The 144,179-nt window shown below is 41.9% G+C and overlaps 1 protein-coding gene and 1 long non-coding RNA gene across 2 annotated transcripts; both read right to left on the bottom strand.

Annotated features, from left to right (window-relative positions):
• Positions 1 to 27,085: 27,085 nt before the first annotated feature.
• Positions 27,086 to 69,111, bottom strand: LOC126416362 (uncharacterized). Its single transcript, XM_050084042.1, has 4 exons — positions 68,998 to 69,111; positions 65,259 to 65,495; positions 62,878 to 63,438; positions 27,086 to 27,360 (listed from the first exon to the last, which is right to left on the bottom strand). The coding sequence occupies exons 2-4, from the start codon at positions 65,430 to 65,432 to the stop codon at positions 27,262 to 27,264; spliced, it is 834 nt and encodes a 277-aa protein (XP_049939999.1). The 5' UTR covers positions 65,433 to 65,495; positions 68,998 to 69,111; the 3' UTR covers positions 27,086 to 27,261.
• A 25-nt stretch (positions 69,112 to 69,136) lies between these two features.
• On the bottom strand, positions 69,137 to 107,349 carry LOC126416363 (uncharacterized). Its single transcript, XR_007575439.1, has 3 exons — positions 107,246 to 107,349; positions 107,044 to 107,150; positions 69,137 to 69,312 (listed from the first exon to the last, which is right to left on the bottom strand). It is a non-coding gene; the product is annotated as an uncharacterized LOC126416363 (long non-coding RNA).
• Positions 107,350 to 144,179: the final 36,830 nt, after the last annotated feature.

Raw genomic sequence — 144,179 nt, forward strand, 5'->3', positions numbered from 1 at the left:
GGCACAAAAGATCCACACAAGTGTGCGTGTATTTTGGGCCCATGTCCACCCCTACATGCATTTCTTTTCCTCGATATGATGGCATCTACGAGCAGGGCAATGCAGTGTGTGACAAAGCTCGCTGCGTTCGTGCGTGGTTTGAAGAGCACCATGCTGAGGTTACCGTACTCCCTTGGCACCAAAATCTCTGGATGTAAATCAGATCGAGAATCTGTGAGGCCACCTCGATCAGCGTGGCCGCGCCATGGATCCTCTAAAGAGAAACCTGGCGCAGCTGGCTACGCCGCTGGAGTCGATATGGCTCGACATTCCAGTCGGTACCTTCCAGAACCTCACTGACTCTCTTCCTGCACGTCCCTCAGCGGTCTGCGGTACAAACGCTTAGAGCCTCCAGTAGCCTGGAGCTTCGGTAGTTTACACACAATGTCACAAAAGTGGGGGTCACTTTTTATTATTCGGCGTAAAGGAATGGTTTCCATTTTTATGTGATTCCTTCAGATACGCCACTTCTTCGGTTTTTTTTTATTCGGCAGAACTGGTTAGAAAGGGTGGGGCAAATAATAGTGCCCTAGAGAACGGAGTTCCAGGGTACAATGAAACAAAGTAGAGGAAAAGAAATGCGGTACTAACCAGACTGTAGAAGACGTTGAAAGTGACCACCATTCATCTGTTAACACTTTTGGGCCCTGGTCAGCAAGTTGCTGAACGCGGATCGGAGCTGGTCTGCTTGAATTGCTGCAATCTCATCTGCTGCAGATCTTGAAGACTATGGGGATTGTTGCGATATACCTTAGCACTGAGAGCTCCCCACACAGAGTGATCACACACTGACTTATCCGATGACTTGGGTGGCCATCTAGGGCCGCGACCAGACTGGCTTCTGATAAGTACTGTGTCAGGGGTGAGGTTTGGTTCAAAATGGCTCTGAGCACTATGAGACTTAACCTCTGAGGTCATCAGTCCCCTAGAACTTAGAACTACTTAAACCTAACTAACCTAAGGACATAACACACATCCATGCCCGAGGCGGGATTTCAACCTGCGACCGTAGCGGTCGCGCGGTTCCAGACTGTAGCGCCTAGAACAGCTCGGCCACTTCGGCCGGCGGTGAAGATTGTATAAATGTTCTCCAGGATTCGGCCGGTTGTGCGGACAGCTGCTTCCCCCTTTTGGAAGTAACTATAGGGTTGTAGTTACATGCTTGCATTCACCTACAATTCTATCCAATTGTTTAGGCCACTTTTATTCGGTGCACCCTGTAGTAACTAAATGCAGCGTCTTCACTTTCACCACTACATAATTATCTTTTTTGAGATCTTCAGTGAGCAATGTGAATACATCGTGCGCTTCATTACGACTATAGAAAGCAGTGTCTTCTCTGTGTGTCATCCATCTCAACTTGCATTTCTGCATCAGAGTCACCACTTCCAAAAGCAAGGAATCTGGCTGTTTGGTTCACAGTTGTCTCCACCCCCTCCTGATTTTGTTCTACATGCACATGTTTTTCTCGGGTGCCTATCAAGATTCCTGTTTTGCCCCTTTTCCTTCTGGCAGTTACACTTTTCTTTGGCGGTGTCTTTGGGACTGAACTAATTTCTTGAAGGGCTACAGACAAGCATGACGCTCTACTGGTATCTTCTCTTGAAGGGGTGGGTGTAGCACTTTCTTGCAGTTTCCTCGTCACATATTTTTTGATGCTGCAAGCAGAATATAACCATCTTTTAGGACAGCTTAGACAGCCACTTTCATGCTGCCGTCAAGTGTTATGCCGATATTAATTTTCCTTTTCCTATTCCGAACAATGTTTCTTGAAACATGAGAGAGAAAAGAGGATAAGACTACAGAACAATAATTGTAATAATAGCGGGGCACATTGGGAATAATGCCCACTGTGCCCCTATTATCCATTAGCCAATGTGCCCCCTTACATATAATGTGCAAAACTTAATACGTAATATACTTACAAGTACATGTATGATCAAATGTCAATGGTTCAATACCATTTTCAAACTTCCTACATTCATGCTTATAGCTTTTGACTTCCCTGGACAATATGTTCTTCCCGCAGAAATGTTTTTATTTCATGGAAATATTGCGACAAACGAGGTTCAAGCACACATGCTATGCTCTGCCGGAAGCGTGACGAGCCGCGAGCTTGAAAATTCAGCTGGCCTTACCAACATATGAATTCCTTCCCTTAGTGAAATTACGTTACTCTACTTTTAAATATAGATTTATTTATAACGAATTGCCCTCTTTGTTCCTATGCTCATTGCACACAGGTCTCACCTAGGTCCAACTGAAGATATGGAATACTGCTACACGCAAAAGAGCGCCCAGCTGCCTGTTAATCAGGTTGAGATATGGCTAGCCTGCAATAGAGCCACACAAGGTAAGACCTGGTTTAGGTTTCCACCTTACATCACACACACAGCCCCCCTAGTGAACTTCCATCCACCAAACGTGGATCAAAACGACACACGGCTTTACCCGAGACACTATCAAAACAGTATCAGCAGCTCCTCAACACAGCATCGTGTCTAAGTAGTAGCCAAGAAGAGCCAACTGGACAGGCTGGAAGGGATTGTGGTTGTCATTCACTGGATTCGGGACTAGACCGGAGATAGATCAGTGCAGGTGAACAGTGGACCATTGCCACACACTGTCGTCATACCACAGCTAAATATTATGAAGTTTCTATTACTAAATTATTGTAAACTGTTGCTAAGCGTGTTTCCATCGATTTGCCGAATCTGTTGCCTAATCCCATTTAGTCATGTGACGAAGTTGTACAGTTGCTGCCTGCAAGCAAACTACGTCATAATAGCAAGTACTTTCGATGGTAGGGGTTTCTCTTCCTGCCGCACTTATATGTTTGCCACAAGGTGTATTTGGTGATCAACACAACTGTTTTTATTAGTAGTAAGAATATTGTTAGAACACAGATGGCTAACTATAAATTTGCAGTTTAACCACCTTGTCTTATAACTTTTAGTTTAGCCATTTCACGATAAATAGTGTGAATATTAAATAGGTACATCATTCCTTCTCGGCCATCTATGGAAATATGTATCAGCAACCACAGACATGCCACAGCTACAGTATAAGATTTAGGAATAAGTGTTCGAAAGCATGTGCAGCTCAGTGTCCCAGTGTGCCAGATTTTGGTCCCAGTATGCCAGATTTCAAAGATCTGTTGAATGTCAGTGTTTAAGGTGTTCTTTATCAGGAGACATAAGCAGTTTATAAACATGTGTAATTTGGAAATTTGTGGTAAGATCCTGTGGGACCAAACTCCTGAGGTCATCGGTCCCTAATCTTACACACTACTGAATCTAACTCAAACTAAGTTACTCTAAGGACAACACACATACCCATGCCCGAGGGAGGACTCCAACTTCCGACGGGGGGAGGAGCGCGGACCGTGACAAGGCGCCTCAGACCGCGTGGCTAAACATGTGCCCCACACGCACTGTCCATTCAAGCCCTCGTACCTCCTTAAGTATTTATTTCTGACCACTGTTTTCTTATCTTAAAAGACGAGATTTAGAAATCTCTATGGTCCGTATAACATTGTCTCTAATTAATTTCGAAAACACGTACATCAAACACTCATAAAAAGCAATGGCTTAAACCGAGTCTGTGTCTGGATGCGAGTTGAATAGTATATCTAGCCGCACATATTTCTGTGTGGAGTACTTACGTAAGGTTATTTCACGCTGCAAAGCGACGAATCCCGTAACATGTGTTGTGTTGTGTTGTACATCAAGTGGTCAGCCTCCAGTGCGTGGTTTGGCCAATGTAGGCTCCCGCCTTGAATTCAGTATAGCATGTTCTTGAGATAATCACTGTCATTTTTACTAAAAATTGCGTGAATTATTATGGTTTCTCGTAATTTCTTTATTTTCTGTGCCATTTCTAGGAGAAATTTTTATTTTTACATCATTCATTTTACTTATGCGTAATGTTCTATTAGGACGTTGGGTTTAGCTGCAGTTTAGACTCTCTGTTCCTTCCTATTGCAACACAGTTTCTTGCCCATTCGTGTAATCTCACCTCCTACGCGACGTGAGCTTATCACCTGTCTGACAGTTTCTCAACTAGTTTTGATTCTTAGTAGATTACTGTTTAACAATCTGATAGCAGCTAAGCAAGACGAGTGAAACTGGTTTCTCATGTAACTTACAGAGATCACTTCATTTAGAGCCGCACATTAGCGTATACGTCGTGTACTAACTTATTATGCAATACTCGATAAACGTTCGTTTGGTTGATTTAAAATATGTTTTAAATTATAAAATAAATTCCAGGCAGGAATGGTTATTAATATGTCTTGTCACGTTTTATTTCATATACTCTAAATTTTATCACATCTGCCAAAATTTGTTTGTTTCAACACATGGAAACAGTTGTAGTATCGCACATTCAGCAAAAAGGAGGAAAGCAATTTCCAAACATCCCATGAGATTTCAGAGATAAGTGATACTTCCGTTCTACTGTGTCGGTCTTACTGAGGAAGAGTCTGCGAAATCATCTTACTATCTATTAATTAGGGTATTTCAGTGATTTCTTAAACCTCTTAATGACGTTATCTTGTGATATTCAGTCAACAATCTTTATTATGGTTTACCGTCATTTCTTAATTTTCTATACTACCTTCAACTATAGGTTTGTTTTTGTTTTTACATCATTCACTTTTTTCATCTTTAATGCCTTATGTTGTCCAGGTTGGACTGTGGTTTGGAAACTGCGAAGGTTTACGTCATAAAAAATTAAAGAATTATTTGTAATGGTCAGCTTTTAACTTCTCTAACCGTGTGTTTAGAGAGCTGATACCATCATCTTTATGTGGAACGTTGGATTACATTACATTTTTGCTTTGTAGATGTAGTCAATTGCCTGTTTTGAGTTGACAATTTAATTCTTAGCTTTAATAAATTAAAGAGGGTGTGGCAGACTGTTGTATCTTTCTGGTTATCAGCAATCACTTTCGTTGTCACCTTTGTTCAACAACTGTGCTCTGATAGCATACAGGGTGAGTCACGTAAGACGTAACACCTCTTTTATTTCGTGAACGGTTACACATATCGAAATGTGGTTTTCAGCAAATGTTAGAGGATCGAAGACATGCATTTTTGTGCTTGATGAATGTTTTCAGGGCTGGTAACAACGGAGATATTGAAACAAGTACTTTTTTTTTAAACGGAACGGTATATATTTTATAACTGCATTCGATAGCTCTTGAGAAAAGCATTTATTAGGGTTCAGGTTGAAATATGTCGTAAAAAATTCGAGAAATGTCCTAGAATGAGAGAGCACGGTAGCCAGAAATGGCATTTGCTGTACAAACAGTGACAAGCAGGCGTTTCGAACCAGGCTGCGTAGTTGTATACCTAAGGTAGGCCTACGCTACGAGAATAAAGATTTATGTCCCCTTCAATCATCTTACGACCTAGATGCAGATTCACCTACGAATGTTATTTGCGGAAATACGACACAGGCTAAAATCTAGTGTATTACAAAGAGCTTAGGAAAACTATTTCACTTTTGTGTATCCTTCCAGATTTACATGAGATGAAACAGAGAAATCAGCTGTTCACTCTTCAAAAATAAAGAGGTGTTGTACACTGCAAGAAGCAATTAATGTATTAAATACCGAAGTTTTAAAAGGAAGATTTGACCTACCTTTTCCTGTACGTAGCTGTATGCTCCTCAGAGGTAACATACATGCTGTCGGGCAAATGTCTCTACCTACACTGCTCTAAATTATATAATATAGGATACATTCGTTGAGCTAAACATTTTATTAAAAATACATTGGTGACCATCTGTACACCGCAAAATAAATATTCCTCTTAACGAAACGTCGTTTCATGCTAAGCGTAAACGCGTAGTGGCAGTGTTACCAGCTATGTGCAATACGCGCCATCGACATATTTGACATTGCAATGCATTTTCGTACGCACGTAAATGAAGTAATCAGTTTACCCCAATGATTTGGTAACCATCCAAATTACTTAACATGAATTTTACCTTCTAAAAAAATAACTTCTTTAAATATGTGTTCAAGTTGTTGACCATGGACTTGAAAGCCACATTTCCAATCGCCGTTCGAAAGAACGACAAACAAATTACATTTATTGATGATAAAGAGCATGCGTTGGCGTAGTTAGGGCTTCGTCATGGACTGTGTCTTTGAGTGCTCCCCAAAGAAAGAAACCAAGAGGAGTCATATAGGGAGATCTCTCAGGCCATTTGACAACAGAATTTAGGCCTATCGAACATCCAGGAAATTCCTCATTCAGTGTTCGCGTTGGAAAACGGGACGAGTGAGTTGGAAAACCGTCATGTTGCAGCCACATGTCCAGTGATACCTCTTCTAGAAGGACCGACGGAATGTTCGTCAGGAAGTGTGCGTACGAATGTCCATTTAGAAAGCATGAATTGAAATAAGGTACCACCATGTAATTTCCAATGATGCCGCACCATACCTTTACGCTCCACGACCGTTGATGTTGCACCTGGCGAAACGAGTGTGGATTTTCGGCTGCGCGGTAGCGCATGTTATTCAAATTTACAATAGCGTTGTTATTTAACGTTGCTTCATCGGTAAAGAGCAAACGCAGGCAAAACCTAGGGTCGTCTTTCAGTTGCTGAAGGGCGAACCGGCAAAATTCTGTACGACGTTCGAAATCACTGTCCCCGTGTGCCTGATTCAGTGACAGATAAAAAGGATGGACATTCTTTCGGGACAGAGTGTGAATGACACTCGTCTGACTGAGTCCACATTCCTAGGCAGTATGTTTCGTACGACTGTGCGGTTTCATTAGCTTCCTAGCCAGAACTACTTCTTCTTTTTCTCTGCCAGTTGCAGTTTTCTTTCTTCTCTTGTTTTTGATGTTCAAGCAGTCTGTTTGCACTAGCGTCTTAATAGTTTGTGGACTTCCTTGGCTACTCGGACATTGGCAATTCGGATAGATTGCCCTACACCTATCTACTGTTTTCAGTGTCCACATTAACAAACGCTATATCACTGTAATTGTCTTCTCAAGACCTATCGAATGCAGTTAAATTTAAAAAACATACTTGTTTGAATATCTCCTTTGACACCAGTGCTAGAAACATTGATCGAAGAAAAACACACGTGCCCCTCGACGCTCTAACATATGCCGAACATAATGACCACCTGCTTAATAGATTGTTTGTCCTTCTTTGGAACGAAATTAATCAATGATTCTGCGTATCAGGAATCCGACAGATTGTTGGTAGGTTTGTGGGGGGTATGACGCATTAGATGTCTACGTACAAGTCATGTTATTCACGTTGATAACGAGCCGCAGATCTGCGTACGCGTTGATGGCGCTTGATAGCAACCGAGATGGGTTCCATAGGCGAATTTGGTCGACGACACATCAAAGTGATTTAATTATAACGCACCTCAAAACACTGAAGAACCGTTCTGGTTCCGAGACACGGACAACTATACGGCTGAAAGATGACGTCGCCGCCGGGGAAGATATCAAGCATGAAGGGCTGCAGGTGGTCCACAGATGTCAGCGTTTCTCTGATTACTACCACAGATCTCATGCAAGCGTTATAGAATGTCTCCCACAGCATAATACTGCTCCCACCAGTCCGTGGGGTGCTGCACGTTATGACCTGCCATTCACCTCGATGAGGCGTTTGTAGAGACGACCAGGGACCTAGTGTAGCAAAAATGTGATTCACCCGAAGAGCCGACACGTTTACACTGATCGACGGTCGAATCACGGTGGTCCATTGGCCACTGCAATAGTAATCGACGATGTCGTTGGCTCAACATGTGAACTCGTAGGGGTGGTCTGCTGCGGAATTACGTGTTCAATAATGTACGATAAACCGATATCTCCGAAACACTTGTGCGTGTACCAGTATTGTGCTCTCTCGGCAGAAACTCCACAGATCACCATCTATCCTACTTTATAGAGTAGAAAAGTTCTCGAACCCCACGTTCTGTGAAGAGTCGTGGAGTCCAATCGTTTATTGCCTAGTGTTAGTTTCACTGTTCTACTTCTTTCAGTAGATGCTCATGATAGTAGCACGTGAACATTCGACGAACTTCGCTGTTCTCGAGTTATTTGTTCACAGGGTCTGCGTGATAATAATCTTTGTCAATATCACTTATCTCAATGGATTTCTTCATTTGCAGCTCATATCTTCGCTAGCGGGATTCCCCGTCCGTGTCTGCTCCGCTGACAGTTTTGTTACCGCGCCACGTGCCCACAGCGCCCCCAGGTGGCATCCTACGTCGCGGTGGGCCGTGGTGATAATGATTTGGCTTGAAACATCCTGGCAGATTGAATTTGTGTGCCGGACCGAGACTCCAACTCGGGAACTTTGCCTATCGCGGGGAAGTACTGTACCAACTGAGCTAACCAAACACGACTCACGCCCCGTCCTAACAGCTTTACTACCGCCAGTTACCTCGTTTCCTACCTTCCAAAGTTTGCAGAAGCTCTCCAGCGAAAGGCAAAGGTCCCGAGTTCGAGTCTCGGTCCAGCACACAGTTTTAATCTGCCAGGAAGTTTCATATCAGCGCACTCTCTGCTGCAGAGTGGAAATCTCATTCTGGAAACATCCCATAGGCTGTGGCTAAGCCATGTCTCCGCTATATCCTTTCTTTCAGGAGTGCTAGTCCTGCAAGTTTCACAGGAGGGCTTCTGTGAAGTTTGGAAGGTAGGACACGAGGCACTGGCGGAAGTAAAGCTGTGAGGACGGGGTGTGAGTCGTGCTTTGGTAGCTCTATGTTACTGAAACGGACTTTCCATATACTTAGAGAACTTCCACAATGTATAACCGCAAAGCTCTTTGAGGCTGTGACATCCCATAGCCTGCAAGCACCGATTGGTGTGCGAAGTATTGATGCCCGACTGCAGTATGTAAGGAACTTTTTCCTCGAAGCAAGTTATCTTAGTGACGAAATCAGAAGCAACACATGTATCACAGCGAGCGACATCATACTTGAAAGGAAGTTAAATGAGGGCAGAAACAAAACTGAAACGAAATTCCCAAATTGTGACTGGAAAGCTGTATGGCGGAACATCAACTATGCCGGGCTACCTACAGACGCTATTTCCGCATGGTACAAAACAGTTAACAATGTCATCAGCACCAACGAGAGACTATATGGGATCGGTTTAAACCAGACACACCTTTGTGGAAAATGCAATCTGCTGGATACACTCATCCACAGATTCACTTGTGGTGGCAATGTGCATAACTGGAATTGGATCAGGCAACAAATCGCCTTTCTCACCAGGTCCTCTACGGAATGTATAACCCCATCGCTCCTCCTGAGACGAGACATGACATACTTTCCGAAATTAAAAACCTACCCCATTAGCTGGTTACTGGGAAAATCTGTTAGTTATGTCATCCACAAACTTGGGTCGGACAACGAGATAGAATTCCGCGTTTACATGAAGTGTGAATATGCAAAAATCATCAAGTATCGCAACAGCTTTCCAGTCACAATTTGGGAATTTCGTTTCAGTTTTGTTTCTGCACTACGGCAACATGCTGAAGATCATTTTTGAAAGAATGGGTGTTGGTTAAATATGTGGAACCACTACAACACCTTGAACGAGAACGAACAGAAGAAAATTAAAAGTCACTTGGTTTCTTATTATTATTTATTATTACCTTGCTTCCGGAACTTCTATGTTACACGAAAAGTTTTTTTTTTCAAAACATTTTGTTCAGAATTACTCGTGTTCGACTTCCCAAGTATTTGTGTAATCCAAGAAGAATTGTTAAGTTTTTATCAGTGTTCAATTTCTACTCAGAGAAAAGGTTTCTTTGTCTTTCTTACACCGGAGAATGGGAATTTTGTGTTAAGATTTCTGCACACTTAGTGCTATGACCCAACATGGAACATGAAAAAAGGGGTGGAAGGGGTTTGGGCCTCGACGCACTGGCAGTGCCGTGAAGAGACCCCACTGCTAGTGCGGCGTGTACTACGCCCTGACCATCCTAAAAATAAAAAATAAAAATAAAGAAATAAATAAAAAATAAAAAAATGAAAGTGGTTAAAAAATTGGATTGCTGGAAAAAAAGGATGGACAGAGCGTCTGTAAAAAAAAAAGGATGTTTAGGGCTCGGAGTCCAGCACTTTTTTTTCATCTATTTCATTTCCTTTTGTTATTCCACCAATTATTCAGAAAGTTTCGCATACCTACATTATCTTTAACAAATTAGTTACATTATTGAATAAAAATTATTTTCTTTTTGTCCAACAACACAATTCATGGCCGTGGGTTTTCCATTTTTCATTGTAAATTGTATGAGGGAAAACATTGGGTTTTTAATCAGAAAAACAAAGTCGACTGGGAAGCATTTAGTTTTTATACATATAATTATTATAAAAAGAAGAAAAAAAGTTGGTAGAGCACTTGCCCGCGAGAGGCAAACGTCCCGAGTTCGAGTCTCGGCCCGGCATACAGTTTTTATCTGCCAGGAAGTTTCATATCAGCGCACACTCCGCTGCAGAGTGAAAATCTCATTTTGGATGTTTTGGCTTATCTGTGTATGGCCGTGTGATCTTTTTATAATGTGCTTGAAAGATAAGAACAAAATGTTTTACATTCAGTTGTAAGATGATGAAACATGATTTATTTACTGTAAGAAGACTTAGCGCTAAAGTTGCTGTGGTTGAGATATTAGTAGCTTTCAACAACAACAAATATAAATAATTTCTTTAAAATTTTTATCTTTTTGCTACTTAAAATGCTGTTAAATAATGAGGAATGTAACTCAAAACAGACAGCTGGTTTCATCCTACAAAGACAAGGTGATTGTGTAGGGCCCCAAAAGCGTCGCAGTAGAAAATAATAGTGATTGATCCACATAACTGCTTAATTTGTCTTTTTTGAACTGCACAGTTAGGTCTTCGGTTTTAGCCGCAGTTTAGGCTCTCTGTTACTTATTGTTATCACAACGTTGATTTTTCATCGTGTGTAACTCACTTTCAACACAGCATAAGTTTTCCACCTGTCCTGCATGTTTCTCTATAATTTTGATACTTGGGACATTATTATTTTTATTTCTGGTACTGTGTATTATGTTTATCTAATTTATACGGCTGCTTCACCCGGATATTAATTCTGAATCTTTCCCGCATTTAACTAGAGAAGCAATATTTCTGCTGGATTGCTACCCATTTTCATTCCGGATTATTTCCACTCTAGCTTGTCTTTCCTATCCATTTTAGCAAGCATGGCAAACTTTTAGAATATGAGTTCTTTCGTTGGGTAATTTGTATTAACTGTTACATTTCTCTCCTCTAGCTTTATTTATTTAATTTCGAGCATCTTTTTTCCACTTGACACTTGACATCATCAAAGCCTTTCTCTGTGTGTACAAAAGTATCGTCTCCCTGCGTAGCAACGTTAGTGCTTTGGAAAGCATATTGAAGATAGTTGCCTCGATACCCGGTAGTGAATATCACTACAAATTGCTCGTAAAGAAAAAAGTGTGGTGCATAATTATGTAACGTCAGGCTGTCCCTCAGTGGCGTAAATTAGTCGTGAATCTCTTCGTAATATTTCGTGGTGATACTGCACGTCGTACGTTTGATGATAACCCTCCGACTGATGATAGTGTTCATCTTAATGCCACCCCGGTGTTGTTCAAGAGAACTTAAGGATTTGTCAACATGTAATTTCACCTTACATCTTCCCCGCTTTTTTACAATCATATTCTAAAAAAAAAAAAAAAAAAAAAAAAAAATAAAATCGAGCCCTTTCCGAATATTTCAGCACGTAGCGCAACACCCCATTTAAAAGGATCTTAACGTTAACAGACAGGCAGGCACAAACGTCATAAACCTGTCACAGCAGTAATTATTTCTCGCAGTGTCGAAATGGACAAAAATTATAATTAAATGTAGCCTACCAGAAAAACAATACCAGCGATGACAGAATAATTGTGTAGACAGACGCAAAAGAGAAATTTCTCAATAGCAACAGTGTTTCTTCGTTCTTGCTGTCAGTTTTTGTGTTATTATCATTTGCTTATTTTGTGTTACTTTGCTCCACTTTTGGGTACGACTTGGGCCTCCAAGTGGACAATCCAATAATTACTACTATTTTTATTTCCGGTTTTTGCAGTAGTCATTCATTCAATGAAAGTACTATTGGTTCCGACCTTCTTACCAAACAAATGGTTCAAACGGCTCTGAGCACTAGCGGACTTAACTGCTGAGGTCATCAGTCCCCTACAACTTAGAACTACTTAAACCTAACTAACCTATGGACATCACACACATCCATGCCCGAGGCAGGATTCGAACCTGCGACCTTGCTACTCTTTCATTTCTTCGTTTTCTCTGAAGACTGGAAGCTGGCACAGTTATTTGAAGTGTATCATTCTAAAGAATTTCGTGCTGTTCAATCTTCATCTCTGTCAGATCACTATAGATTTTTTGGAGCCATTTGTAGGGAGATTTTCTCCGATTTACATGTTAAAAATGTCTCTTGCATATCTTGTTTCCATACTTCGGAACGATATGGTCGTCAAAAATCATTCAGTGTTTTTGCATTGTTACATTTGAATTTTCAGTTTTCTCGTGCAGATTTTCATCACTTCTGTTGCTGTTTCACCATTTTACGTGATTGGGCCCAGTATTTTTCTTAGAATTTTTCTGTCTTTTCTTTACATTTTTTTTATTTCTTCTGTCTTAGAAAGATCCATGTATTTGGCTGCCTATAATTATTCTGAATTAATTGCTGGTGGAGCTGTTGTTACACATATCTTCAGTCAACTGAAAGGCAAATCAAACATGAAGGTGATGGAGAGTGCCAGAAAGGAGAAGAACTTCTTGTTTGAATGTTTTAACAGCACAGGAGTGGCACAGGGAAAAGATCTCTCCTACTTAGGAAGGAAGATTCCATAACATTGCCTAAAAAAAAAATGAGAGCTGTCTGTTAAATGACCACTTTCAATGTACGAATGATATTAATTCAGTAAGTCATGATCTTATCTTCGCTGATAGCTTGTAAAGAAGTCTCTGTAACCAGTACCGACTTATACACCAGAGATTCTTTGAATTTGTTTCTGTTAAATGTTGTGGAGAAAAGTTGGTCACCTGCGATGGCTCGTGGTGCTTTGAGCCTTCCAGTTGCCGTCGGTTACCCCTGGATTACTGAACCCTTTTAACATTTACGATACATGTCGAATTTAAATTGGTATGTGATATACCATTGGAAATCGAATAATGGTAATAAAATAATGCATAACACATAATTTATGAGTTACTATGAATAACATGGAGTAAGATGCGACACGGACTATTTACTGTTATTGGATATAACGTTTCATTTGTCTGTGGTTACTGGACGTGGTTGCTCACTAGGAAGATTTTGCTATCTATTCATTAATGTGTCGTTCGTATCCCAAGGCTAAATTTTCACTAATTTCGTTTCAAAACTTTCTATGAATTGCGAAGGCGAGCGTGTATCCAAGCGCTCGAAGTTTTAGAAAATATCCTTGTCCTTGTGAATTCGTTGCGCTTATAGCTGGTTACAGAGTTGTGATCTTATTATTCAGTCTGACGGATTGTGTAGTCAACTCACTCTGCCCATCAATGTAACTCATTTGATGCTGTTCATGGAGCCGTGGATACGTGTTCGAGTCCTTGTGATTGTTTCTGCTTTTAACTCACGTGCACGTCTTTTTATGATGTAAAGTGTCCTGTGTTTAACGCGAACTTGATTTTGAAAATAGCTATACGATTTAATTGCAGATGTTGTTCCTCATTTTCAGGTTTCCAAATCATTTATTAAATACATATGCACATTTTTAGGTGCGCTTTTTTGCCGCCAGTTCTTGTTCACATGTGTGAATCTGAAGGATTTCAGTTCCCAAATTATTTCTCCTTATTTATGACTCAGGCTGTGAACGTAATTTTCAAGGACGTTTCTTCACTGAAGAAGCGTTGGGGTTGAAGCTATAAAGTGTTCATGTTCCATGAACTAAATTTCAGAAAGCGTTACGTCCTTGTGTCCAGTATTACACAACACCATCCATTTTCAACTCTTCAGAAGTGCACCTTATCCACACAATATCTAGACGTATCGTCAGCAGTTGTTTACTTTGTATATTTGTCTATGGCAATTACAGAGACAGCTCTCCAGCACCATTGCACAGTGGTCGGCTACTGGTAAGTCATTACGGCACATACCTAGGACCTTCGGTAGGAGCTTAACGTGTGACTTTCCTATTCGTTGATGTTCAGTTGCTCACACTATGTCTGTCTTTCATCAAGCTGCGTGATTGATACCGGGTCAGGGGGGAAAGGAACATGCTGTGTGAGGTGATAGTATTGGTGATTCTCAACAAAAATCTTCAGATGAGCATATCCCCTCTTCTTAAACGTATCCGACACATACCTATTTGAAAATCATGGGCGTCAGTTGCATGCCCTTCTTCACCAGCATATGCATGTATAACAGGGCATATGCGAATTCAAGCGAAGCGACACTAGGCTGAGTAGTGTTCTCTTTAATGACCATTTTAAAGCGCACATCACTTGCGCTCGTATTTTATATACGTGTGTTAGAGTAAAGTTTAGATCAGAAATACAGGGTGATTCAAAAAGAATACCACAACTTTAGGACAAACGGCAGAGCTAAGCACTATCTGTCGGCGAATTAAGGGAGCTATAAAGTTTCATTTAGTTGTACATTTGTTCGCCATTTCAGCCAATAAAGTTTTTGGTCCCTTTTTCTTCGAAGGTGCTACTGCAACTGGACTACAGTTTCTGGAGATGTTAGAGAATTGGCTGTTCCCTCAGCTCGAACAAGAAGCACAACAATTCATATTTCAGCAGGATGGAGCGCCACCACATTGGCAATTATCTGTCCGTAACTACCTGAACGTCAACTACTCGAGGCGATGGATCGGCCGCCAGGCAGCCCGTGACAGAGCACGTCATCACTGGCCTCCAAGAAGCCCTGATCTTACCCCCTGCGATTTTTTCTTGTGGGGGTATGTTAAGGATATGGTGTTTCGGCCACCTCTCCCAGTCACCATTGATGATTTGAAACGAGAAATAACAGCAGCTATCCAAACTGTTACGCCTGATATGCTACAGAGAGTGTGGAACGAGTTGGAGAATCGGGTTGATATTGCTCGTGTGTCTGGAGGGGGCCATATTGAACATCTCTGAACTTGTTTTTGAGTGAAGAAAACCTTTTTAAATACTCTTTGCAATGATGTATAACAGAAGGTTATATTATGTTTCTTTCATTAAATACACATTTTTAAAGTTGTGGTATTCTTTTTGAATCACCCTGTATAGCAGCTGTTTACAAACTACAAAATGCACTGTAGTTGACGGTGAACTATTTGAACATGTTTTGCGAGGAAATGTACCAAAAAAAAAGAGAAAATTAAATCACATCGTTTCACTTACTGTTACCTTCCATTGTTTTTATTGGTTTCCTCGGAAACTCTGAAGCAAAGGTTTTATGTGCATATGACGTTTTTTGTTCAGAACCATTAATACTGTGACCTCTCAAAGCATATAGCTTTTCTCCTGATTCATCCTGTATAAGGTGTGGCGTACTCTTTTAATTTCATTTTTATTATCGAAGTCAGATACAGTTACAAAACTGATTAGTAATTATATTTATTAAATGGGAAGCCGGCTTACAAAGGAAGATATTGGAATTAGATTAATATGATGAAAAAATACACTCGTGTTCAGAAAGAACAGAACGCCTTGAACGACTAGCGATAGGGCGTTCAAATTTACAGGCTTTGTACATTAGCATGTAATGCAGAAATAATTAGCATTTCAGTCAGCTCGGTTCAACATGTGTCCTGTTGCGTAGCCGGCACATGGTCCTCCATTGCCCAGAAGACTTGTTGCTTGTGTGATGGCATCGACGCGTATAAGTCACGGATGGCGTCCTGATGCATTCACCTGCTTTCGAAATTCGTCTGCAGTGGTTGGCACTGGGTCACAGCTCTGCACCCGTCGTTTCACCATTTCTCACACACTTTAGATTGGCGACAAGTGTGGTGATCTGGCACATCCCATGACACCAAGAAGGCACGTGTTCTTGCTGGAAAGTCGCGTCTGGGTTGTTGTGTAGAAAGGGCATGGCAACTGGTCGCAAGATGCCTTTTAGGTCACACTGATCACAGTTCCGTGAACATGCTCTAATTGTGATTTATGGTTGTACCCAATAGCATCATAGGGCCTTGTGTTGGCGCAATATGTCTTGGGCGAATAGAGTCACTGCGATACCGCTCACCCTGTCTGCGGCAAACCAAAATGTGGCAACCGTTTTCGAATAAAGAGAACCTGAATGCGTCCGAAAGCACTGTCTGATCCCATTCCTGTTCACTGTGACGTTGTTTCACACACCACTGCGTCTAGCATGTTTCTGCACATTCGTGAAAGATAGGCGGAGAAGTGGACGACGCGTACACAGCCCTTGCCATAATAAATTGCGACGGACTGTCAACCCTGATAGTGTACGATGTGTTACACTGTTCCATTGTTGCTCCAGGGCGGAGGAGGACGCAGATCTGTCCTGCAATACCGTTCGGATGAGGTGTTGATCTTCTCGGGGGGTGGTCTGGGTGTTGCGACCTGACCCATCTCGTCGTATTCTACGGCCTTCCGTGAACCATTCTGCACACACCCGTTGAACTGCCGAAACTCTTCATCCCACACGAGCAGCAGTTTCCCGGATGGATGTATCACGTTCTCTCATCCCGATAATGCGCCCTCTTTCAGACACTGTTTTGACAGTGCGATTCGTGCATACATCTGTGAGGCAACCTGCGCGCCTGCTCAAGTCACACCTTCGGTTTATAGGCCGCAGGCACATTTCACCTGTAAGTGGTGTAGCGCCGTGATATAGATGTTGACCTTGAACCTGAGAGCCGACATGATTCAAATGCTAATCATTCCTGCAGAACATACTTACGTACTTGTCCTGTGGCTATCTCTAGTCGTTCAAGCTGTTCTGTTTTTTTTCTGAATATGAGTGTATTTTTTCAGTAGAAGTCTTCTACTGGTATCAAGTGCTGATATGCAAATGGGGAAGAAGTTACTGAGAGTGTATGTGTGGTGTACAATACCGCACGAAAGTGAAAAGTGGTGCACAGAAAACCTGGAAGGAAAAAAATATTGCAGTATTTGAAATGTTGCAATCGAAGAAAGTTACGGCAAAATGTAAAGTACAAAATGAGGAAGAACTGAAAACACAAAATAAAGAAACAAATCTGTAGAAGTTCCTCAGCGAAAAAGGAGCATGTTAGTCGAATATCGGCTACGGCATTATAGTATTATTAACTTGGCCCTGAAAGAATTAGTCTACTGGAAAATCCAGTAGTGACAAACAAAACTAGAATATTCGAAACAACTTATAGAGAAGGTTAGGATTAAGAAGTGTAATCTCTACAAGAGAAGTATTAGCTGATCTGGTGGAATGACAGTGATGGTGAGCTAAGTGGTGCGAGATGAATAGCCTCTTCAGAAGGTACATTGTCGTGCATGACTGCATACATCGTGTAACGTCTTTTAAAGAAGGTTTGACTCGCAGAAAACGTTTTATTGTCCAAGCAGTATTTTCTGTGAAACGACCTACTTTCAAATCTTGTTATGGAAAATGTCTCGTAAATGAGATTTGAAAACAATCAAATTATTGCTTATGTGGTATTATCCACGAATTATCTTTTACTTATTAGCATTTATAGCAAAACTGTAACTTTACTATGTGGAAGAGGCGATGAGTAAAATGAAACCTGATGTTTTTTTTTTTTTTTTGTTTTTTTTTTTTTTTTTTTTTGAATCAGCTGACAATAATTTTTTGAGAACATTATATTACATTTTTAAAATCTGAAAATGTGTATACGCTTTGCATCTCTGTTCTACACGTGTTACTTGAAGATAAGTACACAGTTTTCTGTAACTTTCTGATCTTGCTTATTTAGCTACAAAATTAACTTGTTGTTTTTTTAAAGTTTGTAAGCTTTGTGTATCTGTATTACTCATATGACTTCACAAAGACAACAAAATTTCCAGTTACTTGTTTTCTTGGTAAGCTAATACAAGGAAATGTCTTCCTCGATGTTGATTATAACAACATAATACATAAAAAATTATTAACCTAGACTCGCTGATTCATGGTTGTTTGAAAAGAATTTATTTGATGTTATTGTTTCAAGGTGTAGAACTCGTCTCGCATGTTTATGTTTACATTAGGATGTAGGAAATCGTTTACATAAGGATCAAAATTGTAAATGCGAATCGGTGGAATGGCTTCAGTTGAAGTCTCGTTATCATCACAGCGAAGTAGGTCTGGATTTGAACAACCTGAATGTCCATTACTAGTACACTTGGGAAAAAAAGGATAGGGAAATGCGTATTTGTGTGGTTTTGTTATGCATACAGAAAATTAATATTTCTAACGGTAGTGACACTTTAATAGATTAAAGTCACACGAAATACACAAACAGCACATTTTATATAATACAGTTTATTACATTTATTATCAACCTTCTTACAACTATTACAATAATTCTGTAACACCTGTTTTCTCTCACTAAAGTCTTTAATGTATGAAAATATAGTATATACAATATTGTTATAAAATACTTTGTAAAGCAGGGATATGTACAAAGAGTTCTGTCTTGTTTTTCAGGTTCTTTTTCCCCTCCACTGCGGAAAAGAGATTTTAATTGAAGGCATATAAATTTTTTTGTTTCCTATTTACGTTTAAGGATTTTTTTGAACTATTACTACTACTATTACTACGATTACTCGTCGTCGAGCAAGACAGCTTAGGGGTTGTGCACAGGGAGTCCAGGAGGGGGCAGTAGTGCTACACACACACACACACACACACACACAAACACACACATACACACTCGCTCGTACGCACTGACGCACGTGGCATCTTGAACACACACACACACACATACACATTAACAACAATGCGCGAAGCTGAAGCAGGTACACAAGTGACTGCGATCTCCTCTACTTGCTACCTCTACTCGGAAACAGGAGTGACGCTCCAAAACAAAGTACGGCAGTCTACGGCCGCCATCTGCCCCTGGTCTCTGTTTATCTACGTGGCAGGAGAGAGGATGCAGTCTAATGGCGAGCGAAGCAACCCTGAGGTGCTTGGGGACCGTCAGGAGAGACGTGTTTCTGCGAGTCCAGCTCCAGGATATCCAACATTTGTCTTGTCTTTCTTTTCGTCCCTTCCCCATTCGCCAAAAGCAGGAAAACTCTTTATAGAGTGTCTGTTCTGGAAATTTCTCGCACACTATTTCGGCACCGAACTAAGGCGGGAGTCTTGCTTACCTCACACGTGAACTGGAATTGGACTGCCAAGATCGATCTGTGAGTCCTAATTTCTCCTTTTCTTCCTTAAATCAATCGCTAGTAGCTTGTTTGCACATGCTTTCCTTTTGCATTCATGACCAGTAGCCACTTATTACTTAGAGCGCTTTTTTAACTGGAACATTCAACATTTGCCTTCTTTAACGATATGAGTCTAGCCCGGTGTGCTGGCACAGGCAGAGTGTGGTTGTAGCCAATTACAGCGATGTTTGTATTATTCGCTTTAGGGTTATTACTGGAAATTTTCCAAGCGCTAATTATTTTACTTCTCTCTTAGAACGGAAGCCTGGCCTACCTGATATCTGTACCGGAATTAGACTGTTATGACTGGGCGGATAAAATTACGCTCTCTCGTGCTAAATCCAGCAGCCATATTACATCTACGTTGCCTCTGACATATCGGATCCTTGTGATGTTTAACGACACGAATGTCACCCAGTGGGTTGACAGGGAGTCTTAGAGAACGGGAGAGACTGTGATTAAATCCAATCACAAGTGATTTCTTATCCTGAACGGCTTGCACCTCTCAATGACATCATCAAGGCTAGACCATAAAATCTTGGTTATAGTGTACCTCTTTATGATTCATAGGATGGTCTTCCAATGCCTTACTGTATGCTACCTCAGTTCCGTTGTTTCGATCAGTCCCTACATTCTGCAGTGTGGCGCATAATGGTGTACAGTAGGTATTATTCATTTACTAGTTTAGCCACCCCTACCCACAACTCACGAGACCTCCAAAAGACATGCGCGAGAGTTTCATATTCTCTCGCTCGCTACACGAAAATTATTAATCCTAAAAACAAGGACATGACCTTCATGTAGAAGATTTAATGTAATTCATTTATGTAGTGGAATAAGTTTTCGCTGGAGGCTGTAGTTTTAGAATTATTCAAGAAAACCCTACAAAACAAACTTTCAATCGGTGATTTTTTTGAGTAACTAGAAAACCGTGCCCTCCAGGGAAAACGTACCCCAGTACAAAATATATCTAAATTAAATTTGCTACAGAAATATCCTGTTCATTTTTTTTTGTAGGGCTAATAGTTTGTATGTAGTGCGTGGGGAAATATGAAAATCTTGGGCGTGGTTGCATAAAACCCATTGCCATGGCTACCTGAATCACGCTGTAAATCTCAGACTGTTTTAGAATGGAAGCATCGCAGTTTGAATGACAGAATGAGTAAATTATGTTTTCTGTTGTAAATCACAATTTCTTGTCCACTTTGTTTGCATTTTCTGTAAAGGAACCTATCTGCATAAGTGTCCTCTTTCATTTATAACTTTATAACGATCTTTGCGTTTCATCTAATCAGTGGAAGAGAAATGCCAACTTAGACAGAAGGTAAACCGCTTCCATTACTGTGAAAGGTATTGCATCTACAGTGAAGCGTCGTAGCCTGATTGGTGTCGTATTCAATGGACGATGTGACACTACCAAGGAGCACTGGCTATATAAAACCCTCCACCCAGCGTACTGCTTCTAACGCGTAGTCCCGCCCAGCAGCTCAGACACCGGAGCCTGCCCACTCGTTTGCTCGCCCCCCAGGGATCCACCCTCTGCCCGCTTTTACTCGCGGATCAGCCACCGTCTTTCAGGGAAGCCCTGCAGGGCGCGACCCGCCGTGCTCCTGCGTCAGAGGCGCTAAACTTAGCCCGCGTCCCCGCCTCCGCCGCCGCCATCATAACAATCATGCTCTCCGGGACACCTGTCGCCCGCTGACGTCATAGCTGCTATCGACTGCCGGCGGAATCGATGTCGCGTTGTCGATCTTTCCTCGCCGATGATGCTACCGTGACTCCCGTACCCGGAATAACGAGCAGCTACTCTTTCACCTCGGCGACACTGCCCATAGTATTTTTTTCAGTCGGAATCTGCGAAAGAGTGTCGTTAAATTGAGGCAGGAAAATGACAGATGCCTTGTGTGTTTCCTACAGAGCCACGCCTACCGTTGCGAGAACTGTGGCCCAGGCAAAACTGTTTCAATCACTTCGGACTTACAGAGAACACCGTGACCATGAATTGTAATTTTAGGCATCAAAATAATTACCGAAAACAGTCACTTCTGTTGTTGCATATCTACAGTGCATAACATCAGATCTTCAGTTCATAATGATGGCAGTATTGTAGCGTATTTTCAATTTAGTTTAGATAAACGAGTGTCAAGAATGTTTAGACCGCGGAGTGCCTCGTAATGTAACATCTCCCCCTCGCTACGAAAAATTGCGATCCGTGTAGCTTCGTAGTTTCTATACAGAGTTAATCTTTACTTTTTTTCAAGCAATTCTATTGCTACGAAATAGATACTCACTTTAGGAAAATATCTTTCTTTTACCGAGTCATTTTCCCCTGTCACGACCGAAAGAGAAAATATTACTCAACTGCCTGGTAGCTGTGGTTTCATGGGGACGCAAACTATTGAGCGTGCTTGATTTTGTAGCTGTTTGAAGATAGACTGAACGTAAGCCTAGGAATTCGTGGCATCGCATCCATTGTTTCAGTTCCTAAAGTGTCATATATGCTAAAGATTATTAAAGAAAAGCCGGTTTAGCAGCAGGAGAGATTTTAACACTGAGACATACATCTATATCTGTGAAGTTAACCGTTTCATTAAACGCGCAAAGCGTTGCGCTACATTCTTTTACCTGCATAACTTTGCGGAACTACGAAAGTGCGATGACCACTAGCTCGAGGCCTTGGAAGAAGTTACATAAAAACGCACATTATGAGCATCTGAAGATGAATGGTTGTCTACTACGAACAAGATATGCACTGTAAATGAACAACAAATCGAAAGGGAATGGTTGCCATCATTTATTAACTTATAAAATCCGACATACGTTTGCAAGAAGCAAAATTAAAAATTTTATCTAGATCTCTGTGTGTGATCACTGAGATATTTCAGCGAATTTTCTATACTGAAGTGCAATGCCAAAATTTCGTGGCTTAACCTCCACATTTTATTACACACAGTCTACTGTTTCTCGACTGAAACTGTCTCATAGATACTTTTGACGATCGGAGAAATTTTCGTAACGTTTCTTTGGAATACGGGCCCATGAGTATATTATCAGTCTGGTTTCGTAATGTATTGTACCAATGACTGACTACAGAAGCAGATACGCATTAAACCTGCAAAAATGTCACCCTCTGGGCAGAAAAGTAGTATCAGGGGACGCGTTGCAAGCAGACATGGTCACGTGGCTTTACATTACTTAAATTATTAATTAAAGTTCCTAACTTTCGACGAAAATAGGGATAAATTAATTAATGCCTGCTGTAAGGAGCATCACCTCAAATGACCCCGTAGTCTCTTCAGTTGTTATGAATTTATGACCAAATTAGGGCACCTTCGATCGATTTATGCGGCCTGCCCTATTTCCAGTTGTAGCCTGAAAGGAGAGGTATGCAATATCAACATGCATTCGTTAATTCGTTAAGCGCAAGCCCGGTCGCTTTAATGAGAAATGATAGGGAGTCCCCAGCAGAACGTGCTGGTTCGCTGTAATAGCTCCTAATTCTGACTGCGCCAGTGATCGCGTGTTGAGAGGCCCTCTTCCCTCCCAGTTCTGTGGCGGCTATTTTCGGTAATTTCCGCGCCGTACGTAATTCATAGGCACTTGTCTCAAAAGAGCGCCGCGCCTAGCTATTCTCAGAGCCGAGCGGCCGCTTTTAGACGGTCGAGTTTCGTCTGCGGAGCACGTAAAGCCGACGAAATAGGAGCAACAGATGAGGCGTCTCCCTGCGGTGCTGCTTTGGCGCTCTTTGTTCCCCCTTAATCTCGCCTCTTCAGTCGTTCGCTTCCTGTTTCCTGGATGCCCTCGAAATAGCTCGCCTCGATACACTGTTAAGCTCAACTGTAATGAAACCTTTCCCGATCGTGTTTCCCATTGGTCCTCGAATCACTGTCACATTTTTTGTTTCATTTTTCTGCGTCGACAGGGCCAGGAGCAGGACAAAACTATATATTTTGTTCTCTATATCATATGAACGAAAAGAAGTAACAAGAGCAAAATCCTCATTCTCTAAAAGGAAATCTAACCAGTTCATAACAAAACGAAATAGATTTTTTTTTGTAAAATCCAGCAACTAGCCTCGTATTAAAATGTACTATTTTGTGTAAATAATATAACGACAAAAATACTGCCAAACTTTCAAGACACACTGCTCAACCGATATCCGCTACAGTAACATTTGTATGTTACGATTGACATGTCTAAGGATTGAAAATGTTACAGAAGGGGCACGCAAACAGTTATCAACCATTCGAAGCTTACTGAGACCTTCATTAGGTGCCCACATATTCTATAATAATAGTATTCTGGCGATGGCTTGAGACGCAGTCTAGCCACTATCATTTCTTCAAAAACACTGAATAAATACTATTGCTTCTTCTTGATTATCCTCAGTCTCTCTACTTCTTTCTCTCTTCAAGTGTTACACTATCCATTTCCTTTCTAACATAATAACAGGTTAATCACCTGGAACGGAAAGCTTGTGTATCAGCGCTAAACGCTTCAACCGGGAGACAATACTTTATTCGGTTTTCCGCAGTCCCAAAATCCAGATGAAAGCTAAGCTTTTGTACAGTCCAAGCGACGCAGCGCACTGACCATCACATAACGCAGATCGTGAAGTTCCTTCCCTGTAATTTTTCCCTCCTGTACTGTAGTGACATTAACCTAACCCTAATTCCTCTAAACGATGAAATCCTATGATACACGGGTATTCCGTCACATTCATCGCTCTTCCATGCTACACGCTGTACCCTGGTCGTCGAGTCGCCCCTTGTCTTCGTACTCAGGCACATGCGTAACACAGAATCGTAACAGTGGGAGTATATTGTGCGATGAGGAAAATAAACACGGCACCCGATTAGCGAAACCAGAGATTAATGTCGCAGACGATTGTTTGTAGTCTCATTCGGACTGCTCGTGGAAAAGCGGGTTGCACGATTATTGCGGGAAAAGAGGTATCTTGTCCATCGGTGCTGAGGATGTTCCTAATCTACGCGAACATTCAGTTCTTTGTTCTCCCTGCGGTTTTCCCTGGCAGTAAAGCAAGAAAAGCATAAAACGAATCCGTAACGAGTCTGCAGTCGAGTGTCTACGATAGAACAGAATTTAATTTTCTAGTGAACACCGGCAACAACTCGAAGCTTCTGTGCTAGATAAATCTGGTATCTAGAGACTAATTGACATCAGTTAATTTGCAACAAGTTTTTTTTCAGACAGTTTTGATACAGTATAACATAGTTATTCCAGTTCCTCTTATGAAGGACGCAGAGCTCTTACTATGGAATCAACATTTGCTTTCGCAACGTAGGAGGGTCTTTCACAAATCTGATACAATTTCCTACCTTGGGAAAATATTAAAAAATAGATACTATTTAGTTGCTTATGTACAATAAATGACTGTACTGTACTTGTGTGGAAACGAAAATTTACGATTGTTGTAGAAGGTGTCAGAAGTGCAAGAAAACACTATTAATTGTTTTTTCATCTTTCAGCTTACACCACAGAAATATTGCTGCTATTTGTAGCTCCATTTGACTATTTCCTCTTAAAGGGGAGTATGGAAATGAACGGAATCGTAAGTACGACATATTAACCCTGTGACTTTTACAAGTCAAAATTTTCAGCATGATGTATATTTGAATGATGGAAATGATAGAAATACACGAAGTGTCTGCAGTTATCCGGTCATAGTGTATATGAAGCAAATTCTGCTTTTCCCTGTTAGCACCTCTGAAGTGGGTGCAATTTTCATAATAAAGCTGCTTGTAATCGAAAAATTCCACATTTCTGTGCTTAATAATCAGTCAACTGCCATTTTCATAATAAAGCTGCATGTAATCAAAAAAGTCAAGATTTCTGTGCTTAATAACCAGTCAACTGCACACAATTTTTATATAAATACGTTACTATGTGAAAACTGTATTCGCACTCTATTGTGATAACTTAGCAAGCATGGAACAGATAATCCAGAGACGCTGCAACTCTGCGTCCAACAATACAACCCTTAAATCTTCTATTAAAATATACATTGTAGGCTTAGAAATTTATCTCTAGAAAATAATTAATGGTGAAACAGTTAATGGAAGTATAAAGATAGCTTAGGCGTAGCTAAACAGGTTACTGAGCATGTACCAGTCTTCATAAGACATCCTGAACCATAGTAAAACGTAATTAAAATGATTAGTCCAGAATCTTATCGTTATAGATATTGCAAAAAATTATTTAAACTCTCATAATGTACTGCAGTTAACAGTAAAGTGGTTGCAAACTCTTGAGAGTAACTAAACATGTGACTTCGCAGGAACCACAAGAAATGCTAACATACGATAAAAGTAAACACAAACAATGGAATCTGTTTGCTTTGGACTTAGGAACACGTCTAAAGCACTATAATACTGCTATTATAACATTCACTGGCTGCTCTAATGAAAGGGAAAAATTACTTTCTTTCTTAAGCGAATTCCTGCGAAATCACAGGAATGAGAGATGTCGTTCTAACTTGTTAAATACCTAAGAACATTTCAGACTACGTCAGGAAGAACTGCTAAGTTTTCATTCAGTATCCTGAGAATATGTTTGGACTAAACGGTTTTATCATCAGAGTGAAGGAAAATTAAGCATGCACCTGTAAAACAGTTAATAGTGAAAAAATTTCTATTGTTATGAGTTTTTATGGTAGAGAGCTGCAGAATAGTTTGTATTGAACTTTTAATTATATCAGTTTTTTGTATTATTTAAAATATTTGCGAATATTTTAGCAGTAATTATCAAAATATGTTGAAATATAATTTGGTTTTGGTAGGACATTATGATAAAACAACTTTGCCGCACAACATTTTTTTAACCGTTTTCTCGTGAAGAATGACACTCCTTTTGAGTGCGCTATTTTGCAGGGCAGACTAGAAAATTAAAGAGAGTTTCAGCTCTGTACCACTAATTATTTTGAACTGGTAAACTTCAGATCATTCTGGGTTAATGCTAGCAGATAGCTGGTGCCGAAGATCTCCCGTTAAACATTTTTGCGAAGCTGACACTGAAGTTAACGTGCCGTAGAGAGGTATATTCACATGGAGCACCTGTTATTTCGCGAGAGCAAGCACTGTAGACAGTCACATTAGTTCAGCTACAACAACACAATCTCTTCCTGAGAACCCTTGATATTACGTCTATTAATACAAAGATACACTCGATATCACTTAATTGTTTGAAAATAGTGTTAATATATATTAGGCAGAAGTTTCTCTGCAGTTGTCAGAGAAGTCCGGATATCGAGATGCAGTGGCATAACTAAGTGCAGGATGTATCCGCTCAATTGTGTGCATAACTAGACTGCCAGAAAGTTGTAAGAAAGAGACAATGGTTGCCTCGCAATAGCAACGGACCGAAATGGATGAATTTTATCTGCCGTGTCAGCATGTTTAAGTGTCAACCATTGCAACGCTTTCACACTCGTGACTGTGGTCACCCAGAATGATATGAAGTGAAGGACAAATTACAGGAAAAAATGGAGAAAAAGAAAAGCAAAACAATGTAATCCTCGCTAGACATGCTTCCGTGTCGTCAATCGCGTGTCTGCTTCATTTTTAGGCCGTGTTGTTCAGTCTTTCTCCGAGAAGCACGATCTGGTGGGTTGTTTCGGACACTCTGCAGAGCCGCCAGGTTGAGTGTGGCCGCTCGGTGACACGTCGGAGCATACGCGCTTGCGGACAGGAAACCTAAATGGAAACGAAAATTTCCCCCGCAGGTACAGACGGGGGAGCGGACTGCGTGGCGGCGGGGAGACGGAGCGACCAGCCCAGCCCAGAGGCCGCGGGCTGCTGGGGTGTGGCAGCGGGCAGCGCCTATGTGGAGAGCGGCTTGTGCAGGCCGCCCAGCTGCTCCACCAGCGCCTCCTCGCTGCTCACAAACCGCTTCTGCGGAGGTCGCCGGCTCACCTCCTCCTGCGGGCACAGGGATGATACTTTTATTGTTTACCAGTCACCTACATTCGCAGCAACAGCCAAATTGACACACTTCAGCCACAGCATTGTAAAATTTGACAGCAAAATTTTGTTTTTACAAGGTAATGTAGCTGATGAAACGAAATGTCGTGTGGATAGGGCTTCCCGTCGGGTAGGCAGGTCGCCTGGTGCAGGTCTGTTGAGTTGACGCCACTTCGGGAATTGCGCGTCGATGGGTATGAAATGACAATGATGAAGACAACAGAATACGTAGTCCCTTAGCGGAGAAAATCTCCGACACAGCCGGGGATCGAATCCGGGCCCATTAGCATGGCATTCCGTCGCGCTGACCACTCAGCTATCGAAGCTGACAAGTGGTTGATGATGAAGATACTAAGGTGATGATGATATGATGTACTTCACATTGTTGTCAAGATTATACGCTGTTGTTGTTGTTGTAGTCTTCAGTCCTGAGACTGGTTTGATGCAGCTCTCCATGCTACTCTATACTGTGCAAGCTTCTTCACCTCCTAGTACTTACTGCAACCTACATCCTTCTGAATCTGCTTAGTGTATTCATCTCTTGGTCTCTCCCTATGATTTTTACCCTCCACGCTGCCCTCCAATACTAAATTGGTGACCCGTTCATGCCTCAGAACATGTTCTATCAACCGATCCCTTCTTCTAGTCAAGTTGTGCCACAAGTTTCTCTTCTCCCCAATTCTACTCAATACCTCCTCATTAGTTATGTGATCTACCCATCTAATATTCAGCATTCTTCTGTAGCACCACATTTCGAAAGCTTCTCTTCTCTTCTTGTCTAAACTATTTATCGTCCATGTTTCACTTCCATACATGGCTACACTCCATACAAATACTTTCCGGATCATCTTCCTGACACTTAATTCTATATTCGATGGTAACAAATTTCTCTTCTTCACAAACGCTTTCCTTGCCATTGCCAGTCTACATTTTATATTCTCTCTACTTCGACCATCATCAGTTACTTTGCTCCCCAAATAGCAGAACACCTTTACTACTTTAAGTGTCTCATTTCCTAATCTAATTCCCTCAGCATCACTCGATTTAATTCGACTACATTCCATTATCCTCGTTTTGCTTTTGTTGATGTTCATCTTATACCCTCCTTTCAAGACACTGTTCATTCCGTTCAACTGCTCTTCCAAGTCCTTTGCTGTCTCTGACAGCTATCTGATCGAAAGCACCCAACGCCAGTTGGTTGACGTTAACATCCGGTTTGTGATGTATATATGACGACTGACGCGAAGACTGAAAATTTGTACCAAGTCCAGGATTCGAACCTGGGACTCCTGCTCATTAGGCAGACTTGCTAACCACTACGTCCCCTGGCACAGCGGGTTTGTGCAACTGCACTACCATCACGCGCCTCCCTTCTCAGTCGAAATTCCCATTCACGCCTCAGCCCACTTGGTATTGACCCTAAATTCGAACAGCATTGCAGAAGCTCTCTCCATCTATATTGGAACGGCACCTCGGTATGGAACGAGTATACTGCCTGAAACCGAGGTTTAGGTACTTTAATAAAACTATATGTTTCCAGAGACCCTTTCATCTGTGTTGTATACATGCAGACTGAAGGGAGAAATGAAAATTTGTACCGAGGGCAAGATTCGTTCCACGGTGAGGCACTATTCCAGTACAGTTGAAGAGACTCTGCAATGCTTCTCTAGTTTAGGGAAAATACCAAGTGGGCTGAAGCGTTAATGGGAAATTGTATTGAGGAGGGAAGCGTACTAGCATCCGTCAGATGCCAGGGTGGTGTAGTGTCTAGCACATCTGCCTCGTAAGCAGGAGACCCGGCTTAACGTCCTGGACTTGGTACAAATTTTCATTCATCGTTTGCGTACAGTCCCCATAGATGTTTGAGACTTGGGAAGGTATCTGGAGCCGTATAGTTTCATTTGATTAAAGAACCTATGCCTGGGTTTCAGTCAGGATACCCCTTTCGTTTGATGCTGAGGTGCTATCCCAACAGAGTTAGAGAGCGTCTGCAGTGCTATTACAGATTAGAGGAAGTACCAAGCGGGCTGACGCGTGAATAGGAAATTGGACAGAGGAGGAAGGGGTGCTTGTGTAGTCAGTTCAGATGTGCAGAGCCACTGCGCAAGGGTGGAGTAATGGTTAGCGCCTCTGTCTAGTAAGCAGGAGACAGTTTCGAATCCTTGCCTTAGTGCAAAATTTCGTTCGTCGCTTCATTCTGCATATATACATCACAGATGTTTTAGATTGTAAAGGTCAGAAGGCACATACTTTCAGTATGCGATTTGCCCCCTCCCCCTTGCCTTTATGACGAACTCGGGTAACCTATTCTTCCTCAAGGTCTGACACGTGAGAAGGTATTGATTAGGACGTTCGGAACAGAATATAAGTCAACGTTGTGACTCATCCGAGAGGTGTTCTGCAGGGTTCACGACGTGAATCTGAGCAGGCCTGACCATTCGGGAATCTATTGCCCCACAGATGCTTCTGACGGGCTCCACTGTCATGCATCGTCTGCAGACTGTTTCTTTTCCGACCGGCTAAAAAAGCTCATCTTCTTGAATGCCTTGTCATCCTACGGTATCAAACGCGGACTTCATGTAACTACTTAGAAGGGCGAGGCGAATGAGGTGGGATGTGCAATAGAGCAGACGAACTGACGGCAAAGGGAAATGTCATAGAGAAATACACTCTGTGATGCCATCAACGTATTGGTATACGAAGCACCCGTGCCATGAGGGTTTTATACTACCATTGAGCGAATGAAATTCAATCATGGTCATTTTAAATAACATTTTCATCCTGTAGAACTGTTCGACTGCCCTTTCCGAACTTGTCAAGAAGAAGAAGAAGAGACGAACCATGTAATATTAAGATATCCCGATAAGACAGACAGGGTAGATGCGGCACTAAATCAACTGAGTGCTAGGCAAGGTACAAAGGCTCCCAATTCGTTACCACTCTTTTGGCAACAACAGACGTTACAGCGTATAAACTCATACACACAGCTGTAAAGGAATTAGGAGTGTTCATATAATCAGCCACGTCTAAACCAGGATCCTACAGGTATGGTAGGGTGGAGGAGCAGACGGGCAACAGGGAATCATTGGCGTGAACTGCCGCTGCCTGGAGGACGTACCCCAATACCCAAAACATCAGAAGAGAAATCGAACACATAAAGCCAGCTGTACTTCCACACAATTATTTAAAGTTTTTTGTAATTGACTTTTAATTAAATGTTGCACATAGATAAACCGAGTATATATATATATATATATATATATATATATATATATATATATATATACTCCGCAATCCACCATACGGTGCGTGGCGGAGGGTACCTCGTACCACAAGTGGCATCTTCTCTCCCTGTTCCACTCCCAAACAGAACGAGGGAAAAATGTCTGCCTATATGCCTCTGTACGAGCCTTAATCTCTCTTATCTGTGTGGTCTTTCCACGAAATGTAAGTTGGTGGCAGTAAAATTGTACTGGAGTCAGCTTCAAATGCTGGTTCTCTAAATTTCCTCAGTAGCGATTCACGAAAAGAATGCCTCCTTTCCTCTAGAGACTCCCACCCGAGTTCCTGAAGCATTTCCGTAACACTCGCGTGATCATCAAACCTACCAGTAACAAATCTAGCAGCCCGCCTCTGAATTGCTTCTATGTCCTCCCTCAATCCGACCTGATAGGGATCCCAAACGATCGAGCAGTACTCAAGAATAGGTCGTATTAGTGTTTTATAAGCGGTCTCCTTTACAGATGAACCACATCTTCCCAAAATTCTACCAATGAACCGAAGACGACTATCCGCCTTCCCCACAACTGCCATTACATGCTTGTCCCACTTCATATCGCTCTGCAGTGTTACGCCCAAATAATTAAACGACGTGACTGTGTCAAGCGCAACACTACTAATGGAGTATCCAAACATTGCAGGATTCTTTTTCCTATTCATCTGCATTAATTCATATTTATTTATTTTTAGAGTTAGCTGCCATGCTTTACACCACTCACAAATCCTGTCCAAGTCATCTTGTATCCTCCTACAGTCACTCAACGACGCCACCTTCCCGTACACCACAGCATCATCAGCAAACAGCCGCATGTTGCTATATATATATATATATATATATATATATATATATATATATATATATATATATATATATATATAAAGTTTTAAAAATATTTTATTTTAGAAAAACAATCAAAACCGACAGTTGCTACTCTCTGGTTGTATGGTCATGGAACCAAAAGGCAAAATGATTGAATAAATAAATAAATAAATTCTTCAAGCAGTACACAATTCTATAAACGCGTTCTTATGCTTCTGCGGTTAGTGTTACCTTCAGGGTAATTCAGGGAACACAGCTTACCACTGACACCTTCACAACAACACGTCCTCTCCCTTTGTCACAGTACAGGTACTGACCACTATTAGGTAGATGTCTCTAAGTCAACTGTTTAAACGTGGGTTGTCGGTTTTTCTTCTAGGACGATTTCAGAATTTTAAATTTCAAATGTCGTATAGGTAGGTTGTTACACTAGTCTCCTACGTCGTTTTTCGTATCAGTTTCGCGTTAAGACGGTCATATTATGACGATTTGAGTAGTAGTTACACATAAATTTAACTGCTAGTAAGCTTGTAATGGAGGGGTACGGAATGTAGACTTATGAAGTGTTCCTGCTGGTTTATCAGCTTCGTCGACTCTCCGAAAAGCCAACAGACAGCTAACGCGTGAGCTTTCCGTGGATCGCACGAGGCCAGCCATGCCCGTCTATCTGCCGTCTGTCAGTTCGGAAAATTGGTTTCTGGGCCCTCCGGACATACGGCGAGGCAATAAATCACAAGCCAAGTTCTCTGAGCAAGTGGCGCGTCGTCGAGGGAGACAGGCAGCGCCGCAGGCGGAAGGCAGCCGCAACACGCCCAACAGCCGAGCAGCTCTGCGCAAGTCTTCCAGACAACAGTTTATGCGTGTTATATCGTCTGCGAATACTCGCTATGAACCACATGGGGCTCAGGCAATTATTACTGCTAACCCGGGAAGAGTTAGAATTAACTCTAGGCGTGTCTTCGCTCAGCACTGAGTATTGCTTGCAAAGAAACTGTTCGGTACTGTCAAGTAGTATCGGCGGAACGATGCACGTGACGTGAGAAAGTGAGGAACATATTTGTTAACCATGGTTCGAGCTGCAGAATACAAAATGGAACTGGTGATGTAAAGAACACGTATGTATTCCATTTTCAGATCTTCAAAATTTTCGTTTACATATTATTACACATATTTACTTCTGATGTGATATGAAAAAAATAGTGTTTCTTTAGCATGCACCATACCAGGGTGTCAAATTCGTTGCAGAAGCTTTTTCACACCGTTACTCGCAAGCGACTTCCAATCAAACTGCGTGCCTATGGAGTATTGCCCCAAATGTGTGACTGTATTCGTAATTTCTTGTCAGAATGGTCACAGTTCGGGAAGTTATAGAGTAAAACAGAAGTGATATCTTGCGTTGTCCAAAGAAGTATTATGGAGCATTTGCTGTTCACAAGTTGTATAAGTAACTTAGGAGAGAAGCTGAGCAGCACGCCCCAGAAATAAAAAGCTGAAAACATCCCTGAACCAATATGAGCTCATTTAATGTAGAAGTTATACAGACAGGGAATGAAAGTTGACGAAGAAAGTATCTGTCGGGGCGGGGGGGGGGGGGGGGGGGGGGAAGGGGAAGGGTGTCACACATCGACACACGTCGATTAGTTCATCGACTTTGCCCTCAGACACACGCAAAAAGCTACGCCCTTTACAGGAAGATGACGTAAGTCATTAGATAGCGATATGCAAGTATACAGATGGCTGTAGTATCGCATACAATTATTAAACGGCAGTGCATTGTCGGAGCTGTCATTTGTACTCAAGTGATTCGAGTGGAAAGGTTTTCGATGTGATTATGGCCGCACGAAGCGAATTAACAGACTAGACTCAGAATGGTAGTTGGAGCTAGAAGCATGGGACATTCCATTTCGGAAATAGTTTGAGAACTGAATATTCCGAGATACACAGTATCAAGATTGTGGCGAGAATACCAAATTTCAGGCATTACCTCTCACCACGGACAACGCAGTGCCCGGCGGCCTCCACTTAACGGCCGGGAGCAGTAACCTTTTACGTATCATTGTCAGTGCTAACAGACAAGCAACACTGCGTGAAATAACCACAGAAATCAGTGCCGGACGTGCGAAGAACATATCTGTTAGGACAGTGCGATGAAATTTATCGTAAATGGGTTGTGGCAGCAGACGTCCTACGCGAGTGCCTTTGCTAATAGCATGACATCGCCTGCAGCGTCCCTCGTTCTTCAGATGGCTTGTGCCCATATCGGGACGTCAAACTAATTCCACATGGCTTTTGATACCGTTCCCACAAGCGAATTCTAATAAAATTGCGTGCCAATGGACTATCGCCTCAGTTATGCGATTGGATTCGGGATTTCTTGTCACAAAGGTCACAGTTCGGAAAGTCAACAAGTAAAACAGAAGTGATATCTGGCATTTGTCAAGAAAGTGTCACGAGCCCTCTGCTGTTCCTGATCTATATAAATGCAAAAATAAATAAATAAATAAATAAAATGAAAAAATTAAAAATAATAATCCCATTTCACTGTGGCAGGCGAGTCTACTGCACTAATCACTGCGGGGCCTCGCTCGTTAGGAAATGTTTGAAATTATGCTTAAAGTTTGTTGGAAGTCACTAAGTTCTCTCAATATTAAACACTGAATGAACAGAGTCTGGGTAATGTGCGCTACATTTCAGAAAGTAAACTCGTTTTCCACGCATCTTAATGTTTAGCACATCAATCTCCTCAACTATGTGTCGTACAGTGATACATTTTTGCATGTATGTTCAATAAGACGTGTAGATACTGTCTGCAGAGGCCGTTTCGAATAGAGTTTGTGCAACGAAGCCGCCCTGTGTGGCCGAGCGGTTCTAGGCGCTTCAGTCTGGAACCGCACGATCGCTACAGTCGCAGGTTCGAATCCTGCCTCGGGCATGGGTGTGTGTGATGTCCTTAGGTTAGTTAGGTTTAAGTAGTTCTAAGTTCTAGGGGACTGATGACCCCCGATATTAAGTCCCATAGTGCTCAGAGCCATTTGAACCATTTGTGCAACGAAGTCATGAGGTAAAACATCGTACCTGACGCTGAAGTTCTACTGAGCTCGATTTTAAGCAGAATCTAGTTTTTCACGCATCTAAATATGTATGACGTCATATCTCAAGAAATACGCTTATGTGCAGGTGTATTCAATGGCATATCTGCACAGTGGGTGCAAACTGTGTTGCGAATAAAGTATGTGGTAATGAAATAGTAAATTAAAACCTAACCTGTAATGTTAAAATGTTACTCCACGAACAGCGGAAATGTAGTAAGCCATTACGATTTTTCCTTTCGTCATTTTGTTGGCGGGTGTCAGAAAAAGTCTCATAAAGCTTTGAAATTACGTGTAAAGCTTGCTGGTGGTCGCAAAGTGCTCCCATTCTGAAATATTGTATGAATAAAATCCGGTTATTTGCGCACAGTCTGTTACGCTGCCTGAAGAGAAACACATAGTTTCTAACTGTAATACTTGTCGTATAGTGTTAAATTAACATGAGCTTGTGCCTCCTAATGAGTAGGTTATGACAACATTTTAAAAATTTAAGTTAGTCGATAATAATTTTTTTGTCCCTGGAAGGCGTTAGATAGGCCACCTGTAATTGGTGCTGGGTTCTGGATATCGGGATAATCGCACAAAATCAGTCGTATTGAACACCGAGCACCGAGATATGCGTATAAGGTGGGCAAATAAACATTAGCGATGCATCCTGGATTAAGTTTGGTCGGGTTCTCTTCACCGGCGATCGCAGAATTTGTGTGAAGCCTAATGATTGGTGTAGTAAAATATGTAAGTGACCGGGTACCAAGATACGTCTCATGTATGTAGTTCGACGGGTTTAGCAATGAAGTGAGGCAGTCACGTTCTGAGATCATGTGTTACCGTCGCACTCCTTTCTGCATCACCTAGAGCTGTGAAGTGTCTGAACAGTATCCACCAACAAACTTTTCAATCTGACAGTGAGCATTCACGCATGGCTACGTTCCTAAAATGGTTCAAATGGCTCTAAGCACTATGGGACTTAACATCTGAGGTCATCAGTGCCCTAGACTTAGAATCACTTAAACCTAACTGATCTAAGGACATCACACACATCCATGCCTGTGGAAGGATTCGAACCTGCGACCGTAGCAGCAGTGCGGTTCCGGACTGAAGTGCCTAGAACCATTCGGTCACAGCGGCCGGCCGTGGCCACGTCTCGAACAAATTTCTCCATTGGCAATGATCAATGAAATGTGATTGCTTGCGATATCTGCTGACGTTAATGCGATTCAGCTTGTTTGGGACCAGTTTGTACCAGTAATGCATGATCTCATCAACGGTTCTCATACACCATAGGTCCTAAGGAGGACAACGGTAGAAGAGTGGAACACGCTTGTGCAGAAATGTCTGTACCACACTGCAGACAGGGTGATGCTTTTTACAACGCATAGGGTGCAGCAACACGTTATCGACTGCAAACTAGGACAGACTTTGCTATCATAGATGTGCAAAGATGTTCACTTTCTAAAATATTGGCTTATTGTTTTCTTTTTTGAACCTTAGTAGGAACTTGGTAAATAGTGTATAGATCTAAGGTCCTTGATAGGTTTCCGAATGTATGTGACCGCAGAAGTCTATGCTCAGTTCACGCAACTCCAGAAAATTATGGGCGCGAACATGTCCGATATGTGTTGAATCAGGTCAGAGTAGCCAAATTTGGTACCCAAGACATAATGCGACTTCATCATGCCGATGAAACCGCTGTAGCACGATTTTGGCCTTGAGACACAAACCGTTATACTGTTGGAAGATGTCATCGTCTTCGGGGTAGGATAAAGCCTAAAGGGGTGTAGTAACGTTAAGCTATTCCACACCTGTCATGTTGCACTAGATTACTACTAGTAGTTCCGTGAAAACCCCAATGAACGTGCCTTTTAGCATGATACCGCTCCAGCCTTCCAGCGTCCTTGGGCAGTGTATATTTCGAGCAGGCATTCATCTGGAAGATGGCTAATCCGGACACAACTATCGACCTTGTGGAACAAGAAACTTGACTTGTGTCGGTGCTAGCACTTCTATAGATCCTCGCTCCAATCTCGATGAGCCCGTGCATACTACAATCGTAAATAATGATGTCGTTGTACCAACATGAGAACACGTAAGGGTCGTCCGCTGCCGAGGCGGTGCCAGCTGAACGATGTGCTCCGAAACATTTGTGGCTTTGCGTCTGTCGTCAGATTTGGCATAGATCGCCGCCTGTTCTGCTTTACACTGTGTGTAGGCCTCTGACTTTCAAGTTATGTGATGAGCCATGGACATGAAACACCTTGCTCAAAACAGTTGTTCGCGGACAGGTGACCGGCTTCACCGTTCCCGAGATCGTCGTTCACACGCAGTAACAATTTTGCCTTTGGCAGATTCGTTTATGTCAGCGGATTTCCCCATTTTCGGCATCACAAGCAGAATTACTCAACATTCATGTTCGATTCGTTTATATACTTTTCTTACGACGTCACACATCCGGCCACTACGGGGCATTCAGCAACAAGGTGGGCAGTGCAATTAATGATTTGATCAAATGAAACTATATGGTTCCACAGAAATTTTAAAGCCTCAAACATCTGTCATGTATACGAAGCGTGTTTTTTTAAGTAAGGTCCGTTTTGTTGTAGACACTAGTAACTCGAGCGCATACCGCAACGAACACGTGCGTCGTTTACCGGCATGCCTCAGGAACAACTGTGCTCAGTTTCAGCCCTGTAGCTAACCTGTACAGTTCTTTTCTGTACTTTCAAAATGTTTATCATCTCACCCGCCGCGTGTGAGGTTCGCTCAGTGACACGGTTTTTGTCAGTAAGGAACCAATCTGCTGCAGAAATCCATCGACAGATTTGCGAAGTGTACGGTGATACTGTTATGAGTGAAAGCAAAGTGCGTAAGTGGGTACGAGAATCCAAGTATGTCAGTGACAACGCCCATGATGAGGACCACTCCGGTCGCTCTTCTTTGATTACAGACGATTTGGTGGCTTCAGTTGAAGCGAGGATTCGTGAGAACAGGCGCTTCACAATAACAGGTCTCTCAAAGGAATTTCCTGACATGTCGAGATCAGTGCTTTACAATATTGTTTTTGAACACGTTAAGTTTAGGAAACGGTGCTCCCGTTGGGTCCCGAAACTCCTGACAGAGGACCACAAAAACCAAAGATTTGAGTGTGCGATGAAGTTCTGGACTCGTTACCATGAAGAAGCTGACTGCTTCTTGACTCAAGTCGTAACTGGAGGCGAAACATGGGTTTCGCATATCACGCCCGAATCGAAGCAACAGAACAGGGAATGGGGACACACACGCACATGCCTGTAAAGGTGAAGGCCAAACAAACTCTGTCCCAGCCCAAAATCATGGCTCCGGTGTTTTGGGATAGGCATGGTGTTTTTGGTGGTCCACTTCATGCAACGAGGAACCGCTATCAATGCAGAAGCATACCGCCAAACCCTAAGAAAGCTACGCAGAGCGATTAAAAACAAAAGACGCAACATGCTGATAAAGGGAATTGTCCTTCTCCATGACAGTGCAAGACCTTACACTGCAGGTCAGACCCGCGATTTATCGGACAGTTTGAGCTGGGAAGTCTTAGACCATCTACCCTACAGTCCTGACATTGCGCCGAGCGATTACCATCTGTTTCTCCACTTCAAACAACACCTCAGTGGCAACCGTTACAATGATGACGACGATGTGAAAACGGCAGTGAACTCTTGGTTATTGGAGCAGGTGGCAAGTATTTATGAAGAGGGTGTTTTATAATTGGTTGAGAGGTATGATACGTCTTTGAAGAAACTTGGCAACTATGTCGAAAAATAAAGTATGTACTTTCTGAAAATAAATTTACTTTTTTGAAATAACCTTTCATTGAGTACTTATGTTCAAACGGACCTTACTTAAGAAACACGCCTCGTATGTACAAACTGAAGTGACGAATGAAAATTTGTAGCAAGACTGGGATTCGAACCCAGATCTCCGAATCACTAGGCAGATATACTAACCACTACGCCCCCCTGGCGCAATGGCTTTGGAAAGCACGTAGATTACCCTAGCACGCCCACTTACTCAATCCTAATTCCCATTAAGCCACAGCCAACGTTGTATTCCCCGTAATGTCGAGCAGCATTGCAAAGCTCTCCAACTGCGCTGGAATAACATCTCATCAGTAACCGAAAGTGGAGATGCTACCTGAAACCCACGCGTGGATGCACAGCCTCTGCACTGCTGTTCAAGTTTTTGGGGAAATACCTAGAGGGCTGAGGCATGAATGGGGTTTGAGTTGAGAAGGGAGGAGCACTAGTGCAATCCATGCAGTTGTGCAAAACCACTGTGGCAGGGTGTCGTAGTGGTTAGCAGATTCGAATCTCTGTATTGGTAAAAATTTTCATCCGTCACTTCAGTTTACATATAGATTATGTTTTGGCTCATCAGCATATGTCATGGATTCATTCCCTGGTGCGTTAAATAGAAGCTACACCCGGTTATAAAATATGCATATGGTGTAATATACAATACTTCAGCCGTTCATTTTCAGTACAGGACGTAAGACGAATCACTGTAGTCGGGACAAGTCAGCGTGTCAAGTAATCGATGTACTAGCGTGGACTGCGCGGCTGTTTTGTGAATGAAGTTGTCTTTGGCAAGAGGGGTGGGGCTGTGACGACAGTAGCGCTTGAGGGCGTTGTCCGAGGGAGGGGTGCATATTTCGGTGGTGGTGGGGCGGTAGGAGGGAGCTTCATGTATGACACATGACGTATGACGCTCTCTGCGCAAGTCTGTGTGAATGATTTCCGGGCACGGTGCAGTCTACTGCTGTGTGTGTGTGTGTGTGTGTGTGTGTGTGTGTGTGTGTGACGGAGAGGCGCAGGACCAGGGGGTGGCGGATGGGGGCGCTGGCAAGCTGCCCAGAATTGCAGAGCGTCGGCGGCAGCGGGGAGTAAGGGGCGGGGGCGGTTTGACGTCAGCAGCGACGCGCCTCCGCCTCCGCTGGAGCCGCGGTCTTGTGAATGGATCCGCTGCAGCCCAGCTGCCCACGCGTCCAGACTCTGCAGCCAGCAGCCACCGGCTGCCCATTGATCTGCACAGAACTAGGAAAGCGACCTTCGCTCCTGACCAGCGTTACAGTGTATTGTGATAACGTTTTGGTATCCGACAGGCTACGTCGTACGTGAGACGGGGCTACAATACTCTTTGTGACGGCTGACCTCTATTCTCTCTCTAAGGGATTGCAGGGCATGCTGGCGTTTGTGAATGGAGTTCCCTTTCCAGAATGAATTTATCACTGTGCAGCGTAGTTCGAACATGTCTGGCAGACTGTGTGCCAGATGTGGATTCGAAACAGGCAGAAGTGCTCTTGCAGAATGCATTACCAACAGACGACTCTCGCTCCGCCCTCAGCGAGAACTGCGCTCTCGTGTTTTCCGAACGTAGCGGAAGCTGTCCTTGATACCGTCCTGGACTAACACTCTGGAAGAAATTGTGCTGCGGAGAAACTGTTTATCTATGAGAGCAAGTTGCGAACTGTGCTCGGATAGGTCAGCTGGTAGTAGCTTTCAGTTCCAGGCTACTAGGAAGTTTCGAAACAAAAATCATTGGGATTTAGCGTGACAGACTCATATTAGAAACATTCTCTTAGGCAATGGCTAAGACATTTTTCCACAGTTATTTTTTGTTTAGCAGAGCTGGTCCAGACAGGAACGTGGGCAAACTTCTGTGAAGTTTAGCAGAGAGACAGGCTCTACTGCCAGAAGTGAATCTTGATGGTGGACCATAAGTCGTGACTAGGTAATTCAGTGTCTAAGCCTATTCCCCGCAACAGACTTGGGTCTAGGTTATAGCCCTGGTCCGTTACAGAGTTTTAGACTGCCGCGAATTTCAAATTCCCTTTGTGATGAATACTAGGAACAATTTATACGCCTAATCCGACGCACAATGCCAAGGAAAAACTTGATCATTTTGGAAATGATTAACGTTCGTAGCTCAAAATGCACTTTCTTTTTTTTTCTTTTTTTTTTTTAAAAACCCATCGCTGAACACAGTGCACTACACACCACGTAGTTCCAGAGAGCACATTCCGTCTGTGAACCGTGAAACTCCTACACTTGCCCAATCAAACGACTCCCAGCTCGAGAAGAGATTATAATTTTCTGATACCTGGTTAATTGGTAGAGAACTTGTACAATATGAAGTATTTCTGGAAGGGAAATGTAGCCATGGGTTTGAATTTCAGTCCATCTACACCAGCGCCGGAGATTCACATGCCACCCGCAGATTTTGCAGAGAAGATGTACCAACCTGTGAGCTTCACGGCTCGGAACAAAATCGCAAGAGGCGCATCTGTTAGGCTGGTCACGAGGCTCCTCTTATTGCCGGAGGAGGTTCACAGTGTCTTTGGGTCTTCGTACAAAAAAGTGACGACAGATGCCACCGGTGCCTCAGTTGAAGTCAGTTCTTAGTTGGAGCGCGGCCGTAACTTCATCAGCGAGAGAGATGCCGCCGTTATGTACGAGTGTGCATGCTTCTTGCATCGGTAGCGCCTATTGACTGTGCGACTCGCTACAGTATTGTCAGTAACTCGTTTCCGTATGCTAATCTACAACAATTCCGACGTGAAGGAATAGCGCGAGTGCCAAATCGTAGGGGCGGGAACGCATCTTGTTTCTGGAATAGCAATGTAAACAGTCCCTGGCTGGACCAGTCTCCGTAGTTCTCACGACTATTAATATTTCAGATATTTTTCGGCGCACTCTATCTTAATTCGGTAGTTTGGCCATTCATCACAATGTCCGTTAATTTTTCTGCAGGAAGACTAGTTCTAGCCAGTTTCTTTGCATAATTTCTGGGTAGTAATCGTTATTTTTTCTAACGGGCTACTAACTCATGTGTTGTGTTGTTTTAGAACAATATGCAACGTTTTACCAGATCTGTTAGTTTTTCTTTGAGGTGCGGTTTCTACCTGTTATCACATTTTACAATCACATCCTAGACGTGATGAATCCTGATACCGGGGTCGGTTGGGATGGCAGCAGAACCGCAGATTAGGCTTGCGGGCTCAACATCGCCACTTCATTAGGGGAACAGACAGCCAATTTTATAATTGCTGATATACTTTCAGTTAATCTCATCGAAATGGCTCTGAGCACTACGGGACTTAACGTCTGAGGTCATCAGTCCCCTAGAACTTAGAACTACTTAAACCTAACTTATTTAAGGACATCACACACATTCATGCCCGAGGCAGGATTCGAACCTGCGACCTTAGCGGTCGCGCGGTTCCAGACTGTAGCGCCTAGAACCGCTCGGCCACCCCGGCCTGCTTAATCTCATCATCTCACGACATCTGAAGAAGCGTTGCAGCCATAACGCAGCAAATTAATGTTTGTACCATGGTGCACCTGCCTATTATCGTGTAGGCCTCCGCGAGCACACAGAAGTGCCGTAACATGACATGGCATGGACTTGACTAATGTCTGAGATAGTGCTGGAGGGAATTGACACTATGAATCCTGTAGGGGTGTCCATAAATGAATAAGAGTACGAGGGTGGAGATCTCTTCAGAACAGCACGTTGCAAAGCATCCCAAATATCCTCAATAATGTTCGTGTGTAGGGGAGACTGGTGGCTAGCGGAAGTGTTTAAACTCAGAATAGTTTTCCTGGAACCAATCTGCAGCAATTATGGACGTGTAGGGTGTCGCATTGTCCTGCTGGAACTGCCCAAGTTCGTCGGAATGCACAATAAACACGAATGGAGGCAAGTGATCAGACAGGATGCTCACGAACGTGTCACTTGTCAGAGGCGTATCTAGACGTATTAGGGGTCCCATATCACTCCAACTGCACACTACCCGCTCCAATATAGAGCCGCTACCAGCTTCAACAGTCTCCTGCTGACATGCAGCGTCTATGGATTCGACCAGGCAACATGTTTCCATTCATCAACTGTCCAATGCCGGTGTTGACTGGCCAGGTGAGGCTTAAAGCTTTGTGTCGTGCTGTCATTAAGGGTGCACGAGTGGGTCTTCGTCTTCGAAAGCTCATATCGATGATATTTCGTGGAATATTTTGCATGCTGCCACTTGTTGATGGCCCAGTATTGAAATATGCAGCAATCTGCGGAATGGTTGCACTTCTGTCACGTTGAAAGCCTCTCTTCAGTCGTCGTTCGTCCCGTTTTTGCGGGATCTTTTTCCCGCCGCAGCGATGTCGGAGATTTGATGTTTTACCGGATTCCTGATATTCACGGAACACTTGTGAAATGTTCACACGGGAAAAATCCCCACTTCACCGCTACCTTGGAGATGCTGTGTCCATCGCTCGTGCGCCGACTTCAACACCACATTCAAACTCACTTAAAACCTTGATTACCTGGAATTGTAGCAGCGGCAACCTATCTAACAACTGCACCAGATAGTTGTTGTCTTATATAGGCTTTGCCTACCGCAGCACCGCGCTGCTCCAGCGCTCATTTAGTGCACAATATGCGTCCATTCCAGAGGCGACAACACAGTAGAAAGGGGCGTTTCGCGTTTTCCGTTCAACCCGATGCAAGTCAGTCAGCTCTGCATTCAGTATTTTACGGACTATAAGATGCACTTTCTTGTTTCGAAAATTGCATCCGAAATGCAGGCGTTTCTTATGCTCGACATAAATGTAAAGGTGTCCAATGTTTCATTTAAAATTCCGGCCAGTCTTAAAAAAGGCGATATTTTGATGCCACGTTAAACTCTATTTGGCATCATTGGATTCAACTGACAGCAGCAATGCACCGATGAGACGAACATGAGTTGTGGGATTCACAAACTTGCTAACACTACCTCCCTCCCGTCCCATCCTCACAAACCCAGAAGATTCTCTAGCCTGTGATGAGTCATTGCAGTCTACAGTGCCTGTGAACTTGAATTGAAAGTGATTTGTGTTATCGGTAACAGTACAATGTTTTTGGTTCAAATGGTTCAAATGGCTCTGAGCACTATGGGACTCAACTGCTGAGGTCATTAGTCCCCTAGAACTTAGAACTAGTTAAACCTAACTAACCTAAGGACATCACAAACATCCATGCCCGAGGCAGGATTCGAACCTGCGACCGTAGCGGTCTTGCGGTTCCAGACTGCAGCGCCTTTAACCGCACGGCCACTTCGGCCGGCCTACAATGTTTTTGTCAGTAGCTAGTTTCGAAACGGAGAAAAGACAGATATTCATATGATGCGGGCTATAAAGTCAAAGTAATAGCATAAGCAGAAGACAATGAAAACAGAGCAGCTGAGCGGCATTTAGGCCATGCACCAAAAGGAAAAAAAAAAACATTCGCAATTGGTGGGCTGGTAAAGAGGAACTGAAAGAATTGGGGAAGACTAATTATGTAGCTAGAGAACTGAATGAAAACTGACTAAAACTAGAAGATGACGTATTGAAATGGATTCAAGAACACCGTCAAAATGGCACTATAACAGATATAAAAATGATTCAAATAAACGCTCGTAAGCAGACTTCTGCGAACCAAAACTAAAATATCTCAGTAAATACCACAAGGGTATGAAAAGAATATATCCTCCTCCCATCATTTTATTACCGGTGTTCAATACCGAAGGCAACCAGTGTGGAACAAGTCCGGTAATGAATATGGACGAAATCCTCTGATATTTGAAGTGGCGTGTACCAGAACTGGTACCTTGATAAGTGCTAGACGTGTAACTATAAAAACAAGTGGACATGAAGAAATGCTCTATACTGTTGTCCTTTCATGTTGTGCTGACGGTACTAAACTTAGTCCAGTGATCATCTTGAAGCGCAAAACAAAGCCAAAACCTTCTGAAATACCGTCAGTTATTGTTCACGAACATTACAAGAGTTGGATGGACGAGGCTGGTATGAAATTATGGATTAACAGAGTGTGTGCTAGATCAGTTTAGTAGTCATTTGAAAAATTCTGTGGAAGACCAATTGAGACAGGGAAATATAGAGCTTGCTGTTTTGCGGGATGACTTACGTAACAATTGCAAGCTTTTGGAGCCGGCCGGAGTGGCCGAGTGGTTCTAGGTACTACAGTGTGGAACCGCGCGACGGATACGGTCGCAGGTTTGAATCCTGCCTTTGGCATGGATGTGTGTGATGTCCTTAGGTTAGTTAGGTTTAAGTAGTTCTAAGTTCTAGGAGACTGATGGCCTCAGAAGTTAAGTCCCATAGTGCTCAGAGCCATTTGAACCATTTTTGTGCAAGCTCTTGATGTCTCGATGAATAAACCATTTAGTTTGTGTATGAGACAGGAATGTATCAAGTGGATTATGAATGAAACCCAGCATGAATTCACGCCGAAGGCAACTTTAAAACGAGCTACAATCAAACAATTGTGTCAGTGGAAAACATAGTTGTGGTCTAGTGTGAGAGAAGGCAGTATTGTTAAATCTTTCAAGAATTGAGTCATCAGTAACGTTCTCAATGGCAGTGAAGGCTATCTTATATAGGAAGAGGACAACGATGACGACGAAGAGGAAGAAGAAGAGCAAAAAAGAAAGTTCAGTCGACGATTTTCAGGGATTTTAAAGGTCAGTCCGGTTTTACTGATTAAGATTTTTTTTTTTTTTTTTTTGTACTGTGGCTTTGCAATCTAATAATGAAAATGAAAAAAATCTTCATTTTTAAAAATATTACTTAAAAATTAAAGTTCCTTTTACAGTCGGTAGTGACTTATCGTCCGTAAAAAACGGTAAGGGTACTTCTTATCAATGAGATGCTTCAACACTGAATCGTCCTTGAGGGTCGCAACGATCTTGAATTGGACCATAGGTCTCCAAAATCACTAATTCTCGTGATTTCTTTTAGTGGACTGTGAAAGGAGCAGTGTGAGTACCTCCGATTTCAATACATTTTGATGACCAGCACCATCGCATAACAAGAGCAGTGCATGCGGTAATTCCAGACATGCTCGCAAAAGTATGGGATTTACACATCTTTAAATGTTGGCATAAAATGGAAAGATAACAGGCTAATGAAGGAGATGCATTCAAAGCAAGAAATGAAACTATAGCAAGGAGTGGGGAGACGGAAGAGATGTATATTGGAAGGCTTATAAGACAAGGATTCTGGCTGTCACCGAAGTTATTTAACTTATAGTGTGTGGTTGTAATTAGCTTTCACTACTTGAGTTAGTGCTGACGGGAAACGGTTTACCGTATCGGTACGCAGCTATGTGGGAATGATGTTGAGACAGTGCGCAGCAGGATTTGCGGTGTTGGTTGTGTTAGTGCCATGACATGCAGTTAGGTGTCGGTAGTGGTAAGGCGACGTAGGACTGAACAAGCGTCAGTGTGTGCTACAGTTGCAGATCGTAAACATGAATCTGGACTAAGCGAGCAGGCATTTGCGTGTAATTTTTTTTTAATGAAAACAACAGCAGTAATACTGCTGGTCTTCGCGAGAATCATTCAATGAAAGGAATACGGGGAAGTTGTCTTTCCGCACCAGTGTTGAAGAACATGATTCAGAAGTTCGAATTAACTGACGATCTGGGAAATGGTCTTGGGAGATTCCGACGGCCAATTGTGCTACAAATTGTTTGAGAAGTTACTGTCGCCATGGCTGAGAATGCTGGACGCAGTGTGCGATGCTCGGGCAGTAGACGAACTGAGCCATGACAGCTGAACATTTCATGGTCCACTGTTCGAAAAGTGTTACAAACTGTTATGAAATGGTATATGTAGTGCGATTACACGCTGTCGTGGATGAAGATGGTCGTCACACTGAGTAACGTTTGTAACCTGAAAAGTAAACGTGGTACGCTGTTAACAAATGCTACTCTCTCATGGGGAGATTAAAAATTGTTTCTCTCAAATCTTTCCACAAAGTTTTATAGTCCTACGACCATCCATTATTCATGGGGGCCCTCTGAAGCAGCGAAAGTTTAGTTATAACCACCATCGACATAGGGGAGAACTAATAGCTAAGGCCATATAGGATGCAAGAAGCACTGTAATTGGAGTGATGAAGCAGAACCGGCGGAATCAGAGGAAGACCTACAATATATGTTGAATAATATTGCAAGAAGACACGAAGAGTATGGAATGAACATAAACAGGGGAAACACAAAAGTGATGATAATAAGCAAGTAGCAATTTCCAGTTAACATTTTCTTAGACGAAAATATGATGGAACAAGTAAAATACTTTCGGTATCTGGAAAGTTTAATGACATCAAACGGAAGCTGTGCAGTAGAAATAAGGAGAAGGAAATCTACGGGAAACAAAGAATTTGAAAGTGTGAAGCAGTTACTAACTTTTGGAACAATTGCAATGGATCTGAGGAAAAGATCTGTCAAATGTAATGTTATACAGTAGAGAATCAACGACAGTTAAAAAGAAAGAAGAAAGATATTTAGAAAGATTTAAAAGTGGCTGTGGACAAGAATGCTTAAGGTCAAGCGGACTGACAGAGTTAAGAATGAATAAGTAATGAAGAAAATAGGGGAAAAATAAAATTATCTGAATTGATCAGAAAGAGGAGAAAAATCTTGTCTGCGACATACAACGCATATATTGCAACATATACTGCAACAACGAAGTACTGAGGGAAAGTCAAAGGAATCAGAGGAAGGCGCAAGAAGGGAATTAGAAAGATCGATGACGATAGAAAAAGACGAACATTCAAACAGACGAAGGAAGATTCTCAGAACAGAACTCGATGGACAGCTCCCAGTTGAAACCTTCCAAAGACAGGTACATTAAAGAAGGAGAAACCAGCAATGATAATTATTACCGCAAGGCGGAGGCCGCTAATTGAGCTTTCTAATGATCAAAAAGGGACCGAAATTCATATTTTCGCTAGAGTCCGCAGTTTTCAAATTATTCAAGACAAACGTACATCCAAACGCTTTTATCCTGAATAACTCGATAACCAAGGCCTCCAACGAAAATTTATCCTGCTAACTAGAGTAAATTTCATACCGAAAGTTCTTGTAAATGTTTACTGTATGGCTAAAAGTGAGCATGTAGTGAGCGAGACATTGTGAAAATCTCAAGCGTCGTTTTTGAAGACATTGTAGGCTGCATAAATGCTATCGATAGCGGCAGCTGATTCACCCTTTATAATCCTTTGCGACTGAACTCAGCATAGCCAACTGTGTAGCGAGTAGTGGTGTGCTGGGCTGGTGTGAGCTACCGGTGCGCTGCGTCCTGCGTTGACCACGCGCGGTCAGACACAGGAGGGAGAGGGTGGTGTGGTCAGGTCAGGACCACGCCGTGCGTCCGCCCCCGCACGGCGAGGTGTTCCGCATTGCGGCAGCCAGGCACAGCACAGCACGACACTCGCGCACGCCCACGCAGCACCGCTGGCCGGCCACCTGCCGCCGTAGGGGGCGGGGGAGGGGGGAGAGGGAAGGGGGCGCACTGCGGCTAGTGCGTTCACTGTAGGAGGTCAACACCACACAGCTGTTACGCTCCACTTGTAGAATACTTTCACTGACCCTCGTAATGCGACTGTGGACTGCGTACGGGTACAGATGGACACATTAAACAGCGCAACACACGGCAAGCTGCACCTAGAAACTGAATTTTTCTAGTTGCCTCTCATGGCATCAATAAATTTGAAGAATGGCACAGTTTCTACCAAGCTGTTGCTTTTAACATACACTAATGGCCATTAAAATAGCTACGCCACGAAGATGACGTGCTACAGACGTGAAATTTAATCGATAGGAAGAAGCTGCTGTGATATGTAAATGATTAGTTTTTCAGAGCTTTCACACAAGGTTGGCGCCGGTGGCGACACCTACAACATGCTGACATGAGGAAAGTTTCCAACCGATTTGTCATACACAAACAGCAGTTGACCGGCGTTGCCTGGTGAAACGTTGTTGTGATATCTCGTGTAAGGAGGAGAAATGCGTACCATCATGTTTCCGACTTTGATAAAGGTCGGATTGTACCCTTTCGCGATTGCGGTTTGTCGTATCGCGACATTGCTGGTCGGGTTGGTCGAGATCCAATGACTGTTAGCAGAATATGGAATCGGTGGGCTCAGGAGGGTAATACGGAACGCCGTGCTAGATCCCAACGGCCTCGTATTACTAGCAGTCGAGATGACAGGCATCTTATCCGCATGGCTGTAACGGATCGTGCAGCCACGTCTCGATCCCTGAGTCAACAGACGGGGACGTTTGCAAGACAACAACCATCTGCACGAAGAGTTCGACAAGGTTTGCAGCAGCATGGACTATCAGCTCGGAGACCATGGCTGCAGTTACCCCTGACGTTGCATCACGGACAGGAGCGCCTGCGATGGTGTACTCAACGACGAACCTGGGTGCACGAATGACAAAACGTCATTATTTCGGATGAATGCAGGTTCTGTTTACAGCATCACGATGGTCGCATCCCTGTTTGGCGACATCGCGGTGAACGCACATGGGAAGCGTGTATTCGTCATCGCCATACTGGCGTATCAGCCGGCGTGATGGTGTGGGGTGCCATTGGCTACGAGTCTCGGTCACCTCTTTTTCCCGTTGACGGCACTTTGAACAGTTGACGTTACAATTCAGATGTGTTACGACCCGTGGCTCTACCCCTTATTCGATCCCTGCGAAACCGTACATTTCAACAGGATAATGCACGACCGCATGTTGCAGGTAATGTACGGGCCTTTCTGGATACAGAAAATGTTCGACTGCTGCGCTGGCCAGCACATTCTCCAGATCCCTCACCAATTGAAAACGTCTGGTCAATGGTGGCCGAGCAACAAGCCCGTCACAATACGCCAGTCACTACTCTTGATGAATTGTGGTATCGTGTTGAAGCTGCATGGGCAGCTGTACCTGTACACGCCATCCAAGCTCTGACTCAATGCCCAGGCGTATCTAGGCCGTTATTACGGCCAGAGGTGGTTGTTCTGGGTACTGATTTCACAGGATCTATGCACTCAAATAGCGTGAAAATGTAATAACATGTCAGTTCCAGTTAATATATTTGTCCGATGAATACGCATTTATCATCTGCATTTTTTCTTGGTGTAGCAATTTTAATGGCCAGTAGTGTATTAAGTGCGTGAAATAAGTAATGCAACACTTATTCTTTTCTCGGCCAGTTTTGGTTGAAAAAATGCGGAATCTGTTGTGATGCATTGTGAAACATTCCCGCTTCAGTCCCTGTAGCTTCGTGATGTTCCTACAGCTGGCGGAGCGTTAGGTAGCCTTCAGAATGACATCTGTAGCGGAGGTGCGTTCCAACCAGAAAGCAAAAACTGAGTTTCCTTTGGAGGAAAACGAGAGCATCAGAAATACTCATAGGCCCTTGCACAATCTCTACGTAGACCTGGCAGTGAACAAAAGCATGGTGAGCCGTTGGGAGGGGCTTCTGTCATCATCGTAACAAGTTCACGCGAACCTGTTTAATCTCCCGCGTGCCGGCCGGCCGGACATAGTTGTACCGCCTACAGCGTTGCAACGTGCGGACACTCTCATTCGTGGTGGTAGATGGATCAGAATCTAACATCTTGCTACACAACAGGACGTCTCTGACGGTAGTGCTGACACACTCGTCCACGTGTTGGGGTACTCAAAAGCGTGTGCCCGCTTGGTTCCCCGCCGCCTAACAGAAGATCATAAAGAGCAACGAAGGACCATCTATGAGGAATTGTTTTCATGTTAAGTGTATTGCGCCACCCTAAGGAAATTGGAGAAACGACATCAAAGTGTTCCTCGTCACAAAAACACAAACTAACTTCTCGTTCCTCGTGACGATCTGCACGCCAGAGAGGAGCTCACAAAACTTTAATGGACTCTTCTTTCTCATCCACCCTACAGTCCAGATCTCGTGCCTTCAACTTTCCACCTGTTTGGCCCAATGAGGGATGGGCTCCGCTAGAAATAGCACGGGGATTAGTTTATTGGAATTCTGAAGAAAAACAACTTGCTTCTAGAAAAAGAAGTGTTGCGTTACTTACTGAACGCCCATCGAAGTACTTTACTGAACACTACTAGTTAGTTTGAAACTTCCGCCATTTTAATTGCATCTATAAAAATAATAACGCACTAGAATTGGAAAGCTGTCTCTTTAATCGCCACTTTCAATAGTCCAAAACTGTTTTATGTCTTCTATGCAGAGTGTCCCAGGAGCAATGGTCAATATTCAGGGATACAAAAGAAACGACCATTCGAAGCAAAAATTCTCGTAATCATGGGCTCTAAAGGAGCTACTAGAACTTCTTTATTTTGGGTACTGTAAAGAGATATCTTCTACTACAAGTTATTTGTTTTCCATACTTTGAGAGGTGGTTGTATGTACTAAAACAAGAAAGAAAAGTGCAATAAATATGGCCAGTAAAGTGCATGAAACACATTTCTTCTACTGTTTAAGCCCGTACCGTTCTTAAGGTACGCATTTTAGTATTCCACGCTCAGTAGACCAGTTTTCTTATTTTGGTCGGTACTGTCTCTTCCCAAAACATGGAAGGCAAAAGCTTGCAGGTGAACAGATTAATTTCGCAGTATTGAAGATGAAGATGTGCTCATAGCTCTTAAGTTACGCATTTTAGAGCTCATGAAAACTGCGTTGTCTTGGAATGATCGTTCCTGTCATAACCCTGAATATTAACCATTCCTACCGGCACGCCCTGTTTTTCAATTACACTCTAAGAAGAAGAAGGAAAAAAAGAAAAAGAAAGATGCACCAGAAATTATCTGAATGAGACGTAGATCGGAAGATGTGATATACACGTAGAGACAAATAATTGCTATTCCAGAAAAATTGGATGAGTTGTTCAAGAGAAAGAGCTTCACAAACTGAGTAAGCCAATAACGTGACACTGACTGACAAAGCTGTTGGACGTCCTCCTGAAGGATATCGTACCAAATTCTGTCCAACTGGCGCGTTATATCGTCAAAATCACGAGATGTTTGGAGGGTCCTACCAATAACGCTGCACACTCTCGCATGGGGAGAGACCCGGGGACGTTTCTGGCCAAGGTAGAGTTTATCAAGAACGAAGACGTGCTTTGAGGGTGCCACGGATGACGACCAAAGAAGCACTGCTGCGATGAGAAATGGTATCAAAGACCATCACTGCTGGTTTCGGACCGAGTGGCGGGCTTCAGGGAGGTTAGTGTTCCACTGCTGTACGGAGTATCTCCAGATACGTCCGGCCTGGAGTGTAATTGGAGTAAGATTGTCCCCATCGATGAGTCCCGATTCGAACTTAGCCCCGCTGACCAGCGAGGAGCAATGGCTGAGGTCTCATTTCTTTTCATAGCATGACATCTTTGTTTGTCTATACATAAAGGGTGTATAAGTTTAAGTATTCATGTTTTTAGAATGATGCTACCACACGTTACTTCTTGCGACTGCAGCGATAAATGTGTTATTGACATCCATCTCGCAGTTTCAATTCTCACTGGCCATTGGCCAAAGAATTAAACACTATGGAAAAAGACACCGAGCTTCACCGGGAAAACCGCCAGCAGTGGTTATGAGTGAGTGCCGCATTTTTAGCTGTATCATTGTTCAATTTGTATGTGAATGTATACTTTCAACTCAGCCTTCCATCCGGCTGACAGCGTTGAAATTCCACGACGTTTCAACTTTCATAGAAACTCATAGAAACGTCGCAGAATTTCGACGCAACTACCCAGATGTAAGCGTGAGAAAATTCCGGTAGCAATATTAAATTTTATTGCAAATTTCTGTGAAGTTCATATGGACTCTTCCATATTTAACCTGTCCTATCCACTGTCCTAGTTTCTCTATTTTTTTAATTAAAAATGAAATTCCTCCAGCTGTATTTAAGATTTTGTATTTACTTCGCTACTAGTTTCGACGTTGCGTCAACGCCATCTTCAGGCCCTTACACTTTGATGAAATCAGTTGTGTGTGGCTCAGTCTAGTAGCCCGCGGTGAGACCAACACGTGCTCCACATGGATGGCGGGCAGTAACTTTCTCTTTACCTGGTTAGCATCAGAACCACGTTGCTGTTACAACTGTCAAAAAAACTTAATAATTTTATTTCATCTCATTCCACAGAAATATCATTTAAAAGTTAATTAAGTGTTACTGGATTGCAGTTTCGCAACTATTCATTTGTTCAGTTCTGTAGTTACTTAATTACAACAAAACACTGTAATTAAACGATACTTTCATGTCCAGTTTTAGTGAAGCATCTTTCATTATATAAGGCCTGGCAGAGTCAAGAATGTGGAATTCGGATCTTAATTTTTGATATAACCTTTATCTGTGTAGATTCAAATGGTTCAAACGGTTCTACGTACTGTGGGACTTAAGATCTGCGGTCATCAGTCCCCCAAACTTAGAACTACTTAAACCTAACTAACTTAAGGACATCACACACATCCATGCCCGAGGCAGGCTTCGAATCTGCGACCGTAGCAGCCGCGTAGTTCAGGACTGAAGTGCCTAGAACCGCTCGGCCACCGCGGCCGGCGTATCTGTCTAGATCGCGAGTTTATAAAATGATATGACCGGTTTCTATTGTGCCATATATTATCTTCGGATCATAAACTGTTTTTACAGAGTGTAACACATCACATGAATTACATTGAATTATTGGATCATAATACTGCAGTATTTTAAGACACAGTATATGAATGTACCTCATGTGACGTGTTACGCTCTGCAGAGATATTCTATGAGCTGAAGATGAATGCCAGTAGGACAATGGAAACCGATCACACCATTCTACAACTCGCGATATAGACAAATAAATGTTATACCTTTCCATTGTAGTTGCTGTATCCTAGCACGAAATATGAAAGTTAATTCGAATCAAAGAGTGACTGCTTCATCGTGTTTCTGCTCTTACTTGGTCTGCGGTATGAATAAATTAATTCAGGATTATGAGAATGTTATAACTTCTGTCGACCGTTCTAAAACTAAGAATGGCATTTAATGCTGGTTTGAAGAACTATTGTCGTAACAAATGTAGTATACGACAGAACTTTTCTGAATCTCGTCCATAATCCTCTGGTACCTGTAAAATTTTGAGACTGTGGTTGGGTAGTAGAAGACTGGAAAATCGTGGTCTGGTCACATTAGTCCCGATTTCGGTAGGTAAGAGCTGATGGTAGGGTTCGAGCGTGGCGTAGATCTCACGACGCTATGGATGCTTGTTGTCAAGAAGGCACTGTGAAAGGTGGTGGTGGCTCCACGATGGTGTGGTCCTCTGGTCCAACCGCCCCGATAATTGAGTGGAAACGGTGCTGTTTGGCTACTTGGAAGCCATTTTCAGCCATTCACTAATTTCATGTTCACAGATAACGATGGAAATTTGGTGGATGACAATACGCTATGTCACTGGGCCATAATAGTTCATACTGGTTTGAATAACGTTCTGGACAGCTCGAGAGAATGATTTAAGCACCCAGATCGCCCGATACGAATGCCATCGAACATTTATTGGACATAATCGAGAGGCCAGTTCGTGCACAAAATGCTGCACCAGTGACACTTTCGCAGCTGTGGACGGCTAGAGAGGCAGTGTCGGTCAATATTTCTGCAGGGACCTTGTTGATTTCTTGCCAGGTCAGGCTGCTGCGCTACACCGGGTGAAAAGGGATCCGACACGATATTAGGCGGTATCCCATGACTTTGGTCACCTCGGTTTACATCCTTGTACGAAACATACTGCAGAGTAGGTTACCCAGACCATATTTATCCAGTGTTTCATAATGAGCGACTTCCGTAAAACGTTAAGCATGATTCAAAACTTTTCTAAACTTTTCCTTGCTTGCATGCTTAACGTCAAATATTTAATACATTAACTCAGTTGTAAAGTAGTCGGACGTTTGAATCTGTTTTCTACATGACTGATGTAAACTGCATCCTTAGTGGGAATAAAGTCATTCCTCGTGAGCAACCTTTTTGGTACAAAATGCTTACGGAGACGTATTAGGCTTTTGGAAAATTGGCAACGATAACACAGACAACCACTGCACGTACATTAAAATGGGTAGTAAAACAATAGCTCATGTGTGCGTATATGTCTACACGCACTTTCAGGCCCTTTCCACAGACTTGGATGTGCCTCTCTCAGACCAAACCATTAACCAATAACTTATTATGTAATCGAAGCTGTCTGTTATTTATAAACAGAATTCTACTTTTAAATACGGGTATTAGTTTTGAGTCGCGCGATTAGCGTATGGTCCCCACTTCCCTCAGCGCAGGTTTCGGTACGCTCCCTGTTAGCTCTCGGTAATCCAGTGGCAGCCTCGGCCTCCCTCACGAGGGCGTTCAGGTCTCAGGAGGGGAATATTGGCACGATATTGTCCGCTTTATTAGATCGCGTAATAGGAGCGCGCAGGCAGTCTTCCATTAGGGCCCAGGCTCATCAGCCAGAGGATGTTCAGGGGCCGTCTCCCAGCGGTCTGCCGCCCCCTGCTCTCCCGATCGGCAGGCGCTTCCGAGGTGTGCTAACAAAAGCTTCTAATCCCAGAGATACTAGCTTCTATCACTCGGAACACCACATTAAATTCTAGAGACTATAGCCGTGATATCCGTCACTAACAGAATACATCTACATCTACATCCATACTCCGCAAGCCACCTGACGGTGTGTGGCGGAGGGTACCCTGAGTACCTCTATCGGTTCTCCCTTCTATTCCAGTCTCGTATTGTTCGTGGAAAGAAGGATTGTCGGTATGGTTCTGTGTGGGCTCTAATCTCTCTGATTTTATCCTCATGGTCTCTTCGCGAGATATACGTAGGATGGAGCAATATACTGCTTGGCTCTTCGGTGAAGGTATGTTCTCGAAACTTTAAGAAAAGCCCGTACCGAACTACTGAGCGTCTCTCCTGCAGAGTCTTCCACTGGAGTTTATCTGTCATCTCCGTAACGCTTTCGCGATTACTAAATGATCCAGTAACGAAGCGCGCTGCTCTCCGTTGGATCTTCTCTATCTCTTCTATCAACCCTATCTGGTACAGATCCCACACCGGTGAGCAGTATTCAAGCAGTGGACGAACAAGCGTACTGTAACCTACTTCCTTTGTTTTCGGATTGCATTTCCTTAGGATTCTTCCAATGAATCTCAGTCTGGCATCTGCTTTACCGACGATCAACTTTATATGATCATTCCATTTTAAATCACTCCTAATGCGTACTCCCAGATAATTTATAGAATTAACTGATTCCAGTTGCTGACCTGCTATTTTGTAGCTAAATGATAAGGTATCTATCTTTCTATGTATCCGCAGCACATTACACTTGTCTACATTGAGATTCAATTGCCATTCCCTGCACCATGCGTCAATTCGCTGCAGATCCTCCTGCATTTCAGTACAATTTTCCATTGTTACAACCTCTCGATACACAACAGCATCATCTGCAAAAAAGCCTCAGTGAACTTCCGATGTCATCCACAAGGTCATTTATGTATATCGTGAATAGCAACGGTCCTACGACACTCCCCTGCGGCACACTTGAAATCACTCTTACTTCGGAAGACTTCTCTCCATTGAGAATGACATGCTGCGTTCTGTTATCTAGGAACTCTTCAATCCAATCACACAATTGGTATGATAGTCCATATACTCTTACTTTGTTCATTAAACGACTGTGGGGAACTGTATCGAACGCCTTGCGGAAGTCAATAAACACGGCATCTACCTGTGAACCCGTGTCTATGGCCCTCTGAGTCTCGTGGACGAATAGCGCGAGCTGGGTTTCACATGACCGTCTTTTTCGAAACCCATGCTGATTCCTACAGAGTAGATTTCTAGTCTCCAGAAAAGTCATTATACTCGAACATAATACGTGTTCCAAAATTCTACAACTGATCGACGTTAGAGATGTAGGTCTATAGTTCTGCGCATCTATTCGACGCCCCTTCTTGAAAACGGGGATGACCTGTGCCCTTTTCCAATACTTTGGAACGCTACGCTCTTCTAGAGACCTACGGTACACCGCTGCAAGAAGGGGGCATGTTCCTTCGCGTACTCTGTGTAAAATCGAACTGGTATCCCATCAGGTCCAGCGGCCTTTCCTCTTTTGAGCGATGTTAATTGTTTCTCTATCACTCTGTCGTCTATTTCGATATCTACCATTTTGTCATCTGTGCGACAATCTAGAGAAGGAACTAGAAAATCGCAAAACCAAGAAGGAGCTGTGCGACATAAACCAAATTCATTAGGCGTGTTTCTACGTCTGAAATATATCTATACAAATTTCGCGCCAGTCGCATAAGAGTGGCGCCAGTAGCGCCACTACGATGTTGCGAAACAGGTTTGCCTTAGGAAATACTGTACGGACGTGAGTGTTAATGCCTTTGAGAATGGACATAGTGAGTTGATGTTAATCAAGGATGCCTTTGGCGACAAAGACGCCATTATGAGCACATCACTGCGTTTGAACGAAGTTGTGTAATAGGGCAACGAGAAGCCGCATGTTCCTTCTGCGATATTGCAGAAAGACTTGGCAGGAACGTAGCCAGTATACGTGATTGCTATCAGCGATGGTCGCGAGAATGTACGGTCACAAGGTGACCAGGTTCCGGACGGCCAAACGGCTCTTCCATGAGGGAAAGATAATCGTGTTCGGCGTTTGGCTCTGGCGCATCGTACTCCATCTGCAGCAGCGGTTTGAGCAGCGGTTGGCAGCACAGTGATACAATGAAGTTTTACAAATAGCCTACTTCAAGGACAGCTCCGAGCCAGATGCTGACCCCAAACTACCGCCATTTGCGGCTTCAGTGGTGTCAAGCGAGAGCTCATTGGGGGGCTGAGTGAAGGTATGGTTTCCTCCCTAATGAAAGCTGGCTCCCCCTCTGTGCCAGTGGCGGCCGTGAGTTGGTTAGAAGGAGGCCAGTTGAGACCCTGCATCCAACCTGTCTGCCTTCTAGATGCACTGGACCTTCACGTGGAGTTATGGTCTTTCGTATGACAGTAACAGCTAACAGCACTCTCGTTGTCTCACACACTCTGACTGCAAATTTGTACGTCAGTTTTGTTATTCGTCCTGTTGTGCTGCCATTCGTGAATAGCATTCCAGGGGGTGTTTTCTAACGAGCTAATGCTCACCTACATGCCGCTGTTGTACCCCAACATGCTCTACAGTGTGCCGACATGTTGCCTTCGTAAGCTCCATCTCCAGATATCTTTTAGTGAAGCATTTATGGGACATCGTAGGACGACAACTCCAGCGTCATCAACAATCAGCATTAATCGACCCCATATTAACCGACCAAGTGCAACACGGTTGGAACTCCAACACACAAATTGGCATCTGGCACCTATACAACAAATTGCGTACACGTTTGCATTCTTGGACTCAACAGTCTCTCGGTTACACCTGTTTTCAATGTAACAGCATTTTACATTTGCAATGGCTTATGTCGCGTTACATTAACCTGTGATCTTGCAGTGACAGTCACTTAAATATGGTACCAAGAGAAACGTATTCCCGAAATTTCGTTACTATATTATGCATATAGTTTTTTGGTAATGCGTCTTTTTTGAGTCACTTTACATATTATTACTGTTATTATTCATTATAGTAACTACATATTTCATAAATATTTGAAACAATTCTCATGTATTCTTTAGTGTCATTTGGACATTTTTAAAATGAATGAAATGTTTCGATATCTGTCAACCATCGTCAGATCTACGTGCTTACAACAGCAACCTGTCGTGCACGTGGCAGCACCTCTCATCTGAGATCCGTACCATGATACTGGGTTCTGAAACAGTCACGGCGTATTGCAGACGCATCTGCGTAGACCTGAATATGGTCAAGAAAGATCGAAACGTATCATGTAATTAAGAAAGATGTTCAGCTGAGACTGAAGAACAAAGAATAATCGTTTTAGACTCTAGGAAATATGGTGACAGCCTTTTCTGGTGTGCGCTCAGACAGCTTTGGTCCTGCAGTGCTACCTGCATGGAACATATCATCCTCGAGTGCGGTTTTATTTCCTCCATGGGGTTCTTTTGCTTCTGATTGGGTCAGCGCTTGTTTTGTTTCACTAGAGAATAATAGTGTAATTACAGTTGATTTAGTGATACCCCAGTTGCCTGCCGGCCGTTGGTGGCCGAGCGGTTCTAGGCGCTTCAGTCTGGAACCGCGCGACGGCTACGGTCGCAGGTTCGAATCCTGCATCGGGCATGGATGTGCGTGATGTCCGTAGGTTAGTTAGGTTTAAGTAGTTCTAAGTTCTAGGGGACTGATGACCTGAGATGTTAAGTCCCATAGTGCTCAGAGCCATTTGAACCATTTTGAATCCAGTCGCCTTCGTTCTTCTGAAAGTACCTCCACAGAGGTAAAAATGCTGTAATACGCCACCAGCAAAACACACAACACAAAACGTTGAATAATTGGTTACTGTTACACACAACACAATGTGGTACAGACCCGACATTCTTTTTTTTTCATTATTTTATTTTTATTTTTCAGTCAACTCACACACAGAATGCAGTAGACCAAGTCCTAATCAGTAAACCTGTCCACACTTCTGCATGTCACTGGTAACTTACGAGTAATACTACCACTAATATAAACCCGAAATAAGAACCGAGCAATACCGAATGGAAGTCCGAGGACGAAGGGTCGAATGGGCATTACTATTGTCAACAGTACGTGCCACGACTGAAGAGAAGAGGTTTGTTTCCAAACAAGATACAAAGCGCTTACCGTCGATATTTTCACTTTTCTGCAGCTATTTTCAGTGTGACACTGATAGAAGGATACACATAAACGAGGCTATGAAATCAGACGAAATGCAATTACTCCGTAACGAATCTCCAGAGATAACTGCTCTCCAACACCAAAATAAACAGAAAATATCCTTGAGCAACCTACTTAATTTTAACAGCTGTACCTAAAGTGATATCATCATGAAAATCGTCCCATGTCAGCTAGGGTTCTCCGAAAAGCTTTACAAATACAACGCAGCAAAAACTACAGAATAATAGGAAGCTGTTTTCCACAAATTGGTTGACATTCAGTGGGTACCTTTGACCCAGCACTTACAAAGGACACTTCGTAGTTACAAAAATATTTGGAATATAGCAGTAACCGTGTCCTTATCGATTCTTTAGTTGTTGTGGACGAGTTATTACATTTATTTAATCTCCTGATGATTTGTGGAATATTTACTCACTTTTCAAGTGCAGTTACCTTTTTTTACTTTTCTAGAGTTTTGGGAACTCAATATAACCTGTTTGCTGCTAGAGAACTTAATTCATTTCTTGTATAACAGAGCGTAATATCTTTTACTCACTGCAGCTTTTGCACTCATATTAAAAACAAAAAAATATATAAAAAAAAATAAGCAATGGTTGCCGAGAACTGTTATAATCTTAGGTATGAGCACCACACTAGCGCAGTCAATCTGTCAACACATGGGTTTTGAGGGAAATGAGTCTTTTTAGAGTCAAAAAATCCATAACGCTCCTTACACAGGCTGCTACACATCATTCATTACATTTTCTCTAAATGACAGGAAGTTACAAGAGTGACGGATGTTATTTCACATATAATATTCCATTTCAAAGGTCCTTCCGGCCCCTTTTTTCGGCAAATTCATCATTTTTGGTTTTACAAATATTTGCACAATTTATAGCGTAGAAAGCTTTTCTTTAATTTGACGGCCACATTCTCTGTATAATTAATTTTCTTCTCCATTCATCTTTAGTAGTATTTACCTACGTCAGAGCTTTTGCAGACCATTATTGCTATTCAGCTTCGGATCAAGCATTCCCGAAAAGCGACAAAAGAGAGAGAGAGAGAGAGAGAGAGAGAGAGAGAGAGAGAGAGAGAGCGAGAGGTAGATACTGTCATCAGCTTTAGTTCCACTTTTCATCTGGGCGTAATTTTCACTTTTATCACTGCCTCTTCAACCAAGCAGCTGTGGAACACGTACCTGTCATGTAGTCTTTTTTATTGCCACTTACCTTTCGTGATGTTCCACCTTTAATATTTCAACTTAATTCCTGGAGACGTTGAAAACTCTACGGTACGCTACACTTCCTTTTTATTCATTCTGAAATATCTTAGTTTACTTTAAACACTTATGGGATCATTCCATTAGTACATATAAAAATATGAAAAATCACTTGGATGAAAATTAACTTAGATGAGAAAAAAGAGAAAAATGGGCTCCATGCTATCTAAAATATTCTGAAGTGCCACCTAATGTAACTACTCAATTATTTTCTACTTCAACATTACGCTTGCATTTCTGAGATCGTATTAACTTGCACCCATTTCACGTCAGCAGATTAAGGTGTCCTGGGAAACATATTTGCAGGTGGGCTCAGACGCTGAATAATGACCCAGCTTAAAAGCAGAGGATACTGTATTTTATAAAGAACGTCTCAAAAGCCTATAAAGCGGAGAAGACGCCCATTGCTGTTCAGCCCAAATGGCTAACAAAGTGCAAGGTAGCCTTTTGCTCCTATTACAGTGTTTAACACTCGAGGAAGCTGCTAGGGTCTGATATACTTTGCACTGCGAACTTCTCATCTCAGAGTAGCACTTACAACCTATGTCCTTAATTATCTGCTGGTCATATCCCTACATCTATCTTCCTCTACAGTTTGTACCCTCTACAGTTCCCTCTTGTACCATGGAAGTTATTCCATGATGTCTTAACACATGCCCTATCATCCTGCACTTCCGTTTGTCAGTGTTTTCCTCTACGATTCTGCGGAGAACCTCCTTATTCCTTAACTTATCAGTCGACCGGGTTTTCGACATTCGTCTGTAGCATCACATATCAAATGCTTCACTTCTCTCCTGTTCCAGTTTTCCCACAGTCCATGTTTCATTACCATATAATGCTCTGCTCTAAACGTTTATTCTCAGAAATTTCTTTCTCAAATTAAGGCCTATGTTTGATACCGATAGATTTCTCTTGGCCAGGAATTCCCTTTTGTCAATGCTAGTCTGTTCTTTACGTCCTTCTTTCACTGTTCATAATGGGTTATTTTGCTGCCTATGTAGCAGAATTCCTTAACTTCATCTACTTCGTTACCATAACTCCTGATGTTTTCTCGCTGTTCTCATTTCTACTACTTCTCATTACTTTCGTCTTTGTTTGATTCATTCTCAATCCATATTCTGTACTTCACATCTATATCTACATACATACTCCGCAATCCACCATACGGTGCGTGACGGAGGGTACCTCGTACTACAACTAGCATCTTCTCTCCCTGTTCCACTCCCAAACAGAATGAGGGAAAAATGACTGCCTATATGCCTCTGTACGAGCCTTAATCTCTCTTATCTTAGCTTTGTGGTCTTTCCGCGAAATGTAAGTTGGCGGCAGTAAAATTGTACTGCAGTCAGCCTCAAATGCTGGTTCTCTAAATTTCCTCAGTAGCGATTCACGAAAAGAACGCCTTATTTCCTCTAAAGATTCCCACCCGAGTTCCTGAAGCATTTCCGTAACATTCGCGTGGTGATCAAACCTACCAGCAACAAATCTAGCAGCCCGCCTCTGAATTGCTTCAATGTCCTCCCTCAATCCGACCTGATAGGGATCCCAAACGCTCGAGCAGTACTCAAGAATAGGTCGTATTAGTGTTTTATAAGCGGTCTCCTTTACAGGTGAATCACGTCTTTCCAAAATTCTACCAATGAACCGAAGACGACTATCCGCCTTCCCCACAACTACCATTACATACTTGTCCCACTTCATATCGCTCTGCAATGTTACGCCCAAATACTTAATCGACGTGAATGTGTCAAGCGCTACACTACTAATGGAGTATTCAAACATTACAGGATTCTTTTTCCTATTCATCTGCATTAATTTACATTTAGCTATCTTTAGAGTTAGCTGCCATTCTGTACACCAATCACAATCCTGTCCAAGTCATCTTGTGTCCTCGTACAGTCTCTCAGCGGCGACACCTTCCCGTACACCACAGCATCATCAGCAAACAGCCGCACATTGCTATCCACCCTATCCAAAAGATCATTAAGTAGATAGAAAACAACAGCGGACCTCCCACACTTCCCTGGGGCACAGCTCATTAGACTGTTCATTCCATTCAACACATCGCATAATTGTACTTCACTTTCACTTAGAATAGCAACGTCATCAGTGAATCGTATCATTGATATCCTTTCACCCTGAATTTTATTCTCATTCTTGAACCGTTCTTTGATTTCTGTCATTGCTTCTTCGATGTATAGATTGAACAGTAGGGGCGAAAGACTATATCCCTGTCGAGTCAGAAACAACGTAACTCCTGCCATAGAGCCATTGGATCTACAAACACGTAAGTGGTGATGACACTTCGTGACTCCTCTGACAACTAGACTTGATGTAGTGATTTTCAGCATACGCTGTATTGTGAGTTTCGATACTGACCTTCTCCTGCAGCGTGGCCTCCATGCTGAGCAGATGCCTGATGGTGTCGTAGACGGACGTGTGCGAACCGCTGCCGCTCCGCGTCCCAGTGGGCCGCCGCACGGGGGTGGCCGGCCTCGGCATGGCCACCTCCTTCATGCCGCGCCGCTTGTCGTCAAAGGCGGGGCGCGCCGTCGTCGTCGACGTCGTCGTAGTGGTGTCTGGCGCAGGTGTGGAGGTGCTCGTGGTGGTGGCGGCCTGGCTCTCGTCGCCGGCAGGCACTTTCCTGTCAGAGAAACGCATGCCGCCCTCGAACCAGGGGCCCAGCTCTGTCGCGAACTCTGGCCGCTTCTGCGTAGCGAGGGAAGCGGAGGCGGCGTGCTGGCGCGCCTTCTTCACCAGAGACTTCAGTTCGACGACGTCCTCGTCGTAGGCGGCGGGCGCCGCGTCCTCCTCGGTGCCGTACGGGTAGGGTAGCTGGCGCGCGCTCGACGTGTACTCCCAGGCTGCCGCGTCGTCCGCCAGCAGGCGCTCCTCGTGCTCGGGCAGCAGCGGCAAGCCGTACGCCACCTGTTGCTGCACCTGCCCACACACACACCGAGATCTCAGTACTTTGCACTCTGCGCGGCCTGCAGCGGATGCCAAGACAGAATAATACAATGAAACTTTCACGACTCGACACCTTAGCTCTGGATGTGTCGTCCGGGTTCTATGGTGATGGTTCAAGAAATCTTCCCGTTTCTAACGGTTCGACCAACGCGGGGCTGGACATTTTCAGAGGTTTCCAGAATGAGATTTTCACTCTGCAGCGGAGTGTGCGCTGATATGAAACTTTCTGGCAGATTAAAACTGTGCGCCGGACCGAGACTTGAACTCGGGACCTTTGCCTTTCGCGGGCAAGTGCTCTACCAAATGAGCTACCTAAGCACGACTTACGCTCCGTCCTCTCAGCTTTACTTCCGCCAGTACCTCACCTCCTACATTCCAAACTTTACAGAAGCTCTCCTGCGAAAGGCAAAGACCCCGAGTTCGAGTCTCGGTCCGGCACACACTTTTAATCTGCCAGAAAGTTTCATTTTCAGAGGCGCTCATGGGTCCAGTGGGTCTTGCCGATCGATGGGTCGTACGTCGAAGAATGGCTTAAATGCCGCAACAAGAACGTGCTACAAGTTTACACGTGATCGGCAGACAAGGCTTGTCACAGATTAAACTTAACTGTTAAGTGATTTATCATTCTCAGACGACAATCGATAGTTTATTCTTATCTCTGAGAAGGGTTACCATATGTAAACTTCTATCATTCCCTTTTTTCACGGTATTTATGTTGCTTTCCGGCGTCTGACCTTTTAGTCGGCAAGTCAGCAGAAAGAGAGCACTGCTGAATATGTCCAGCGCAGCTCTGGACGAAACATCAGGAAGGGAAAATTTTCATGGACCACGACTATACAACCCGGAAAACGCATCAGCAGCCAAGTAGAATGTTCATATGATCTGTGACAAATTCGCTGCAAAATACTCAATTTGAGCGTAAGTGGGTTCAAACTGCAATGTTTGGAATATTTTTTATTCTTTGGTAAGAGAATGAAAGCTGTCTTGAAATTGGTTATTGGTTATTATTTTTTGAGACAAAGAGAGAGAGAGAGAGAGAGAGAGAGAGAGAGAGAGAGAAGGATAGAGAGGGAGACTGAACCTGAAAAGAGAGAGACTGAGTGGAAGATGTGAGACAGTGAGTGATGAGGGAGAAAGTGAGTGTAATGTGTGTCACTTGGTAGTACATAGTGTGTTATATTTGAGTGCACAAACACTGTGAAGGTAGGAGACTGTGTTTGTGTGTATATTGGTGGCAAGCTGATGTTTGTGTGTGTGCGTGTGTGTGTGTGTGTGTGTGTGTGTGTGTGTGTGTGTGTGTGTGTGTGTTGTGTGTTTATGTGTGTTTGTGTGTCTGTGCATGAATGATAATGACAAAGAAAGAGATGAAAGTGAAAGTTTAGTGCAAAAGTGTAGTGCAGTGTGTGGTGAGACAGTGACAGTGTGAGTGATTTAGAAATAGAGAGAGTGGCATTAACTGAGAGAATGGAGAGAGTTTGTATACTTTATTGTGCATCCAAACTGATAGAGGTAACCCGCGATTTTGTGTGTTCGTGCGCGCACGCGAGTGTACCCCTGTGTGTTTGTGTGTGTGTGTGTGTGTGTGTGTGTGTGTGTGTGTGTGTGTGTGTGTGTGTGTGTGTGAGTGAGTGAGTGGGTGTGAGTGATGGAGGGAGAGAGGTAGACAGAGTGTGAGACGTTAGTGGGTATAGAATGTGAGGTAATGAGTCGATAGAGGGAGATAGTAGGTGGAGGTTATGGGAAATGAGAAATAGAGTGTGGGGAAGAGTGGAGGTAGTGTAGAGGTAGAGTACCTGTGGGTGCAGGTAGAGCTGAGGCGGCTGCGCGTGCGGGTAGAGGGAGGCGGCGGCGGCGGCGCGCTGGCGCTGCTGCTCGTCGCTGTACAGCTGGCTCAGAATGAGGTTGCGCAGGAACTGCGAGTTGACCTCGGCTGTGTCGTCGCGCGGACTGCTGTGCTCGAACCACATCTCCTGCCCGATGGGCAGCGCCTCCTCCCGCTGTTCGCGCTCCGCCTCCTGCTGGATCTCGTCCTGCCACCACAGCATCGCCTGGTTTACACCCACACAGCATGCAACCAGTACAGCTGACTACTGTCCACCGACAGGCGAAACATCTACACTACAGTCTACTCAAAGTTCAAAACCCAGCTAAAGCATGACCCACAGCGCCGAGTGTAAGCTCACCAGACAAACCATTGGTTACTTAAAGGAGTGCACTGCGTTGTTAGTCAGGCGAATGCTGTCCTGGAAATCCACTCGCAAACAGTCCCAAGTGGGATTTCCACTGCCTTACACTCAGATTGATGAGATATTTGACTGAAAATGTCTTATATAAAAGGCCAACCTTGCTCTCAAGAGGTCATCATAAGCAATGCTCCACGATACACACGCATCGCGGACCTTCACCGGGAATGAGACTCTCACGGAAGTAATCCACAAACTCACCACAAGACTATACAGAAACTCCAGACATTCGCAGAACCCGTTTATTCTGAATCTGGGTTACTACGGCCACAACCATGGATGTAAACATAAAAGACCAAAAGACAAACTTGTAAGAACCTAACATCTATGGCCAAGTACACGCAAACACAACGGTACAAGTGAGCCCCTGTTAATCAGACGCCAGTTGGAACACACTTTCCGAATAACTGGCACCACGCAGGGAAGCCGTACCGTACACTACATGCAGACGTGCTCCAACCCTCCACACAGTGAGATGATCTATGGCCGATCTCCCACTACTATACAACGATCTTGATTGTTCCAGGAATGCAGCGGCTACAGCAAACTCGGATACATCGCCATCGCTTCCCACGGCAATGATGCATGATACCCATACTAACAAACGCAACCTTGCATGAACTATCGCAGCTAGTAGGCCACTACTGCTCTTACTACCCATCCCACTGTCGCAGAGGTTTTTTTCTCACGACACGAGCCTTAGCACTCTTTTCCCTCTGCTCTTCAAATTGCTACCCTCATTCGCGTTTCGTCTACTATCAATGACCTGATGGACCGTGTTAATGCGTAGTCTTACCCAGACGCACGGATAACATCACAGCCCAGCATCCTGTGATCCACCTATTAGATAACTAACATGTTGACGGAGGTGACAGTAAAACTTTTGGTTTGGTCACCACGTCAGTGCGGGCGTGGAAGGGCCCCATCTCTATTTTAAAAATCTCAAGAGGTCGTGTGAAAGAGATACGAAACTGGAAAGAAACTCGTCAGTTTGGAGTTCTTTATGGTGGAGAACTGGAATCGGGTGGTCATGTGTGAAGTTGCGCGTATGTTTCAGCCAGTCGCACGGTATCTGTGCAGTAAATGGGAGACCTGATAGAATGGCAGAAAGAAGTTATTGCACTTAGAAGTGTCAGTGACTCCACCTTGAATTTGCCTGATTTGTTAGTCTATGAACTCGAACTTCCCAACATCTCTACAAGGAGTGGTGTACCACTCACATCTATGCAAAACAGAATAAAAACAAAAGGTCGTAAAACTTGCCTAGCCTACGGCGAACAGAGAAGAGTGACAACCAGTGTCGAACACCACAGCAGTTGCTGCTGTTGCTGAATCCAGGTCCGTTTCAACCACTTTCAGAGCAAACATTGAGAAAGGAACTGCGTGAAACAGTTATAGGATTGGAGCACCTCGTATAAAATCGCTTGTCACGGCGGCACGTAAGTCTGCAGATCTCCATTGGACCAAACAACTCATGAACTGAAGAATAGCTAACTGCAGACGTTTGATTTGGTCCTGTGAGCCATTTTGCCATTTAATTCGCAGTTGGTTTTGGTTGGAAGTGGTTCTTCAATGTTTCTGGGGTGTTTCCAGAGCCATGACTTCGCCCAGCTCATTCAGGATACAGTGATCACGAACCAGGAAGTCTATTTCAACATTCCCGGTGACCAAGTGCTGCCCTTTTCATCTTCGTGAGTATGCTGTGGACAAACACGTGTTCCGTGATGACAACAGCCGTTTTAATAGGGCTACACACTCACATGGCACTGTTTTAGAAAGCATTGCTTGTACGAAATAGAGCACGACCTTTTCAGAACTATATCCTTCATATCATTCATATTCCTAGAGTTATGTTAACAAAGATCCGAGGGTGCTGAATAGGTTCTCAGATATGTGAGTGGCTCGAAGCCTTTATAAACAGTAGAATCCAGTACGTTATCTCGGGCGGCTGCCAGAGGTATCGGCAGGACTGCCTAAGGGAACAATACCATTCCTGCTTTTTTAATACATAAAGGATGTAGCGGATAGTGTGAACAATAACCTTCGTACTTTTGCCGATAATATTGCAGAATACGGGGAAATATCGTCGTTGAGTAAATGTATGGATGTGGACAAAATTTCTACAAGTTCTTATGAATGGCAGCTTCCTCTAAATGTGAAAAAATTAAGTCAATATAGAAGAGTCGAAAAACAATACCGGTACTACAATGTTCGAATACAATCCCAACCAGTTAGCAGTAAAGAAAGACACCGCATCAGTTCAAAGGCGTGCTGCCAGATTGCTTTCCAGCAGGTTCGAGTATCACGGAAACGCTTCGTGAACTGAAATGGGAATCCATGGAGGGAATGAAACGTTCTTCTCGCTGAACACTGTGAAAAACTCTAGAGAAAAGGGACTTGATACAGAATGCAGAACGAGTATACTGCCTCCGATGTACATCTCGCGTAAGGAACGTCTTTTTGACTTAAACATTTTTAATTGTGTTACAATTGAAGTCACACAGATAAAATTTAGTCCGTGTTGTGAATCATTACTGTATCCTCTTTGAAGACGACAGATAAAGCCTGATGGTGGCCTTGCAAGCCTAAAAGCTGGTAACGAAATAAATTAATACTGTAGAACATCCACAGCTTCCTGCTTTTCATTCATAAGTATCCTCCGTGATGCATAATATGTTGACTTGTGTATGTGAATGTACGTATGGTTGTAGGTATCACATCTCGACTGGACCGTTAAATTACCCGATCTTGATCCCAAATAACATGTCTGGCAAAGAACCCTTTGGCATCAGAGTCTAGACAGCGTTCTGGATCTGTGATGGCGGGGCGGGAGGCTGACAGTGTTAGCAAGTTTGTGGATCCCCACAACTCACGTTCGTCCCATCGGTGCACTACTGCTGCCAGTTGAATCCATTGTTGCCAGATAGAGACAGGCTTCTCCTGGCCTCGAATATATCGCCATTTTTAAGGATGGAGGAAATTTTTAAATCAAATACTGTCCGTTTTTATATTATTTTCGATTACAAGACGCGCCTGAATTTTGGAGACAATTGTACCAAGAAAAAATGCATCTTACAATCCGTAAATTGCGGTAGGTAAGGCATACGTGAAGTAACTTGTGCAGTCATTTTTCATTATCAGGAATAGATTCTACTACAATAGACAGCGTTAGCGTGATGTCTCCTGGATGTGACGAATGTTTTGTCAGGTGTGCACAGCAGCGCTCAGGCAAGTACTACATTAATCCTCTGCCAATCAAATAAAGACTGTGCGTTCGAGAGCGAATTACCTCAATGTCTTCAATCGGGTCGGAGGCCACCACATCGTCGTCGTAGTTGTAGAAGCCGTAGCCGGGGTGCTGCCTCGGCTGGTCGTAGTAGTAGGGGAGCGGCGGGTAGGCGTAAGCGAGAGGCGGCTGCGGCTGCTGCGCGTAGTGGTAGTCACCGTAGTAGGCGCGCGGCCACGCCCCCGCTGCCGCCCCCGGCGCCGCTACCGCCCCCGCCGACACCCCCGAGTTGCGGCCGTAGCGCTTGATGCCGAACGCGGGGTACGCCAACAGTGGCACTGCTGCCAGCCACAGTGCCAACGCCGCCGATACCAGCATCTGTCCACACACGTCACCTCAGACACTGACACCCAGTGTCCGCCCTCCTTCTCCACCAACTCTCATTCTTAAGTAAAACTAAATCATCACATACAAAGCCAGAGTAGGCGCATAAAGATTTCTGCAGTACTCAACACTGTTAAGGTTTTGCTACGACCAGTACAATTATGTTCATGTAGGCCCATCTTCAGGCGCACACTGTTTTCAGTTCACATGTCAAACTTACACCTGTTACTTACATGGTTATTCGTACAGTTGTGAAAATCAGTATGAAGCAAAGGTTTCTGCAAATTGATTATACAATGTCTGAAACGTTCATTATGAAACTATTAGATACATACACTGATCAGCTGAAACATTATGACCACTGCTCACTGCGATGTTGGATGCCGCCTGGTACCGTTACGGTCACGTGACGAGGTATTAAAGGTAGTAAGAGGAGCAGACAAGGACAAGGAATCATCCTAGTAAAGATATTGACTGAAAATGCTGAAATCCTTTGAGATAAGCCGCTTTGACAAAGGGAAGATCATTATTATGAAGAGCCTGTGAACAAATATCTAGAAAATGCCGAAGCTAGTCTTACGTTCAGGTGATTCTGTCGTAAGCACTTACGGAAAGAGGTAGAAGGACAGTGAAACTACCACCAGGCGCTAAATGATTGGATGTCCATGACTTTCCACAGAACGTGTGATTGGGAGGCTTGTCTGCTCTATAAAGTGGGATGGATTGTAATCAGTGGCATCTCTGCGGAAAGAGCAGAATGATGGGGCACGAAAAATTGTTTCGGATCACACCATTCATCGGACACTGTTGAACATCGAGCTCCGCAGCAGACCACCCTTAGCGTTCACATGTTGACCCAACGACATATCCAGTTACGGTTGCAGTAGGCACGGGACCATTGCGATTCAGCTGTCGAACAACGGAAACGTGTAGGATGTACGGGTGAAACACATTTTTGCTATTCTCGGTCCCTGTCCCTGGTCGTCTCCACGGACGCCGTCATCAAAGTAAACGGCGGATCGAAACGAGCAGCGTGCCACGGACGCAGGCTGGTGGGATCAGTATTGTGCTATGGGAGACATTCTCCTGCACTTTCACGGGACCTGTGGTAGTAATTTAAGACATGCTGACAGCTGCGAACCACCTGCATCCCTTCATGATTGATGTGCTCCGCGACGGCGATGTCATCTTTCAGCAGTATAATTGTCCGTGTCTCTCCTGATGTAAGTCCAATGCACCCTATCTTGGTCGCCGTCGGGCGTGCATCACCGCGTACGCAAAGAAGCAGCCCGCTATTTGCGCGAATTGCATGACCTGTTCGTAGACATGTAACGCCAAGTACCTCCACAAACCTACTAACAAACTGTCGGATCCCTGATACGCAGAATCAGTGATTTATTTCGTTGCAAAGACGGACAAACGTGTTATTAAGCTTGTGGTCGTAACGTTTTGGATCATTAGTGTACATACAAGCCATAAACAATCATATCGGAATGACATAGTTTCTTTCATAACACGACTAAGAAAAAAAAAAAAAAAAGGTGTTTGCGTTTCCTGCATGGAAACTGCCTCAATGCCTCAATTCTTCTTAATTACCTCAAAAATTTTCTTCGGGATTGATCATTCTTACAATGAAACTGACGCCCACTCTTCTCGTAATGCTCTTTTCAGCAGAAATACGGCCTCAAATCGCCTTCCAGTGCAATAAACACGCCTTGCAAGTACTTCCCATTGTTTTTCCACGGGGCTAAAACACAAACTATGTGCAGGCCAGTGCAAGACATCGATACATTTATCTTAAAACTACTTTTCTGTTAATCCATTAAATTTCGGGCATGCAGCCGCGCAAATAAAATTTCTTCTACTGATATTTCGGCCACGTATCGTCCGGCCATCTTCAGAGCGAGTTCCAAGACTTTTCTGTTGTGCAGAAATCTTGGGAGATGCATTATCTTGTGGAAACTTTACATCTAGGACCCCTAGGTTCATATACATTCTAATTCACACTCAGTGTACATATGAGAGCTCATTATATTGTTCGCGCAAGCAATGCGTGATTGACCTTTAGTGTAGAATGTTGCCCGAATGATAACCCTACACCAAAATTTCTATTCATTCCTACCTCCTGCTCTGTTCTCAGATCATGCCACCATACTGAAATCCATCCAGACGATCCCATTTGAACTTTTTCTCATCACTAAAGGTCACTTTATCCCATTCTTAAGTCCGTGACATGTTTTTCATAAAACTCAAATTTAGCCTGTTTGGACAGTATAGCAGGTTTCTGCAGGCTTTTCTTGGATGCAGACGTTTCCATTTGACAATATTTGTCGTCACGTCTGGCAATTACTGGTATTTGTAGACCAGCAATAAGTTGAATAACGGTTTGTGGCCCTTGCTTTGTGCAAAAGAAACCGATTAGATGCCAATATTTTCCGTTCTGTCCACACTATGCCCGGATATAGCAAAATTATTAATCACTGTACTTAAGGGATTCAACTTCTTGGTGACTGACGATTAGAGAGTCCTGCTTCCGTCTACTCACAGAATTTTGCTTTTTCACCACATTATAACTGTTTTCGCAAGGCTAGGTCACAATCGTGGTTCATGTACACAATACGTACGCTCACTAATGGTGTCTCATATCCGCAGGAAGGGCACGTACGCATTAACACCGCATAGAGCCGACTGCCTTTCCACCCTCTACCACCTGAATCGTTGATGTCTTGTTGTGTACTGTACTACTGACATCAAATACGATACTATTTCACTGCATTTGTCAGTGTACTGGATCCCAGGCTATTGCATATATACTTTGAGCAACAAATCCAACCGACAATGTTAATTTTCCTAAAAATATTCACGTCTTTATATTGACTTGCACTACAGTAAGTACCTCTGTGGTTTCAGAAGACAAAACACTGGAGGTACTTATGATTAACGAATACTATGTTTTAAGGACTGCAATTATTATTTAAAAGTACGTTGGTTGACTGTTACACCACCATCACCAGGTCAAGGTGCGTGACATCGTTCATGTACAGATTGATTCTGTAATGTTGTTACAAACTTTCAGGGGTGATGGGGAAGGGTAAATGTATCAATTTGAGATAAGTGATCGTGTATCATTGCATTTTGACGTCGTGTGTGGAACCTTGATTAAGGGCAGTGAAAGATACTAGTCAAGATATTGGAGTCCTCATCTAAGAACTTGCTTGCTCTGTAAAAGAATAAAGTATGGAATGAATGACAGTGATGCAAAAGTTGGGAGGACACAAATTTTTGGAACATGAAGCTCAATCACAAATTCTTATAAACAAAGATCAGCAACAGACTACATCCTAACAACTAGCTCACGAAAATTGTGTTTAGGCTTTGTAACTATGGAAATGAATATCCTGGCCTGGCTGTGGTACTGCACCGATGGCAATGTTTCAATACATAGACTTCCCCGAGAACTCTTTATGAACACAAGCAGTAAAGCACGTAAAATTTCAGTGGGGTAAATATGTTACTGTCTGTGTGACACTTAATAAGGGCCTAATCCTTAGTGGCAATTGTCACGCATTGTTTGCTACAGATGTGGTGTTCAGTGCGCTGTTTTCCTCGAGGATAGCTATTTGTCTCAGAACGATATACCGGACCACCAAATTTCCGCGTATCGATTGGTTATCGTCCCACAGCTCTTCACAACACACTTGAATTTGCTGCCGTAAATCCCTTGACGTGTAACACTGCAGAATCTAAAACGATGAACTATATGTGACTTGTTTTTCATAGACAGATTGACATTGTACCATTTGGGTGATTATTGTACTCAAGATCATAAGTATATGTGAAGAATTTTCAAGTCATTCAACATTCGATGGTAACGGAGTACACGCATATAAGAGAAACTTAAAGCACAAGTAGTTTGACACGATATTCAGGTTTTTTTCGATTCATAATAATAGTCAAAAGGAACATTATAAATTCACAATTAAAAAGTACTGTTAATTCACGGGAGGATTTTTAATTGTTATGGTGGTGTATTACATTTACAGAAGATTGTGGTTGGTTCGTGAAACACACTAATTGTATCGCCAAGGAATCAAAGACTTTATTTACTGAGCTCTTACATGATTTTATAGTGGAACAGAATGGTACTTTTGCTATTGAAGGATTCCATTCGATTTCTCAAGGACTTACGATTTATTTAATTAATAACAATTTTGTATGTTTCTTCATGTTTTTATAATAACAGTATAGTTAAGTAAAAGTAAAACTTTATATGATGTTTCTTGTGTGCCCCGAAACAAATGTAATATTAAGTTCATTGTATGAACAAGGTCGACCAATCTAAAAGTGAAAATTCTGGGAACCTTGCCACAAATTCATTTCAATTATACAATAGGTTATTGCGGAATCGGTGAACCTCATTAAGCTGATATGGCGGTGACATTGATGAGTGTTACGTACAGTTATGACATGAAAACTCTGAAAGCCAAAAAACTGATGAAATGGTTTGCGGTAGTGGATAGTGAATGCAACACGTCTCAGGGAGACATTTCTCTTTTTCTTGCTTTATTTGCCATCACACAGTCTTGACTAAACCTGGTGGTTATTCTTCATACAATTTGTTGTTTTCTACGTAACATTAACGGAAAGAAGCATTAGTAGCGCAAGGACATAAGACACGTTTGGTCAGTATGAAAAAGAAATCATAACTGACTGAAACTTGCAAATGTCTTTGATATTTCAGTAATAGGCTTGGATTGTGCGTTTCCTTCACTGTCACACAGAACTAGTGGTTAAGACGGTAGAAGCAATAGTCTATCACTCCTAATGAAAAGAATCAAGGTTTTCGGTGCTAAAGAAAAATGTTGTTAAGCATTTGCTTATGTTACATGGCGTGTCAAGCTCTTGGTGGTCAAACCACATCACTGAATGGATTAGCAAACAAGTTATGAAGCGAGGCAAATAACGATCTTTTCACAACAAATCTGCCGCGTGGGATAGCCACGCGGTTTGGGGCGGCTTGTCACGGTCCGGGCGGCTTCCCCCGTCGGAGGTTCGAGTTCTCCCTCGGGCACGGGTGTGTGTGTCGTCCTTAGCGTAAGTTAGTTTAAGTTTAATAGTGTGTAAGCTTAGGGACCGATGATCTCAGCAGTTTGGTCCCAAAAGATCTTACGACAACTTTCCAAATTTCCAAACAACAAATCGGTAAATTTCTGGACTTGAGCGTTTGTATATTGCAAAAAGGTTTGTATACCGTCTTAAAACAAAGGTAAAGATTTATTGTCTGTAGGTTGTTTTAAATTGCGTTTAATGGTGTGCTGAGTTTTTAGATTTCAAACAAGTCACTATACAAAATGCACCTGTTGTTACCAGTTACATGAAATTACAAGCGAACTGATTTTAACTTTGCGACTGAAGCGACCAGGAAATGTTAACGTGTGATAAAAATATAAATAAATATTTAAAAACATCGCAGCTATATTTCAGGTACTTTTATTACGTCACGGACACTTCCATTCTACATTATCGTCTTCAGGTGACTGAAAGTTCACCAACAATCATCGTAACTGGAACATGCCTCTGTTATGAGTCAAAATTATCTAATCGCCGTACATAACGCTAAAAGACACATCCTGGAAAACGACAAGCTCACTGAGGCACTTTGACGATTGTCTGGTACAATCACAGCCGTTAATACATGCACGGAACATCACAACATTCTGCGCAATACTGATTGCTTTACACGCTATACTGAGTAAGGTGGGATATGTCGTTACGTTTCGTGCTTGTACTGATGGCTGTCGGTGTACCGATCTATAACGTGCCTTTTAGCATTTTGTATAGAGGTTAGACATTTTTGAGTCATGACAACGGAACACTTATGTCACATTATGAGAATTAGTTAAGCCACTTGAAATTGTTAATTAAGAACGAGACTAGTTGTGGTGTCTCTGAAATAGAATTGCGATGGTTTTCGTTAATATCTACCTTAGTTACAGAGCACAACATGATCAAGGTAATTTGAGTTATAGCTCTTCGAGCACACGTGAAACACCAGCAATAGTGAAGGAAGACGTTTCATATATAGTTTACAGGTTTGAAATTAGGATACCTTTCACAATAGATGTTTGCAGTGATTGAACTTGATTTCGGATGTCATGCACATTTGTGCTCGTGTATGCTTAGATACTACTGTGAAATTATTATATTTAGTAGCTAGAGTTATTGTGGCATAACATTCAAAAATGTCTGAGACATGCACACACACAAGACGACACAGTGAGATAGAGCAGCAGGTACTAGAAGAGATGGAATATACATTAATGGTACTTAACTACTTGCATTTATAGCCAAGCGAGCGGCAGCTGCAAAAAGGAAATACAGTTTACGTGAGTTGTTGTCATTCCGTGAAAAACGCCGGCGTGGCTACGGGCAGTGCTAGGGCCGTGGAGTCGTGCGTCGTGCGGGGAGCTGGAGTCCGTCCCGCGTCTCACTGGCCGGCATAATTACGGCATAAAACTTCCCTTCCCACTTTGTCCAGACTTAGGACTGGCAACGGCCGGGCGCCGGGCGTTGGTGTGGTTAAAAATTTTATCGTATAGTTATGCGACCAGATCCATGGGGCACGCCGCCCATGATCACTGCTGAACACCACGATAGGGCGAAGTGGCGGAGATGTGGCGAACAGAATAATGGGCCTGCGGCATATGGAAGTTACAAAGGAAATTTCGGAAGAAAGTCACACATTTCACTCCACGTAATGCTGATGCCTCTAAATCAACGTCGAATATGTCCCGGAAATGGACAGAAACAAAACGTTCTACAGAGCAGTAAAGACAACGAAACGAAAACAATGAACAATTTTTAAACATAACTTTTGAAAAAATTGTTGGAAATTGACAACGGTCAGATACATAACTAAAATACCAATAAGTCCTGACCGCAAGGATTAATTAAAAGGTAACAATCACACGTCATGTGGTACCTGGTTTAGATTTTCTCAAAAATCATCTTCATACCATTTTTTAGACGGAAACAGGCGTCAAAATTACACATATCATATACTTAATAAATATGGATAGACGGACTTAACACAGTAAAAATCTTGTATACAATCATATGGTGAGCAGAGATGTAGGAAGATAGTTAGAAAGTGTCGGAGGACACCACTGATAACTGCTAAATAACATCAGAACGCTACGCGCTATAAAGAGGAAGCTCCTCTCGCCCGCTGCGTGATATCATTGATAGCCAGTAGCGCTTAATATACGATGGTAACATACGTAAACCATAAAATGTAGATCTAGATGTAGATAAAGTATACTATTAAGAATAATATAAAGCAAGCAGGAAACTGTAGTAATTATTTTACATTGGCGAAAATAAATAACCAACAGAAATGAAGGTAAGAACACTAAACCACCTTCTACGTGCGTTGAGTGGTACTTCAAACTCAAATATTGAACACTGGAGACGGTAGCTTCGAACCTCTCTATGCGTAGTGTCGAAGGCGAGGAATATGAGACCTAACGGCAGAAAGACGCCTCACCATGGAGACAACGATCGATGAATGACGATCGGAAGTGAATTGAAAGAGGTATGAAACCTAAAATTCGGTAGCAAAATAGTGTGAGTGGCGAGATGATGTCTGAACATATATTAGAATGGTTAAATTCAAAATGACAAACGAAAATTCACTTATAGTTAGTCGAAAACCGACATAAACACACTGACAGGCTTATGACTTAATTACACAGTACCATAATTACCACCTTTATTAATTATAACCAGTCATATAAAAATGTAAACAGAAAAGAAATATATATTTTATAAAACGAGGGGGAATATAAACTACAGATAATTTAAGAAAATGGAAGCAGAAGTGCAGATTTATTTGCAGCAAATCGTCAAGTAGATCAAAGAAAAGTTCCTCCTAAAGTCCAATTCCTCATTAACTAGGGTATATGGTTGTCTTTTGAGCCTTTTTGGGTCATTGTCTAGAACTTTTAGATTCTCCCGCATAATTCTTCTTCAGTATTTATTATGTATAAGATGCTGTCCGAACACTGATTTAGTACAGATCGTTAACATGTATCATACAACTCCTGTTGTTTGCACTTTGAAGCGAGTATAAAATTGCGGCCTCTTTGTTCTATGTAATGACTAATGCAGTCATTAGAAAAAATCTTGTAAAGCCCCGAGTGCAAAAATTTATCATCCCGTATTTCCAACGTTATACCTCAGTTTATTTTGGAGTAGGTTGTTGGTAGTAAACGCCAGGGTTGTAGCTGTATTTTTTTAAAAAACCTGTCGATTCTGTCAGACAGGTTACCTATCAGGGTCACTTTAACGAATTTCGAGGTATTAGTGACAGGAGCGTCTGCGGATTTTCGTTTCGACTTATTATATACAATGTCAACCTCCTTTGCACTGAAATCCTCGTATTCTACAGTACAAGATAATTTTAGATGAATGTTATGTAGAACTATAACTAAATGATCAACTTCTTCTTGTGGAGCTCTATAAAATAATAACGTATCACCTACATATCTTTTATAGTACATGATGAAATGACCTATACAAGTAACCCGTCTGAGAGAATAAATTGGTTTCTCAAAAATACAGATATAGGCCTGGCTATTGCTATCAACAAAGTACTTCAGACTAAGATGAGACATAAAGTTTGAAGCACAGATAATAAATTTTTGAGCTCAGGGATTTACAAGGTTTCTTGTAATGATTACCATAGTCATTACATAGGACAAATCGATTGTAATTTTCTTACTCGCTTCAAGGAGCTCGCAACTGGCGTAGCCTGTACTAAATCTGTGTTGGGGTAGCATCTCATAAACAGCAAACATTCAGGAGGGATTATCCAGGAGAATCTAAAAACTCTAAACAACGCCTCCAAAGGGCTCTTATTACACGCCTTGTAAGGAATTGGAACCTATGACCGTTATGAAAGACTGCCATCCACCTTACGTAATGAGCAATTGGACCTTGACGAGAAACTTCTCTTTGATCATTCTGACAATCTGCTGTAATGTATATCTGCCCTTTTATTTCTCTTTTTTAAAATTATCTGTAATTTCTCTGCTCCTCTTCTTTTTATCGATATGTACTTATTTTCAGTGTTTGTTCATCTTTTATAGGATTGATTATAAACTGTAAAGATGGTAATTATGATTCTTTTTCTATCATGAAATTGAGTCATAAGCCTCTCAGTGCTTATATGATATTTTTCGACTAATTGTCAGTGCATTTTCCTTTTATCACTTTTAGTTTAATCATTCTTACATATGATCAGACATTTTTCGCCACTTATACTGTTTTACTACCGAGTTTTAGAATTTCATCGAGAGACATCAAGCTACCGTCTCCAAGACAACGTTTGGCACCGCTACTCTTGTGTTTGCTTCAGTATTTGAGTTTGAACTTACAAGCAATCCCCACAGACGGCGGTTTAACGTTCTTTACTTTATTTCTGTGGATTATTTATTCATACTTATGTTTACAATTATTTTTGCCAATGTTTAATATTTACAACTAAGTCCTGCTTAATTTTATATTAAAATACAATATTAAGGATAGTACAAAGTAAGCAGGACGAAGCAATAATTATCTACATGTACATCTAGATCTGTGTTTCATTGTTTACATATTTATCCATCGTGTGTTAAGCCCTACTGGTTATAAATAATGTCATGCAGCAGGCGAGAGGCGAACCTTCCTCGTTATAACGTGTAGCGTTTTGGTGTTATTTAACAGTTACTGTCCTCCCACACTTACAATGCTCCACTGTCGTCACTAGTAACCGTTTGATGGTACACATGCTTTTTATGTGTTAAGTCTGTCTATCCATTTTATTATGTAGATGAAGTGTGTAATTTTGATGCTTGTTGGTCTCTAAAGAATATTAAAGTTTACCGTTTCCGAGACATGGTTTGAAAGTGATTTTTAAGAAAATCGAAAACGGTTATCATCTGACGTGTGATACTTAGCTTTAAGAAATCCTTGTAATTAAGACTGATTATTATTTTAATTTTTATACAATTTGTATAGTAATTAAAAGCGAAAACCGACACCAGTCGAAGTATTTGATAACGGAAGCAAAAACTTTCCGCTAAACAGGAGCTCGCAAGCTACAAGTTTTGGAGGTAACTGGGAATGATCTGATATGAACCACATCTGATTTCGTTATGAAGTATTGTCCTAAATGGTACAAATACGTTTGAATTCGTACTTGCTGATTATTTCCCCATCTAAATGGACTCAAATTTGAAATAAACCTACGTTAGTTTATGAGTCATCATATCGGAAACATTACTTTTTGTGTACTACTGCATGATTACAGTGTGTCGCGTAAGTTCCACTAAAAAAACGTGCAGTACATCCACTGCTAATTCCCTCTCTGGTTTTTAAGCGGCAATCCTCCCCGGCTAACGGGCAGGCAAGAGAGCTGCTCCATGTGCCCCTGGTTGCCTACACAGGCAGGCGCCTTGTGCCTCTGCCGGCTCTTCGCATAGTGCACGCAAAACACTTGGACTAGCATAAGAAGTGATCGTAACAAAGTTGATACCGAAGGTATCGTAGGGCAGTAGTGATCGTATCATTGAGCCAAGCATTATTCCAAGGTCTCTAAAACGAAATCTTGCTGGACTGGTTGGGCAAGTTCCGCTTGCGTAGCATTGGCGAATGTGGTACAGACATAAGAAACATTGGCATATTTTGATAGTGATGTAAGACACATCTAACGTGCCAGTATGCTCCTCTGTGGGTTGATCGGGGTCCGTACCTAAGCTCCCAAGATCGCTTGACGTCAGTCCCCGATTTTTTCTGTGGACCTATGAAAAGCAAGTGTGCAGCAGCCCCCTTAATAAGGTTCAAGAACTGGAACTACCAATTATACAGTTCTGTCTCGGTCGGGGGAGGCTGTGGGGTGACAGAATCTGTAGCTGACTACAGAGGCGAGTATAGTATCACAATGAGAAATCGACACCTCATTTAACAGCTACAAGGGTGTATTTCTTGTTACGACAGGCCATGAGTGAAATTTGACCACAGTTAGTTGGAGAATTGACAGCAAAGTTTACGTTTAAAACATACTTGTACTAACTTAAAACGAGGTCAGTGGTGGCTCATAAGCACACACTGGCAATTATCTCTTACACAGATAGTTTATAGACTAATTTCTATTGGAAGTTACTGTTTCCGTTATCATATAATTCAAAAAAAGTCAGTTTTCAGTATTAATTACGATAAACCATATGTACAGAACGTAATTACCCTAACAGAACAAGATCTCTTGTAAGATATATCCTGCCTAGAAGCGTTTTACCGTAATCAGCACAAATAAAGATAACCGCCTTGGTCTACAACTTTCAACAATTTTTCGTGAATTTAGTTCAGTAATACTACGTCAAGAGTCACATTTTGTGGTTGTTGTATGTTAGTGGAAGTAAAAGCAGAAGCAAACCACTTTGTGAAGTAAACATGCAGCATGCATTCGTGAACACAGTGTGCAGATCATAACGTATTGTGCAAATGGATTCGTACACAATTCGAATACACTGCGATTCCGCAGCAGGAAAGCAATATCTGATTAACATAATATTATGCAGAATTAAACTGGACACGCCAAAACAAGTTTGATAAGGCAAAGCGACATTAATTCTGTACTGTGCAGTGACTCACATAATCTTCCAAATGTGTAATCTGTGAGAAGTATTTGTAAGATGTCGACGTAGATGTGTAAAAGAAAAGATACAATTCTTGAAGCGATGTGGAATTGAAATTAAAGCCGTCGATAGTCATGGAAGGCCAAGTGAACATAATACGAACCATTTTGGGAATGACAAGGGACAAACGCATGGTGTTCGTTAAGAGCAAGAAAAATGTATGAATAGCCACGCTGTTAATGAGTTTCAGTAATGAGGGACTCACTGTCGACAATGTTCAACGTTGACTGGAATTTTGCACCGATGAGATTCAATACTGACGTGATTGAGTGCTACTGAACATATGAGTTAAATTCACACACGCGCGCCACGAGCGAAGCAATAGTTGGATAATTTCAAGACTGATTTACGCAATCACAGAAATTAACCCTTTAGATCAAGGTTTTTAATGTGTATTTTTGATTTCCTGAAGAATATAATTTGTCACACACTGTTCTAATTATAACATATAGCTATCCACTACTGAAACACCTGCCAGTTTCTCTTGCGAACCGAATGAATCACTGTGTAGATTCTGACACGTGGCCTAGTTGATACTGATGTGGCTACATCATTAAAATGAGGAAGAATGAGAGCGCACCATGACAGCAATCGGGTATGTTGCCGTTAGATGAATTGAAGAGATGTCACTTCTGAAGATAGAACTTTGTTTTACATCCCGAAGGAGGGAGGAGGGAGCATGAGGAAATGGCGAACTACATTTCTTTCCCAATGCACTTCGGGTTCCCAAGGAAATTTTGGGTCATAATTCGAAGACATTTTTCCTAGCCAGCACTGGCGTGCGTAACGATCCTGAGGAGATGGTACCTACCGCAAGGTGAATGATCTACCGATGTCGTGCTGGACCCTAGCAAGAGATGTAAGAATTATCAGCAGGTGCTGCTATCATGGTCTCTCAGTGCCACGGTCGCCTCGTGTTCAGCAGAATCACGTGCTGGGGCGCCCGCAACTGGTTGGAGTCTGTCGTCCAAGTCGGTGTCGTGTTGTGTCGTGTCGTGGCAGTGTGTACCGATCATTTCCCTCTTCCAGCACAGTTATGTCTGCAGTATATCTCAACAACTACAGTACTGTTTCATTATCTGCCGCACAGTTTGTATCGACTTCATGTACTGAACTACCAGCCCTTTCTTTTAATTCTCACTGTTTTGTAACTGACAATGAGGAACATATTTATATGGGAGTCTAAATTGCGCTAGCTCAGTAACAATGCTGTTGCAGTCAACCACACTGTGGAATAGCCTCCAACTGATACACCAACGCATTCGCAGAGTCAGAGCTCAGACTGCTGGGACATAACTAAATCATCCAGTTTCACTGCTGTGGCTAAAGTGTGAAGCATACGAGTACATTAAATTAAACTTCCTTGTCTTACTTTAAAGGTATGCGGAAATTTACACCTTGCCAAACTCATCAGTGTCATCAGACACACACACACATGGGCTCGCGCGTATGTGTTATTGTACAGGTTTTTCCAACAATTTAGCCAGTTCAAACACACTCCGCTAATTCGATTTTAGTATGAACGCTGGGCGTACAATCTTCTCACTACCAGTAATATCAACAACAGCATTTCAGTATATTGTCTCTACTCTCCTATCAGTTTAACTCCAAGAGCAGGTTTATTTCTGTCTTCCGCACAGCTACATAATGTCCTGGAACTGAGACATTTTTCTTATTCAGCCACCTATCTTTTTCGTGACGGATACTTGGTGTATCTGTCGCATTGAGAATAGCGTAGAGAATGTACATACCTTCGTGACAGTTATAATGGATACCTTTAAGCAGAGAGTAGTGGACTAAATAAAGGCATTGCATCTCAGGTTTTTGCTGTGCATTCACACAGGTCTAAGACATAGAGCTGTAGCACGGCGTTGTAATACGGTATCTTATTTAGTGACATTCCTTACGGCTCGAACAGATGGAAGATAACGCGTCGTGCGGAAATTGTAGGGATGTGACTGTTGAGTTGAGCACTTACGAATTCTTCCCAACTAAGACAAGGACATTTAATTCAATGTGTTTTTTATTTTGTGCGGGTCCACAGCCTCTAAATACTTAATAACAGAAGATATAGTCCGTAGTAGTCTGTAATGTAAGCGATATTTATTTAAATCGAGCGGTTACCTACATCGACAATTTGTTATTTTCGAGCATATGTGTCATATTACGTATTGTATATTCTAACTATCAAATAATTTTTCTTTACGTGTGCGAAGCAAACTTCATATTCCATCATTATATTGGGAATGGATCCACATCAGCGTTGCAACGTCACATGTCATATTGATACCTGTACTCTAAATACTCAATAAGTAAGGAAAAATAATTTCAAAATTACAATATTTAATACTTAATATCACACATGTGCTAGAAAGTGACATATCGTCAAAATCAGCTAATTGCACGATTTAAATAAAGATCTTTACGATTACATCCCACTACAGACAATGTTTTCCTTTATTAAATTCAATGTGTTTTGCATATTGAACACATTATTAACTTTTGATGGTGTGAGGTAAGTGATGAGACCTTAGACTCTTCCAATGCTTTGATGTGTAAGATGAAGAGATTTTTGTAGCGTAGTTGAGTGCTGTGAGTGGTGTTTAAAAACAAACAGTCGATAATTCAAATCTCAACACCAGATACTCTTCCTTAATTCTCGATGAAAACGCGTCGTCTTAGTTTCGATCTAAAAATTTGGCAGGGCATCGAAAGCGAATTCGGACTCACTTTCTTCCATTGTGTTCCCGCTAGCTATAAAACCACTATACGAATTTTGTGTTATATCTAAACAGTTAAGCAATATTCGCGTCTCTAGATTCAAGCATTCCATGCTGTACAGTCAATATTATCATTGCATGAGGTACTGAGTTAAGTGTGCAAGAAATCAACGATGTTCTAAGTTCATCGATATTTCAATCAATTAAAAGTCATTCATGTATGGCGTTCATTTAGAACTTGTGACACTTTCGTGCATATAGACAAGTCATTACAGTTTTCCGTGTCGACACATCTTACTGCGCTCCAACGTTCTACGTTTTATGCTTCATTGTGGCGCACAGACCTCTATTGTGACGGAGAGCTGACGGACTTAGCTGGAGGAAGGGAAACGACCGGCGTGTTTCTTGTCGTTGAGTCAGTTCTTGTCCGCTTCCACAGTACTGGGAACTGGTGATGACTGACTTCCGTTCATAAGCATCCACTTTCCCGTACTCTGACAAACCACGCCAAATCGAATTAGGGGACATGTGAGCGGGCCTTATATGGACTCTCTGACTGTGTAATGATATTTCATTGCGTCCTACAGCCTCTCCAAATTCCTCCCGGTTTATGTGAGTTCCTGCTTCAGCATCACATGGAACGCGTCACTTCTTAAAACCATTTCGACTGCAGCAAAATAGTCGATTCAGCTAAACTGGTTCCATTAACAACAGTATTTCCCTGGAGTTCACTGCGTGCACTTCCTTTCTTATTGTTCGCTCAAAAACTGGTTGAGATGGATTTGCGTCAACTGACAGCGGCGTTTACCGTAATGTTTGAAGCCGGCTGTCACTGATAAGGCCCAGTATTCGCCGGTGCCCACCGTCACTGGCCACTGTTCCTACGCCGGGTTAAATGGCTGCGAGGGATACATCTTTTGTTGCAGACATGTTAGACAGTCCGCGTTGATACATCAACAAATGAGTTAACGTCATCAACGATGGATCATGTGCACGTCTGATCAGGTTACTTTCTTCCAATCTGTCACATATCCACGTCGACTCATCTTGTTGCGCCAATTCCATACAATCGACTGTTGCATACGCATCACTGTGTTGCCGTAGTCTAACTTCAGCGGTAAGCTGGTAACCGGTTTACGGAAATTAGGGTGCTCCCAAGTGAGTAGTGCTCTTTGTTAAGAGGTTGAGTAATATTTTACCCAGTGAAGTTTTTACACTGGGTATACGGAAATTATCATTACAGACTTTTAGGACTTGTAGTGGGGAGTGAGTCATAATGTTATGAACAGGAAAACATGTCCGGAAACGTTATCCGACGACGCTACAGAGATCCTATAAATGTGTATACACAGTTTGATATTACAAACTTTGAAGGGTGATGGAGACGGGTAAACGAATCAATTTGAGGTAAGGGTTCCTGCTTCGGAAACGGACAGGTCCAAAGTTACAAGGAAAATCATTCTGATACCTCTGATATGAGGGGCTTGGTGTGGGGAAGGGAAGTGCCAATGAGGTGCAAGCAGGTGCTATACAAGACTTACTTCACACCCATACTAATTTACGGCTCACAGACTTGGACTATGACTAGAACAGAGGAGAGTAGGGTACAATCCGATGAAATGAAGTTACTGAGAAGTATGCTAGTTAAGACGAAGAGAGACAGAGTGAAAAACGAAGATGTTAGGAAGGAAATTGGAGTGGAGAAGTTGACTGAGAAAATTGAAAAGAATAGATTAAAATGGTTTGGGCATGTGAAGAGGATGGGAGAGGGAATAATACCAAAAAGAATGATGGAGTTCAATATTGAGGACAAGAGACCAAGAGGAAGACGGAGAACAAGATAGATTGATACAATAAAGATCAGTTTAAGGAGGAGAAACCTGCTATGGAGCCAAATTGTGGAAGAAGAATGGTGGAAAGACAAAGTGGTGAAGTACCATTGATACCCCAACCCGACCAGATGTTGGACAGAGGGGAAACGAAGATGATGATGACCTCTGACTGTGGAATACATGTACCAGTAAAGTAGTTCCTAAGAATGTGTGGTACGTAAGATTCAAATGTGGTAGTAAGAATCAAAACACGGAACAGTGTCTAACAAACGTAGGTTCGGAAATGCATACCTGAGGAGCTAGGAGCACTTTTTCATCTTCGCTATTGTGAAACATATCTCATCCACTGAACGAATTGCTCATAGTTCTTGGTTTGGTCCATACCACCAGCTCTGAAAGTTGCCTACTCTACAATCTTAGCAACAACACTACCGGAACATGTAATCCACTGTCAGAGGTATAAGAATGATTTTCGCTTGTCACTTTCGACTCGTTCGTTTTCGAACCACGGACTCTTACTTTAATTTGATTAATTTATCTGTCTCCATCGTCCTGCAAAGTGTGTAACATCATCTCGGAAGTATTTCGTATCGTGACAAAAATAATTATGGTCTTTAAAAGTGACGTGCATATTACATGGTTCATTATATTCCAATTTAATTTTCGCAATGTTTGATGAAGAGGATGGCCTCAGTAAGTTACAATTAAGATTAAATTATATGTGTACGGCTGGAATGCAAAATCTACTCGAAACCAACAAAAGATGTAAAATTTTAATCGTGTTGTTCTAATACCATCCTGCGGAAAGGACGTGAAGCTGCGACTAACAGATCTACGCTTCAGCAAATATTTTAAATGACTTATGTCTCAGTAAGTTACAATTAAGATTAAATTATATGTGTACGGCTGGAATGCAAAATCTACTCGAAACCAACAAAAGATGTAAAATTTTAATCGTGTTCTTCTAATACCATCCTGCGGAAAGGACGTGAAGCTGCGACTAACAGATCTACACTTCAGCAAGTATTTTAAATGACGTAGGTCGTGTTTAGATATTGAACAAATTACTTTTAAAATGTACCAGATTAATAATAAAGTGTTTAAGTAAGGTATGATTTTGTTGGCTATGTTCGCAATCTAGTCTTCGCCGATAATACCCACAACACTTGTGCCATATCTTTGAAAAAAATTGGGAATACACATAACTCAACGTTTTGACGCGAAATTATTAATGTAGTCATTTGGTCCAATTCTGAAGATACCTCGCCAGTCTCCATGAAGCATAAAGCATGGAAACCGCATATCGTTCATGTACAGGAATTCGATCTCCAATTTTTCATTAGACACGTTGAGTGACACGTTCAGTACTAGTCACTGTAGAGCTTTTAATGAGATGTAACCTTCCGCTAATGTAGTAAAAAGTGTATGTTTATGAACATGGAAGTTTCAACACCAGCATGTCTCGTGGAGGTGTTGGTTAAAGGTATTTTGGTAGTGTTGGTTGATGTGGAACTGGCATCCACTAATAAAAAATGTTTTTTGGGATAATCAAAGCTCGAAGAATGCACAGACATTCAGCAGAAAACACGAAAGCGCGAATAAAATGAATCTGCATTCGACTTCAGTTGTGCCCGTTAAATAATAATGGACTATGATGACCGTCTTAACAAAGGAGTCTACTGATAGTTTAGAGAAACTACAATTTTACTAAGAACACGGAACGAATTCTTAGCGCAGTAACAGGTATTTAATCTAACAAATATGTTTGTAGAAAACAGTACCAAAATTTGGATTCCGTGTTTCCCAGTGTTATAATCTAGTGGGTAATTTGTAGCCTTATTTCCTTTTAAATGCAAATAAGTATAGGGGACTGGAGAAGAGAAACCTGTGTACGCAGGTGACACATATAGCTTCAAATGTTACGATTTTTGTGTGCATACGAGTAACACAGTGGATGATGTGTGTGCATTCTTTATTGTAAACAAATGTTTGTTTTTTGATTGATTCTGGTGGTAGGTGGTTTTGAGTATCTGACAGAATGAGTTTGACATGGATAGTAGGTGTGGTTTGTAGAATTAATAACTGGATGTGTTCTATTCCCTCAGAAGCACAGCTGTTCTGTTCTCAGGTTTTATTACTTTGAAATTTCTAGTATCTGTTGATGTAGAGTATACAAAGTTCAACCTGATTGCGTGCTGTGTTTCTCATGTTTGGTACTTTCAGGTCCTAAAGTGTTTTCTGCTTGGATATCAATAATTAGGTTGTCTTTTAGGAAATGAATGAAGTTGTAACCTTAAACCAGACCAAACATATACAGAACACTTGCACATACCTCTTCCATTCAGTTAATTCAGAGGATACGCTAGTACTGCAGTGGAACGTTATCTGCAGTCAAAGACATCACAGTCATACAACAGAATGAAAAATTTTCTTTACCCCAGAGGTGCTAGCGTTCAATATATCTGTTCATGTATGTCTTTCGACAGACAAAGCAACATGATTTTAGCTGAAAATATTTTTAACCATAGATAAAATAAATTTATTCGACAAATGGAACATATTTCACCATGTGCCCCATAAGAGCATCGATTTATATCAAGCCACTAAAAATGATAGAAATTGTACTACAATCAGACAACAAACCACTTTAGTTTTAAATAGTTCTAGAGGTTCAATTAAGAACGGGTTCACGTGATTATAAGCCCATCTTCAGGTAAACATGGCCAATGAGGCAACTGGTCGGCTCACAATCTGTATCTCGGCATGCGACTGTCACGCCCCCCCCCCCCCCCCCCAGGTGTGGTGCTGAGTGTACGACGACCACGCGCTTTATGGTTCTTGATCGCCTGAAAATGGGCTTATAATAGCCCGAAATCGATCATGACTGAACCAAGAAAACTATTTACAGCTAAAGGGAATTAATATCTGACTCTAAGTTGCTCAGCTGTGGACATCCTGTTAATCATATTTTATGCAGAATTGCACTTTTTTTTCTATACAGTGATGTCACACAGAGGTGTTGGAATGCAGTCACACGACCTTTTTTTATGACTTATTGTCAGGATGAAGCTATAGTGTAGATATGAGCCAGACATTCCCTTACTCGGACTAAATCGCTGTAGGATGTTAGCGGAGCTCACGCAATAAAGTTGGTTCGCTCTGGAGGCTTTTGCATAGATATGAGGTAATAGCTAGAAGCGGCTGTAGCGCGTCCATGTTGAAGTGTTAGCATCACAGATGGTGCTGGTTCCAGCGAAGTGGCGCGGCGCACTGGCAGTTGTGTACAACGCTGAGCAGAAGAGCAGGGCGTGCAGTGCGAAACACGTGGAGGAGGAGCCGAATCTAGAGTCGTGAAAGCATCTAGAAAACGAAACTTCCTGCCACACATTCCGCCCTCACGGGTACGGCAGCCATGCTGGAAGCTAGCCAGGCGGGGTTGGCCACCGGTTACTGCTAAGCCACGAGTCTAGTTTCCGACAATAGTCAAATTGATGGTGATATCTCTCCCTCGCATGCTGACACCTTCCAATTGCAACACACTTACCTCCAAATTCTCAGTATGTTTCCTTTACGGAATTTCGTGAAAAAGTTGCCTAGAGTCTAAGTGCCGGGAATGTCCCTTCTACGGCTCATTTGCTAACGAGCCATCACGTAATGACCACGAGCTTAATTGCGTGTTAGTCTACCTTTAGAACACTGCACAGAAGTGATTCTGCGTGTCATGAATACGACAATTCTTTGGTAGGCTTCTAGAGGTACATGGGACATGCAACGCCTGTAAATTACGGGCCAGTACTTTGTGGGTGCGCAGCTGCGCCCAATGTCGTCCCAGAAATGGTCCAACGGGATCACATTACGTGAATTTAGCGACCAGGATATCAATGTGAGTTCAAAATCACGTCCATCAAACCAGTATAGCACGATTTTGGCACTATGACACGGGCAATTACTCTGTTGCCAGATGCCATCGCCACTGGGGAATACATCCAGCATAAAATCAAGCAGGTTGTTCGCAGTAATATTCACGTAGTCCACAGTCGTCACGGTGCTTTCGATTACTACTGCAGGCTGCACGTAAACCGAGGTGTATGTTCTCCACTGTGTAATACTGCCCCCACTGGCATTACTGTGTGGCGTATTACATGCTCCGAGCAGTGATTCGCCTGGTAACATCTACGACTATCGACGTAGTGTAACAACGAACACGGCGACCCGTTTCCGTTGAGCAAAGGCCATAATTCGGTGATTCAGTGACGGCTGTAGTCGTAATTGAGGATGTCGTTTGATCGACATGGGAAAACATAGGTATCATATAGTGTGGAACGGTGGACTCCAAAACACTTATGCCAGCATCAACATCGTACTCTGTCGTTAGATTTACCACAGATCGCAGACTATCCTGATTTAGAAGTCGGGAAAGCCTCCGATCTCGACTTTGTGTGATGAAACGAAGATGCCCAACTCGTTCTCGGCTATTCGTGGTTTATCGCCGGTCTTCAACCACTTTCTACACGTACTCACGACAGTAGCGTACTAACACTCGACAAACTTTCACGTTTGCGAGATTCTCATACCCTGGTGCTAGGTCATAAACACCTGCCATTTGACAAAGACACTGATGTTAGTGGATTTCGCTATTGGCAGCCCGAATCGTTGCTAGAATGATTCTCTGTTCATCTTATTCAGGGTGGTCAGAAACTGTACGAAAGGCTTATAACGGGGTTGCATCTGAGGTTGTGCTGAGAAATAATTGTTTAGAAAGAAATTCGGTAAGTTGCGCTGTTTCCCAGTTATTTATCATTGAAGTAAGTAAATCAGGTCGTTGTCCACGTAAATTCGAGCAGGCTGTTGGAGACAATGTCGCCAAACTTGTTCTTTGTTTAGTTTCCTCAAGCCGAACCCAACATAGATGTTACTCACCTAGCTTAAATTTATCACTTCGAAAAACGTCACATTTTAACTTGTTTGGAGCATTCGAACTTGTGATAACTCACGGACCCAGATGTCCTTGCATGACGGCATTTTAGAGCTGAGTTTCCGCACTAAGCCACCTGATTGGCTAAAGTCACTTCTAAATAGCTCGGAAACAGCACAACGTATCGAACTTTTTTCTTAAGAGTTACTTCTCAGCACAACCTACACTGCAGCAGCCGTGCAAGCTATTCTGACTGTTTCCGACCACCTTGTATAAATTTCCTTACCGCGTCAAGTGTCAACTTCGCCACCAGGCAGCGTTCATTCTTATGGTAGACATTGGTCGTAAAGATTTGACTCATCTGTGTTAGTTGACAACGCATCAGTTTTGTTTGGCCAGTGGAAGGATAGCCATAGTTAACCAATGAGATGGGACAAAATATATTTCGTGCCTCGAAATCGAAACCATGCGGTGTTTAGTGGGTTTCTGAAGATTTCTCTGGAATAGTTTCTCAAGATCTTTTAGTAGTAAAAACACAAAGTAACCAGTGAGAATTTTTTTTTTACCACTTGTTTCGGAATCTTTGCTCCATCATCCAGTGGCATTTCCGGTGTTAAGTTCTGATGATATCCCCTGGGAAACCAAGCATGTTCCGGATGAAATGTTACTGAGCTGAACATCTGATAGAGAAGCAAACCCTCCGAAACGTGTCGTAAAAAGAACTTAAAATTTAGTGACTGGTTACCTTGCGTTTTTGTTGTCGTTTTAAGACAGCCATGGAAACAGCCTACCAAGCCTGTGCATGTGCAAATTTCTTAGTAATTGTTTGGAATGAAGGTTGTAGTGTAAGACTGCATTTTAGTGCAGCTGAGGGACGAGGTTAAATTCAGATATGACAGTTTCGTTACGGGTTAGCGAAACTTTTAATGTGAAAGAGAAGCAGCTATTTATTAGAACGAAGTTTGTGATTACTGTGCAACGTACGAGGGTATAATGATTATGAAACTTCTTGTTTCATTAGTGCTATCTGACCTCGGCTCTGTTTAAGTGCGCGAATATACCCCCAGTATCGTTTGCATCGAATTAATATGATAATTTATTTTACTAATAATACTCTTATTCTATCAGTAGTTTGCTACCTACTGAAGTAATAATGCTTTGATTATGGTCCGTTATGAAATCTTACATTTATTCATTAAAAAACAGGATGATCAAATTAATTCCTAAAAACTAACTATACAACCGTTGGCACAATGGAGACTCTATCCCTAATCGTCCCTGTCCCTAACTTACTTAGGTTAATATTGGCCAAGCAAGTGGTTTTACTAAAGTTCTACCTAGACAGACACAGAATCAGAGAGCTCAAGCAAAGAGATAGTGGAACGCGTATGCACTTTCAATTACAATGCCCTACTTTGCCAGCTGTTCGATCTAATATCACCATAATTCCGCACGTAGATTACGACAGTCATCCCAGGCACCAGCGTGATGTCACCTTCCCCTTATGAGAGCTCTTTCGGAGCAGAGCCTCAGCGTCCGCCTCACACCACCGCTGACACCGAAGTCCCTATTTTGTTCCTCGCACATGTATCCATACGTGTCTTTTGTTTTTTTGGACAATCTTTTTTTTTTTTTTTTTTTTTTTTTTTTTTTTTTTTTTTTTTTTTTTGGCCAACCAGGATTCTGAATTATCTCGCGGTTCTTGTTGCCACCAAACTTTGCCGTTCCTCTCATATGTATTCCTACGCTTTTCGGCCAATCAGGACTCTAAAATTTCGCGCAGATCTTCCACCTTTCATGGGCGCGCCTTATTTGCGTCCCGTTAGCCGCAATGGAGGGAAACAGTCTCTCTCTGTCTCGCACGTGTGCTGTCTCTCTCTTCTTCCACCTATGAGGTCTCCTGCTCCCTAAATACCCCCCTGTGGTCACAAGCGCACTCAACCGACAAAGCAGCCGCCGTGTGAAGCACCGGCCAGCTGCCGGCCATTTAGCTTGTCCGACATCACAAACAACTCTTTCCTGTGTCCGTCCAAACCACCTTCCCAATGATAATATGCACAGGTCTAAAATCTTAAGAGCCGGTATTAACCTTAATATGTTGATACTACTATCGATCTTTGAAATGGTTATCTCTGTTCGCGTGGTATTTGTCATATATTATTTTCTGAATAAATATCATGTAAGGTGCTAAAACCTGCCACCTTGCATCTGATTATAGCGTATCTTCACTTCGGGTTTTTGTTGAAAGCTGTTAATATAGTTGTGAATTAGTGAAGGAATCGAATGTGGTGTTATTATATGAACTCCAGATATATTTAGCACACAGTTCAATAGTCATTAAGAAGATTGACAGTGAGTAAAAATTACCTACATCTCACATTATTTTGTATTGCAGTTTCATCACTCGTATACTATTAATTTAAAGTTGAAATTATCGCAGTTTGTATTTTTTATCAATCAAAACAAATTTCATAAATGCTGTTACTCTCAAAATAATTGATTTATAATTTATGGTACTGTAAATAATTTCAGTTATAGGATTTCGAAATGAGTCTTAAATAAATCAACAACAGTTTCCTAATTGTTAGCTACGCGTTTCTCGAATAACAGCCGTTTGTATGATGTGAACACTGCTATCACCTTAGCATTCCTTGAATTTTTGTTTGTCCTGGAATCACAGTGTTTGTGTGGGTGTTGCGTTTTCGATTAATTTGTCCTCCGTTCGTGCAGTGTAGCTTTTTATTTCCTTTCCTGCTATTGTTCTCTTGCTTGTATTACTTTCATTGTACCGAGATCAGTGACACAGTTGGCTATCTGTCATACCGCTTGGATTTCCTGGAGCCACGTTCTGCGCTTTTTTTGGACAGTGCACCCCAGCTAACAGGCGGACAAGAGAGCGGACTCAGTTGTCCATGTACCCCTGGTTGCCTATACGGGCAGGTACCTGATACTTCTGGCGGCGCGCTGCAACTTCCACGAAACAAACTTGTTGCGGAAGCGCAAGAATAGCTCGTAATTAAGTTTGACGAACGATATCTATTAATAGCTTAATATCTATAGCTATATATTTCCTCCATAAGGCACTGTGCAATACAGTGCTTCCAAAGATTCACAGGAAACTTTTGCGACATTTTCATATGGGCTGGGCTTTTCCATTCCAGGACCTTTTCAACATACCAAAGTCTGCCATCCTCCTTCCCTGTTACAGATGCCCGTCCCATGTCATTTGACTTCTCACTATTACTCCAACGTCCAGGTGTTCACCGCTAAGCCAGAGATCGGATTTTATCGGGCTCGGTCTCTTTATTATGTGTATTATTGTATATTTACCCAGAATTAACCAAAGTGGAATTTTTCCAAATTGCTCTTGCGTTTCTTTACGATCTTGAGCCGACGACAATTTTCTGTGGACAGCAGCATTGTTAACGAATAATCTAGTAGTGCTGATAACCCTATCGAACAATATATTGAACCACTGAGAATTACAGATGTGGATTATTCTGGTGCTAAGCCTTCTGTGGGGGTGTGGAGAAAAGTAAAGACTTTTTTTTTCTCAATGGTTCATCGCGACCCGTGGAAACGTTTTTAGTGGCTTTGGATGTCAGCCTCTGCATTGAGAAATTTATTTTTTATTACGTTTCTCACAGAAACGAATGTTGTAGACGCCTGCGGTTGTTGCGACGAAAACACAGTCTTTCGTTTATTCACTTCTGTTTCCTCTAATGAATGTGAAACTCATAGCACTCTGGATATCAGCTGAACATTTTACACAATGGGATTTTTGTATTCGTGTGAAGAATTTGTTTTTTCACCTTCTTACGTGAAGAACATAGCTATGGTTTCATCATGCTGAGATCTGGAGTAAACCATAGACATCATTTTACGTTGAAGCTGATAAAACAGTAAGTAATTCGTTCAGGCGACACAAATAGCGAGACTTAAGTTTATCTAAAAGTGGCTGTCTTCTCCACCTCAAAATTACTCAACCGATATTTTTTAATTATTATCCTTACCTATATTCTGTTTATTTTCCGACGTACAAGTAAACAGAGTCTAACAGTAAACAGCTTTCCTACAGTAGAGGGTAGTGTGGCATTTCCTTAATACTGGAAATTAATGAGCAGTTTCACTTTTCAAATATGCCTGTCTTAATAGAAAAACTGCCTCTTCTCTGGAAGTTGTCCCATTTCATACCTCCTTAGCTGCCTTCAACATCTTCAAAGACATTTAAATCCCATATTTAATCAGCAATGGAATGTTCTTGCACCTCATATTTTGAAAGGTGCCTTGTGCTGGAGTCCGCGTTTCATATTTTGAAATATTAGTTATGAAATCCATCGGAAGTCCAATTTCAAAGTCAAGACATGCGTTGTTAGCAATAAGGACCTACTCTTTGCCAGTATTACTGTTATATTAACGCCTCTAGGTCCTCGGTGTCTGCATCGTATTTTACGTATACATTCTCGAAATGAATTGACTGAATTTGAATTGCTTTCAAATGCCTCTTCGTTATTTCCATTTTTTTATATTGACTGTTGATCTTTTTCGTGTACTGCTTGGCTACGACACAAATAAAGCCTTCTCAGCATGATATGGCTGATGGCTCTTCACGATATATTTTATGGATTGCTGTGAGAGTTCTAAATATATAATATTTCGTACAACACTTCGACGAAAAATTTGCATCATTTTTTCGTCAGTGATTTAAATGTCCCACTACATAAAAACTTTGCTTTTGTAATAAGTACTAACAGTCACATGCAGTGATAATAAGTTTTTCATTCTTCCCAATAAATCAACACACATAACCAGCCTAAAAATGCGACTAATTCATTCATACATCTCGAACACGTAACCTTCTTTGGATTCCATGTCACTTGTAAGACACTCTACATTCTTTCACACTGTCTTGAGTAATTCATTTTAGCTAATGGGTGATCAAATAGTTTCCGATTGAGGGCGATGCCACAGCGTTTATGCAATGTAATGCGATCCCGTCGCGGGTTTACAAGCAGCGTCTTATAGCGATGGATTAGTGCTGCATTCGTGTCTTTCCGAGGTGCGTGCGGTAAATGCGAAAACGGGAACGACGGCGTCCAGACAGGACCAACGTCCCGTTATTCTTTTCTTGGCTGCCGAGGGCAAACACCGACACAAATCCATCGGCGTATGAAGAATATATATGGGGCAACACGTCTGTCGAAAACTACCGTTCGAGAAAACTGCGTCAAGGTATGCTTCTGACTCATGATAACACACGTCCCCATATCGCAAATACCATAACGCAGAAGTTACGTCGACTGAAGTGGGAGGCACTCGAGCACCGGTCATATGGTCCTGATCTCTCTTCAAGCGATCACCACCACTTTGGTCCCTTAAAAAAAGGCCTTGAAGGGTCGACGATTCCTGTCGGGTGAGGATGTGCTGCAATAAATTACGGACTTCTTCTCGTAGTCCGAAACGGTGTCTCAGTAAATGGGTACCTTCAATCTGGAGCGTCCATAGGATGATGGCCTCTTGTAGACAATTTGCCTCTTTATGTGTTACACTGGCACTCACTTAAATCAAATGTGCATTTATTGGTGCAGCTAGTATTTATTTTGTACCTGTATATATGTAATGTTGGCACATATCGGTGAAGCAACTAGTCACTCGTCTTTTCAGGTATTGAATATAAAAAATTACCCCCAACAATGTTCAGCTGTCTGCAGACCTGAACTGAGCTATACGAGGCACACGGAACGTATATCAAGTTGGTAAGTAGGAAATTTATCCGTACATAACGTGTAATTCATCTTCCGCTCTTCTCTCTCTCTCTCCCTCTCCCTCCTCCCCCTCCCCCTTCCACCCACATTATTGGCACTATTTTATATAAAATAAAGCTGTATATTATTAGTAAAATCTTCTCTGGCTTCCAGCCGCGTCAGGGGGTTAAAATCGCAAGAGCTTTCGACAGAGCACTCCTCAGCTATTGTCAAATAACTGCCCTGTCCCCATGGCCTCACCTAACGAAGCTGGAAGCGAAAAAAGATTTTATTGATTCATATCGCTGCGAGACCATACATTCATACATTACCGTATGTTATTGTTAATGTAAGGTGATCTCTACTACCAACTTGCATTTTGATGTGCCAGCTCCACTATATTCGTGGTGAATCTCGTACAGGTTGCATCTCCATCAGCAACATACCTGAATGACAGCTAGGTTTTAGCATCCATACACTTGATGGCGAACGAATCGTCTATTTTTCTTTGATACCTTGTAAAATACTCTAGAGAATTATAGTGGCTGGCTCAGAAATACAAAATTTCTGTCAACAATTGCAAGAGTCTCTTTATTGCACGAAAGTAGACAATGATACGGAACCTTATGCCTCCCACCTTGTATCTGAGATTATGGAAACTTGGAGAATTCATTTATACCCTTAACGGCGCTATTATTCCCCTGTTTCATCGTGCAATAAATGGATGACAGAATCTTCAACACAATGTACACAATTTTTGAAGAATCATTTTTATCACACCATACGTATTAAGACAGTTAGTTACAGATAAAAAATACTGAGGCATAGATCACGACATTAATTACGGGACATGTATGTAGCCTTTTGTATTCGTGTAAGTTTTTTACATAAGCGTATAGTAATTAGTTTTAAAATTTCAGGCTCAGCTGCCTATTTACATTGTAAAAAGCACTACAATTCACGCATTTCGAAGGTCGAGCCTTCATCTTCAGAATAACCTTACAATAATCTGTAAAAGAGTCACTTTTACAGGTGTCTGTAAAAGTGACTCTTTTAGAGATTCTTGAAAGGTTATTCTGAAGACGAAGGCTTGACATTAGAAATGCGCGAATTCTAGTGTTTTTTACGCTGCGCTGTAAATAGGTAGTTGGGCCGACATATCAACACTGATTTTTACAACCACGACCTCATTTCCATTACAAACAAAATCATAATAAGCAGGAAAATACCCGATTTGTGAGTTAGGCAAAAAGTTAACGAGGTCCGACGGAAGTGGAATATACTCATTGTAGCACTCATTCTGATTCTGCCATTTTAGTTTCGCCTTGGTTTTCGCCTTATTAACATATTGATTGATGTATAAATCGGGAACTCTCCTGTATCCTATAACACTGATGCAGTTTGCCTATAAAGTTGATCTAGTAGCGAACAGTTACGATCGGCCATATCTGTAACTACTGTCGTTTTCTATACCTGAGAATGGCGTGTTACTTGACTGAAACCGGTAGTTAAAATAAAGTGACATACAAGTTACTGTGCTAAATCATAATTCCTTTTTCAAAAGTATTTAAAATCTATAAGTTATCGTCCCGTTTAAACAAATCATTAATGATACGGACAAGGTCTATATCCTGAAGCTTTGTATTCTCTTGCAGTATTACTAGCATTGAGAATGGTTTGTTCCTGTGCAGTAAATTCTTTAGACAATACAAGAAGCCGTGTTAATGACATACGGCGAGAGTGAGAACTTCAAAGACCCACTAGAAAGGAAACCATTTTAATGGAAGCTTTTACCCAGTTACACAAGATTTTAATTTATTACCAGGTAATTGTTTCTTAAGCTATGAGGGTTATGAAATTCGGAGAAGAATGATGAGCACTAGCACCCCTACGCTGCAGTGAAATGTGTGATGGAGGGGGAGAGAGCTCCCGGGAGAGGTGATAGCTCGTCCGGGTGACCCACTTGCTGTAGCCTTCGGCCTTCGGGCCGGGCTGTGATATCGATTCTGTGGCAGGATGGCCGCGGGCACCTGTACCGAGCAGTCGATGTTCCGCTGGAGTGTAACAAGTGGCTGCGGCGAGCCGCCGTTGTTTTGAGGCCTCAATGAGCAGCTTGTTAATTCTCCCACAGCCGAGAGGTCAGCTGAACTGTGGCTCGTTCCGCGGCGACCTGACATCTTGTTCTAAATGCGTCTATCTTACCGGTCAACTTTATCGTATCAATTCTAGTAAAAGCAGTGACGAAAAGGGAGTTATATGTTATTGCTGGAACGTATGTTAACAAGCCTTTCCCTTAGACAGAAAATAGTACCAAAACTGGACAGATTAGTCGGCAGGGAGTTTCCTGTGATATTCATTTGTAGAAAAGAAACTTATTTTCCATCTGTCGATCGTTGTTTTTATTACTTCAAACCGACCAGTCTCGGGCATTATTGCCCATTTTCCGTTCATTTCTCGTATTCAACAGCCCTAGCAGAACTACCAGTTTCACTGACAGTTAGGAATGGTTACGCTGTATCTGAAGAACGGCGACGGTATCCCAAAGTAGTCAGTTTGAAATAATTATAACAGTGGTAGACATAAGGGAAATAAATCTATTTTCAAAAAATAACGTATTTTCGCAGAATGACAGGACAAGATACAACATAGGCGTTGAATCCTTGGAATTGGACTGGGCTGTAGTGACAAACGAATAATCTACATTTAAGATAATTCTCATTTATTGTTGCGTCTTAGTTTTCACTGAGGATCATCTACAGATCTAAAACGAAGTAAGACTGAATATGTAACATCTAATATTTTACTTAAGATAGGTCTCTTTTATTGCTCCGTCTCAGGTTAAAATTTTTAATTAGATTATATGTTTCGATCACTCAGGATCATCTTCAGATATAAAAAAAAGTGAAAATAAATATGCACCATCTAACATTTTACAATAATTAGAAAAGAAAAGAACTGTACGTGAATGTAGGATTTACCTAAGCAGCAGCTTTATACAATTTTTGTTTTTATTACTTCCAGAATAAGAATTTACGGTTTTATACTTTCAAAATATCTTAAGATACTAATTCAACTTTCCCTACTTTATTTCCACTTTTATATTCTTCTGTTTTATCTCCCTTTTACCATTTTACGTATCCATTCTGGCATTTGGACTGAAGGTTTTTTACGTGATTGACTTTTTGTAATTTTAGTGTAAGACCCTCTCTCGTTAAATACAAAGCGTCCCTGACACTATCCACTCCTCCGCTTCCCTAGCCTTGTTTTCTCGCTCTCAATCCCCCTCGCTCTACTTTATAATTTTACTATTTTATATCGTTTAAATTTTCATACCCGTTGTTCAATACTGTTAATATCTTAACGAGAATTGTAACACAATTGTAAGTTCTGTAGTTTTAGCACGACTTCTCTTGTTAAACTCATGACATTTCCACCACACCCATCCTGTTTCCTTTCCTGCTACCCAATCAGTCTCATTCCATTTTTCCTTCACCCCACCTCAAAAATATACCTGTTTAACACCAACTGAAAAACAGTCCTCTGTTAGACAGGGTGGATAGGCTGTGCACGCAGCTACTTAAGTAAATTCTGCAATTATCTGCAATATTTTCTTTTCTAGTTATTGTAAAATATTAGATGGTACATATTTTGTTTTATTTTTTTTTTTCCGGTCCGGGGATGATTCTGAATGATCGAACAATGTAATGAAATCTATGCAACTGAGACGAAACAATAAATGAGAATTATCTTACGTATCAATGCAGTTGCTGAATCTCTCAAGACGAATATGTCGGTTATAGTGAAAGCACTACAACATGTGTGAAGCCAACTGTGAGCAATAAAATTGCGAGGGAAAGGAAAACAAATACATCATAAGCAGGTTTTCATGTTATTGGCACTCTTGTTTACTTTACCGAGCGACGTGGAAACAGGACTCATATTCTTGATGACAGCAATTAAAATCCGCCCTTGGCCATCCAGATTTACGTTTCCCGTAATTTCCTTTAATCGCTCAATGCAAACGCCGGGATGGTTCCTTTGAAAGGATATGGATTTCCTTCCCCGTCCTTAACAAAGAAATCCGAGCTAGAGCTCCGTCTCTATGACTCCGTGGTGGACTGGACGTTAAACTCTGATTTTCCTTCCTTTTATTTAGCAAGAAGCAGTCGAGGAAGCGAAAAAAGTAAGTTATAAGAAGAAATGAAACAGACACCAACGCTAGGGTTCGTAGGCATAAAAACCCCTCTGGATGGATGTGAAAAAGACTTAGAAGAGCTACCTTACAATGAATACGACTTACGGACAAATAAAGTAAAGACGACAGCGATGAGGAACATCATATAAGAGAAAAGAAACTTGCTTAGTATCAGAATTGGGAACGATGTAGTTGTGAAAGTAGTTAAGCTATTCTTCTTGGTATAAAGCATAAATACACATGATGGCCGTAGTGAGGATGCTATCAGAAGTGGACTCACTCTTTCTTCAATAACAGATTTCTTGTGATATTACATACTGATAAGCAAATGAAAAGGTGTTCCTAGAAATGAACGAGGGGTGTGCAACACTTCTTTTCTGAAAATACTTTGTCTTTTATTAGGATTCCAATACACCACGTTATTCCCCATTCCTTTGGCTTCAAAAGTTGTTTTTCGAAATAATCTCCGTTCACTATGGCGGCCTTACACCAACTTAATGAGCTGGCCGGTGTGACCGTGCGGTTCTAGGCGCTTCAGTCTGGAACCGCGTGACCGCTAGGGTCGCAGGTTCGAATCCTGCCTCGGGCATGGATGTGTGTGCTTTCCTTAGGTTACTTAGGTTTAAGTAGTTCTAAGTTCTGGGGGCCTGATGACCACAGATGTTAAGTCCCATAGTGCTCAGAGCCATTTGAACCATTTGAACCAACTTAATGAGAGGTCCGGTATGCCTGTTTAATACCACTCTATGGCTGGTGTCGCATCAAACGACTTGCTGCATCAATAACCTCCCCAGCGTCTACGTACTGCTTAACGCAGACTGTATCCTTCGTTGGGCCAAACAGGTGGGAGTCTTACGTTAGGTGACGGAGAACCCAGCGGACATACGGCTTTGAGTACCCAAAGTAGTGGACGAGCGAGTCAGCACTGTCATCAGAGAAGTCCAGTTGTGCAGCGAAATGTTGGACTATGATTCGCCGATCACCTCGCAGGTAGTATCAACACTTTCCACCACTGCAGGAATCACAGTTGTGTGCGGCCGGACAGTACGCGGGAGGTCGGACAGGTTTTCACCACCTTGTTACTATGATAGCAGACACCTCACCCAACAACTTACCCTGATTTTGTTCACTTCCAGATCTCCGTAGACATTCTGGAAGCGCATATGAATATATGCCAGAAGAAAGTCCAGGAGAGCTCTCTTCCTGAAACGCACCTCCTTTACAGACGTCAATTAGAAGGTTATCTATAGCGCCGTCATCTATCCGAACTTCATGAAACTATAGGGTCTGGAGCGAAAATATTCCACGACGTCCTACAGTAAATTCTCAATTTTTCAACCGTAATTGACGATAAAATAAATGTGCTGATTTAGTTATTGAACGCCTCTCGTATATTTTGGAACTGGAAAGTAGACCACTGGGAATCCAAACAAGAACATCAAAGCAGATGGAGTATGATGCTGTCGACGATTGTTACAAATTGACATATGAAGTGAAAAACGAAAAGTTACTGAAAAGGGTGGATGAGGAAATAAGTGAGTGGTAGTACGTTAACAGAATAAAGAACAGTTTAGTGGGGCACTGGATCATCTGCAACGATATGAAGGGATTGTTAACATGGCTCCTCGAGGGATATTGGAGGGGAAAATAGTAGAGAGAGGCAATGGATGTCGTGTGACTAGGGCCTCCCGTTGCGTAGGGCGTTCGCCGGGTGCAAGTCTTTTGATTTGGCGCAACTTCGGCAACTTGCGCGTCGATGAGGATGGAATAATGATGATTAGGACAACACAACACGCAGTCTCTGACCGGAGAAAATCTCCGCCCCAGCCGGGAATCGAACCCGGGCCCTTAGGATCGACATATGAGCACTTGTTCATTTTCGCTATCTTCGAACGTGTCTGTTCTACTGAACAAATGCTTATAGCTCGTAAAGTACGCATTTTAGAGAATTGTGCTTACAGGACATTTTTTCCTGTTTTGGTCCATGCTACCACCTCTCAAAGTATGGAATGCTTTTTTTTTAAAATCCCTGTATATTATTTATTGGCTGTATTGGAAGATACTTACGCCATTCTCAACTGCATTCTCACTCCTTAACCGATGGCTGCGTTATCATGCTGCGTACTAGAGGACTGTACTAAGATGCCCAAGAAGATGTATGTTCTTATCATGTACTGACATAGACATTGGCTGAGAGGTAATATGGGCTGCTGAGAACGGCGTGAGTGTTGAAACCAGTCCAGCCAGTCGTTCTTCTTCTTTTTCTTGGCCTTAGCTCGTGTCGTCATGGGTTTGGCACGCCAATCTGTATTTTGCAATGTTAATGGTAAAGGGTTGCCAGATGGTCGTCCTGTAGCCCTTCGACCCTAGGACTTAATTTCTGTACCCCACATTTCTGCATCTAGTGTTGTCCCAAGACAAAGTGTGAGAACAGTTTCGAATTGTTTGTGAATCGTAAAACTCAGATGGGACAAGGGAACCAACCCAGTGTTCACCTAGTCGGATGTGGAAAACCGCCTAAGATCCATATCCAGGCAGGCCGGCCGACTGGCCATGCAGTTAATCCGCCAGACCGATGCGACCCAGTGCCGGTGCGCCTCCTCGAATACCACAAGCGGCGTGCTATGGTGCTTGGCTGCCCTATAGGGTCTGACAAGGATAGCCAATAAACGATGTGTTCAGTATTAACTGTGGATCTGTTTCGTCAAATTTAGCATCATCACTGATGCTCATCAATAAGGCAGATGTGAATAAATGGAATAAAGCGTCAAATCTGTTATAAGGCCGATGAGTCAAAAACTGCCACAACCAAAGAAAGAAGGAAAACTTATGTTTCAGTATCGGACAGTTGTTGAGGTTACAAAAGTACCAGTTACTCATGTTGAGTACGCCCCTTCGGTATATGTCTGGAGAGATTTAAGTTGCCTAAGGAAACCCCTGTTTAGGCTTATTTGCTAACTACTTCAAAGCTCATCAGCCCTAAGCCAATAACACTATTAGATGGAATGAAAAGATATCTCAAGCATCTTTGTTTTCCCCTTTTTTACCTGGCATCTAGCTGCATTTTGTCAACATTCATTGTTACAGTAAAACATGAGACTGATTACCTTGGTTGAGCGTTGTCCATTATGCAAGAAAATGCACGCGAATTATCCACTTTCCTTGAGTATGACATATTTCATTAACAATACAATATACTTTCAGAGAAAATTGTGAGTTGGTAGGTTACTCGTTATCGAAAGGTAAGTGTTATGTAGAAGAATAGTTCTAGCCTCTGTATGCGAGGGTGACGTGGAAATGGGACCAACGTGACACAGAAATAATGAAGAGACGGTACCCGTTCTACCGTATTTGGTCAAATTGAATATTTAAAAGAATTTTACTACAGGAAATGAGAACTATTTAATAATAACACAGTAGTAATAGAAAACAGGTAGTCAATTGCCAACTATTTTAGCATGTTTCATCTAATATCAATGTAACTGTTTCCTAAGCAACTGAGCATTTTCTGATCCTTGTCAAGAAAGTATCCAGAAATTGCACCGATAATTTAATCTCGTATGTCCTACAAAACAGCTAATAGTTCTGTAAAATTCTTAAATGAGTTTCTTTATGGTTCACAGGAATAAGGTAAATAAACTGTGTGGAAAAAATTTCACGATATATCCCTGTTTAATATCCAAATAGTTTCTTTTTTGTTTGTAACTGTCGGAACGTTTATTCACTGAAAGTTTATTCTCTGATGTGGAGCAGTGTGTAACGATTTATGTATCAAAATTTATCGCTGACACAATTCTAACATGATTCCGAATGTAACTCACCAGGTTTCATTACGAATTATAGAATCTTCTTACATAATACCAGCTCATCGTTAAGAATCCAACAAGAGTGAAGAACTACAAATTTTAGATTCCACCAGTACAGATCAATTGAAAAAGTCGATTTAATGGGTGCGGTTTCCTGAGCGTTATTTCGACGCACAACAGCTAATATCAGTTTTGATATTAATAGAATAACAACAGGCACGAAAATATTCTCTCTGCATAATTATTTTATATTTTTGTTTATATTTTATATTTAATTTTTATTCACACATATTTAGATTCCACCAGTACAGATCGATTGTAAGAAAGCGATGTAAAGGGTACAGTTTGCTAAGTGTCATATCGAAGCACCAACAACTGCCATAATAGATCACATTATTTTTCAATCAGTTTTGATAGTAACAGGACACCAGCAGTCACGAAAACTTTTATGATCTTCGTACACTTGTATGGCTATAATCATAGCATTCTAAAATCCTCAGCATTGATTCAGTTTAATTGCAAAACGAAGTGATCCTTCACAGCAGACGTTACTCATTCAGAATAACTTTCAATAAATATTTACACAGTGTGGGAAGTCACCTACTGACAAAGTTTCAGTTTCGTAGATTTCGTTACTATTTTAAGGTAGAAAATATTGCAAGCACTACCAGCCCAAAATATACAAGAATATGAGTATTTAATTTCTCCTTATTTTGAGATTTATAATGATTGTTCATAGAAGTATGTGCAAAGTGTTCTGTACATTTGGACTCACATTTCATGTGCGTGGATTAATTCCATACTTATAGAAAAAATTCATATTTGTTGATATCAGTCGTCTAATGTGGAGTGTTATAAACTATCAGGGTGTCTTTTCCTATCAGTGTTCTATCAGTCGTGTCTGATCACTTTATCACAAACCCAAGCAGAAGATTGTTTGACTCCAGCTAAAATTTTTTTATAATATCTCCAGTGCCGTACAACTGTAGATGTACGGGTGTTTCAGAAATTGCTTGCGTGTGGAACCGCAGCTCTTGCTAGCGACTTGCTGTGCTCTGCTGTGCGAGAGAAAACGTTGTGACACATCGAGAAAAGGTAAACAGATGTGATAAAAAGGGTGCAGGTGAGAAGGCAAGAGAAAAAACGTGTGGTGCCAGTGAGGCGAGGTGCGGGTGGTGGCATGGAGTGGTGCAGTCGGTGGTCTGGGATGGTGCCAGGCACACGCAGGTGCTGTCATGGTGAAGTGCTGTCATCCTGGTGCGGTGCCAGAAAAGCCATGCACCCCGGAAACGGAGCGTTTCTTCATGTCGCCCAATTTGGGCGGGAAACTGTTCGGTGTGAGTGGCTCTGTGTGTCAATGAAGTAGTAATCTTCACTACTTAATGTTGCTTGCTGTGCTTATCGCTCTGGAAAAGCACCAGCGTCATCACACGGCAAGCATCAATTCACACTGGCATTCCAAAAGCTTCGTCTCTAAATATTACGCTTGATTTATTGGAATTATGCCAAGTGTCCCTCCTCACTGTAGGCGGAGTGTTGTCGTGACAACTCACACGTGTCTTTTGACATGCCAGATAACTCGTAATACAATTAGAAACATTCAGGAAAGCGAATTCAATTGCTTAAAACTCGATCGGCCATGACTAAACTACAACTGGCATTGCACTCCTTGATTCCGTTGACACTCTGTGTCCACATAGCGAAACAGTAACCTTCCCGCCCAGTTAATAAACATATACTTTATTTATGACAGTAATCTTCATGTTAAGCATCTGCTAACCATAGGTCACAGTAAGATGAAATAACAAATAACTGGGAAAATTTAAACGAGTTAGCTGACTGTTAAGCAGTTGAGATGCTAGACGCAACTAGTGTATAAGGAGGGACAAGAGCTTATACTAGAAATGAAGTACAATGATGGACGACCATTTCGAGTAAATGCAAAAATCTTATATTCAAGTCACACAGGCCACCCCACGCGATTTGGTCTCAAATATCACTTTCTGCTACAAAAAATAGAAGATACTACGTGACACTTCATAGCACGTGTTGAAGAACTTTACACATTCATATCGCAAGAACAGTGCCACAGTGTCACTAAAACTGGGCGTAATATTGTGAACTGTAAACACGTATACGCGAGAACGATTATTTCATGGCATCGTATGGGCCACTGCTAGCAAATGCTCCGAAAGTTATAACTTGTCTCAATTTTAAAGACAAAAAGGAACAATTTGCAGCAAATGTATACGATTCTGGCAACAAAACTGTGCTCTAGTGGCACTGTATTACTAAAACACGTCATGTTGTGAACTGCGAACATGTGTCATTCACACGAGTACTATAATTTCTTGGCACCAAGCATGCCATTATCTGCAAATGCTCCGAAAATTTATCACTTTAACCGTTTTGAAAAACATGGTTGGACACTTTGCAGAAAATGTGCGCGACTGTGACAGCAAATCCGTTCCCCATAGTTACTTTCAAACAGGCGAGAGTGTCACCAGCTGTGGCTAGCTCGCCATTTCCCATTCACAAGTGGAGCCAACGGCCCGCCTCCCATTCAAGCTTCGTGCTGTAGGGGACTTAAAGACAAGTTACACACATGTACATACACACAAGACACTACCTAGTGCTGCATATATCTGGCAATGCATAAGTTACATGAGTTGTAAAATGTGCTTCTGTGGTTAATTGAGAAGGAAGAAGACAAGAGAAATACTGTGAGAATGTTGCGTGAGAAAATTTGTGGCAAGCAGAATTGAAGTGGTTACTCACGGCTCTGCAACGAACTAGGCCTTTACACAGGTATCACAGTCAGATGACCTCGGTCGAACAGCAGACGAATGTAGCAGGCGTCGGCTGGTCGGCTTGTGCAGTAGTAACTGTGGGCGAATTAGCGAAGCTCAGGTATATTTACGCATTCTTGTTCCCTAGGTGGTGGGAGATGAAGCGAAGGTTTTGCGGTAAGGGGACTCACCTCAGGGGATCAGGCAGTCGTGCCGCAGAGGAGAGAACAGCTGAACGGCTAGGCGCAGGCGGAAGCTGGACGCTAGGAGCGACGAGTAGGCGCACACAGGTTGGCGGCCGGGAGCGACACTCTATTTATAGGCGCGCGCCCAGCCGGCCACCCACTCGTTCTGAATGAAACCCGCGGTCGGTGGAGGGGAGGCGCGCGCCCATTGGACGGTGCCGTGCCGCCCGCCGAGCGTCCCTCCCCCCACCCCCCTCCCCACCCGCGACCGCGCTGACGTAGCGGGAGCGCCTCGGGCGTCCGGCCGCCGCGCGACTTCCAAATCAGGGGGCGGTATTGATCGGCGCCGGCTCCAGAAAGGGTTTTACTACGCGCCATGGCGGAGGTGGCGGGGGCGGCGGAGGCGGCGGCTGGGCGGCTCCCATTCACAGCCAGCGCCAGGCCAGCGCGGCCCGGCTGCTAGTCCTGGTTCGCCGGTCTCCACCACCTGTCGCCAGCCGCCACTAATGAAGCGTCCACATGCCTCCCTGTTCCGGTGGATGCGGTTTGCAGATAATGGCTGCTTGAGACGATGAGGGCTGTATGTTCCACCTTGAAAGGGGCCCTCTAAGTGATTATTGCTGTTGAAATTCTGAGCATTAAACCCAAACGATCTGTTTCGTGTTTCTAGATATTGATACTTTGACTGCTGACCATATAAACATTGCCATTCCTTTGAGAACCTGTCATTTTTATAGATTTTCGATATTTTGTATTAAGAAAATTCCCAAACATTTATCTGTGATTCTAAACTTTTATGAAATCTTGAAACTACGTCTCCTGTGTTACATATTTCCTTCTTCTTTGAAAGTTTAGTTTTTATAGCATTTTAAGGATTGTTGATTTTTGTAAGGATAAGTAGTAATTTTTAAAAAGTAGTAATTTTTAGTAACCATTCTTGTCCTGATAATCATCTATTACACGTTCAATAATTGAAAACTAACATCCTAATTATAGATTACTTTCTATGTGGCGGCTGTTCACTAGTTCCACTGGTAAATTTTCTCTTCCCCTGCAGTTTATCCTGATCATTTTTTTTCTGTTAGCTGAGCATGTGTTGTATATCCTCTGCGTCCATCTTTAATAGATAGAGGCAGTACTCTGTTGTGTTGCTGCCTCAAAGGTAGTGTCTTCACACATTGATAATGCTGCATATAATGCATTAATGAATTAAAAACAAGCCCACGCCTACCACAGTAGTACAAGTTTATATGCTAACTAGCTCTGCAGATGATGAAGAAATTGAAGAAATGTATGATGAAATAAAAGAAATTATTCGGATAGTGAAGGGAGATGAAAATTTAATAGTCATGGGTGACTGGAATTCGTCAGTAGGAAAAGGGAGAGAAGGAAACGTAGTAGGTAAATATGGATTGTGGGTAAGAAACGAAAGAGGAAGCAGCCTGGTAGAATTTTGCACAGAGCAAAACCTAATCATAGCTAACACTTGGTTCAAGAATCATAAAAGGAGATTGTATACATGGAAGAAGCCTGGAGATACTGACAGGTTTCAGATAGATTATATAATGGTAAGACAGAGATTTAGGAAACAGGATTTGAATTGTAAGACATTTCCAGGGGCAGATGTGGACTCTGACCACAATCTATTGGTTATGAACTGTAGATTAAAACTGATGAAACTGCAAAAAGGCGGGAATTTAAGGAGATGGGACCTGGATAAACAGAAAGAGCCAGAGGTTGTACAAAGTCTCAGGGAGAGCATAAGGGAACAATTGGGGAACAATTGACAGGAATGGGGGAAAGAAATACAGTAGAAGAAGAATGGGTAGCTTTGAGGGGTGAAGTGAAGCAGGCAGCAGAGGAGCAAGTAGGTAAAAAGACGAGGGCTAGTAGAAATCCTTAGGTAACAGAAGAAATATTGAATTTAATTGATGAAAGGAGAAAATATAAAAATGAAGTAAATGAAGCAGGTAAAACAGAATACAAACATCTCAAAAATGAGATCGACAGGAAGTGCAAAATGGCTAAGCAGGGATGGCTAGAGGACAAATGTAAGGATGTAGAGGCTTATCTCACTAGAGGTAAGATAGATACTGCCTACAGGAAAATTAAAGAGACCTTTGGAGAAAAGAGAGCCACTTGTATGAATATCAAGAGCTCAGATGGAAACCCAGTTCTAAGCAAAGAAGGGAAAGCAGAAAGGTGGAAGAAGTATATAGAGGGTCTATACAAGGGCGATGTACTTGAGGACAATATTGTGGAAATGGAAGAGGATGTAGATGAAGATGAAATGGGAGATATGATACTGTGTGAAGAGTTTGACAGAGCACTGAAAGACCTGAGTCGAAACAAGGCCCCGGGAGTAGACAACATTCCATTAGAACTACTGACGGCCTTGGGAGAGCCAGTCCATACAAAACTCTAGCATCTGGTGAGGAAGATGTATGAGACAGGCGAAATACCCTCACACTTCAAGAAGAATTTAATAATTCCAATCCCAAAAGAAAGCAGGTGTTGACAGATGTGAAAATTACCGAACTATCAGTTTAATAAGTTCAAAATGGTTCAAATGGCTCTGAGCACTATGGGACTCAACTGCTGAGGTCATTAGTCCCCTAGAACTTAGAACTAGTTAAACCTAACTAACCTAAGGACATAACAAATATCCACGGCCGAGGCAGGATTCGTACCTGCGACCGTAGCGGTCTTGCGGTTCCAGACTGCAGTGCCTTTAACTGCATGGCCACTTCGGCCAGCGTTTAATAAGTCACAGCTGCAAAATACTGACACGAATTCTTTACAGACGAATGGAAAAACTAGTAGAAGCCGACCTCGGGGAAGATCAGTTTGGATTCCATAGAAATATTGGAACACGTGAGGCAATACTGACCCTACGACTTATCTTAGAAGCTAGATTAAGGAAAGGGAAACCTACATTCCTAGCATTTGTAGACTTAGAGAAAGCTTTTGAGGATGTTGACTGGAATACTCTCTTTCAATTTCTGAAGGTGGCAGGGGTAAAACACAGGGAGCGAAAAGCTATTTACAATTTGTACAGAAACCAGATGGCAGTTATAAGAGTCAAAGGACATCAAAGGGAAGCAGTGGTTGGGAAGGGAGTGAGACAGGGTTGTAGCCTCTCCCCGATGTTGTTCAATCTGTATATTGAGCAAGCAGTAAAGGAAACAAAAGAAAAATTCGGAGTAGGTATTAAAATCCATGGAAAAGAAATAAAAACTTTAAGGTTCGCCGATAACATTGTAATTCTGTCAGGGACAGCGAAGGACTTGGAAGAGCAGTTGAACGGAATGGATAGTGTCTTGAAAGGAGGATGTAAGATGAACATGAACAAAAGCAAAACGAGGATCATGGAATGTAGTCGAGTTAACTCGGGTGATGCTCAGGGAATTAGATTAGGAAATGAGGCACTTAAAGTAGTAAATGAGTTTTGCTATTTGGGGAGCAAAATAACTGATGATGGTCGAAGTAGAGAGGATGTAAAATGTAGACTGGCAATGGCAAGGAAAGCATTTCTGAAGAAGAGAAATTTGTTAACATCGAGTATATATAGATTTAAGTGTCAGGAAGTCGTTTCTGAAAGTATTTGTATGGAGTGTAGCCGTGTATGGAAGTGAAACATGGACGATAAATAGTTTGGACAAGAAGAGAATAGAAGCTTTCGAAATGTGGTGCTACAGAAGAATGCTGAAGATTAGATGGGTAGATCACATAACTAATGAAGAAGTATTGAATAGGATTGGGGAGAAGAGAAGTTTGTGGCACAACTTGACTAGAAGAAGGGATCGGTTGGTAGGACATGTTCGGAGGCATCAAGGGATCACCAGTTTAGTATTGGAGGGCAGCGTGGATGGTAAAAATCGTAGAGGGAGACCAAGAGATGAATACGCTAAGCAGATTCAGAAGGATGTAGGTTGCAGTAGGTACTGCGAGACTACAAGGGCCCTGTATATTGACTTTATTGTTTCCATGACTGTGGCAGGTAATAAATGTTTGTGGTGATATCAGGGGCTTTGGGGAATGCTTCGGATAAAAACCTAAACTCCGTCTGAAGATGCTATAAAGGCCCAACGGTACCGACCGGGCTCCGTGTCACACTCAGTCCACAAGCGTCACTGGAAGCAGATACGGAGGGGCATGTGGTCAGCACACCACTCTCCAGGCCGTTTTGTCAGATTACGAGAGTAGAGCTGCCACTTCTGAATCAAGTAGCTCCTCAGTTTGCCTCACAAGGGATGAGTGCAGCCCGCTTGCAAACAGCGCTCGGCAGACCGGATGGTGACTCATCCAAGTGCTAGGCCAGCCCGACAGCGATAACTTTGGTGATCTGTGGTGTTACCACTGTGGAAAGGCCGTTGACAATACTTCGGATGTGAAGTTCAAATTTCGTGAATCTGTTCTGTCCCTCTGGTTGGCTCCAGGTGGCGTAGCTTGTCAACTGATTCAAATTTGTCTTTGTATGCTTTTCTTGATGTAGAATGCATCCTTCGCAAAACAGATCTGTGAACCCAGTGTGACAATCTAACCAACACTGCATGTTCAACCCAGACTTCAAAATACAAGCTGATAGTCTCATTATCGCTTTTAGCCACAGTCAGTGTTAATTCAAAGTTCATACACACAATGATTAATGAAATCGAGACCAAGAATCACATCCACTGTGCGAGACAGTACAATTAGAACATTCGCCCATATTTCATGCAACTGACTCATCAAATCTGTTCTTACTGCCTTCTCTACCTCTGCTGTTTTCCGTGTAACTGCTGTCATAACTGTAGTTTTCTTTGTGGGGAACTCTGTCCACCCTCTCTGTCTTAACAAACATTCAGAGACAACGTTCAAGGCCGGGTCCGAACTACTGGTGTCTAGAATACAAAAGAGTCCTAATTCATATCCTAAGTACTGGATAGATTAGCTCTGGGGTGTCCTGCTCCCTTAGAAGAATGTGTCTCCCTCCTCTTTCTCTTTCTCTCTCTCTTTCTGTTTCTCAAAACTAATGTAGTGGATGCAGGATAGCTTCTCACTACGCACAGTGCTACCAGGGCTACTATTTTAGTCCGTTTCTATAGCTAGCCTCACTCATACTTGGAATGTTTGTCCTGGGGTCAACACTCACAAATTCTACACGTGCATTGCGATACTCTCAGTTCTAGTTGGAACCGCATACCGTCCCCAGTTGTAATTGCTATGTGTGGACTCAAAACCTCTCTGATTACTGCTTGGATGTGTCTTACAGTTTCCTTGCAGTCAATAGCGTGTTAACCAGTGGTGCGACAGGTGTTCTTTCCCCATTAATGCGATCGCAACCCAGTTGCTGTAGTAAATACGGGAACGTGTGCACTTCGTCCGCACACTGCTCGGTGAACATTGACTCCCACTGAACACACTGAGGGTTGGTTGTCAGCATATCTAGATGAGCTCTTACGGATCATTTGGAGCATCGAGGTATTGAATCCTGTTAATCATTTCCTTGAAGTAATGTATATGGTTGATGAAGCAGGATTCGCTTTATGGTTCTAACATTAGGATGCTTATTTTCTCGCGGTCTTGGGTAATCCTTGATCAAAACTCGGGTAAAAATACGTGTTTAATGTCTTGACCGTCCACCAGTCACTCAAGAGAACACGAATCCTTGCTGTCGATTCGTCACGTACCTTCACACAATATTCATTTTGAGCAGCTGGATCAAGACATTGGCTAAGCGACATCCAACTGCATGAGCCATAGAACCAGATGTGCATCAGTTATTTGTTCAGGGAAAAGAGGGTACTTTGGGGCTGCCACAAAATGACAGTGCGTCTCTTCCTTATGAATTTCCATTGGGGCTGTCTCATCGTTGGTTTTATTCTTTGCTGGCTTTCCTCGGAGCTGACATAGACGTGTCTTCATTCCACCCTTCTTTTGTTCCAAAGTGATATTCGGTATTATTACCATTACTCTCTATAGACCATTGATGGTCTGTGACCTGCCAAAGCACATACATTTCCTCCTGGTACTTCTTATTAATCTCGGCTTGTGCCTGTTTAAAATTCGGCAGCGACTGATTTTCGGGGATGTCTCCTACCGTAACATGACAAGTGCAGTCTGATCTATTCACCGCAAGTAACAACAAACGCTCGACCGCTGTGGTCGGTTATTATAATTGGTTCGACACCTCCTATACGATTCCGTTGCTTCAGAATTTCGTCATGTTGCAGGACTTGTTCAAAGACATTACACAGCAGCGCCGTTTGTTCTTTAGTATGCTAGCTGACGACCTCACACAGCTGTATTGAATCGAATGGCAAAGTACCGCTACTTGCGACTAATTTTCCCACAGACGCGATAAGCTAACGTTCCATATTCTCAATGAACGTCGATTGGTTTACAGTCACATCGTCTAGTTTACTGCACACGCTATCACGCCGTTGTTCGATCGTCTCTAATCTAGTTCATACATTTCTCATTTGTCGTTTACTCTCTTCAGTACAAGCATCAATTTTTAATTCTTTGAGCTTCGATTTTTTCACATAATGTACTACTATTGTCTTGCACTGCTGATCTTAGCTATACGTTCTGCATCTCTAATTGCTGGAAAATAAGATTTTGGAAAGCAGAGAAACCAAAACTGGATGTGGAATGCGAGTCTGCATCTGGAATAGTTTCCTCGGTCGCAGGTTTTGGTACCTCAAGCGCCACTTGAATTTCTGGCGCAGCCAGAACGTTCACCACGTTAAGGCTGCACCCTTCTGTGTGATTCTCCAAGGGCAACGCATCTGCCCCACTATCGCTGAAGACCCCGACCACATTAGCAGAACGTTTTCGTCCCTGAAATATTTCGTCCTTCACTTTTGTTGCCCTTACCTGGCGTGCAAACACTTCTTCACCGTTCGTTTGAGATAACTGTTAGGTCAAGGATGTAGGTTATTGACACATGTCAAATTGCACGAAACAGTAACACACGTATCTAAGATGAATTTAAAAAAAACTATGTTATACTCATTGGTATTCCTAGGCAGCAGCTATATCACACTATCTCACGCGCATGCACATACTATTCACAAGAAAAGCCATACTACTCAAAAATAAATTAAAAAAATAAATTAAAATAAAAACCGTGAAAGGTGTTGTCAGATAAAGTATTGAAACCTCCAGTTTACTCTCGATATGTTGGCGAAAATAAACGTTTAAACACGGAGGTACTCATAAAACATCACCCGAAATTGTGCCAAACGTATTCTCTAATTTCGAGCAATTAGTTCATGAGGCCACTCGAAGAGTAAATGGTTGTGAAAACACACTTATCCTCTGAGCAACAAATAATCCTGAGCTAATAACGAACATCAGAACGGATACAGGGATCGGGGAACCCAGGTTTGTCGTAGGGAGACTGAATATCGTAGGTGCCAAATCCTCCGAAAATAAAGGAAAAGTATATCTATTCAGGAAAGCAGATAAAAATTCGCTTCCTGAGACAGTCTCCACACCTTCCAAACTATTTAAGTGGATTGGATTAGATTAGTACTTGTTCCATAGATCATGAATACGACACTTCGTAATGATGTGGAACGTGTCAGGTTAATAAAAGGTGTCTTTACAAGAAATTAGATTAGACAAAATATTACATGACACTCAATATTTTTAATTTTTTTTGTGGGGTTTGGGAAATTACCCACTTACTATATCCAAAAACTCATCTAATGAGTAGAAGGAGTTGCCATTAAGAAATTATTTTAATTTCCTTTTAAATGCTATATGACTATGTGTGAGATTTTTGATGCTATTAGGTAAGTGACCTAAGACTTTTGTGGCATCATAATTTACCTGCTTCTGAGCCTTGAGTAGTGAAGATCATCCTTTCTCCTTGTGTTGTAGCCATGTACACTGCTATTACTTTTGAATTCTTTCGGATTGTTAATAACAAATTTCATAAGTGAATATATATATTATGAGGCTACAGTGAAGATTTCTAGCTCTTTAAATAAGTGTCTGCAGGATTATCTTGGATGAGCTCCAGAAATTGTTCTGATTACACGATTTTGTGCAATGAACACTCTTTTACTCAATGATGAGTTGCCCCAGAATATCATGCCATACGAAAGCAGAGAATGAAAATAGGCGTGGTAAGCTAATTTACTCAGATGCATATCGCCAAAATTTGCAATGACCCTAACAGCATAAGTAGCTGAACTCAAACGTTTCAGCAGATCCTCAGTGTGTTTTTTCCAGTTCAACCCCTCATCAATACAAACACCTAGAAATTTTGAATATTCTACCTCAGCTACCGATTTCTGATAGAAGTCTATATTTATTAATGGGTCATTCCATTTACTGTGTGGAACTGTATATATTGTGTTTTGTCAAAGTTTAATGAGACCCCATTTGCAGAGAATCACTTAATGATTTTCTGAAAAACATCGTTTAAAATTTCACCAGTTAATTCTTGTCTGTCGGGTGTGATAGCTATACTTGTATCATCGGCAAAAAGTACCAGCTTCGCACCTTCGTGAATATAGAACCGCAAGTCATTAATATATATTAAGAACAGCAGAGGACCCTAGACCGAACCTTGCGGCACCCCATTCTTGATTGTTCCCCAGTTTGAGAAAGCACCAGTTTTTTTGCATATTATGTGAACTGTTTATTTCAACTTTCTGCACTCTTCCGGTTAGGTATGATTTAAACCATTTGAGCACTGTCCCATTCATACCACAGTACTTGAGCTTATCTAGAAGTATTCCATGATTTACACAATCAAAATCCTTTGATAGATCTCAAAAAATCCCAACGTGTGACTTCCGGATACTCAGAGCATTTAATATTTCATTAGTGAAAGTATATATAGCATTTTCCGTTGAAAAACCCTTCTGAAAACCAAACTGACATTTTGTTAAAACTTTATTTTTACAAAGGTGTTAAGCTACTCTACAATACATTACTTTTTAAAAAATTTTGGATAAGGCAGTCAGAAGAGAGATTGGGCGGTAGTTATTGACATCAGACGTATCCCCTTTTTTATGCAGTGGTTTAACAAGGGCATACTTCAGTCTATCTGGGAAAATACCCTGCTTCAGAGAGCTATTACATATGTGGCTAAGAATCCCACAGATTTCTTGGGAACAAGCTTTTATTATCCTGCTGGATATGCGATCAATTCACCGGCCGCGGTGGCCGTGCGGTTCTAGGCGCTCCAGTCCGGAGCCGCGCTGCTGCTACGGTCGCAGGTTCGAATCCTGCCTCGGGCATGGGTGTGTGTGATGTCCTTAGGTTAGTTAGGTTTAAGTAGTTCTAAGTTCTAGGGGACTGATGACCACAGCAGTTGAGTCCCATAGTGCTCAGAGCCATTTTTTTGCGATCAATTCCATGTGAGCTTTTATTCTTGAGAGAGTTTATTAACTTCCTAATTTCAGATGGAGAGGTGGGTGGAATTTCAATTTGTCAAATGGTGTGGGTAAGGCCTCTTCCATTAACTGCCTTGCTTCTTCTAATGAACAATTAGATCCTATTTTCTCTACAACATTTAAAAAATGATTATTCAAAATGTGGAAGCCAGATGTGGCTTGAATTAAAAAAAAAATGTATCGACAGCACTTGAGAGATTTACGCCAAATAAATCAACAAACGATCCAGTTGCTTCTCCATGGTACACAAAATTTGTCAGATCACCGTTGCAGAAACAACGAAAAACCATACCAAATTCAAACGGATGTAAATTCCCCAAGAGCTGCGATCTCTTACAGAAGCTCGTAATTTAGCGCGGATTACGATGCGAGATGCTTATAACAGTTTCCATAACGAAACTTTGTCTCGAAACCTGTCAGGAAATCCAAAGCGATTCTGGTCGTATGCAGAATATGATGGCGCTGGGACACAATCAATGCCTTATCTGCGCGATAGCGATGGAAGTACTATCGATGACAGTGTAGATAAGGCAGAGTTACTAAACATAGCCTCCCGCAGTTCATTCACCAAAGAACACGAAGTAAATATTCCAGAATTCGAATTAAGAACAGCTGCCAACCATGAGTAACTTAAATATTCTCGGAGTAGTGAAGTAGTTTAAATCACTTAATAAAAGCAAGTCTTCCGGTCCACACTGCGCACCAGTTAGGTTTGTTTTGAAGTATAGGCTGATGCAATAGTTCCATACTTAACAATCAGATACAACCGCTCGCTCGACGAAAGGTCCTATTCAAAGACTAGAACGATACTCAGGTCATACCAATACTCAAGAAAGGCGATAGGGGCAGTCAACTAAATTACACGCCCACATCATTAATACCAATATGCAGCAGGAGTTTGGAAATTTACTGTGTTCTAACATTATAAATTACTTAGAAGAGAATGATCTATTGACGTACAGATTTTGACGCCGTATCTCACAAGCGTCTTATAACCTAATTGCTTGCTTACGGAATATCGTCTCAATTATGCGACTGGATTCGTGATTCCCTGTCAGAGAGATCAGTCTTAGGTTGTTTGAAATTTATGCTCTCGTTTATCATCTAGTAAAGTCAACAGAACAACAAAACAAATTGGAAAACTATTTAGGAAAGATTTGTGTGTGGTGCAAAAATTGAGAATTGACGCCAAATAATGAGAAGACTGAGTTCATGCACATGAGTGCCATAGGGAATCCGTTAAACTTCGGTTACACGATAAATAAATCAGACCTAAAGACCGGAAATCAACTAAACATCTAGGAATTACAATGACGATCAACTAAAATAGGGAAGAACACACACAAAATGTTGGGGGCAAAGTGAACCAAAGACTTCATTTTATTGGCAGAACACTTGGAAGATGCAAAAAGTCTACTAAAGAGACAGCCTACACAACGCTTATCCGTCTTCTTTAGGAGTACTGCTACGCGGTGGGGATCGTTACCAGAAAGGATTAACGAAGTACATAGAGAAAGTTCCAAGAAGGGCAGCGTGTTTTGTATTATGGAGAAATATTTGGAGAAAGTTCACGGAAATGACACAGGATTTGCGGTGGACATCATTAAAGCAAAGGTGTTTCTCATTGCAATAGATTCTTCTCAGGAAATTTCAGTCACCAATGTTCTCCTCCGAATGTGAAAATATTTTGTTGGCGCAGACCTACATTCAAAGAAATGATTATCATAATAAAATAAGGGAAAGTGGAACTCGCACAGAAAGATATAGATGTTCGTTTTTTTCCGTTCTCTCTTCGAGAGTGGAATAATAGAGAATTACTGTGAAGGTAGTTCGATGAACCCTCTGCCAGGCTCTTAAATATGATTTCCAGTGTATTCATGTAGATGTAGATGTAAATGTAAATGCCGGTCGAAAAGAAATTAAACTCAACGGCCGTTCCGAGGCCTTGTTACAAAGCTGAATAAAGAAAAGTCCACCTGAATTTACCAATGCGCATGCATTTATAATTACACCAGCAGTCATCTATGTTAGAAAAGATGCTTAAAAGTATATGGAACTCCCTCCTTCGCAGGAGAGCTTCTGTAAAGTTTGGAAGGTAGGAGGCGAGGTACTGGTGGAAGTAAAGCTGTGAGGACGTGGCGTGAGTCGTGCTTGGGTAGCTCAGTTGCCCGCGAAAGGCAAAGGTCCCGAGTTCGAGTCTCGGTCCGGCACACAGTTTTAAACTGTCAGGAAGTTCCAATACTTATCATCTTGTTGTGACAGTGTATCAAGCCACCAAGCCAGTCAAATGAAAATAAGCCGAGAGTAGTGTGCTATTAACTATGTCGTTTTAAGAATACTGCAGGATAGCTGTTGATTATGGTTCTCTCTGCCCCTGATATGTAATAATTTGAAAGAGGTGAGTACAATACTGGTACCGAAGAGTGGTGTCATAAAATGAGAGAAATACGTTTTCTGAGAAGAAAAGTGAAGTGCCCTGACAGGGAGGAATAAACAAAGTGAAACTTCACATTTTGATATGTTATTTGATGAATTATAAAATCGAATAAAATTTGCTAATAACTTAGCAGTATGAGCCAACTTCTCATCATGGCGTTGCTCCCTATCTTGTCTGGTCGCATGCACTGAATCGATTGTGAAAGTTGGTATGAAGTCGTTGTATCCTCTCCTGAGGGAAAATGACCCACAACTGTTGTACTGATCCTTGATACTTTTGATATTGGCGCTAGGAAGGAGTTAGCGTCTGATTAGATCTCACACATGTACTATCGACTATAAAAGTGTGGCTACAGTACTTCAACATCACGGAGACAGTTCATAAAGACACATGCCATGTGTGGACGACCATTGTCCTGTTAAAACATGGCAACTCGATTTTTCGCATGACAGGCAGAACACGAGGAAGCCAGATGTCTGTGACGTAGTGTTGACCCTTCAGAGTTCTCTCAGTCACTACCAGCTATGACGTGAAGCCATATCTGATGGCACCCCTCAATGAGTTCAAGGAATAACAATGATATGCCTCTCGAATAAAGAATGGAAAAGTGGGTCGCATCCATACTCGGTGAAAATGTCCATCCAGGGTAGAAGTGTATAAAATACGATCCATCGCTGAACACAAAATGATGCCATTCATCATTCCACTTTTTCTGACCACCGCAACACTCCATACGTAGCCATTCGTGTTGTGGCTATGTGCGACATCCTTGGTGCACAGTAATTGTATCTGCCCTGTGTATATCTCTGCCCTGTTGCTGGGATACCAGAGAGCGCCTGCCTGCAGGAGACCACAAGAGCCATCAGCCAAAACATTATGAGCACTGTTCACTGTGATGTTGGATGTCGCTTAGTGCTGTTGCGGGCACGTGTCACGGTAACAAAAGTATATAAGCGGAACAGAAAAGGAAGAAATATACTGTAAATGGGGAAATACATTGAGATAAGGGAAGATTATTATTATGCAGAGCCTGCGAAGGAGTATCTCTAAAACGGCGGAGCCGGTCGAACGTTCACGTGCTACTGTCGTGAGCACCTACAGAATGAGGTAGATGGACGGTGAAACTATTACTGGTGCAAAATGGTTGGGCGTCCACGATTCTGCACAGAATGTGAGGTTCGGAGGCTTGTTTCCTCTGAAAGGAGGATAGATGGTGACCTGTGGCATCTCCGCCCAGAGAGCGCAATGCTGGTGCACCACAACTGTTTCAAAACACACCATTCATCGTTCATTGTCGAACACGGAGCTCTGCAGTAGACCACCACTAAGTGTTCACCTGTTGACACGACGACATTAACAATTAGTATTGCAGTGGGCACGGGATTATGTGGATTCGACTGTCGAGCAATGGAAATATGTCGGCTCTTCGAATGAATGAGGTTTTCTCTACACTAGGTCGATGGTCGTCTCCACAAACGCAATCATAGAGATGAACGGCGACTCGAAATGTACACCGTAAAACGGACGCAGCTGATGGGAGCAGCATTATGCTATGGGAGACATTCTAATGCACTTGCATTGGACCTGTTACAGTAATTGAAGAAACGCTGACAGCTGCGAAGCACCTTCATCCCTTCACGCTTGATGTCTTCCCCGATGGTGGTGTCATCTTTCAGCACTATAATTGTCCGTGTCTCGGAACTAGAACCGTGCCGCAGTAGTTAGAGGAGCATTAAAGTGCGCTCTGTTAATTCGGTAATCCTCCAGCTTATGTACTCCTTGACTTGTGGAAAGCTACGAAAAACTGTTTCGGAAGCTCTTGGTATGGGGAAAAAATAGAGAATGTTCCAATGGAGGCTGTTAGAGTAAAATTTAGTTAGTCGGTGTCGCATTGCTCTAGCGAGTCAATAATGTTTGGAGTTCAAGGCCATGGTGAAATTTTGATTAGGTAAATCGAAGATGTCCACATCGCAGTACCAGATTTGTGCCTTCATGTTACGTTTCGGAAGGGTTCTGTCCAGAGATTTTATTTTCTAGTAAGCCCCAAACCTTTGGTTGAGGCAGACTGTTGTTTGGCATAAAAAAATGTCCGCTTCAGTGAGGAAAAGCGTGTTCCAGCAACATTTTTCCCAGAATGTGAGACCAAAGATCATCCGCCTGGTAAGCTCCACAAAATGCAAAATCTAATAACGCGAGAGTAAGTTTTCGTTGCAGCCAAGTGGGATTGACCAGTACCACGAGGAAAGGGTGGAGGAATAGACATCAAGCACGCGTGATCGTTGTATAGGTCTGCTTAGGTTACTAAAATACTGCTGTAATGTCAGGGCTCTCCCACAGGCTGACTTACCACTCGTATGCACTGCCATGTATTATCAATGGTTCGCTCGCTGTTAGATTTTATTAGTAACGCGTCACTAGTGAATTGGGAATAGTATAATAAAATTTTTCGAATACGTAAGTTAACAGGTATACAGAATTGAGTATGGGGTGTCGCACTGTGAATTGGAGGGCATTACCGGTGGCAGGCAAGAAGCCACTTCATTTAGGAATTCAGGCTCTCTCTCAGCCTTATATTCACCATTATCGAAGGATTGAGCACTGATGTGCCCCTTGTGTGCGATTCTCTTGAACAGACTGGATGCCTATTAAATCATGTCGAAAAAGTTATTATATTGAAATTTAAGACAAGGGAGAGGAATTTCTTGAGCAGGTATCAGCAGAAGAGTGGACGTTTATCTGCAAAGTCAGTCGTTGTTTGATATTTAACATTTGAGTATAGAGCAAGGAGGTGGCTTGTTGGAGGTCTTCTGTTGACGGATCAAGTGCCGGTTCAGCATCCACCCTCCCAGTTATCACGACCAATAATGAGAGAATTAAAAGAATCGTTGGTCAGCTTTTGGATGATGGTATAATTCAACAGTCAGTCTTGTCCTATGCGTCAACGATCTTTTTGGTTCCATAACCAGATGAGGAAGATTACTGGCCGGTTGTAGATTATAGGGCCTGAATCGAAAGATGACTCAGAAATCCATACATTGCCCGACCTTAATTAATTGCTTTACTTGGTTTTCGGCTGCACAATATTTTATCGTCCTTGACCTGGATCAGGCTATCATCAGGTGCCTCAAGCGAAGGACTTCAAGCCTCTTGCTGCCTTTTCATCAATTTGAACTTCTTTTAATATAACCGAGTTCAATTCGGGTTATCTAACCGGAGAAGCCATTTTATCGCAGTTACTAGATACTGTTCTGGGCGTCTTAAAATTCTTATGTGTCTACAAATACCTGGACAATATAGTTATTTACAGTGAAACTTTTAGTGAGCATCTGGATCATACAGGTCTACTCCATCTCTGGGAAGCCAGCCTGACTTTAAAACGTGCTAAGGTCAATTGGGCCTGAAAAGAGTCTCATTTGTTGGTTATCTTGTGTACTGTGAAGGTGTGAAGGTAGACCATGATCAAGCCATGGCTGTTCATCTGTTCTCCAGGTCTAAGGATAATAAGGACATAGCTATGCTTATAGAGGTATTGAACGTTTTTCGCAAATTCATTGCCAGCTTCGTAGAGCTGACTGCCTCCTTTGCAGAGGAAGGGTGAATATTTGCAGTGGGGTGATACACAACGGGCGTCCTTCGATGCAATAAAGACAGCATTGGTTAGTGCTAGAATCCTAGTTCTATCAGATTTCGTTTTAGAATTTGTCTTGCAAACAGAAGCCTCAAATTCTGGTGTCGCAGCAGTGCGCCTCCAAGAGAAGCAAGGAGAGACGAAACCTACCGGTGGTACCTACACGTCATTATTAGCGATGGAGGGCAGTACTCTGAATAGAAACTGGAAGCAGTAGCTTTATTACGTGCATTGGAACGACTCATCTTTTCTCTTGAACATAAGCCATCTCACGTAGAGAACGACAACCATCTCCTAACGTGGGTGCTAGCTTGGCTGCGTAACATGGGGAAAATAGTATGGTGGGCTGTGCGGATATCTGCTTTATGTTTCAACGTTTATAATAAACAAATGGCTGATGCTGTTTTTCGAATGTTTCAACAGGAATATGAAACAGTGGATCCCTGGGAAGGTGAGGAAGGGGCAGCTTGTGCGAGAACAGTCCCCAGTGAGATTCCAGCGATGCTCAGAGGGTTAGCCGGAAAACAAGACGCTGACCCTCCATTACTGAAAATAAAACAGCAGCTTCAAGTAGGGAAAGAGGCGCCAGGGTATTTGCTTGACAAGGGATTGCTTTGCTACCATAGTCGCAATGATGGGAATGATATCTGCCTGCCCCAGGACCTGGTCACACCCCTGTACAAATACTTTCATCTTTCCTTGTGTGGTGCAACCTGGGAATGAGGCTGTTATGAGGATTAAAGATCACCTCACTCCTACGTTAAATGGCAACGATCAGAAATTAGTGGACCAATACAAGAAATCCTTGAGAGCAAAATCATCCCCAACACCTGGCTATGGAACCTTAGCTCCGGTAGGGCAGAGTACTCTATGACCAAGGTGTTCATCGCTTACCTAGGTTCCCTACCCTGTAGAAAACAAGGTAATCAATACATATTGGTGGCGAGGGACAGCTGTGCGTGAGACACAATCCTACGGTCATTAAAAATAATTGAGGATTTGCAGGAAATGTCAGGCTTGCACCCCATAGGGCCGCCGCCCAGTGTAACAAAGGCAGGCGCTTCACCTTGTTATGACCAGAAGACGGTCTACTTTAAGAATTTTTATGCGCAAAACAAGGGGAAATAGGTCACTTGTAAGATGTTTATACACTTTGTGGGACCGTACAAGACGGTTCAGATTACGTCCCCAGTGAGCTTCCTGATCCAGGACATCCCTGCCAGTAAATTAACCAGTGCTCGAATTAGTTATGTGAATGTTACCAATGGGAACCAGAATGCTAGGAAATCCTCTCATACCTTCAACTATAAGTTACTCTACCATTGTAGGAAGTCAACCTGCACCAGGGAGCCATTATGTCCCCTTATTGTGGACTACATGGTGAGGAACCGTTTTTGGTTCATTCCATTTCACTGAAGTGAAATGGAACGAAGATATGCATTTCTGGTCAGACAAGTATAGGGTCATAACAACAGAAGCAGAAAATTGTATAATGAGAGATAGGGCAGAGAGTAAGTTACTGTGAACGGTTCGGTGGTAAGATTGAATCGGCAAAAAACCAATACCGACAACAATAGTTTAGGTATATGTGACGACGTCGCAAGCAGAAGATAGAGAGAGTGTAGGAGGATACTGAACGAGTAATTAGTATGTAAAGGGAGATGAAAATCGTATAGTCATAAGGGACTGGAATGCAGTGGTAGGGGAGGAAGTGGGAGAAAGGGTTATGGGAGACTATGGGCATGGTATTAGGCAGGTCAGTTCAAGAAGAATGGACATCTATAAAAGGGGCAATCACTGAAGTTGGAAAGATAAACGTAGGTGTAAGGAAGACGTAAGTATAAGGAAGATAACTGCGAAGTAACCGTGGATAGTACAAGAAAAACTCCGGCTGATCAACGGAAACAGAGAGTACAAAAATGTGCAGCGTATTTCAGGAACACAGAAACTGAACTCATTTAGAAACGAAATAAACGGCAAGTGCTACATGAAAAATACGAAGTAACCGGAAAAGAAATGGTTGATGGAATTACTGACTCAGCATGTAGAAAAGTCAAAACAGCCTTCAGTGATATAGAATGATGGGGTGGTAGCGTTAAGAGTTAAATGGAAATTCCACTGTCAAATGGAGAGCAGATAGATGACAGTTGCAAACAGCAGATTCAACGATTCTTTGGTTTCAACGGGAATTGCACTGTTAAATGCAGAAGAGAGAGGGGATAGGTGGAAAGAGTATGCTGGATACCACTATGAGACGGAGGACTTACCTGATGTCGTGATGGAAGAAGAAACAGGAATTGACAGGGAAGAGATATGGGATCGAGTATTATTATCAAGATTTAAAAGAGCTTTGGACGATATAGGATCAAAAAAGGCAGGAGGAATAGATAACATTCCATCGCAATTTCTAAAACCGTAAGATGAAGTGACAACAAAACGCGTTGGTATGTAGAATTATGAGACTAGCGATATACCATCAGACTTCCGAAGAAAACATCATCCACACAGATCTGAACATAGCAAGAGCTGATAAGTGCGAGTATTATCACATGCTTAGCTTAGCACCTCATGCATCCACGTTGCTGACAAGAATAATACACGGAAAAATGGAAAAGAATGTTGAAGATCTTTTAGATGCCTATCAATTTGGCTTCAGGAAACGTAAAGGCACCAGAAATGCAGTTCTGACATCGCGGTTGATAGTGGAAGCAAGAAAAATTATGTCTCGTCCATAGGATCTGCCGACCTGGGAGAACCACTAGACAGTGTCAAATGGTGCAAGATATTTGAAATTATGAGCAAAACAGGGTCAAGCTATAGAGAAAGACGGGTATTATACAATATGTACAAGAACGAAGACGAAACAATAAGAGTGGGACATCAAGAACGAAGTTCTTGGATTAGAGAGGATATAAGAACGTTTAGTCTGTACATCGGAGAAGGAATGGCGGAAATAAAAGAATGGTCAAAAGTAATATTAAAATTCCAGGTGAAAGGATATTAATGATAACATTCGCTGATGATATTGCAGTTCTCAGTGAGAGTGAAGGAGAACTACGGAAACGTTGAATGGAATGAACAATCAAATTAGTACAGAATGTAGACTGAGAGTAAATTGAAGAAAGGCGAAAGTAATGAGAAATAGTAGAAATGAGAATAGCGAGAAACTTAACTGTAGACTTGGGAACCACGAAGTAGACAAAGTTCAGGAATTGTACCATCTAGGCAGCAAAAAACCCATAACGGTCGGAGCAGGGAGGACATAAAAAGCAGACTGGCACAGGCAAAGAGGGCAGTCCCGGCCAAGAGAAATCTATTAGTATGAAACATAGGTCTTAGTTTGAGGAAAAAATTGCTGAGAGTGTGCGTTTGGAGCACAGAATTTATGGTAGTGAAACATGGACGCTGGGAAAACCGAAACAGAATAAAATCGAAGCGTTTGACATGTGGTTCTACAGAAGAATGCAGGATTAGGTAGAATGATAAGGTAAGGAATTAGGAGGTTCTTCGCAGAATCAGCGAGGAAAATACTGAAAAGAAGATGGTGCAGGATCACATGACATCTATTGGGACTCCATGGAACAACTCTATGGTAATAGAGGAAGCCATAGAGGGTAAAAACTGTAAAGCAAGACAGAGATTGGATTATATCCAGCGAATAATTGAGGGTATGGTTACAAGTGCTATTCTGAGATGAAAACGTTGGCACAGAATAGGAATTCGTGGTGGGCTTCATCGAATCAACCAGGAGACTGACGACTCAGAAAAAACAAATAAAAAATTGCCGAGTACGGCAGGTACTATGAACATAAAAACTAAGCATCTTAGTCTCATTTCCCCTATCTTTGGACCCCTAAATGTGTGGTTAGTGGTAATGCACCAACCTTTCCTCATCTTACCGAGTAGTGTGACTTGTTTGTTTGTGCACGCAAGCCGCACTTTCTGGCAATTTTTTCTGTGAAGTTATCCGTAAACTAATTGTCTGGTGTATTACCTGTTCAGTGCTGGCCAGCCGTCTTTAACTCATTGCTGTTTTGTATTTGATTAGATAGTGTTAACCAGTTCAGTGCTTGCCAACATGGTCCTATACTTTGGTATTTTGTATTTTATTAAATCAGTGTTTAATTCTGCTTGTGTGTGTGTGTGTGTGTGTGTGTGTGTGTGTGTGTGTATGTGTGTATGTGTGTGTGCGTGTGTGCGTGTGCGTGTGCGTGTGCGTGTGTTTGTTTGTATATGTTTCACAGTACAGATAAGCCATTATTTAATGCCCTTTTTTTTTTAATTTAGGGCTGAACCCGGAATGGAACTCCTAATTCACTTTCGTTGATTTGTGGTCTTCACCAAATCATTTTGTAACGTAAATTCTTAATACATCTGTGGAAAGGACATCTATTTTGGTAAGCTGGGCGGCTGAATCTAGTAAATTCGCATTACTTGTTATTATCTGTTGTTTTCAGCCTGATGCTTGTGTTATTATCTTTTGATTTGTTTGTTTGCGTTTCTGCCATCCCGGGCTTAAATGATCTCTTCTGTATATTTGGTTGTCTACTGCTTTTGTTGTCCTACCTGTAAACCTTGGTATTAACCGATTGTCTTACTTTGATATTGTATAAGTCAGTTGTATATAGGACCTATAAGGGACCCTTGTTTCTGTGTTTAGTTTCCCTTAAGATTTAATACACCTGATTTCTCTTAAATCCCGGTTAAATAAATCAAAGCGGCCATTTGTGGCACCCTGTGTGTACCAGGAGATTTGCCGTGAATCTCTCACGAACTTCAGGCCTTGCACGTAAGATGTTGATGAGCCACTGCGAAGTAAAATTCACTGTGTTTTTCAGCCTGATAACCTACCTGCCTGTGTTGGCATGTTCAGAAGTAAGCTTAAGACCTCTTTAAATAGTTGCTAATGGATTTCTTGAATTTTAACTAAATTGAATGTAAATCCGGCTTCATGAAGTTTAAAGCTAGTTTATGTAACCGCCAGCCATTGATTCAGTTATCCTACATCTGGCTTGAGTGCTATTAATGTTCTTTGTCGTGAGATTCTGTCAGTGTTACCGAAAACTGGTCTTTATGGCCGAGGAGTTTTGTTCCTTAATGAAATTTTTTTGTAAAATTTAAGTACTCTAAATTATTTTGGCTTCGCCGTGGTGGGCACATATCATTGTGAATACAGGAGGGTGTAACTCACACCGCAATGAAATTATGTGTGTTTTTTTTTTTTACACACAGTCAATTTATGAATAAGACAGCACACATCTCCACGCTCGGCGTGCAGAAGCAGTACATGACCCATCGTTTACAAAAAAAAAAAAAAAAAAAAAAAAAAAAATAGCTAAGGATAGACCAAACAAATAGTCTAAAATAAGACCAGATAATTAAACCAACTTTATCATTTTAATGAAGAGATGACAAATATTAAAATGAATTCACAAATCATAAGTAGTCTAAAAGCAAAACTTTATAATGAAACCAACTTTTATCTTTTCGTTATGAAGAAGCTGTATTTAAAATGAAAACTCATAGTAATAACCATTAGAAACATTAACAAACACTAACAAATAATGGCTTATAACGTTCTAATCTACACGTTTCTCACCTTGACTCGGACCTTGTGTCCCAAATCGAAAACAAGACCATTTTTTGTTCTGCCACCAAGTTTCCGTCAGGAGGGATACTACCCCTGGTACCAATGAGGTGTGACATTAGGAGGGAAGAGAGACACAGTAGTTACCCGACTTACTGCAGCACAAAATACTTACAGTGTTACTAACTTAAGAACACCTCATTACCGAATTACTAGGCACTGCCATCTCTGTGCTAGTAATTCATTAAGAATGTTATTTCCCAGATATCCGCGAATTAGAAGAAATGTAAAATTATCCTCTTAATTTGAACTTTATTTTATTTACTTGTAGTAATTAGCCTCCAGAGCAGCAACCAATTACCCAGAAAATACACATGTACAATGGAGGAACTGCCCTCTTTGTTTTTTTAATTATATTTTAATTATTTTGATTTATGCTTGGAGTATTTTATACTAATATTCCATAGATGAGGCTGCTCTAAAGGATGAATCTCTTCTGTTGTATATGTGCGATTGGCTGGGATAATTGGTTGCTGCTTTCGAGGCTAATTGCTGTGAGTAAATTAAATTTATTCATGAGTAAGAAGATGCTTTTAGATATATTTTGAGTCACGGGTGTCTGGATACAATATTTTACTGGGAAATCACATTGTTAACGAATTACCAGTGCAGATCTGGCGTTGCCTAATAATCAGATAGTCAGGAGTGATTTTAAGTTAATAATACTTTAAGAATTTTGTGAAGCCGTACCACATGTAACTATTGTGGTTCATTTCGTTAGTCTGTTCTCCTCTCTCCTATTTTCATACCTCATTGGCACCTGTGGTAGTACCCCTCCTTAGTGAAACGTGGTGACAGAATAAAAATGGTTTTATTATCGATTTAACCCACAAGCGACCAACTTGTAATGAAACAGTGTGTTGATTAGTGCGTTATAAGCCATTAACAACTTAAAGTTTGTTACCGTTGTTCATTGTTGTTACTGTGATTTTCATTTTCAATACATCTTCTTCATTACGAAAAGATAAAATTTTGTTTTATTATAAAGTTCTGCTCCTAGATTATTTGCGATTTTTATTCTAAAAGTTGACATCTTTTCAGTACAAAAACTTAAAATTGGTTTTATTATAAGGTTTTGTTTTAGACTATTTGTTGGTCTATCGTATGCTTCTTTGTAAACAATAGCTCGTGTAATTCTTCTGTACTCCAAGTGTGATGCTATGTGTGTAGTCAATTCATAAATCGACTTCTTCTTTCGAGTTAAGAAAACTCTGCAGGAAAAGCAAACTACAATTTCTTAGCGGTGTGATTCATACGCTCCTATACGCATTGTTTTGTTGTACTAATGATGTTTATCGTATGCAATAAAGATTGCCCAAACGTCCGATAGGTGCGCCACCTGCAGGAAAATTTCCTCATGTTAACTGAGGCTAGGTTGTTGGTCTCTCTTTGTATCCGATTTCATCTTACTTGCATTGTACTCCTTTGGATAACGCTTGTCATGATTTTTGCTGTGAGGAATGATGTTTATTCCGATTGGATTGTACGCATTATGATACGTTAGACATTGTACGTTGTGACATACATTGGCTGTTTGGTACTTTATGTAACAATTTGCAACATTAGCCTTTTGTTTCACAGGATGGTATGAGGATGGGTTGTGTATAAAAATCCGAAACTAGTCATCATCTAGCAACAAAAAGAGCTATTTTGCTACTTTGGTTGTTTGTCATATTGAAATTATTTATAAAAGGTTTTGTCTGTTCTACTTTTCTCCCCTGTTGCTCCTACCATCTCAGAGGGAAATATTCCTGTACTCCTGTATGCCGAGGCGAATGTCCCACTAACCACTTCCGTCTATTCGTAAGTATCTTCCACAGAATTATTTCATAACCTGCTCATTCTTGTAGTTCTTCGTTTCGTACGTTATTAGATGGTTCAATATTTAACATTTTTCGATAGCACTTCACTTCAAATACTAGCAGTTCTTCTCCGTATTTTCACTGGTTCCCGTTTCACTTCCTCCAAGGCAGTGCACCTGACTTATACTTTAAGAAACTTCATCTTCGTTACTTAACTAATATGTGATTCCAGAAGAGCCCTGGCATTTCATGGAATATTTTTTTGCTAGTGTCAACAAAATGACGATGTCTTCCTTGCTTCGGCCATTCTGTGTAACTTATTTTTTAGGTACTATTTAGTACTCTGTAGTTGTCAAATTAGATGTTAAGTCAGTCATCAGCCCCCTTTCTACTACACTTTGTGACAATCTTTCCTGTGCTTATTCTTAATCTACACTTTGACATAACTATGCTGTCCATTCCTTTCTAGGTCTACTATTTGCAATATAGTCGTGTGCTCCTGTTGAATCTTTGTACCTCTTGTGAAACTTTGTTTCACTGCCATCATTGTTTCTTCGATGTACAGGGTGAACGACAGTGGTGACAAATTGCAATATTGCCTTGCAGCCATCATCATATGACCTTATCATTATTACAGAACGTTGCGGAGCGGTAGTTAGCACACTAGACTCCCATCCTGGAGGAGAAAGGTTAAAATCTGTGACCAGCCATCTAAATTTAAGTCTTCTGTGATTTTTCAACATTGCACAATGCAATTCCCGGATGATCCCTTTAAAGGCGCTGCGGTTCTCTTTCTCACCTTGAAACTATCCGAGCTTGTCCTTTATCTGTGATGATGTCACTGTCGCCGGGGAGTAAACCAAAATCTCCCTTACTTTTGTCCATCTTGAGTTTGCAAATTCATTACGTCAGTATGAATGTTTGACATACTGTTGATTTTACCTGTGTCTTTGTACTTCATCTCCTCCTTCTAACGATTGTGAATAATGTAAATTTACCACATATGTATTAATAAATACTCTTGACGCTGATAAGATCTCTTGTGGGAATCCAGCGTGATGAGGCGAGCAATGAGTATGGTGAACAGGGGGCGCAATGTATGTAGAGTGGGACAAATTGGGAATCTGGGTGGGATGGACAACGTTCTCTGACAGCCGAAGCTATGAATGCGACCGTAAAGCAGGAAATCCGGATTGGACTCCCGGTCCGGCACAAATTTTCACTCGACGCTATTGAATTCATTTCAGTGTTCGATTGTTGATGGTGTCAGAATTTATTTCCTTTCATCAAATGTTGTGAATGTTTACCTTACATTATGAAGGCTTTTCTTGCTCCACAAAATGTAGGAAACTATCGACGCTATTGAATTCATTTCAGTGTTGGATTTTTGCTGGTGTCATAATGTATTTCCATTTATCAAATGTTGTGAATTTTTACCTTACATTATGGAGGCTTTTCTTGCTCCACAAAATGTAGGAAACTATCCCGACTTTTACGCAATCTAATTAATCACAGCTATATGATAACTCTGCAGTTCATTTTTAACTGCTTGGCAGAGGGTTCACAGTACGATTTTGAGATTAATTATCGACCGTTCCGCTCTCCAATAGCCCGTGGGAAAATTTAACACCTAAATATTTCCCTATGATCCCTTATTTCACTTATTTTATCACAATTATCGTCGTTTCTCCCCATGTAGGTAGGGATTAACTAAATACTTTTGAATTCAGAGGTGAAAATTGGTGATTGAAATTTAGTGCGAAGATGTAACCTCAAAGAAACACACATTTTGCTTTAAGGATTTCCACCAAAACTGGCTTATCATATCCGTCACAGTTCGTACCCTACTTGATGTTAACAAAACACGAGCTACCCTTCTTTGAACTTTTACAATATGATTTTCCAGTGTAATCTAGTAAGTATCCCATATAGCCCGGTAGTAGTCCAGAAGAGGACGGACGAACGTAGAGAAGGCAATCTCCTTAATAGATTTCTAGCTACAACCGACATAATCATCTTGATAGATTCAGTAACTGTATAGATATTTAAGATAATTCTCACATACTGCTCCGTCACACTTGCACATTTTTCATTAGATTACATGTTTCGATGGCACTGGGTCATCTTCAGATCTACGTGGGTGCGTCAGCAAAAGGTCTTGTCTACTCAGAACCACTCTAATAGATCTGAAGATAATCCAGAGTGATCGAAACATGTAACGTAATTAAAAATGCGCATCTGAGAAGGAGATATAAATGAGAATTATCTTAGATTTCTAGCAACTTCTATTCTGCGGATAAAACTTCGTGTTTGATTCTCCTTCCCGACAATGTTTTCCCTGTGGTAGTTTCAACCTAAGTAAATTGTAATCCCAAGTATTTAACCTAATCGACAACCTTTACGTTTGTGTGATTTATCATGAAACCGAAATTTTGCGGGAATTTTTGGTACTCGCGAGGAAGACCTCAAAGTTTTTATTGTTCAGAGTCCGTTTCCATCTTTCACACTATGCATATATCTAGTGTAAATCAGTACGTAATTCGTACTGATCTTCTGACGACCTCAATAGAAGACGGACAGCATCAATTGCAAATAACCTAGTAGGGCTGCTCAGATCGTCTCCTAAATCGTTTATGTACGTTAAGACCGGCAGAGGGCCTACAACGCTTCCTGGGGAATCCCAAATATCTCTTATGCTTGACTCAGGGGCTCCCCGTCAGATACTACTAACTCTGATATTTATGGCCGGAAAGCACAAATCCAGCCGCAAAAATGAGATAACATTTCATAGTTCCGGAACCTGATTAGAAAGCCGCTTGGGACGAACAGTCCCAAAAGCCTCCTGGAAATCTAGGAATGTGGTCTCAATTTGAGATGTACTGTCGATAACACTCCTTGCTTTGCGTGACAAAAGAGCCAGCTGTGTTTCACAAGGACGATATTTTCTCAGACATTGTCAGCAGATTGTTTTCTTTGAAGTATTTCATAAAATTTGAAAACAGTATTGCAAATCGAGATCAGTGATATGGCTGTACAACACAGGCGATTACTTATATTTTACTTTCTTGCGTTTTGTTGTGCACAGTGTAACTTAGAGTCTTTAGGTACCAGGAAGGAAATCTCAATGATTTGTGCTCGCACTGTCACCTTGTTACAGAAAAACTATAAAATAGAAGGAAAGATCCAAGACTTTGATTATCTAGTGTTAGTTTGCTACATCATAAGAAAAATTAGAGTGTGGAAATAATTCAGTTCCATGAAGAAGGGTTTCAGGATAAAGGTGTCGTTTGTTTAGTACTCAAGGTATTTCTCATAATTACAACGGCTGTAAATAAAATAAATAATTTGTATGCCAAAACAGTGCAGGGTACATTTCATCTTTCAGGTTGCACATAAGAACTTGTGAAAGGTTAGTTTTCTAGTAGCACTCACTGACAAAATTATCAGGCAATGCTAGCCCCTCTGAAAGGGTTCATGCAAACGACTGATACCCGTTCGTACAAATCACGATCCTTGAAATCGACGACCAACACGTGTATTCTGGAGAATTCCATATCTTGGACTCACCATTACTGACGTACGACCAGTAATTGAACTCTGTTTATAGAGTGTACTACAAAAATCGTGCATATCTCAAGCTCTCCATGCACAACTACGTGAGTACTGATGCAAGAATGAAATGGTATGGCTCAGTATTATGCTGAAGTTATTTTGGTTTAAACTCATACCGTTTTCTTCTTTGACCTAGATACTTTCTGTGATGAGAATGTAACACAATCGGTTTTAGCATGTCTGTGAGCCAAAATGACTTCTATGATATTTGAATGAATTTCTAGTTACAACTATTAGCTGAAGGTAGTTCTCCGTCAGCGAATGGAATTAAACAATGAAATGAATATTATTATGGTGTGTAACACTATTTCAGGCGCAAGGTACGCTCCCAACAGACATATACACTGAAGCGCCAAAGAAACTAGTATCGGCATGCGTATTCAAATACAGAAACATGTAAAGAAGCAGTCTGCGGTCTGCAACGCTTATATAAGACAAAAAGTGTTTTTCACAGTTCTCACATAGGTTAATACTGCTACAATGCCAGATTATCAAGATTTAAGTGACTGTGAACGTGGTGTTACAGTCGGCGCACGAGCGATAACGCACAGCATCTCCGAGGTAGCGATGAAATGGGGATTTTCCCGTACGACTGTTTCACGAGTTTCAAAATTTTAAACATGGCTGAAGCAGAAACTGTTGAAAATCTTGACGGTAAATGATGATACGTATTTCTGAAGATTGTTGTTCGTGGTTTTCGGTGTGTAGGTGTGGTTTAAATGATTCTGTTACGTTTTTTATTCGTGACGACAGATGGTTTCGATTTACTGCAACATTTTGTTCGTTTTCGCTAGTATGTATCCTAGTCTTTAATTTGCGTGAAATTTTCGCGCATAACACTAGTGGCCTCTGTCGTTACATGTGTTTCCTAGCGCAAGCTTCAGCTGCTTGACACTAGAACATAGGCAAATAGGTATTCATATTTTCTGTTGTACGTAGGTGTTTTAAATGGTTCTGATATGTTTTATTTATTAAGACAGAGGGTTTGAATTAACACAACCTTTAAAATTTTGACGCTCATGAGTCCCTGGCTTTTAATGTGCGCGAGTGTCTCGCGCATAACACAAGTGCCCTCTCTCGGTGAAACCGTCTGCCCTAGTGCTTCCACACTCTCTTCACGCTAGTTCACAGGCTGAGTTCTGATAATATGCCGTGTTTGCATCGATCATCTCTTCATAGTTATGCTCTACAGGTAGATGTGATATTTTAATTGTAACTACTGACGACGCGCTTTGGCTCGGTTGACTTATGTATCTCCACTGCAGGATGTGATTTTAGTAAATGACTCCAATGTTTTTTGTGCTTGTAATTACTTTGGTAACTATCATGCTTACTTAAAGCTATAAGTGTTTGTTTTTTTTCTTCTATCTCAGTTATGTTGCTAAGTTTTGTTCTAACGAAGGTGTCTTCCTGTTCAGGTGTATTTTTGCTTCTGACGATGGCATATTTAGAAAAATCGAAACCGTGGACAAGGATTTCAATAAATCTTTATCCTGCAGCTGTTTGGCTGTTATCATTTACCGTTAATATTTCACGAGTGTGCCATTAATATCAGGAATCTGGGAAAACACCAAATCTCCAACATCGCTGCAGCCGGAAAAAGATCCTGCAAGAACGGGACCAACGACTACTGAAGAAAATCGTTCAATTTGACAGAAGCACAGATTTCAATATTGGGCCATCAACAAGTGTTAGCGTGCGAACCATTAAGCGAAACATCGTCGATATGGGCTTTTGGAGCTTTGGAACACAACACAAAGCTTCATGTCTCGCCTGGGCCCGTAGGCACCGAAATTGGTTTATTGATGACTGAAAAACGTTGCCTAGTCGGACGAGCCTCGTTTAAAATTGTATCGAGTCGAAGGACGTGTATACGTATGGAGACAACCTAATGAATCCATGGACCTTTCATTTCAGCAGGGGACTGTTGAAGCTGGTGGAGGGTCTTTCATGGTGTGGGTAGTGTGTAGTTGGAGTGATATGGGACCCCTGATACATCTGGATGCAATTCTGACAAGTGATACGTAAGTAAGCATCCTGTCTGATCACCTGCATTCATTCATGTCCATTATGCATTCCGACGGACTTGGGCAATTTCAGTAGGACAATGTGACATCCCACACGTCCAGAATTGCTACAGAGTGGCACCAGGAACACTCCTCTGAGTTTAAAGACTTCCGCTGGCCACCAAACTCCCCAGACATGAACATTATTGAGCATATCTGGGATGCCTTGCAATGTGCTATTCAGAAGCGATATCCATCCCCTCATTCTCTTACGGATTTATGGACAGCTCTGCACGATTCATGGTGTTAATTCCCTCCAGCACTATCTCAGACATTAGACGAGTCCATGCCACGTCGTGTTGCGGAACTTGTGCTTGCTCACGGTGGCCCTACAGGATATTGGGAAGGTGTACCAATTTCTTTGGTTCTTAAGTGCAATATTAAATAAGTTCAATCTTCATGGTACGGTTCATTTACTCTACTTATCTGTAATATTTCATGGATTTCTGATCTCATAATTTTCTGCCATTTTATTTCTTTGTGGTAAAATGGCTTAGTTGCGTCATGCTGATGAATGTAGCCAGAAAACAGAGGAAAATGGTAATTATTCCTGAGTACTTAACCGAAGATATAATATTTTTAGTAAATCTTTGAAAGTCGCTTATGGGAGACGTAAGTGCAAAGCAGAAGGTGAGAATATATGTTCTTTGTAGGCTCTATTAAAAATTTGCATGCGATTTACTTCTTGATATTTATGCTGATAATGACCATTCTGTCGGCGACTTTAATTTGGATCTCGAGAAGTGTGAGGAATTGCATTTTCGCACAAATTATTGTTCAAACAAGAACAGGGGTGATATAAAGAGTTTTAAAGAAGCGGTAATTTTAAAAGGGGAAAAAGTTATGGGAAGGAAGCCAGAAAAGTGCTTTGAATAGACGTAACATTTAATTTGATCGTTGTTTCTTAATTTCCGGATAACAACAAAGTTACTTTCGTCTTGTACTGATTTACGACTGCGTGCATGTGTTCGTGTAATTGAGCACGCGCATGCGCGCCCCTGTGTGTGTGTGTGTGTGTGTGTGTGTGTGTGTGTGTGTGTGTGTGTGTGTAAGAGAGAGGGGGGGGGAAGGACGTGCACAGTATATGGCTTATCAGCTTATCAACCTGTTTGTTTAGTAACTGCATACACAATCTAATATTGCCAGAACTGATAACTCGACAAGATAGTACCATCCAATACCAAGGCTAGAATATTCAGAGCACATTTCATGCTTTATTTTTTGTTGGTTTCTCTTCAGATTAAAGATTCTCATTTCTGATGTATTCAGAATACGGTACCAATAAGTTTTAAACAATGAAGCACGTACGCCATTGAAGAAAAATACGTGATTTCGATACATAAGATGTCCATGTATGTCTCATTCCGTAAAGACAGTTTATTGCGGGCGGGGGGGGGGGGGGGGGGCAGTGTAATTAGAAAATAACTGTTAATGTAAAAACCACTTATGACTTATTATAACATTCTTGCAATACTTGAATTAGTGAATCAGAGCCTTTAAGATTGAGCGCAAATAGTTACGAAAGCAAGGAATAAACAAAAAGTAATTAACACCATTAGACGACAAGTGAGTACCAGTCCCCCTTTAATCAGGGAAGGAAGGTTAGGGTTTAACGTCCCGCAACATCGAGGTCATTAGCGACGAACCTTTAACCATGACGCTAGACTGTGACTGGAGCGAAAAGTACCACCATTGAAGCACACTTACTTACTACAACTGCAATTAAATTCTTAAATTAATTCACACCATCGGGAAATTTCGAATATTAAGTGGCAGTCCTGTGTGTGATACGCCTAGAAATACCGATTGGTTCATGAATTTACAGTGACGATAGCTGGTCTATTCGAGTGGCAACGATTATATCAGTACAAATTCTTGTTCATTGGGAGAGTGCTTAGAAAATGTAGTCCATCAACAAAGGAGGTGGCTTACAAAACACTCGTTCGACCTATACTTGAGTATTGCTCATCAGTGTGGGATCCGTACCAGGTCGGGTTGACGGAGGAGATAGAGAAGATCCAAAGAAGAGCGGCGCGTTTCGTCACTGGGTTATTTGGTAACCGTGATAGCGTTACGGAGATGTTTAATAAACTCAAGTGGCAGACTCTGCAAGAGAGGCGCTCTGCATCGCGGTGTAGCTTGCTCGCCAGGTTTCGAGAGGGTGCGTTTCTGGATGAGGTATCGAATATATTGCTTCCCCCTACTTATACTTCCCGAGGAGATCACGAATGTAAAATTAGAGAGATTAGAGCGCGCACGGAGGCTTTCAGTCAGTCGTTCTTCCCGCGAACCATACGCGACTGGAACAGGAAAGGGAGGTAATGACAGTGGCACGTAAAGTGCCCTCCGCCACACACCGTTGGGTGGCTTGCGGAGTATCAATGTAGATGTAGATGTAGATGTAGAATTAATGACCCAACTCGTCACTCATTAAGAAAGTATTGATTGCATAAAAGCGAAGAGTGGGATTAATATGTAGAGTTCTCCTACAGTCCATTTGTGCTTAGGGGAGAGTGTTTTATTTTGCAACATTTTTATCAGAATTTCGCCGCTAGCCAATGCTGTTAGAGAAGTGTAACATACTTTGTTATTCCATTTTTTAACGATCGCATTTAGTTTTTGAGTGCTGCAGTCTTTTCCTGGTATTACGAAACTTACTCCGAAAAAGTAAGATTTTTCGAAATGTGAAAAAATGTTTCAAGGTGCAATGTGGTCTAGTATCTAGTATCTGAATTTGAAAAGTGTGCTGTCTAGTAAATATTGTCAGTACTGGGTTTATACAACGGAAAAATAGGCAAAGTTGCAAATTTCACTTTTATTTCCTTGACGACTAGTTTCTGGGCGGAACCCATTTTCAAATCATCCAGACAGTCAAACCAGTATGTTACAAAAATTTAAGAACCAATGTGAAGGTAACAAACATGTACGTATAAGAAACTGCAAATAAACAGTTACAGAGCGTCCATATAACTGCAGTTCTCTGTGTGCTCTGTAACTGCTCATTTGCGCTGTTTATCTTGACATTGGTTCTTATATTTTTGCAATATACCGTTCTGACTATCTGGAATGTATGGAAAACGTCCTGACCCGAAACTAGTCATCAAGTAAACATGAAGTGAAATTTGCAACTTTGACTGTTTCCCTTGTTCTGATTAACTCAAGTTACTTCCACGAAATTTCTCAGTCATGGTGGAACTTGGTAATACTGTATTTAGTAATCTGTTAGATTGTTACTCTACTACACACAAACAATCTGTAAATGACATCAAATCTACTACACACGAACAATCTGTAAATGACATCAAAACAAGATAAAACTTAAACATATTTTGAAACAGAAGCTACTGGAAACTAAAACAAATTTTCATTCTCAAGGAAGGCAAAATTATTAATACACTTGGAGAAAAATTCACTTTTCACTTGATACATGAATAATCACAATGTATTTTTTGCCTTACATACTAACCATTATGTCATTTAGCGAACATTTGGCAAAAGGGAAACTACACTGACATAACTACATTGATTAAGGGCAGATTATCACGGTCCAGCGACTGGAAAAGATCACCTTGGATGTGGCAGAAGAGGTCGGTGATTCACATGGTAGTCTAGGAGAATAGCTGAAGGAGGATGAAATCACAGGCAGACGACAAGGCATTGGACATAAAAATCCTCTCACACCATGTGCAGGTTGAGGGTTTGCCCTTTTTTACAAAAGCAGGAGAGACATCCATCTGTGGTACATGATAGATCTGATGAGAGAATATTTTCCTGGTACAGGCACAAGTCCTTTGGAGCACACCGTTGAGCGCACAATGTTGAACATGTTGCTTCAAACTAGCCATTCCACATTCGTCCTTGACCAAACGACATCATAAATTTTGAGTGAAGTGGGCACGGGATCACCGGGACATGATCTTGGATCAATGATAACATGTTTCGTCATTGGATTAATCACTTTTCTAGTTAGACCAGGCCGATGATTTTGTCTGGATGCGCAGCCATCCTGACATGCCTAGTGCAGGCCGCTGGGAGTGATGTTATGCTATAAGGGACATTACTTGAGCTTTCACGGGACCTAATTAGACGACCTGCATTCCTTTATTCTTGATGTCTTCCGTCAGTCCAGTTACAGACCTTCTTAGATACCTACAGAACAGCACACAGAGACGAATCGTTGTGACCTTCTACGAAATCACTTCTTGGTCAACCTTTGGAGCGCGATACGGCATCGATTCTGCACGGCATTGTTTCAACAAGTCCTTGGTACGTTCTCGAAAGGATACGACACAAGGTATCTACGCACCTATCACTTAGTTTTGCTAAATTCCGAGCCGGTGGCTTGCGGGCACAAAACTTGCTCCCGGCATCATCCAGATGTGTTCCATCGGTTCCAGATCAAGCGCATTTTGATATCAAGATATCAGCGACCGTTCACTATTTCGATTCTCCAACCACTGTAACTCGATTGGATTATGACACAGACAGTTACCGTTGTGGAAGCTGCAGACTCAGATGATCATCAAAGCCAATAATGGAGGAACTAGCGGTGTCCAAACAAACAATATTTGATGTCTTCGTAATCACTGGAAATGATGTCGATTTTGAATTACACACACCTCTCTCGAAACTACTCGAAAGCAGTCACCCGAGTGAACATACACTGGTGACAACGCTGTGCTGACCGACCACCATGTCATCGACTGCCAATAGCATTATTTGGATGCGCTAAGGAGAGGAGAAAAGGAGCTAGAAATAATCGAAATCTGGTACTATTGAAGAATATTAAAAAGTATGTTGTCAGTGAAAAATGAAGATGTTAGAGGATGTCAGTTGTAACAGTAATGTAGATGCAAATATGTATGTATAACATACTAGTTCCACATTAAATTAGCCGACGTACATAAATAACAAATTTTTTAGTCTTTTAAAGTTACAGTATTTAAATTAGTTATTCTGTCAGTAAATCTGTGAAGTTTGTAATACTGGTTTTTATGAATGATACATAGTACAGTTCTGTTCCGATATTAATAACAGTGACTTCGAAAATATATGAAAATTACAATGAAGGTACCATATTACTGATAATGACCTCGGTTTGTCACTTGGAACACTCTTTTAACCTCAGTTCTCACCCCTACTGTTTGAAACTGATGTTTAAGATTTTGTAAACTTTATTTTCAATATTTTTCTCGTTTTTCTGACATACTTCCTATTTTGTACAATACAAATGAGGGGCAATGTGATCTGAAGACGGTATGTTATAAATAAATTAGCAATTACAAACTTGTATGTTGACCCAGGTGGTGAATTAGTGATCGATTAAGGTGTGATTGAAAACGGTTGTACCGTGAATGTGTGTTAAGCTTGGTATAGTGTCTGCGATTAGGAAAGCGGTGTGTTAACCTCACGTCACTCTATACCGTACCCTAACGATGTCATTGGTAGAGGATAACACCGTGATCGGACGCTTCCTATTAAGAAGTCTGAGCAGAACTAGGAGCTTTTCTTTTCTTGTGTTAACTAGTACTGCGGCTCACATTGATATTTGACTGATCACAGAAGCGCAGTACAGTGTAGACTGAAGCAGGAAATACATCACTTCACTAAGGATTGATGCTAACCGTTGGATTGAAGGTCTACGGGGTGCTTTAGACGACATTTTGCAGTGGATGTCGCGTTAATGTCCTCGTAAAACGTACATCCGGAAGCGCCAATAATAGTGTAGTATTTGGGACGATAATCATTCACAATCAAACGAATGATCCGGTTTTACGTTCCTTCGAGAGCCTTTTTTGCAACCGCAAAGTCAATTTCGTTGCACTGGAAGCGGTAACGCCGTCGCAGTGCACTTTTGATCGAGCCAAGCTCCAATGAGGCTGCAGTGGAGGGACATACTGTACTTTCAGTCTAGGTTATTAATGTAAAGGAGCTATGAAAGCTGTGCAGATACGCAGTGGACATAGTTAGGTTGTTTAGGTGTTGTGGCGCAGACAGCCACTAGTTACCACTCTAGAGGCACAGTAGTGCGTTTGGATCGTTCATCGGTGAGGAACTTCCGTATCCAGAAATTTTACTGCTTCAGGTATTTAAAAAAAATCCTCAGTTACTAAAAATAATTCGGATGATACTTCCAGAGAGGTTAACACACTATTCCTAACTTGAGCTCCAACCCGGAAACATGTTTTTCGCGAGCAGTGCTATTAACGGTAGACCTGTCTTGAACACTTCGTTCTGGCAATAACTCTCCCATGAAAGGAAAGGTTACGGGATCGAGTCCCAGACCGAAAATATCAGAAAACTTATTTCCACTCCTCTGCAGATTTAAAGGGAACTCACGGAGTCAAACTACACCCGCCAAGCGCTGAGACACTCTATTGCCCTAAGTGACCCCTGTAACTTTCAGCCGGCCATTATGGCCGAGCGGTTCTAGGAGCTCCAGTCTGGAACCGCGCTACCGCTACTGACGCAGGTTCGAATCCTACCATGGGCATGGATGTGTGTGATGTCCTTAGGTTAGTTACATTTAAGTAGCTCTACGTTCTAGGGGCCTGATGTCCTCAGATGTTAAGTCCCATAGTGCTCAGAGTCATCTGAACCATTTTTGTAACTTTCACCAAGAAAAATCGGGACGTCAATGCCTGAACCTCAATGTCCTGCTAAAAAATACGGTTTTGCACGGGAAAACTGTCAGAAATGGAAGGAAACATCAGGACAGTTTGCGGCATTCTGCATACGTGCTCTAGGGTAGCGTTATTATTAGTCTGTGGTCCCCAGTGCGAAACCTGCCACCGCTTAAATTTCGAGTAATGATAAACGTTACCGGCCGAAGACTTCCGGAATAAGAAGTCACCCTCATTCTGCCAGCGGCCTTGTCATAGAGGGCGGAGGAGTGGGCAGGGGTTCGGGCACACTCTTGTCCTAGGGGAGGGGAAGCTGCTCCTAAAGGTGGAAGAATCAGCAACGATCAACAGCAAGAGGGTGTAGAAGGCAATGGAAATCACTGAGATAAATACATGTAACGTGTGTCCACAGGACATGTGGCCTGTACCTTAAAAAGTGTCATGATCGCTCCATTGGCAAAAGACCCCGGAATAGTCCCTCATTTGGATCTCCTGGAGGCACTGCAAAGGGCAGGTAACTATGAGAAAAAGACGGAATATTCAACGAAAGGCAACGGTCCTACGAGTTGGGGCTTTAAATGTCAGAAACTTGAATGTGGTGGGGAAGCTAGAAAGTCTGAAAAGGGAAATGCTAAATTTGGATATAGAGTGCTCGGTAATGTGAAATGGAAAGAAGACGATGATTTCTGGTCAGATGAGTATAGGCTAATATGAAGAGCAACAGAAAATGTTATAGTGGATTAGATTCGTTATGAACAGGTAGTTTGGGCAGAGAGTTAGTTACTGTGAAAAGTTCAATGATAGCGTTGTTTTTGTCAGAGTCGACAGAAAACCAACATCGACAACGATAGTTCAGGTATACATGCCTACGTCGCAAACTGAAGACGAAGAGATAGAGAAAGCATATGAGGCTACTGAAAGGGTAATACGGTGCGTAAAGTGAGACGAAAATCTAGTAGTCATGGGGGGTTAGAATGGAGTTGTAGGGGGAAGAGTAGTAGAATAGGTTACAACAGAATAAGAGCTTGGGACAAGGAATGAGAGAGGTGAAAGACTAATTGATTTCCGTAATAAATTTCAGCCAATAATAGCGAATACTGTGTTCAAGAATTACAATAAGAGGCGGTATACCTGGAAAAGATCGGGTGATGCGGGAAGACTTCAGTTAGATTACATCACGGTCAGACAGAGATACCGTAATCAGATACTGGATTGTAAAGCATATCTAGGGGCATTAATGTGTAGTTTCCCATACATTTCCGAAAAAAGTTTTAACTGCCGCACCCTGTAGTTAGTTGTTTTTCCCTTGTTCTGTTTTCGAGTTGAAGAGGAAAGAAAATTACTAGTAGTAGTACAACATATGTACACTTCTTTTTTTGTCATCAGTCTGCTGACTGGTTTGATGCGGCCCGCCACGAATTCCTTTCCTGTGCTAACCTCTTCATCTCAGAGTAGCACTTGCAACCTACGTCCTCAATTATTTGCTTGACGTATTCCAATCTCTGTCTTCCTCTACAGTTTTTGCCCTCTACAGCTCCCTCTAGTACCATGGAAGTTATTCCCTCATGTCTTAGCAGATGTCCTATCATCCTGTCCCTTCTTCTTATCAGTGTTTTCCACATATTCCTTTTCTCTCCGATTCTGCGTAGAACCTCCTCATTCCTTACCTTATCAGTCCACCTAATTTTCAACATTCGTCTATAGCACCACATCTCAAATGCTTCGAT

Source organism: Schistocerca serialis, chromosome 8, assembly GCF_023864345.2.
Source record: "Schistocerca serialis cubense isolate TAMUIC-IGC-003099 chromosome 8, iqSchSeri2.2, whole genome shotgun sequence".
Classification (NCBI taxonomy): Eukaryota; Metazoa; Arthropoda; class Insecta; order Orthoptera; family Acrididae; genus Schistocerca; species Schistocerca serialis.

What these genes read in the sequence shown, in the direction of transcription:
- LOC126416362 (XM_050084042.1), bottom strand. Translation starts at nt 65,432, where the DNA reads ATGTGGTTCGAGCACAGCAGTCCGCGCGACGACACAGCCGAGGTCAAC. An exon ending in AGCTCTACCTGCACCCACAG is followed by an intron (nt 63,439 to 65,258) that starts GTACTCTACCTC and finishes GTGTGTGGGCAG; the next exon opens with GTGCAGCAACAGGTGGCGTA. An exon ending in AGGCCACGCTGCAGGAGAAG is followed by an intron (nt 27,361 to 62,877) that starts GTCAGTATCGAA and finishes CTGTGCCCGCAG; the next exon opens with GAGGAGGTGAGCCGGCGACC.